Source organism: Glycine max, chromosome 17 (assembly GCF_000004515.6).
Source record: "Glycine max cultivar Williams 82 chromosome 17, Glycine_max_v4.0, whole genome shotgun sequence".
In the NCBI taxonomy this organism is placed as follows: domain Eukaryota; kingdom Viridiplantae; phylum Streptophyta; class Magnoliopsida; order Fabales; family Fabaceae; genus Glycine; species Glycine max.
This window is the reverse complement of record NC_038253.2, coordinates 8807164-8951342: the sequence shown is the minus strand read 5'-3', so window position 1 is coordinate 8951342 and position 144179 is coordinate 8807164. Positions and strand designations below refer to the sequence as shown.

Below are 144179 nucleotides of genomic sequence, written 5' to 3'. Positions count from 1 at the left end.
TCACGCTGAGCCGGTTGGATCGTTCCCACCGCTCATATAGCGCAACGTCAGCTGGGCTACTTTCATTTGTGATTGCAGGTGGTTCGTCTTTCCTTATAGCATAATCTATGTCCATCCACCCCAATTGTAAAAGAATTCTCTCCTTCCATATCTTATAGTTATCTCCTTTGAGTTCGGGAACATCACATTGAATATCAGAAAAATTAATAGTTTGAGAAGCTGCAAAATTCAAAGGCTTATGTCAAAATTTGAGGCATACTAATCTTAATTGTATCTTTTACCAATGTAAACATACCATAAAATTGAATCTTGTGACATAAAAATTGCCTGTGGGCTAAATTTTTAATTCAATAAGAAACAATTAAACCTTATGATAGAATAATCAAATTATTTGCTTAATATTCATGCTTTACGGGTACAATATGAAAATAATTTAATTTCTATCGTAAATTTTTACTTTATGATAAAATCGACAAATTATACATATATCATGATGCCTGTGGGTAAATCATGAAAAATAATACGTCATTTTATCCCAATTAATTATACAGATATAATAAAAATTCTTGTGAGATAAAATTCATTATATAAGTATAATTAATTACAATATTATGTCTAATTCCTTATATGATCTTTAACCAACTTAATATATAATTTTAATCAAATATAGATGCTGTGGCTAATCCATAATTAATCAAAATCATAAAGATCACTTAGACATAAAAATTTATTATATGAGAATAAATAGTATTTTGCATTTCAAAATCAAGATACAATATAATTATGAATAAGATTCTCATATAATTTTATAATTGAAATATAATATTATGCATTTGATTTCATATATATATGCATAGAATAAAATGTTCTAGAATATATTCATGCATAAATTAAATCAAAATTCAAAAAACTGTAAAGTACAATGTGTATATAACGTATTAAAAACGACAACATATCAGAAAAGCCTTATTGGTTTAGTGGTCTGCACATACATTAGTGTTCTCGGAGTCAAGGGTTCGATACCCAGCTAGCACAAAATGTAGGAGTTTTTGTCTTTTTTTTTTTTTTTTTTTTAAAACACTGTTCATCATCTTCAACCTTTAGCGGGTCAAACCCGACCCATACGCAGACCCGTTCGTTTTTCATTCATTCGGACACCATTTTTCACGATTCAAAAGCCAAAATTAAGGAAATCAAACGAAATACATATTTCTAATTTTATTTTTTAAGAAACAAGGCCCTTCATACCATAAACAAAATCAAATCGGAAAATACCGAAAAACGAAAATGGACAAGGCAGAGGCAATTCTTGCTCTGATACCAAATGTTAGAACAAATCTCTTTTAACCTGTGATATTACAAACTATAAAGAAACACAGGTTATTAATAAAATGCGGAAATTACAGATCAAATCATACCTCCAGCCATTGCTATGAAGAGTTTCTTGTTTTGGTTCTTCCAAGCTCTCTCTCTTCCACTCTCTAGATGGTGTATAAGACTGAATTCGAAGGGATGAGCTCAGGGACCAAATTCATGTGCTTATATAGGCATTCTACCATCAAGAATGCATTTACCAGCCATTACCACTCATTATTGGCTGTTACAATTCTTTATTGGCCATTATCATCCATTAACAACCATTCAAAATGGCTTTCAAAACTGATGAGCGTTACAAAATTTCAAAATGTTATGACCAGGAATTATTACAAGGCGTACTTATAGCAAACATCTAGACCACTCTTGAATTTCCCTACCTTCCTAGAGAATGATACGTAGCTGCTAATTAATAACCTAAAATTAAATGTGAGGGATGAATATGAGGTTCTCATTCATTTTTCAGAAACTCTTTTTTTTAATATAATTTCCCCCCTTATTAAAAGTTGTACTTTTGATTGTGTTTGGATGCATCTGTGAGCTTGAGTTGGACAGTTCCTCAGATCTTTCCTTAGTACTTCAAAAAGTGGTAGCTTTAACTACCTGAAATAGGGATTACAACTAATAAAATTCTAAAAGTGGGAAGGATGTTTGATCTGTCTAAATCAATTAAGTTGATCACGCTTGTAATCTGGCTTCTTTTAAAGTCATCAGCATGATTAGACAGATTATAGCCACATTATTGGTGCGTGCTAATGTGCTGGTATATAACTAGAGAGTTCTCATTTGTCCGCTTCTTTTGACTTTTTTGGTACCCATCCACTATAGTTAGCACTAATCTTGTATTCTCATGGGTTTGAAAGTTAACCTTAAATCACGAAGTCAGCCATCCGTTGATTGATTATTTTTTTATATATATACACTAATTGTATTTTTCATTAAAAATAATCTTTAAATATATAAAATTATTATAGGTGACAATTTTTCTAATTACTATATGCTGAGAACTTAAACTTGAAATTAATCTTTAGTTAAATTAAATAATTTTTTGTTAATTGATTCATGTGTTTGGTTTGATTATTATAATATCCTTGTTCCAACAAAGACTATGACAAAGCATTTTAAAAAGCCAGGGTATACTCAAATCCAAAGCATGACCAAAATAGTTGCCAACTAGGAACTGAATGTAGGAACAGGAATTAACGAATTGGATTCGGTTCTTTCAGTTTCTTCCCCCTTTTCACGTGCATATGGGTCGAGAACACCCACTCCCCTCTCCCTTGCTCATTGGGCAAATTTAAAGAAGGAAAGCTCTTGCCCATGAATTATATCTTGGTTAATATGTAATTAATAACATACCTTTTCACGTACCCGGGGATTAGAAGATGGGCCCTGTTCAAATTCCTTAGGCTAGCTGAAATTGTATTTTCTCAAGAGTGACAATAAAAATGTTTAGAAAAAAATGTTTGCAGGAATAATATAACATTTTTTTTTAATTTGAAAATGACAAACTAATGTTGTTGAAAACTTAAAATATAATACTTTTTCCCTATTTTATTTCAAATTCAGTTGGTTAGCTGCAATTGTATTTTAATGATTAAGATTAGGATAATTTCTAAATTGTGATTACTGAACTTTCCATCCATATTTGGAAATGGGAAAAACATTAGGAGAACTTTTAGCCGGAAAGGTTTGGATTAAACAAAAAAAAAAAAATAGTAGTAACCTTTATTTTATTTGGCGAAAGTAGTAACATTTTTTCACACTATTTGTTATTAAATAAAATGCATGTCGTAGGTCTCACCAAATAGAGTGATCATTCAAGTCATTGATTAGACATATCAAAACATCTGATAAAATGTGCATTAAAGAGAAATATAAAAAAAAAAAAATAATGCGTTGTTAAAGCTTCTGTAGCTAATTTGAATAACTTCAATCTACGAACCTAATTAAAGTGGATTCAATTCAACTATCCTCTATTCATGTCTATTTACCATTCACTATCTAAGTGTGTCCCCTAGCTAATTACTACATAGGTTTTTTTTATATCATAAAAGTGCCCGAAATAAAGTACCAGTATGGCAAACAAAGCTAGGCACATTTTGATATTTCTTGCTTTGGAATCTCTATGAACACTAGGATAAATTATACAACAGGAGGAATCCAGGCTAAAAGGAATAGAATTCCTGAAATAATTATTATGACCTTTCAAAAAGTGGTTTCTTTTACAAACGATTGAAGATGGACTAGTTGCGAGCTGGCTCTTGCATGATGCATTTGGAATTACTTCAACAGCACGATGAGCAGGAATGATTCATCCAAACTTGTCCAAGACCTTAACAAATCACAGACATGTGTGCGTAGATATTGTCTATAAAAAACAAAGACAAAAAACAATATAGTGTTTTCAAAAAAACCACACACATCAAACACGGATTCTTCTTTTCCACCACGGAATTAATAGAACATGCAAAATGCAACAAATGGCAAACCAATCCATCCTTCTCAGTCTCATCATATATATGATCTGTGAAACGCGTTCTCTCAACACGGGCATCGTTTTCCCTTGCATGCTTTCGGACATACATAATGCATGCTCATCTAGTAGCTACCTAGTATTGTGTGACAATAGTGCATGCAATTTGAAACCGTGTCATGTAAAAAGAAAAAAACCGTGTCTGTGCAGTGTGAATACTAAATAGTATAGAGTATAGGGAGAGACTGAGAGAGACAAGGGCGCGTATATGGAGAGTTTTGTCATTGAAAGATGCTGCGATATATAGTTGTTGTATCTTGCTTGCCTGGGTACAACTATAGCTGGGTTCATAAGTTCATGTCTCCGAGGAAACGTACTTCGGTTTCAGAATGTAACATGTTTTAATATACAGACAGACCTGTGCCAAGTGCCAACCATATCTTGAGCATCCTTACTTTCTCAAACGGTCACAAACACTCCACCACCGCATGATTTATGCCAAGATGCTGATGCTTTAAAATATAGATTTGTAGACTCCATGAATTAACATAGAAGCATGTTTAGAATAATTGGCTTATTAAAACAGTTCACATATCAGTTTATAATATAATTTTAACTTCCTATCTAAATTTCATATTATCAATTATTTGTGCATGCGTCCGGTTTTTTTTTTGGTTTTAAAAAAATTAAGTAAAGTTTTAAAATAAAAATAATCAGAGAAAAAAAATCATTGTAACTAAATAATAATAAAATCAAGAGAAATAATCCGTGCATCGAAATTTTAAAGAATTTTTAAACTTCTTCCTATCAAAATTGACATATATAATAAATTTATTGTTTTTATAATAATTATTTAAAACATTTAGTATAATATTTTTTATTTGGCTGACAACCTAAATTTTTTTACACGGAGTCTAACAATTAATTAAGATTCAATTTTAACAATTGAATCATTTCATTGTTTTTTATGAATGCACAACTTACAAAAATAATATTAATTATATCTTTGTTACTGTTGCATATATTAAGAATTCTAAATTGAAAATTTTAAATTCTTATTTGCAATTAACTACGCCACAAAAATTAAATAATATTGTTAATTTCTATGAAAAAATATTTTTTAAAGAACCTTAATTAATTAAAAACATATTATTCATGATTTTGTAGCAAAAATGCAAGAAAAACCAAATTCAAATCATTTATGAGGACTTCATTTTCTCAATTCACATAGGCCATCCAAAATCTTAGAGTTGGCCCTAAAAGTCAATTATGAAATCAAATAGCTCTAAACATTTAATTTACATCACAAACAACAAAATTACAAAGATAAAAAGCAAAAGGTGAAAAATGAGAAAAAATAATGATTTGACTTGAAAAGCCCAATATTTCAATCAAAACATTCCTTGGGTGAAATGGGACAGAATTTACAAATCTAAGGTAATTGTAATTGTAAGGTATACCACTTTATAAAATGGTGTATCGGTATTTAACCTACTATTATAGATTTATAAAGTGGGACAATAGTCGTAAAGTTTTATTACGAGTTTTTAGTCCAAATTATTTACAAGCTAATTGCCAAGTAATTATATTTATGAAAATTGTAATAAATTCCTTTATTCAATTCCAGTTTTCCATCATTCTATGGCCTTCAACACGATCACAGAGAAAGGATTTGTGCGTATATTAAATCTTTTATTCCTTTCTATAATTTTATGACTTCCAAATTGATGAGTTCCGAACTTAATTATACAGCAAAGCTCTTGTGAGAATTGTCGGCAACTTGTTGTAAGAGCTCCTGTTAATTTTCGAGCGTCCACACAAACACAGGTGAACCGGAAAATGCTTCTTCTTTATATAACAGCTGTGCATGGACTCGTTTGATTTTCTGTTGCAAAAGCAAAACCATTATCTTTTTCATACTCACGTTAATTAATTCGACCTTCAAGCTCGGCTTTACATCGTAACCTAGCTAGAGTCATTTTCCTTATTCAACTTTCAAGAGTTTTGTTGCCACCGAGAGGCATCACCTTCTAACCTTTGAACGTGGGCTTCAACGTGCTTCTGTTCTTATCGAATGTTTGGTAACATGATAGAAAGAAGAAGCTACAGGAGAAAAGGGCAGACTCGATAGAGTGGCCCAAAAGAAAGGTGATCCCACCAAAATTCCTTAGGGATTTCGTGTAACCGAATGTGCTGAGATAGCGTGAGGGGAATGGATGATTCGGAGATGTTGTTTGATGCTGTTTGCCATTATTCCTTTCGTTTTTGCTAGGATTCTGTTATTGCTGAAATTAGATGGCTGCATCTTAATTGTTGCTTATAAATAGCTAATTAAGAATGTTGTAATAAGGCAGACAAGAAATGAATATCTTTCTCCTCTATCCTTTTTTGCTCTAGAGGTAGCCTAAGCCTCGAATGCTAGGTGCCCATCTTTCTCTTGTTCTTATCTTCGTGCTCTAACATAACACGTCCATTACCCTTCCACGTGAATCTAGCTAATTTGTTTTTGTGTCATATTCTTGAATAACGTTGATTGCAAACATGTCCTTAATGTGCTGGAACTTGGTACATTGGGGAAAGATACAGGGATGTTATTTATCAGGGTTAATTTTTTATTAAGATCAATAAGTAGAAATACAAGAAGTACATGAAACTTAAACGTCAACTTTGTGTGTCACTGTAATGTAATAATTTACTAAATCGGAAAGAAAATAGAAAAAATAGACAAATTGCTGAAAAAAATTATCATACTTGCAAATTTCTTACTTTCACATAAAACTAATTCATATTTAATGTCTAACAATATCTCAAATAAAGTTGTTTTCAAAAGCAGATGCATATGAAGAGCAAAAAAAAAAACAACTTAACAATGGAATTCTATTTTTAATTTTGTTTAATGGTATATATATAAAAAATATATACATGCATTTCTCCGACAAAAGTATTGGTTATACAAGTAATAAAGTGAAAGTAAAGTATCATTCTCACGTAAATTATAGTTTAATAACTATGTAATAGTCCTTAAAAATAACTGTCTTTAAAAAAACTATGTAAATAATTAATTGCACATTTGATCAAGGAACAATAAACAAATTATTGTTTTTTAATTCATCTCAATGATTTTTTTAGAGTAATTCATCAAATTAGTTTACAAAATATTAACATCGTTTAATTTATTTCTTAAAATTATAAAAAAATATTATTTTATCTCCTAAAATTATCAAACATCAATCATTTTAGTCTTTATATATATTATTTAATAATAAATGTTGTTTGATAATTTTAGGAGTTGAAATGATATTTTTATATTTTTTAAAAAAGTAAAATAACTTATGCTCGTTATTTTAATAACTAATTTGTTTTAAGGTCATGGGACAACACATGAGACTATGGGGAGTTCAATTATTGGGCAGACGTGTTGAGCCAGGTCCATTTTTGAGATATAGAAATAAGGGAGCTGCTATTTACACTTCCCTTTATTGATAATACACTCCCATTTTCTATTCTTTTTCCCAAAATACCCTGGGTTTTAGAAATTAATCTTCCTGCGTTGTTGCACTCCCCCTCTTCAAGACTTTAACGCACTCCTCCCTCCATAAAATTATGTGGTAAGATACTTGTAATGTGATATGCACAATGCACCTATAATCTTGTACTGTGGTGAACTCAAATATTTCATTCACTCCTAATTTTATTAGGTATCTTATACGTTGTTTACTACCATTTGTCCGGGCTGAAGATCGGTCCAATTTATGCTGGAGGAGTGGAGGTTTTTAATTGTATTTTCGCAAACACGTGATTTAACTTCCATAAGATTGCTCTTAACCAAACGCCTTTTTTATCAAAAGGGTAATTTTTTAATTAATTTCCAAATGGGATAAATCGTATTATTCAGCGCAACTTTCAGGCCAAAAGTCATATACCTTTATGAGACTTCTATTTTTTTAATTTTTTTTAACAAAGTCATAGTAAATTATACAACTTTATTGATTATATTATTTTTTATTGTTCGACACATAAAAGTTGTAAGTTTTTATAGGACTTCAAAGTGTTAATATTATACACAACTTCAAAGTCAAAGGTTGAATTATCTATCAGTTTTGATTATATATTTGTAGAAAGTTTTGTTTCAGTTTTTTTTGTAAGATCTTTTGATTTTAGTTCCATGTAAAACTTAAAACTCATTATTATAGTAAACTTTTTTTATTTTTATATTATTTTCTCTCATAACTTTATGGTACAGAAGATAAATAATATTAGTTCTTCGATTCATTGTTTTGTATATATTTATTATATATCCACAATTTATTAATATTTAGTTAAAGTTCTGATAGAGTTAAGTAATATAACTCATTTCTTAACGAGTGAGGGATTTTAACTTTAAAAGAATGAGTGAGGGATTTGTTTTAATATAAAAAAAAAAGGTTCAATACATAATTACATTGACCTCTTTTTCTTCAGAGCATATATTTCCCTTTTTCTTCGTAGCATATATTTCTCTGTAAAAAATTAATTGAAGTCGTGTATAATATTAAGACTTTCAAGTGATGTAAAAACCCATGATTTTTTATGTTGAATAATAAAAAAAATATAAATCGATAAAGTTGTGCAATTTTTTCGACTTTCATAAAGGTATACAATTTCTGTCCTTAAAATCGTGTAATTATTTACAATTTCATCAACAACAAAAAAGTCTCCTAAAGGAATAGGACTTTTAACTTTAAAGTTGTGTAAAGTAAGAGACAGCTTACTTTTATTTCAGAATTAATTCAAAAATTATCTCCATTTGGTAATTAAAAAAAATTACTCCCTTTTCCTTAGAAGGCCCTTAATCAATATATATATATATATATAAGTCATGATAATAAAAAATATATATAAAAAAAGCCATACATAATAATCATTAGCCTTGAATATGGGTATTGCTTGTGGCCCTTGGCTTGTTTTCTGCTCTTCTAGACTTCTAGTGGCCGAAGAAAGGGTAGTTAGAAGTAAAGACAGCTGCAATGAAACCAAAGAACCAAAGAAGAATGGTTCATTCTTTCACTCGAAGTATCAAACCAAGTTGATTTTGATTACCCTACAACTTGAAAGTTCTTTTATTTGTGCTGTTCGTTGAACAATAAAAAAAATAAACATTTTGTTAAATTCTCGACAACATCAAAATTGCAATTTTGAGTGAGACTATACACACTAGTACTCAAACATTCTGAGCAACGAATGATGAGCATGTTGGTCTTTTGTAGGGTGATAATTAAAGCTGAAATGAGGCTGCACTAAGACACCAATTAGGTGAGACAGACAGGAAGTTAATGGAATTCTCTGTATTTAACAAATTTCGAGAAGAGATAAATTGTGTTGTAGCTTCCTTCAAAACCCTTTAAGCTGAACAGCCAGCCCCGTCAAGGAACTCCACTCCTCAAATGCACTGGCCGAAGACACAAATGCAAGTTTGGAGGACTCAACGTCATTCGCAGCAACTGCCACGAAATAAAAAACAGGAATAAGTGTTAGCACAAAGGATCTTGTAGCCACCATTTTGAGTATACCCTGGCTCTTAATTACATTAGCAAATTACTAGCACAGTTTTATGTGCCAAAAAAATGCAACCAAGGCTTTTGGAAATAGTCTATCAACAAGTTACTAGATTGCATCTAGGCTGTTTTTCTTTTGCAGTTGATATCTGTCTATTAATGAAACTTTATATTTTTCTGCCTTGTATGAAACTTGATACCTGATGAAATCAATGAAGCTAGTGAGGAATTGAATGTGTCCACCACGGTCTTTTCTTCAGGACTGGCACTCAACTGTTAAAAGGTTACCCAGAAACTGTAAGATATCCAATTAAGAAGCTGGAAAGAGAAATTTGAATACATAAATAGTAATTTTATTAAAAAAAATGCTACCATCCAGAAAGTTCACACTATTAAATGGAGATTAAAGAGTATTCCAATGTTCATTGTATGTCAGGCACAAGTACTGTATTTGAAACTTGTCCAGCTCATAGTCTATTAATCTTTATCACTTGAGAATGATAATGAAGTCATCAGTTTTCTCCCATTGTGGAGATTCAGAATCGAATGTGTTCATAATGAAATTAGATGATTGATGTTATCATGGCACCAATTTTTTCTAAGTTTGTGATGAAAGATTTCATAACAAATGCGTTCATAATGAATGCAAGCATTTAAGAAACCAGACTAACCTTATCCAAAGCTACATTAGCATTTTGGACCCAATCAGTATCAGTGCCACTCCCAAAGACAGAAGCAGCTGTCGCTAGATCATTGTTTTCAATTGCTTTACCAACTTCACTCAGTTTATACACCAGGTCCTGAAGATAACCTGCAAATATTTTTCAACTTTCAGTTGCTAAGTCTTGTGCTGGCTGAATTTGTGAATTTAGTAAAAATGAAGGCAGCCTGAAATTTTTCTTTTGATTCTGCCCCTAAAGAAACTGGTGTTTTTGGTATCATGAAGGGAACTTGAGGGACAAAGGAATAGAAGTTCATCATGAAAGAGAAACACGAGTTCTATTTCTCATTCTTGAGATTACCATGGTTGGGAGGAGAAAGACGATCTTAGTTAGTGTGGCCTCTTCAAAGTTCAAATCTCAATTCTATTACTGTATTCTCTAAGCTGGGACTGTATACAAGCTACAAATGTGTCTTAAAGATGCAGAGAGAGCAAGCAACATTCTTTTGAAAAGTTAAGTTGTGTTCAATTTCAGATGGTTAAAAATAAGAATTTAATTGAAATACAGTATATAAATTTTTAATTTTAAATATGAATTTAATGAAAAATTGTTGATTTTCTAATAATTAATTTAAAACCTAATATGATTTCTAATTAATTGATGGTGTAAAAATTTGATTTATGTTCTGATCGTGTGTCAAAATTAAACTTTAAAAATAATCTCTCACAATACAACCTAGGCCAGGGACAGTGTCAAATATCAGTAGCATTGAATTATGTTTCATTTAAAATCATTCAGAAATGGGCCGGCTACTGTGATCTTAAAGGAGACAACCAAAATACAGCAACACAGTTAGCTCTGCATATGTTCAAATTTATTAATTCAATTGAAAATTTCTTTGGTTTCCCAGGAACACAGGCGATTCAGTTAATATTTTTGAATTTGTGAAAGAAACGGGTAACTAAATACAATATGAATTTAATTGTAATACAAGGTCAATGTAAGAACGCTTTACACCAATGAGGTGTTATTACATCATTTAGTAAGTTTTGTAACCTCATGTAATTGTTATTTGTTAATATTGTTACACACTTACACTCATTAAATGAGATATATCAATACAAACTTAGATGATACCGTAAAATTGTTTACACTAATGTTGCTTTAAAAAAACTCAATACAACATTTGACAAGACATACAATAGAACAAGAAGCCAATCGTGTACTTTTGACTGATTTTTGTTCATTGGACACCCTCAAGAATTGGGCACAACTACTTTACTGCTATCCTCTGCAGACTCTAAACCTATAAAGGTAACTTGCATTTATTTGCATTCCAGAGTGAACAAAATCCGTCAAGTAAGGAAAGGAAACACATAGTAGAACAAACCAACCATGCAAATTACTGATCATCTTTAGCCTTTAGGTAAAGATGTAAGAGTACGTCCACATTCATCCGATAATGTAATCTAGGGAAAAGTGAAATGTCATTTTTGCAGGATCAGACCTGTTTCTTTGGAGGATGATTTGATCATACCTTGTCTCTCAAGTCTCTTTTTTCTATCCCTCTTTACTTTTTCCAACAGCTCCTCATCATCATCTGCATCAAGTATTGCAGCATTAGCATCCTCACCAGCCAATGAAAGCGAAAATGTGGTGGGAAAACTGATGGATAAGCCTCTTTTGGTCAGAATTATTGGAGGATGTATTGCTGGCTGACTAACTGCTTTGCAAAGAGTTAATTGCCTTTTCACACTGCACATGATGGGGGTGGTAAACATATGTTTGTGTTGCTAATTACAAAGAGGGTAATAATGGAAGACAGAAGGGGTGTGCAGTTGGGAGAAAATATATTGCCAATTTTTCTTTTCTTCTCTTTTCTTTTCTTTCCTTTTCCCTCTATACTTTATTCTTTTCTTTATTTTCCAGTATTTTGGGCCTGAAAATACAGAAGACTTGACAATTTGGAACCTGTTGAGGATAAGGTTGTTGGATTCTGTAATCTGATCCTGTCATTTTTTTTATCCTGAAGGGTATTATGGTCATTGAATAGTACCTGTATAAACCACTACCATTTATAATACCATAGTCTCTTCCAAAGTCCAATTGAGTGAAAAAGAAAGAAAGGGTGCAAAGTTGACTATGGAAAGTTGTCTAGTATGTATCCTTGTCCCATCTAACAAAAATTTTATCCCATCAATTATTAATTCAGTACCTTAATCAGATGTGTGATCATTCACATATCGGCCCACAAAACAAAATCATTGTAAAAAGGATTTAACTTAAAGCGGTTAGGAATTTTATAATTTCTAATTAATTAATATGGACTATATTTTATATTATAATATGTATATTAGTTATTTATATTTAGATGGGTTCAATATAAAGTGATCTAATTCAATGAGCTCATTAGATCACCAACAAAAAAATTGATATGAATTTAATGAGCGAAAACCAGTTTGGCTCATTAGGGGATAATGAGCTGATAAGATTTGGTTGAGGAAAGTTATTAAATCAATTATTCTTGACTGCTGTAAGATTCCACTGCGTGTTGATCAAGTTCTATGGATTCAGGTATTTCTTAAAACCTCTTGATAATCTGACGTAATGTGTTTTGGTGCTCATTTGTTATTTTATAAGGTTTATTAAAATTATATATATTATTTATATGAATAAATAATAAGGTAATGGTCTTTTGTCTTATATGAATAATTTATTGTTTTTTTCCAACTGTTTTTCCTTCATGAATCGGTGATAGGCTGATAATTTATTATATTATTGTGGTTAGTATAAATTTGTGATAGTATTGTGGTATGTTCGTTTTGGATGCCTAATTAGTTTACCATGATATTATTTTCAAATATTTATTGTTATCATAATTGGTGCAAATTTAACCATTACAGATCATTTCCATTTATTTGCGTGTCAAATGATTTTAATTAAATTGATTGAACCATTATGTTGTCAAAGTAACATCTATTGTGTATATTGATTTAATTAAATTGCATGGATGTTAATATGAAATTATTTATGCGAATTGTGCTCGATCCAAAGGAAGACACAATTTGGCCAAATAGTAACATATATGCAATGATAAATATGTGACAATTATGAAGTTTTTTTTTCATGAGAATAATAGTCGGTGCAAAGAAAGGCTATTATTTGACAGAACTAATTGTCAATATTTGATCATTGCATTGAGAGTACCAATTACAAATTAATTTCTCTGTCCAAAGACTAGAATTAATGTTGTGTTGGATATCTAGTGATGGATCTATTATGAAAAATATTTACATGTCTTGTTATATATACTTTATATGACTTGCTTGATTATTTGTGAATATGTTATTAATTTTTGCTCTTTCATGAGTTAATATTGTCAGCAAATGTTACTGTCCAAGTGAATTATATCACAATGTTGAATGTGACAAATTTTAAGATCTGGAAGGAAACCGTAGAAATTATTCTTGGCCGTATGGATTTGAATTTGGCGCTGAAGACGGAACAACCTATTTCCACTTCAGAAACCTCTAATGAGGTAAAAATTGAGAAGTGAGATTAGTTCAACCGAATGTGCCTTATCATCAACTTAAAATCAAGTATAACCAATAATGAACCATACAAGAAATCAAGCTCTGCTAGGACATGTTCTAGAAAAAAAAACCCTTTATCTATGCTTATGTTTCTCACGCATCTATATTGTAGTTAGTAATTTCCAGAGGAGATGTTGATTCATGGTAATTTGGTTTTTAATTATTTTTTATATGGACATTCATGCCCTCAAGATAAAGCATTACCAATACCCAATACCCCACACACACACAAAAAGTGTGCTTCGCTAATTGTTATCACTTTTGCAATCAACAATATTGGGAGAATACGTAAAAAGCAGATTCTCTTGCGTGGGCTGAGAACAGTGGTTGAGCTAAAAGCTACTTTCTTTGCAATTTTGCGTTATTAAACCAAACAACGGACTACAGAGCCAGCTCTAAAGGAACTCATTGTTGATGAGATCTTGATCATACCACTTTTTTAACCGTCCTTTGACACTGTCCTTACTGATTAAGTGAAAGGGAAAGCAAGCATAACAGTGTAGCACGCTGTTAAAGCTCTTTTTCTCAACAGTTCATTTTAGAACTTCACTTTTATATTGATCATTAGTTGCATTCCAATGTTTTAAAGTGATCCCACATTCTTAAATGGTCTCAATTTTTCATTAGTCCTTTCTATTGGTTATTCTTAATTATAGTATATATGTTTATCTGCTTTAGCTTTGTGGTCTGCAATGGCCTTTGTTGCTTTAATCCAAATTGCTAAAATATACTCTCTTTCATTCCCGCAATCAAATTGTTTTAATAAATTGTATAGAGAAAAGATGTACGTACAGGTAGGATCACACATTAGATAGAAATTTAAGGCTTTTAAGTCTTAACTTTCCCTAAAAGCTAATATAGGTATAGAACAGAACAAACTTACAGATCAAAGAATTGTTTGTGTTCAGTGAGAAGTATTCTCCTGATGGCAGCTTCTATTTTAAGTTATCGCGGTTTTGCTTTCTCTCCTACTAGTGTGTAAGCCTATTTGCAACTAAAGCCAATTTGAAAAATAAACTGAATTCTTAGTATTAAATTCTGTTTCATATGTGTATAATTTGACTCGTGTAAAGTAAAGAAAAAAGCCCTATAACATTATTAATATACAGATGTAATCAACAAGTATTGCTTATTCAGTGACACCAAAAAGAATGCAGCATTAATTTTGCTATCCTTTTTTTCTGCTTCTCTATTTTAATTAGTTGCACCATTAATATCTTCATCTTTACCTTCAAATTGGGCCGTGAACGCTTCTGAGTTATCCTATCCTATGATCTCATAATTGAAAAGGATCTTAGAAAAATGCCATAGGGCTTTTATAGCTACTGACAATATGATGGTTCTTTAGGGTCATTATTTATGTTCTAAAAAGTTTGATGAATGCGAATCAGCTTAAGTTATTATTACATGAAAAATGAGCACTCATTAAGACAAGCAGAAAATTTCCACCCCCAAACAATAAAGTCAACCGCGTATATGGCTAGCCTATGTGTCTTTCTCTCAAGTTAGCTTGCTGGCTAAGTTCTTGACAATTTACTGAACAATGCCAAAATTCATCTTATACTAAGGAAGTATTTAGATAAACTTACTTAATTGGTTATTTATTTAGTAAGAGTTTAATAATGAAAATTTTAAATCATAAGTACTTAATTTATCAAAAAGTTAATTTATATCATGTAGATTATCAAAGAAGTACTTAATTTATATCATAAGTACTTATTGCGTAAAAATCACTTTGTATATATACTTCTTTGATTACCTACATAATTTCATCCAGACAAAATAATCACAATAAGTAGAGTATCAAAGAAGTACTTCTATTATCATAAAATGAATGTGGTTGTCTACATGTGATTGTTGGAAGTTGGGACGTCTTATTCTGGAAATAATAATAATAACAATAATATACAATACAAATAGCTCTAATTTGTATTTTTAGTTTTTTACACAGCAAACTTTTATTTTTCAATATCATAAAACTTCATCATCTTTTTGTTTTACCTCTTATCTTTATCAAATATCAATGACTGACGGTATTTTTTTTATGAGAAATAATATTTTTCTTTAAACGTATTTACAATATATAGGTGACTGGAGGACGAGCCTTGGTGCAGCGGTAAAGTTATGCCTTGGTGACTTGTTGATCATGGGTTCGAATCCGGAAACAGTCTCTTTGCATATGCAAGGATAAAGCTGCGTACAATATCCCTCTCCCATACCTTCGCATAACAAAGAGCCAATATATAGGTGACTGAGGGTTTATAAAAAAGAACCCTCAGTTTTTGAACATTGCCGATGCCAGGGGAACTAGAAAGTAGGAAGAGATTCATTAAATTGGTTGGTCACGTGATATTTGTGTGTTAATTGTGGTGAGGTCACGTGATTTGGTCTCCGACAGACAGAGAACGGAGTTTACCCACAGACTCCGGAGCGTGGAGTGAGTTAGAGCTGAGACACAGGACACACACTAGCCGACGCCATAACGCGTATGTATCATCATCACAATTTTTAGTTTATACCCCACATCCACCGCCATTCCTCCTGTGTACAACACGCGCTTTTTTTTTAATAAATAAAAAAGAAGAAGAAGAAAGAAAAACCTTCCAATTATATAATCACTTTTATGTTTCATTTAGGATAAAATATCATTTTTAATTATTTATGCTTTAATTCTTTAGGTTTCAAAATTTTTGTTTTCGTATATGTTAAGTATGCAATGTTATCCAAAATTACCATTTCGACAATGTTAAACTAATATTATTATTGTTTTTTATTTTAAAGCAATTAATTTTAACCTGAGACAATCAAAAGTTGTCACATTATTTAAATTAATTATTATAATGAACTAATTTTCTAAAACAATTAATTTAAAATAAACCTTCATTTTCACAATACTCAAATCTCAATCATGCAAATGAAAGAGTATAAACGATTAATGAAAAGGGGATATGGATCACTAACTAAATTATTAGTTAGGCATCATCCAACATCAAGATTGGATATACATTTATTGTAAATGAACTAGATAATGAATACATGCATCCAAAAAAGTTAAGGATGCATTTGGCTAGAGAGGTAATGAAAAAGACAAAAAAATAATTATTAAAAGACATAGGAAAATGATAAGTTTAAAAAATTGCAAGTTTTAACAAAACTTGTTCGAAGGGTGAATCAAGGTTTTACTTGAAAATTCAAACCCTAAGGTTGTTGTTGAGGAATTCATGTAAAAGTGGAATGACCGTTAAAGCGCTATAAACTTACTTTGTAATGACATCACCGCAGAGTTTTGTATTAGCATGGAGAATCGTCAAACAGGGGTTCAACAAATCCTACCTTAGAATCTTCAACTTCTTGACTCCTACAATGTGAGTTGCAACCAGAAGACCAATTGTGTCATCGACATTAACCTATACGGCTAGTCAACGGATTTGATCGTTAGGCATGCCCACCACATCGAATACATGATTGGCTACATTTCACCGGTGATCCATAAGCTCGCGCATCTTTCAATTTTATAGATTATGTTTCTTTTTTTTGTGATTCATTCCCTATGGGATGAGGGTTTGCATTCTTCCTCTGATTGCTATGGAAATTTGAGAAATATTTTTGGAATTTGAAGATAATGGTGGTTAAAAACCACCACTTTATTAAAATAATTATTTTAAAATGCAAAATGTTAATGGTGTTGGTTTTAAATTGATGAGAGGACAAAATTGAATTTTTCTAACTTAAAGGACCAAAATGGGTGCTTTAGAAATAAAGGACCAAAGTGTGAATTACTAAAATAGGATAGTCATCTTTTACTTTAGTTACTATATGTCTCATATCATTTAAAGATTCGTACTTCTTAGTTATATAACTTGACATTTGTTGAGGTTAACTCCTATTTCCTTCTTTGACAACATAAGCATAGGAATTTCCTTATTATGACCCCGAATGTACATTTCTTAGGGATTATGTGCATATTATGCTTCTTTAGTTGTGTAAACACATCAATCACATTAACAAAATATTCATATTCTCAAACATTATTAATGATAATGACATCATTGTAAACTTCAAGCATTTTATCAATCTACCCTTTAAAGAATCTATTCATCATGTGATAGTAGGTTACCTTGACATTTTCATCTTGAACGACATGGCCTTGTAACAATAATTAGTATTTCTTATCATGGAGGGTTTTTTTTCTTCATTGTATCTGGGTGCATCCGAATTTTGTTGTACTTGAAATAGATGTCCATGAAAGATAATAATTGATATCTTAAGGATCCATCTGCTAGTTTATCAATGTTAAGAGTGTAACGTCCAATGCCTTCACGTTAAACTAACAATAGATACAAAATAATTCAATTTTAGGATAAGTTATATATATGTATATAATGGCTTCGCCTAAATTTAAATCCAAGATTTTGTGCAAACTATTTATCCATCTCTCTCTCCAAACCACCGATAGATCAACCTAATGGGTTAGGAAAATGTTATTTGATTTAAATATAAAAATGTGTAAATTTTTCATGTTGCATAATTTTTATTATGCATAATAACTTATTCAACTAAATTAAATAACTTGTTATTACATTAGTAACTTTTATCTTGTACCCAAAATAAAAAAAATCAATAAATTTTAATATAACAGATTTTAAAATATAATTATCTATTAAAATTAAAATCATATTAAATAGTAAAAAAGTAATAATTGCAGCTATATTTTTCATCCGATAAAATAATTATAAACAGGGATGGACCCAGGTTTAAGCCAACGAGGGCAATTAATTGTCCCCCCTAATATAATAAGTTCTTTTAATATGCTCAAAAAATCAAATTTACCCCCCTAATATTAATATTTTAGTCCTAGGTCAGATGATATTATGAATGTTCCTCCAACTCATTCACACTAATGATTGAGTGAGATTGAGACAAAGGAACATGTAAGCATAATGTCATTGGTATGCATAAATTGTTAATTTTTCTGTTATGGAATAATCTATTATGTTTATCAATTTGTATCTTTTTTATATAAGAAATTGTTAACTTTTTTTTTATGGAACCATCCATTATGTTTATCTATATCTTTTTATATAAGAAATCAACAAGTAACATGTACTTTTTAGAGTATTCCAATACACATGTGGTGTACTCTTCTTCTCTTCTCATTTTGGGAGCATAATATCTTACACTCATTTAGACAGTTGATTTCTTAGTATATTTTAGAATTTACAATTGTCATTTTTTACGTTCAACATCTCATATTTTACCATAAAATAATTTCCATAATTTAGTATTAATTCATACATACGTACTTTATCTTTCAATAAGGATTTTTTGTTATAAATTTTGATATTTTCAAATTTAAAATAATTTATGATTGAAATATTTTATTTCGATAAAAATAAAGCTATATATATATATATGGACGCGCGCATGTGTGCATGCTTTAGTGAGTAATTACGTATTCATTCTTAATTTTATAAAATAAAATTTATTATGCAAAAATATTCGCCCCTTATAGTGTTTTCTGGTTTCGTCCCTGACTATAGATATAAATAACTCGTACTAGCTCCGAAAAGAATTACTTACTTTTATAATTTATATACTGAAAAATTATTTCCGAATCAAATTACATAACAATTTTACGAAAATTCGTATATATTCCAATAAACTGGCAAAGTTTCCGTCCATTATCGTATATGTTGAAAGATATTTGGTTCTTTTCTCTTTTTGTAAAATCGATATTTTTTCATTGTATTGTTGTCAACGTGTCCAAATTATTCGAATAGAACATTTCTTACCTACCGAAAGTGGTACAGCGTAGAAATTAGAAAGTGACGTTAAAAACAAAGAATATTGCATCCAACTAGTCCCAAAATTATATGTAAATTAATTATTTAATTGAATCTTTACAATTATAAAAATATTATTTTATTATATAAATTTATTAAAGACAAGTAATTTTTATCTCTATTATTATATTTTTCAGAATCAAAATAATTATTATTTAATAATCTTAATAATTAGAATGCTTGTTATTTTATAATTTCAAAGAATAAAACTTCGTACCCCATTGTCCAGAGGGCTGATGTTGTACGCAGCCTTACCCATCCAAAGAGACAACTTTACCGCTGCACCAGGACTCGCTCTCAATCTCAAAGAATAAAATAATATTTTATAATTTCAAAAACTAAGACCATGTTCGGATGCTTTTTTCATTTTGAATTTTTTTAAAACCAAAACTAGTTTTAATTTTAAGTCTTTAGTTTCAGTTTTTTTTTAGTCTCCAAAAAATTATTGTAAATTGAATATGAATAAAATAAGTCAAACATTTTTTATTTCTTGTTTCACTGTGAAATAATATAATATAAAAAAGAAACCTGTAAAAAATAATAAAAATAGTAAATGTTTGAAAAAATATTAATTTTTACAACAAAAATGAATAAATTAATAAAAATTCATAACCACGACAACAACATTAATAATAAATATATCTTTTTATAATAAAAATAAATATATTAAAAATGACACAACTATAACAAAAAAAATTAATAAATTACGAATAAAAGAAGTACTGCATTTTTTTCATACATAGAAGTACTATATTATATGAGAACATCTTACCTACCAAAAAAATTATGAGAACATTTTATTTTTCTATCGCTAGCACATATATATTGAAAAGAAATTACGGGCCCATTCACTGGGTAGAGCCGATAAAAGGTAAAATTATTCTTTTTGTGAGATTATTTTAAATGTCAGTTTTATTTTTTAATTTAGTTCTTAAATTTCTTATAATATTTTTTTTATCTGTTTCTTTGTAGTATTTAACTGAATTTCATTACGTGATCAAAACACCGTTAATTAAGTTCTTATTGAAATTTAAATATCCAAATCATCTTTCAAACTTATAAAAATTAAGTAACAAGGTATACATCAGATATTAAGGACTCTCACCCTCTCTCTGAAAAAAAGGCTCTCACTATGAATGATAAATCTATTCAGATCCATTAAGTATCTGCAAAAAATTATTCATGATAAATAACTAATTACATACTTAATGGGCATGAGCTAAGATATCGATAATTATCCATAAATTTTAACGGATAAGAATAACCCCATAATAATAATAATAATAATAATAATAAGAGATAGATCAAGATCCTTAATACATAAAAAAAATCCCTAGTTCTCATCCCCCGGCTCTGATTAGTGAGAGGAATTCTTCTTCATATCTGATGTCTATTGGCCCTCATTGATCAAGAACGACTAGCAGCAGAATAGGTCAAACTATTCACATCTTTAACGATAATTTGTTGAAAGGGAAGTGATGAAAAAAAGGAAAAACACAAATGTAACTTTTTAGGTATTATTAGTATTGAATTCAAAAAAAGAAAGATATTATTCGTGTTTTTTTTCAACCGTTTCATCTTAATAATTTGTTCTGTTTTTTAATGAAACCTTTAACATAAAGTGGAACTTTAATTTTTATAGAAGAATAATACTAAAAATATCCTCTAAAAAAATACTAAAAATATAAGTTTTGTCCTAAAAGAAAGCTTAAATGAAGATGAAATTAAGGAAATTTTTCCGATCAGAATTAAGGGTAAAAAGATTATGAATTAACTAAAATCTACTTTAAGGTTATGTTTTAAAATGCATTTCAGCTGGTTTTAATTTTTTTTATTAGTTAAAAATCTTGTGTGACCGTAAATAAATATTTTTTTAATAACTTTTAATATTTTTAAAACACTAATTAAAGTAAAATATTTTTTAAATATTAACTTCTAATTTTTTAATATTTTATTTCATTTTAATTTTTAATATATTTATCTAATTTTTTATCACCATTTTTAAACAAATCATATTTTAATTATTCTTATGTCATTTTGTATTATTTAACTATTTTAACAATTAATTTTATCAAATACATATAATTTAACAAGTTAGTTTTTTTACTTTTAATTTTTTAACTTTCAAATAATTTTTTCAAACATAACTTAAATGGTAAAATACAATCAAAATTATAGATTAAAAACCAATGATTCAGCTCTTAATAATTTATTCTACATATATTTCATTATTGAGTTTATTAGTGATAGTAGGAGCGCGTGGGCAAGGGGAGGTTGTGAGATCGAGTTCAAAAAAGAAGAAAGAAAACAATACCTTAACGCACACCGCAAAACAAAACAAAAAACCGCACGATGAGGAACAACAAGTGTGCATTGACCAATGAAGCCGAGTTTTAGTACAAACCCACACTGCGTTGTTCTTCTTCTGTTCTGCTTTGCCTTTTACTTACTCAACAACAACTCAATTATAAAACCCCTGCATATCCCTCACACTTTCTTCCCTTTCCCCCTCTCTCTTCAACCCCCAAAACCAACCCTCATCTTCTGCTTCCTTCTTATCGGAGATTAGATAGCAAGTAATGATGGATGCGCTGATAAAGGTGTTGTAGTTCAACGCCGCAAAACCATAAAAATCGTTTCTTTTCGTCTTATGGCATGTCTGAGGAGGAAGAAGCACTGCGTCCAAGGCCAACAACGCGTTTCATTTTCAAATTTTGATCATCCTCGCCAGTCAAATATGTACTTGATTCTTCGCTTCTTCTGCCCCTTCTCTATACTCTTCTTCACTCCAATAGGTACTTTATACTTTCTTTATTTTGCGTTTTCAAACATGTATTTGATTTACTTTATTCATTTACCTTTTCCCCAGTTTTTATTGATCTTTTTTTGTATGATCATGGGTTGGGGGTTTCAGCCCTTGAGTGTTTAGTATAGTTTCACCATTTGTTGAATTAAAATTCTTGATTTTTCCTTTTCTCTTTTTTTGTATTTTTAGGTTCTTGACTTCTTGTCTTGGTTGCTTTCTTTTAATTTTCATGATATCAAGTTTTTTTTTTCTCCCAGTCCCCTCGTCTCTTTTGGGAAGAGATTTTAATTTTGATTTTCAATTTTTTAAAATATACATATTGCTTTCCTTTCAAGTTATCACTATGATTACATTGATCAGTGTCTTTCCTTTTTGATTTCACATGGGACCACTGTTCCTTGGACATATCATGATTATTCCAATTCTATCAATTCGTGGTTCTGATTATGGACGGCCTTTCTAATTGGGTTTTCTAGACTTTACTCTTTTGTCCTTTCATGTCCATCTACTTAGAGTACCAATTTTGTTCATGATTAGCAAAATAATGTTAGGGATATAGAAGTTGCTAGCATGTATTTTTTGTTGGCTACATCATGTTAATGGAGCTCTACCCTCCCTGTTTGATTTCCAGCTTCTGTGCAAGCGTTCACCGGAACATATGGTATAAATTATGGTAGGATTGCAAATAATATTCCTTCACCCGATGAAGTTGTTACTCTTCTCAGAGCAGAAAAAATAAGGAACGTTAGAATCTACGATGCTGATCACAGTGTTCTCAAGGCATTTAGTGGAACTGGGCTTGAAATTGTAGTGGGGCTCCCCAACGGGCAGCTGCAAGACATGAGTTCGAATCCAGACCATGCTTTGAACTGGGTAAAAGAAAATGTACAGTCATTTCTTCCTGATACACGCATTCGTGGAATTGCTGTAGGCAATGAAGTTTTGGGTGGCGGTGACTATTCTTTGTGGGGAGTTCTTCTGGGCGCTGTTAAAAATATTTACAATGCTACCGTGAAACTTCATCTAGATCAACTGGTTCAGATTTCTACTGCAAACTCGTTTGCAGTTTTTTCGCAGTCCTACCCTCCCTCCTCTGGTAAATTTGATGATAATGTTAATCAGTTTATGAAGCCACTACTGGAGTTCTTCCAGCAGATTGGCTCTCCTTTCTGTGTGAATGCTTACCCTTTCCTAGTCTATGCGAGTGATCCTGAACATATTGATATAAATTATGCACTTTTTGAACCTACAAAGGGAATTTATGATCCAACGTATCGTCTGCATTATGATAACATGCTCGATGCTCAGATTGATGCTGCCTATGCTGCTTTGGAGGATGCTGGATTTGACAAAATGGAAGTCATAATTACTGAGACTGGCTGGGCCTCTAATGGAGATCAAACTGAAGCTGGAGCAAATGCAACTAATGCAAGGACATATAATTATAACCTGCGTAGAAGGCTTGCGAAGAGGAAAGGAACCCCACATAGACCTAAAAATGTTGTGAAGGCATACATTTTTGCATTATTCAACGAGAACGAGAAGCCTGGGCATTCATCTGAGAAGAACTATGGACTGTTCAAGGCTGATGGAAGTATATCATATGACATTGGTTTTCATGGACTTAATGCTGGACATTCATCTCTGTTATCTCTTAAGGTACCATAAATTTCATTTGATGCTATCTTTTTTTGTTTAAGCTCATTTGGAAGTTTTCACACACCAAACAAAAAGAGATAAAATCAAACCAGGATCCCCCCCCCACCCCCACACACACACACACTTTATTGCAGGATGTTATCTTTATATTTATTTTTTATGGTTTTGTCAAGTGGGCTGGTTTGTCTAACGAGTGTATCAAATGATGATGATGCAATGCATACGCATAGACTATGTAAACTTTTACACCACTTATAAGGGACTAACTGCATGTTTGCTTCAGCATTTCGGATGCATGTCCCTCCTCATTTCCGCGTCAGAATTTTAAAAAGATACGGAAGCAACATTTGATTGCTTCCACTAGATGTGGATCAAACAAAGAATGCCAAATGCTAAACCAAACATGCTAACTTATTGCATCCTAGTTCCTACATGATAGGACTATATTGGTTTGGAAGTTTGTAATTCTCAAGACTGAATTTAAAGAATGCTAAAATAAAAATTAATGATAATAGAAGAAACAAAGAAATTGTTGAGAAATTTGACCCACAAGTTGTCTTGCCAAAAGTTTACTTCCCATATCAAGAATTTAAATATTGTACTACATGGTACTTTGTTTTGCTTTCTTGTCCCCATATTGGCTTGGCTTTATAATGTCATTCTTGATGTCTTCATCTACATTCAATATGTATCCATCTATCTTGAATTACTCATAAGTAGAGAGAGAGAGAGAGAGAGAGAGAGAGAGAATGGGAAAATGTCTTTTTTCTTGATACTACTCTTTCTCCTTTCTAGCTGTAGACTAGCTGCAGAACCAGAAGTCCAGAACCCATGTTCCATGGTTTTAATAAGATTTATGAACATCCAAGCTATTTGTGCTTTCATGTGAAATGATCTAGGGATATCAAGTAACTATTTAAGTCTTAATATCATCATGATGGTTATTGGTTGGGCAACAATGAGCCATATTTACGGTTTTTTGAACCAGTTGTGACTGGTTTGGAAGTTACCTTGTTCTCTTTTGTATTTACTCTTTAGTAATATCCCAACTACCAAATGTTTGTAGATACAAGTCCTTAACTTCGTTTTTGTAACTCTCTTTAATATGTCTGGAATCTTTCAACTCATAAATGTAATCAGGCTGAACTAACGGCACAGCATGAGAACCATTGCTTATGTGTGCAATGTCAACACCGTTTTAAAGCCTAGACCTTAAAAAATTAGTGAGTTGTAAATTAGAAATGCATTCACTTTTCTATATTATCTTCACAGTTTGTGAAGTTCATTGATTCAGAGGGAAAAGGTCGATTGCTGGTCTCAATTGATAGGTGGTTCAATCATGGATGTGCCTTTTCCTTGGTGTAATTTTGAACTCACTACTTGCATTAACACTTAGGAATATAATTTGCTGAAAAAAAAGTTTGGGATGAACTGGGGTTCACTGTTTCTTTTTTATTTCACTTGGCAGAATATCAATACTCAAGGTTTATCCCGGTCATACGCGATGGTATTCTTTTTATCTTCTTTGATACTGCTGATTTTCTGGAGTTAGTGATCTTATGATATCAACCTGCTCGGCAAACCAGTTCCTACCAATGAAATGAGTTTAACTTGGCTCCACTTCATGTCTCAATAGATCAAATTATACCATTGATTGTCATATTTCATAAAGCAATATCTAGAAATGCTGATGTTCAGCAAATGTGTAATTATGTCACTTGAGAAAGCATTTTCCTTCGACGAGATCTAGAATTTTTCAGTTTTTACTAATACATTCCAAATTTTGGACACTAGTTTCAACTTTATCAAATACACTAAATTTTGTAATTCTGTTTGTTAATCAAACCATTTAAAAACATAGAAGCAAATTGGACCAACAGGGAAAAGAGGGAGGGGGGATTATTTAAAAATGTCAAGGTTAGAAGTTCTTTTTTTGTAACCTGTGTTATTGTTTGATGGGAAGTACAAATTCATTCAATGGGACTTTAAAACTTTCACATAAGGCAAGATTACAATGTTTTTTCTTAATACAAATGTTAGCAACACACCTTTTAATCTTGCCTTATTTGAAAGTGGGTGATATTTGCCTCTTCTTTTTTGCTTAAGTTGGAAACATCGTAATATGTTAATACTTTATTTTGAATGATAAGCGTCCACTGTTTAATCATGATTAAGTATATAAAAAATTGAGATAGAAATTGTTCACTGTCTCATCATTAATCTGTCGCACAGGTTAATAGAATTAGTGTTTTATATATTTTAGTTATTTAATTTATGGTAAAAATCGAGATGATATTTTGTTCTGGCACAAACGTCACAATTTGATCTTGCAGGTAATTTTCGTTTTCAATGGATTTGATTGCGGGACTTTTTTTACCAAAAAATTCAAAAAAATGAATATTTATTCAAATAATACAATCTAAAAAATATTTATTCTAATGATACAACAGTGTAGTAAGTGAGAAGTTCTTCCCAATTCGATTTCTCACTTGTTTTTCATAGAACTTTAGAAATTGGTTTTCCAGAAATACAATGAGATGATATATTATAATAATTTTTTATAAATATTTAAAATACTTGCACACACATTCTATTGCATCCATCCTTTCATATATTTTATTTTCTAATTCATATTCCAATTATTAAATAGATATATTTTAAGATATTATCTAAAATGAAATAAAGTTAATTTAAAAATCATTTAATAAGTAAGAAAATTAATAAAGGCCCGATAGGCCAATACCTAGGCCCTAGGGTCTAGGGATGTTCAAGATGCAGTTTTCTTAAGTTTTTTCTTTTCTTCTTAAAATGTCACCAAAATCAAACATAAAAGACATGCAGTTGAATTTAATTTTAAATCAAAATCATTTTTTTTAGTTTGATTTGGTTTAAAATATTTATTGCATTATTTTTTCACTTTCTTTTGTTTTTTTGGTATAAAAGCGACACAAGAGTGCTGAGTTAGCCTTAGCCTCTTCCCTGAATCCTCCTCTGCCTCCGTGCAAAGATTTCAAGACTCATCAAACAGCTGGGGCAACCTGAGACACACTCGCTCATCCAACAAAACCTCATGGCCAACGTGGAAATCCTCGTTCTACTTGTTGCAGCGGCATTATTAATGCCATTGCGACACACCACAGAAGCTGCAGAGCATGTTGTGGGTGGTTCTGCCGGTTGGATTATTCCTTCCCAAGGAGACACCTCCTTATATACCTCCTTTGCAGCTAATAACACTTTCAGACTAAACGACATACTCGGTCAATATCTCTCTCTACATACACAATAACCTTACTAACTTCTTTTCTTTCTTTTTCTAAACAAGTGTAATCTGTCTTCTTAGTCCGATCTTAGGGATTCTTATTCACGTAGACTCTAGTGAATACTAACTTTTTTCTTTGTTCTTGAAAACCATTCATTTAAATACTTGTTTGTTTGTTTGTTTTGCAGTGTTCAACTTCGCAACAGGATTTCACAACGTAGTCACCCTGTCAAAGAAACACTACGACAGTTGCAACGTGAGTGAAGTAATGCAATCATTCGACACAGCGCCGGCGAGAATCATTCTGAACCGCACGGGCGAGTTCTATTTCGCATGCGCGTTCTCGAGTCACTGCTCCCTCGGCCAAAAGCTGAGTATTCATGTGACTGCAGGGTCGTCTTCCCTTGCTCCATTATCCCCACCTCCACCTGCGTCACGTGCAGCCATGCCCCTTGTTGCTGTCACAATCCCTGTTCTTTTCATTGCAGTTGCCACAAATGTCTTGTTCTAGAATTATGTATGTGGTCTCGGTCTATTTTGGGACTTGGTTATTTACTTGTATTTGTTGGATCAAGGGTTATGTTGTTTGAATAAGTTATTATTATTATTATTTATTTTCCAGCTGCACTGGATTTGTGTTTTTGTGTTGTATTATGTATGAGAATTGTAGATGAATAAAAAAAAAATTGAATTATTCTGGATAGTAGCGCGACAGGCAAATTAAGGAGCAAGAACCAATTGTGCTCCGTTCCCTATCTATCCCTTTTCATTTTCTGTCATCCACAAATAATTGAAAACAAAATTAAATGCATTTAATTTCGCAGTTCTTTGGAATAATGTATACAAACAAAACATCTCATGTTCGTATTCTTGGAATGTATCAGAGACTGCCATACGCATCGCCATTGCCCCAGTAATTAATGACGACTAAAATACTGTTTCATCTCTAAAGATCGATTTAGCAGTCGTATTACAATTTGAATTTTTCTTTTCCTTTCCTTTATCACAACGGTTTGATTACACTTGTAAACATACTAGCTTTGTATTTAAAAGCGCAGAAAAACAAAAGGAAAAAGAAAAAAAAATTGTTGGACAGAAAAAATTACTAAATTTGTTTTATGAAAGCTGGAAAATAAAAATAAAAATAAAGGCTTCATGTGTTATCAGAATGAGACTATATATTTTATTTTTTTTAGTTTCAAGCTTTCAAATTTGTTGTAATTCTAGATATGGTTTTCTTTAGTTAGTAAAAAAACAAATAATTCATTCAAAAAAAAAATCAAATCATGAATCAGTTCAATAATAATAAATAATAATTAATAAAGATAAGGACTTAGGATCGGAGTGTTTGATCGAGTCTCTTTGGGGTGTATAGTGCATACATCGTTGAGAGATAGAGAGAAAAATAAAATAGAAAAAAATAATAAACTTGATAATTAATATGATAACAAAAACAGATAAAACATATGTAAGATAAATATAAATATTGCATCATAAGAAAGTTAAGGTTGAATAAAAATGGGATCCCACTAGCTTTTAATTGGCATACTACCCGGTCCATTTGTCTGTCCAATCTGCTAGGAAGAGTGATCCTGTAAGAGCTGTGACTTCGGCTTCAGTTTGACGGTATCAATGTTGTCTTGCACTCACTGAGGGAAAAAAAAGATAATCACATTATAAGTTGATTAAGCAATACACATTAGTTATTTTATTAACTCAACTATGGCAGTTTACATAGTTAGTTATTTAGTTGGTGTGAATACAATCTACGTAATAATAAATTCAGGTATGGGCCCTACGGAAGCTAGCTAGCTCATGTCAATTAACTATAAAAACATTGGCTATAAATAGCAACACTGTAGTTTAAATTTTAAAATTTAAAAGGGATGTAAATTTATAATTCACATTTTTATATATTCTTGCATAAATTTGAGAGTATTTAACTTTGGACTTGGGAGATTATTATTTGAAAAATAAAATTTGTTAATAAATACACTATATTTACATATGAATTTCTAGAAAGAGTTTAAATATTAGTTTCTTCTTTTCCTCCTTCTGCTTTCTTTTCTATACATGCACGATGTTTCGTGCCAAGCGATGGCCTACATTATATAATCATAAGAGGAAAGTCTTTCATTGCATAGTTGAGTTGGCAAATGGCCAACATGCGTCTAGCAATTTAAATTAGTTTTAATCGTGGTATTGAAGGAGCAAAGTAGTAAACTCTTTTAAGCTAGTTGATCAACACATCTCAATTCTCAAGTCTCTACGCCGAACTACATATATACCATTATAAAGCAGTAAAAGTACTATTTCGAATCTCATTTCACATATAAAAAGATGCAATGATCATGTGGCTCATAGTCCACTAACAGCTTCATCTACCAATAATTACGAATAAAAATAGTATATTTTCATGGCTGCTTGTATGAATCTAAGCTCATTTTCATCCTTGGTACCGTCCACCATATTCGAAGGGACCAAAATCCCTCCTAAGTCCCAACATTATTGTTAAATGTTTAGATAATAAAAATGGGAGTTGAGAGATAATCATTCTCTTATGTATTATGTCAATCAACTGTTTTTTAGTTTCAGATAGAATTATTTATTAGAATAGATAGGGGTGTTTGGACACAACACGAGTGTAATTTAGAGACATGTTACTGGACCATTTCCATCCGCTGACTTCTCTTCAGCTATGTAGTTATTTATGATCCAACAACTTTATATATATATATATAAACATTCAGTCACACCGTGACCCAGTGAGATGATGAGTAGATGACAATCCAACTAAGAAAACGTTTCTTATCTCTTTTAAAAACAATACTTATGATGGGTTACATAGCTTAGCCTGACTTCTATATATTCAATAATCAACACGGATTGAATGCACTTCCAAAGCTTCTCTCTTCTCATACACATTGGAGCACAGAAAGAGCCATCACACGGGCCACCTGATACACAAAAACAACAACATATGATGGCTCAATTAAGGAATGTGGCAATTCTTGTCGTAGTCGTTGTGGCTGCAGTGTTACTACAGAGCACAGAAGCTAAAGATTACGAGGTGGGAGGTGCCACAGGTTGGACTAGTTTTCCTCCTGGTGGTGCTTCTTTCTATTCCAAATGGGCTGCAAATTTTACATTCAAACTAAACGACAGTCTAGGTAAAATATCAGCATACAACAAAACAACCTTAATTATTTCCCTTGTGAATTCATAATTCTCTATCTAATGTTACTTTTAGAATATAGTATTACTATTATAAGTCATAACATGCTCAAAAAGCGTTGTAGACTTGGAGCTAAACATTTTATGTTAGTTATTAATTTACTTACGGGTAAATAATCTATCAACTATTTTACAATCTAATCATAAATTGCTCCACAGACATTTAAAATGTGTTTATTTGTGTGTTGAAGTGTTGAACAGTTGAAGTTAATGTTTGTGAATCTGTGATGGAATTGTTCTTTTGCAGTCTTCAACTTCGAATCTGGAAGCCACAGTGTGGTGGAACTTACCAAAGCTAACTATGAAAACTGTGAAGTCGATAACAACATCAAAGCCTTTAATAGAGGACCAGCTAGAGTCACCCTCAATCGCACAGGAGAATTCTACTTCTCCTGTACCTTCTCAGGTCATTGCAGCAGTGGCCAAAAGCTAAGCATTAAGGTCACTGATTCTTCATCACCAGCACCTCAGAAAGCACCAGCTGAAGGTCCTTCAGCTTCTGCTCCTCCACCACAGAATGCCCCAGCTGAAGGTCCTAATTCAGCTTCTCCTCCTGCATCTGGTTCAGGTTCCAATGAAGGAGCTCCATCATCCCAAACTGAACCAGCTCCTATAGCCCCTCCACCACACGGCTCAGCCACACTTCTTGCTTCTACCTTCTCTCTATTCCTCATCACCATTGCCATCAATTTTTTGTCTCATTTTTAGGATACTTGTTACTGTGATTTAGAGTGCTAGCAAATATCAATGTATTATCTAATACTCTCATTCGAACATATTTTCTTTTATCTATTGAAATTCATGTGATTCTTATTAACTTAGAAACGAGACATACATATTTAATTGGATTCACGGTCACATGAATTTCATTAAATAAAAGAGAATGTATCGGAAAGATGATATTAGAGAATTTCTCTTATCATGATATACGCTAATTTGTAGTGTATATCAATTTCAATGTGTTGGGTTTTTCAAAATTTTGGCTTGTGATATGTGCCTACTGAGAGGGGCTTGATTCCTGGTGTGTTGATGGTGATATTGTATGGTACTTGAAAAAACATTGTTTTTCATTGATTTTCCAGCTGTATTGATCCACTTGATTGAGATGATTGTGTATGAATAAATAGCTATCGTGATGTGAGTTATACCAATTCAGTTTCTTTTATATATAAATTATTGTTCCACCGATGTCTTACTTTTCTGCTAATGAAAATTTTAAGTTGAAGTTGCGTTTTAAGAATTGGGTTTTAGGTATAAAATGGAACATGTGAACATGTCATGTTCAAATAGTATACGCCCCGAGATGGCGATATTTGTCAGCTAGCATAAAATAAAAATAAAATATATATTGTGATATTTTGACTTTGAGTTTCTTACAACTTATAAACAGCAAATTAAGGCATAGAGTATAGAGAATGACAGGAGGCAAAAGTTTTAATGTGATTCGGTATGGTAGGATGTAAGTGGTGGCGATAATTTAAATTTGTGTCACCTAATTAAGAAGGAATCTAAGATCATTTTGATTATTGAAATCAATACGAAAGGAAATTTAAGACTTTTGATTAGAGATCTTTTTATTTTTCTATTTCATTTTAATTAATAGTTATGAAATATTATGTTTCTTTTTAGATATTGGTATCGGAACTCATGAAAAATGAAAAAAAAAAAAAGAAAACCATTTTTAGCATTGTTATATAAGAAGCACTGTAACAATGAAAATAACTTGGATTTGCAACAATCTCTTTGATTTGTAAGATGCACTACTTGTTTGGTGGAGTGGGGTGGTAGTCATCATGTGTTGTTGGTCAGATGCTGATGAGTTGGGTTGGGTGGGTTGAAGGCTGGTGCGCGGTTCAACAAGATTATACCTGATGCAATAAAAGGAGAAGATTTTTACGAAAAAGAATTGTTGCTGAATGTTTTTATTTTTAGATTTTCCTCCCCCTCTTCTCTGCCTTTTCTTTCTCTACTACTACAAAGATTCTTACAACTTTTACTTTTTGCTCTATGCCTCTATCGCTTTCTCGTGCTGAATTCTACTCTCTTTTTCCTTTTGTTTTTTGATAAATGATTATTTTAATCCTCGTATTTAAGTCAGCAACAATTTTATTCTGAAATGATAAAACAGTTTGATTTATTCATTAATAGGTAAAAAGTACAATAATTATGTCTTATGCATAGTTTAATAATAAATTACAGCTTAATAATAAGATGATTTTATAATCCTAACGAGATAACCAAATTGTCTTACTTTTTACACCTTTAAGTACTAAATCATAATTTTTATTTTTTTATAAACTAAATTATCATCGACTTACACTCATTTATCCTCTTTTTTTTTTATGTTTCCTTCATCTTTTTATATTTCTCTTTTTTCTCAGAATTGAAGAGCCCCCTTCGCTGATAATGATAGTGGGGCAGCACCAAGGCCCAAACACAGCCCACAGACCCTTGTGCCTTCAGGATTACATTTTATTGGACCTAATTATAACTGGGCTGTGATTAAAATGCTTATTGTATTTGGGCTATTACTTCCTGCATTTCATAATTTCCACCTGCACCCTATTTAAATTTTAAACAAACTGAAAATTCCCAAATTCCCTGAAGCTTAGAAACATAGCCTGAATTTTATTTGATTTTTTAGGGATAAATCATCTTAATCTCATTTATTTTTCTTTCTATCTTTTGACTTAGTTATTTAAATTATTTTTTACCTTTACTGATTTAAACTATCTTGCTTCTCTCATCTTTAATTTTGCAGGGTAAACTATATCTAATTTTAACTATTGATAATTTTCAAAATATTAAAATTCAATTTAAAAATAAAATGAAAATAATACTCCTATATTGAAAAGGTTAAGATGATAAAGAAATCTTTTAAAAGACTTGTTTAAGAAAACTTTTAAAAATACTTTTTTAAACAATTAATTCATAAAAACACTTTGATTCAAAATAATTATTTCAATTGTTATATATAAAGGATTATTATATAGATAAAATAAACTATATAAACACCCTATAAAAGGAAAAAAATAATATTAATAAAAATAGAAACTCACCCCAAAGAAGTAATAAGATATTGACGCATCAACTTCCACATACATGTTGCAGTCAAATATTTAAAAGCGCTCACAGTACTCTTTAAAAAATTTCACCTGAAATAACACGTTCTATTTATAACAAAGGAAAAAAGAAAAGCTAAAGGAATAGACTAAAAGAAACCGAAAAAGTCTTTTGATGGAGGAAAAATGAAAAATAGCTAAAATTACATGCTGTATCCTCGTAGAAAACATCAAAGCACGGCGTTTGGTATGCTTGAAAGTTTGTGCAGTGTCCTTCCAATAATATTGTTAGATTTGCTTGAAGCGTGCTTTGACGAATTCTCTCTCACTCCATGGAAACTGGAATCTCCCCCATCTTGGAATTTTCCATCCAACTTCTCAGGCATCCTCATTCTCAAAGAAGTGGGCCATAACCAAATGCTTTTTCTTGGTGTCACTTTATCAATATATTCAATTTCATTGCAAACAAATATAAATAAAATGCACAATTGACTCCACCACGTCCATGGCTCGTGTAAAAACAAAGAAATGGAGACTAGTAAACGCTACAAGTCAAATTCATTTGGTGAGATCTTTTCGTCTCACGCGGCCATTCATATACGTTTATGGAAGTCTCAAATCTCGGCAGCCTGCAACTATGCTACCATCACACTAATTTTTGTTGACCTTACTAATCACACACACCTTCACTTCAAATTCCTACAGGACTTTGTTTCATGAATCCAAGCTAAATAAGTCTCTCTTTGAACTAATATAATATGTTATTGCTTCAAGTTAACCTGAGTTTGAATTCTTCAAGTCTTGTTGTATATGAACAAATTGTCATCTATAAGAAAGACCTTACTAAAATGAGGTAAGTTGGTTTTTCTAACAAATATTAATTATTTAAGAAATTTAGTTTATATTATTTTGTGGCAATATTATAATAACCCAAAAAGAAGACTCTAGAAATGTGGCTCAATTTGTTAACTACCTCAATAATTTATCTTAACTTTTTTTCTTATAAATGTAAATTATCTTAACAATTTAATTAGAATGTGTTTGCAACTTAAAAATATTTTATGCTGTTTCCGATGATAAATTATCATAGAAATAAAAATATTATACTATTAAATAATATTTTTAGCTAACAAAAACATTAAACTCTCATTTTTTTCAAAATAAAAATAAATAAATAAAGTCTTCTCATTAAAAAAAAAAACCCTTATCTAAAGTAATATTTTCATTATAAAAGATAATCTACGCTTATAAAAAAATAAACTCTTTTCTTAAATAATCTTTTAGTCTTCGTTAAAAAAAATCTTTTAGTCTATAAAAGTAATCTTCTCTTATCTTAAATAACCTTTTAATCTCTATAAATAATATCATCTAAACATTTTTTTACGCAATAATATTATCTAAACTTAAATGATTATTTAGTCTATAAAAATAACCTTCTCTTATCCTAAATAATTTTTAATCTAATTCAGCAAAAAAAAAAATCTTTTATAATCTATAAAAAATAATCTTTTAGAACAACTTTACCCATGTGTAACGGGTCATGGCACTATTGACCTATCTCCTTTTTCCTATAAATACCAACAAAAGGCATGGCCTTCAACGTCACAAGTTCTTACACCATAAGGAGAACAAGAAGAAAAAACCAACAAAAAAGATCTAGTCCTAGAATCCAACAGGGGCGACCTCACCTCCAAGAACACATAGCCATGTCAAGAAACTTGCTTCTTGTTCTTTTTGCAGTAGCCACCTTCCTCCATGGCTCAGAAGCACAAGCACCAGCACCAAAAGCCACTAGCCCCATTTCTCCACCAAGGTCTACACCAGCACCTGGCCCTTCCTCTGGATCAGTTACTTACACTGTTGGAGAGACTGCAGGCTGGATTGTTCCTGGCAACGCTTCCTTTTACCCAGCTTGGGCCTCTGCCAAAAACTTCAAGGTTGGAGACATCCTAGGTAAGTCATCATCATCTACACTTATTAACTAAATCAAGTCCCACGTGGTACAAATTAAAGTAAAGACTCGAACCATCATTGGTGTGTTTTGCAGTTTTCAACTACCCATCAAATGCACACAACGTAGAGGAGGTGACAAAGGCCAACTACGATTCTTGCAGCTCAGCCTCTCCTATCGCCACTTTCACCACTCCACCGGCCAGAGTCCCCCTTAGCAAATCCGGTGAACATTACTACATCTGTGGAATTCCGGGGCACTGTTTGGGAGGACAAAAGCTTTCCATCAACGTCACCGGCGGCAGCACCGCCACCGCCCCCACCACTCCTTCTAGCCCTTCTCCATCAGGTGCTGTCAGTCCTCCCCCACAGAACTCTGCTGCTGCATCTCTCGGTCTTGTTGGAGTATCCGCCACCCTTCTTTCAGTTGCCGCGGCTTTTTTCTATTATTCTATTTATTAGGATTCTTCGCTCTTTGATTTATCTTTAGTGAATTCAGTTTTTCTTTTTCTTTTGTTTTTGAGGGTGACAATAAAGTTAGCTTCTATTTCATCTCCCTTCATCGGCTACAGTTTTCTGTACTGTATTCTAGTACATACATTTGGAATTGAGATATATATTTGTGTGGTGAACAAATTCGCAACGCCTTTCGCAATCAAAAAAAAATTGGAGACCTTTGGGTTTGATTATTTAATTATTACGGACGAGGTTTGAAAAATAACTTATTCTGATAACAAAGTCTTGGCAAATGAAAGGAAGTCATCTACGATTATCAATTTTTCAACGGAAATGGCTAGTCCCTTTCGCTGTCGTGTATATCAGTGTTTGGCTAGATTTGCCACATGCACTTAAACCATTAAATTAGTATGTCATTGTGAGTTAATGACTTGGAAAGATTGTTTCTTTACCCTCTCTGATCAGATTAGTATTTTGTTCATGGGCTTCCACGCTTATGTGTGTTCTTTCGATAAAGGGCTCCCGATTATCTTCTTTTCATGAATGATTATAAATTAGTTAATCAGAGAAACCCCCACCATTTTAATTTAATACAAGTATTAGGTATCTGGGACTGCGTCCTGGTTTCGGCATCTTATGCAGGACCAGTTTATTTATTTAAATAAAAGGAGGTATGCACATAATACTTTGTATCTACGAAAGTAACCATATAGTTTGTGATTAACTATGTTATGGTGTATAAGTTTGTGTGGTTTCATATGAAGGAGAAAGATCATATGGGGCAATAAAAGATGGGTTCTATGGCAATTAAATCAGACCTGCAGAGCTTCTTTTATGACGTGACGAGGAAGTGTGAGTTTTGGAAAAATTAGAAGGTGTGGGTGGCAGAGTGGGTTGGTCATTTTGTCGAGAATACATAGAGGGAGGGTATCATTTTTGGTAGTGGGAAATGGTGTATGTGGAATTGTTGATACTACATATATAGATATATACAAAACAGACATATCACAAAGTTCAGATTCCGGCTTGGTTCATAAATTTTTCATATTTTTGGAAATAGTAGGTTCGGTTATGCAAGCTTTGATTAGTGGCATCGTTTGTTTTTATTTATATGTTTGGCTGGAGTTGATTTTTTAAGATGTTTGATAAATTTATAATGTTAAGAAATAAAAACAAAAACATTATTGAATTATATTCTCCCCAAGACCCAAGTACATTGTGAAGATGCCGGCTTTAATGTAAATAATAAAAACTTGAGGTTTGATTATAAGAATGAATAAGACACGCCCTTGCTAAACGGCAATACTTCAGGGAAGGAGAAGTCTCGGTGGCATTTGAATCAATTGAAGGAGGAGATGCCTCAGTGTTGCCATTTCTTTATATTGTTAATTAATTGTTTTATGAATATTTTAGTGTTTGAATTATATATTAGAGAGTAAAAGTGCTGGTGTTCATGATCAAAAGCGCCCAATGGCAGACTTCAATTTTCATACAGGCCCAAAAAATGTTTTAATAAATGAACAGAGAATTACTTCTAGAAACGAATATTTATTTTTTGTCAACGAGATGTTTTGTTTTGCATATTGTTCAAAGTCAAAATGAAGCAGCTGTAAGTGGAATTTGAGCGAGCTTGTTTTTCAGGAACTGAAAAATATTCAGCAATGCACGCGTATTGCCAACTAATGTTGTGTTTTGGAATTTGGATGCACACACAAAATGCACAAGAGTTAAATCAAAATTGAGTAACTTTTTTTAAAGACATATTAAAGTTTTTTAAAAAAGTGAAATTTTTGTTTTAATCTATTTTATTGAATTTTATTATAAACTTATTTTTAAAGTAAATTTTGTAAGCATATAAATCGTCTTCGTTATATTATTTTAAACAAAAAATAATTATGCAGAACAGACATTACCCAAAGACAAAAAAAAAAAAAACAAGTTAACTAACATTTAGTCATTAACCAGACAAACACATAACCTATTTTTGTTTTTTATTTATTTAGAATACTAAAAATTTATGATTTTAGTCCACTTTAAATAAATTCCATAATTAACATTTATAGGAGAAGAGATAAAAAAAAATTATCTAACTTTTCTTAAAAATTAAAATTAACTTATGCATCTTATTTTTTTAATAAAAAAAAATCTTACTTCTCTTAAAATTAAAGTACATGACTTAATTTTCACTTATGATAAGAAAATTGATTTTTATACCAAATCTTTATCCAATCATGTCAACCCGTATTTACATTATAAGAAGCATTAAATAAAATTAAAGGTTCGTCTAAAGTTTAGAATAGGAAACAATAAAAGAAACCTCTCACTCACATTAGCCTTACGTGCCCACTAAAAAGCACAGAATTTGGCTCACCATGACGAGGACATACGATACAAGTATAGATTTTAAAGTACATTTAATGGAAGAATAAAATACGTTTTGAGTTTTCTTCATTTATTATATTAATTAACTTTGTGGAGCGTCATATGAGCTAATTCAGTGTATGGTATTAGACACACACACAAAAAGAAAATAATAATAAAGTTATCCACACCCCACCAATAAAATATAAAATTCTTTGGTTTAGTGCATTCTACTATTCTAATTCTTTGGTTTCATTTTGTATGACTTGATTTACTTAGTCGCGTGCAATCTGTCACTGAAGTGTGTGAGAGATTTAAATAGTATTGCAAAAGTTGTGTCCCCTTCCCATTTGATTAACAACTAAAAGACTTTTGAATAATTATGTATTAATTTTTTGGTCTTCAACTAAAAATATTTAAAGGTAACATAAACTTTATTTAAAATAAAATAAATTGTATAAATAATAAACCTTTACTCGTTATATTTATAATCAAAGACAGGTAAAAATTTATAATAACTAATGCACCAATTCAACCAATCTAGTTAAATCATAATCTAAATTGTCATCATCGCAACTTAGATTAATTTGTAATCATTACCTCGTTGAACCTTCGTTTGTTATAAAATTTATGTTGTTACACATAATAAGTTTCCAAATTTTTATAATAATCATTTAAAAATTATATTTAGGAAATTTATAATTATTGATAAGGTAAATTTTTATTTCCTGTTATGTTTGAGTCTGATATTATTGGACCCAATGGTGTTGATTCAATTATTTTTTTTGTCAGCTTGTTTCACGTTCGGCTTGTTTATGGGTTCGATTGCTTGGGCCTTTTCTTGGGCCAATTTATTAATAACGTGCTGTTAGATCCATTACGCTTTGGGCGACTACGCTTCAGATATGGCAGCTGCTTGGGGCACCCTGCATTTTTGCTGGGACACCCAGCAGTTTCTGAAAATGCCGAAAATACCCTTATGGGAATTTTTGGTTACAAATAGGAGGTTTGATTTTTCATTTTTGCAGCACCTTTTTTCCCACAAAATCTCACACCCTTAGTGTAAGTTGTTTTCGTTAGCTTCCGTTAGCCTCCTTTTCTAAACGTTTTTTTGTCTCCAGTAATGTACGTGCGTTGTTTAAGAGGATATGGTGAAGTTGGGTGATTATTCTTCGTCGGAGAAGAAGAAGTACATAAAAATTCGTATGGCCATACGAAGTGGCAATACGTATGTTTCCTATGACTCTTACAGATCATCAATCCGTATGGTTCATACGGATGGTCAAAATTCGTATGGCCATACGAAGTGACAATACATATGTTTCCTATGATTCTTACAAATCATCAATCCGTATGGTTCATACGGATGGTCAAAATTCGTATGGTCATACGAAGTGGCAATACCTATGTTTCTAAATTTTTTTAAAATTTTTAAATCTGCATGAATTAATAATTAAATTTTAAATCTTAAATTTTGGTTTCAATATTTTTTATAACTACCAAATTTAATATATTTTTAATTTTGATTTCAATCATTATCTTAAACTAACAATCTTATCATATTTTAAATTTTGGTTTCAATATTTTTTATAACTATCAAATCAAATATATTTTTAAATTTGATTTCAATCATTATCTTAAACTAACAATCTTATCATATAATCATGCTAATAGGGTGAATGACTATTTTAACCCTTTCACTAGATATTGGTTAATCCATAATCATGCTATTGGACTTAACTTACATTCATTGTTTGGGGTCAATAACACGATTTTGGACTCATATTCTGCCATGCTGAATCTGCATAAAATATATAATTTAATTGAAAGCTTCTTTTCCCTCATTTTTTTAAAAGTTTATTTAGAGGTAGGTAATTCAGTCTCAAGAAGAATCTTCAAATAAATTTCAATCCTTTGAATTTTAGATTATTTTAAAAAAAATTTACCCTTAACAATTTAAATAAAAAATATTAATAATTTAATATTTATACTTAGTCCGTTTAAAAGTATAAATTATGAGTTTATATGAAATCTTATATTTATTAATTTATTTAAAACTAATAGCATGTTTGGATTGATGTTAAGTAATATAAAATAATCTTAAAAAATCAACTAACGTTATTTTAGATCAATTTTACTTATTTAATTATGCGTTAAGAAATTGGCTTTGAGTCCATAATTATTTGAGTTAAATTAATTTTAAATAGTTTTGTTGAATAGTTTTTTTTTTTATATTATGTTTCTATTAACTTGCTTTTAGAATAAGATCACACAAACATAAATCACACTAGTTGAAAGTTAATTTTACAAAATCAATTTTACAAATATTCACTGTACTCATAACAAGTTTGCTAAGTTATTAAAGGTTCTTGTTTCTAAAACAAACTCTTACTAGAAGAGGGGGGTGGGGGTGGAATAGTTCTCATCACAAAATAGTATAGACTGAACTAGACTTTATTCATGCCAAACCATAAATGAAATTCGATTCGCAGTAGATAATGAAGCCACAAATTTAGGAAACATACAAGGTCTATTTAAAGCAAAATTAAAAAAAGATTTGTCCCATCATTCTCACTCTCAATCTCCACATGCCATTTTCATTCAAGAAATCAATGCAGAGAAGACTGAGCGGAAGCTCCATCCTCATCTCATTCTTTTGTGAAGGTGCCAAGTTACATCAATCCCCAGGCAACAAGATCCATCAATATTATTTTGATTGGTGTAAATTGTCTATATGCCGTGTTTTGAGTGTGACTAATGATGATAACGTCATTAAGCAACATATAGCAATCAATGTATGCCAGCTTCAGGATAAGTTGTAATACAAGTTTGCAAAACAATTGAATTCGAAACAGTTACTACTGCATGACGTTGACAAAACTAATGATAATAATACTCAATGTGAATCTCATTTTGGGTAAATTTGGAGAACAACACGAAAAAGATAAAAGAAGAAGAAGAAGTAATAATAAGTGTAATAACTAATAAATGTATTAGAAAAAAAGAAAAAAAGAAAGATGTTAAGCAGAAAGTGAAATGAAAATGAAGCAAAAGAGAAAATAAATATATGTTATAATAACCCCAAAACTAAAATCGTATGCTGCTGTAAAAAAAAATCGTATGCTTAAACTCAGGATTGTGTATCAAACTAGAAATGAATGTATTAAATTAGTCATGTGCCATAAAATCAACTTATATTATCAAAGAATTTTGTAGAAAACACTTTCTCAATATTTCAATTTATCCTAAAATATGTTACTCTCTTTGGCTCATAAGTATTTTGTAAGAAAAAATATAAGTCTTATTTTAACTTTTTAATATAACATTAACTTCTTTTTTTAAATGTCCCTGTTACATTTTTTTTCCAACACAAAAGATTAATAAAAAAATTAATTTTATAAAATTGCTATATTTTTTCATCTATTTTATAGTAAGTAAAAAAAACTAAAACTATATTTATTATGAAGTGGAGAGAATAAAAAAAAAACCAAGAGATCGTTACTTTTTTTCTTCTGATAATACCTTTATTAATAATTGACTTAAATACTTATGATAAATTCATAATTGTTTTTATTCCATCTTTTCAATATAAATACTGTTATTATAATGTGTAATTAATAATAAATTATTTAAAATATAACGTACACAACAATCTTTAAGAACTGTTTTTAAGATTCATAAACTTTAGCCAGCAATGAAGATATTTCATTTTCCATCTCATGATTGATTCATTTTGATGTTGTCACAACCTTTTAATGAGGATTGAACGGCATTTGGAAACTTACAAATATCCTATCTAACAGTTTTATTTATTTATTTCTCTTTATTTCTTATATTAAATCATCAATGTATCAATTATTTATATTTATCTTTCACCTCTTATCTCTCTCAAAGTATAAATAAATATTAAGTATTTTCGTAAATGTTTTTGAAGTTTAGACATTGCCTAACACCATTTCTTCCCCTAATTTTTTATTTCACGACAAGTTTTTTCTTCATCTAAGAATTTTCCCCATTTGATGAAATCTTCCATTTTAAAAGGATTTTTATTTTTCCTTTAGACGCCTGCCTGCCACATCCGTTAAATTATTACTTGACATGTACAACAAAAGTTTATTTATCACTTTACAGAGCCATATGTATCATATCTAAAAAACAATTTTGTTTGGATTGAATAAAGGACTATTATATGCAACAAATTTGTTTCTTTAAATATTTAACACAAATTCCATACACAATCCTTAAACACATGTTTTAGATAAGTTAATATAATTTCGAGCCATGTACTCGTGGTGTAAAGGGAATTTTAATAGGGCCCCACAAGTCAAATAATAATTGGAATTAACAAAATATTACTTATGAAAACAAAAGTCAAGAGTTTTGAGGTAGAAGACGATTATTAATTAACGGTTTAGACGTCCATTCACCAAAATGTAAGGGAGCAAAAGCCAATTGTAAATCGGCCCCGGGTACGGCAGAAAATTATGCTAATCATCCCAAAAGACATCTCAGTTTATTATTATTATTATTATCCCTTTACCATGTAAGACATCTCAAAGTTTATTATTATTATTATCCCTTTACCATGTCTTGAAACTCACTCACTTCCTGATGCACTTGAACGGATAGACTTCAAACTGATTCCTTGTCCATATCCATTATCCAAGCATGGAGACTGCTAAATGTGGTCCATGGATCCGACAAGTACACAGGATCTTGAGCAAATCTTTAGCCGAGCAGTTCAATAGTTGACAGGTGTAAAGGCACTCTTGAGAAATAATTGCATTTCTGATCCACATTGCAGAGCATGTATTTAATGTTGATGCACAGATTGTTTATGGTAGGCAACAATATCCCCCTCATTCCTTCTTTCTACAAAGTGAAAGAGCTTCTTTTCAGATTTTGGTCAAAAGCCCTAATCCCTCCATATCAACTTTTTGTCCAAATAGATGATCAGTTTTTCTTCTCATCTCATCATTTTTCATTATCATTACATTTGTTACATTAACTAATTTTCTCTCTTTTGTTCACCCTTACACCTAAAAAATGTAACATAACTTTCCTAATCAGACAATAAACCCTTAACAATTTTGACAAGCCCTTGACAAGAAAAAAATAACTTTCACCAGTTCACAGTATTGACATGTCTTCTCACAATATTACCATCTCCTTTGCTTCCTGCCCCGGATTTTAAAACTATGATTCAGATAAGGTTTTAGAAAGCTAGAGTTGGTGGCGTCTAAAATGCACCTTCATACTATTAGGATGATATTTCATTTATCAGAGCATAAAAACAGCTTAGTCAATGGCTGGAGAAGCTGGTGCATCAATGATATAGTTCTTGGAAGGTGCATTGTACTATTGTAGAATCACCGTACAGTAATTATTTAATATCTCACAAGTTTGTTCTATTTTGTCACTGACAACGTCATAATTGAAACACACCTTGGGACATGTAACTTTGATAATTTGCATGAATAGACACCGCTGAAAGCCAGAAGCTAATCTTGATTTTAAAAAATGAGATTTTAGCTTAACACATCAGAGTCTGAACCACTATGATTTATGAATCAGGCTCGGTCCAGGTAGCAGGCTTAACATTACACACCCGTCATATTTTTGACATGCATCAAAATTGAATTAGACTTGTTTAATCTTTTACTAGGAGATAGATATGATTCCTTTTATACACCCCATTTCAGAAGTTCACATTTTATTTTTCCCTCCTAATTTTCAGAGCCAAATGGAAAATAAGCAAAGCAAACTAAGATTTTATATACAGTTCACATTGGGAGAAAATGCAATTAGCAACTCAACGCCAGCTTCTAAAATTTTTCACAAGCAGAGCTACACATAAAGAGTCTACATAAGAGGATTAAACAACATTTTGGATCATTCATCTATCTAGAAATGCAAATGCATATACTATGATACAACAAGAAACTGTCTACGAACCTGGCCTACTAGTAAAACGATTGGATGGGACCCCTGGATTCCGGCAAAATTGCCCATCTTCCTCGTTGTTACCACATAAAGGTGCTTTGCGCTTCCGAAGAGTTGCCTCTAAATTCAGATCTTCACCCTCTACATTACATTTACCAGAAGTGGACTCAATGGTGCCATAACCTGTCTCTCTAGGATAAAAACAGAACTCTCTATTTCTCTGCAAGGATAAATGGCTAAACTTGCAGCTTTCCGGTGAAACTCCTAAACCAACATCATCTACTTCATATGCTGAACTACTTTTGCTGCTTGAACACGGATGCAGACATTGACCCAACCTCAAAGACAAGTCACATTCCCTATCTGGTGCTGCCTCCTGAGTGCCAACAGCAGTCTCTTTTCTCATTCTGTTTGCAACGTGATGGAATGTACCATAGGAGAAGTTTTCCGATAGACCAATTCCTGAAGGCTCAGGGACTGAAATGACTGGTCTGCCAACAAAGATTGTATCAGAACACGTGGTATCTGTAGCAGTCGTCCAAGGTTCAGGTTCTCTGGCTTCATAACCATAGTACAAAGGGTAAACTGAACCCAAGTTCAATGAGGGTCTAGCTTCCATTGTCAATGGCTGGTGATGACCAGAAGGGATACCTTCTGAGAAAGGGTACTTAGAGGAACCCATGAGCCTGCTATTTGGGTGGATAGAATCTGGCACAGGAATTGGTGACACAGCAGGAGTTGTGACTTTTGCATAGTTCAAGGGATTCCCCGCAACAGGTTTAGGAGGCAGACAAGGAGGCTGTTGAATCCTTGGAGAAAGGTAAGTCCTTGGGTTATTGTGCCGATCACTTCTGGAAGTTCTCACGGCTTTGCATCCCAAGTTAAGTGCAGCTGTGATCAACACAAAAATGAATGGACCCAGAAAACCAAAGAAACAAAAACACATCACTGGCAGCTCAAAGCTACTAATCTCCACACAATGACACATAAAAATAGGATTTTGAGACAGACTCTTAAGAGTGGATCCACAGAAGATGAAAAAATGGAAGTACCTTCAACACATGGGGGCAAGAGGCCTCCTGTCTCGGTTGTCTCATCTCTCCGTATGATTGTGTTAACGGCATCATTGAGGCGGTCCCAGAGCGTGTCAGGATTCAAGTACTCTGCCTAAGCAACAACCAAATCACAAAAATATTAAGCAAAAGGGGTTTCACCCAACACAGTGAAAGATCTAAGAATCCACCACCACATTCCGTAAGAATTTGTGGAAACGAGAGAAAAACCTCGGAATTGGCTTTGGAGTACATGATTTCTTCGGCCTTGAGAACCACCACGGGGAGCTTCTCCTGCCATTCCTTGTTCTTCTTGGTTGCGGGACTGTGAGCGTCATTGACGACCCTAATCAAACACATGGCGTGCAATAGAGTCAGAGGAATGCACAAGCGCGAGAAAAAGTGGGGGTGGGGGGGAGACGAGAAGAACCCAAAACCTGAAAATCTGCTGAATGATGGAACCTCTCACGGGTTGGTGGCGCTCGCTGTGCCAAGCCCTTCTCACGCACTCGTAAGGCCTTGGCCCTGGGCGCGGCATCTTCGAAATGAAAGTGTTAAACTCAAACCAAAACCGCCCCAAGACACTCTTTTTCTTTTCTTTTTTTCTCTTTCTCTCACTCACACACACACACACACACACACCAAAACACTGACACACACAACACACGAGAACAATATGGGAAGAAGAAATGGACAGAAATAATTGAGTGGCGGCGTGTCTGTCTGTTGGGGAGAGTTTACACACTACTATATACACAACACAGTGCTCACTCACTCACTCTATCTATCTACAATAACAATTACATGGGTTATGCTTGTTTGTTTGATGGGTCAATTACTACTATACTACTACTCACTTGTCTTGCCATTCTTTCTTCATTCCACAATTTGTAATGGGAAAGTTTTGTTTGGGGTAGGAGGAGTAGCGAGAGAAAGGGCAGCTTTCTTTCTCATTCTTTTGTCTTCCCCAATAATTTAGAGGGTTTACCATTACCATGGTCTTTTTTGTTTGTTGTTTGATGTTAGTGTTCAATCTTTTCTCCTTTGTGTGAGTAGGGGGGTGGGGTCTGGTCACACCTCTTGAGAAAAGGAGAGTGGGAGAGTTAGGTTACTATCAAAAAGTACCTGTATAATAAAGTCCCATTAAAATTCTCCCCTTCCCAATGCCATGCCCTCACCCATATTTAATATAGGGTTGGTTGTTGTTGTTACATAACATTACATTACCATGCAATGCATTATTATCTATTTTACATAATTGCGCATCCATCTCCAATGCCAGCATATTCGTACACATAACCCTTCAACCAGCATGAACACTGCCAAGGAAAATGACAAAACATAACTAATATCAACTTCGTTATAAAGTTAGCCCAAGAGAATCCGGTTACATCAGTTTCCCTCCCACCCTTATTCTTCCTTAATAAAGCTACTCAGATTCTTTCTCCTTTTTTTATTTTTTTATTTTACCCTTAGGGTTAATTTTTGTTTCACCGTGACTCATGCTTTTATTCCGGGGACAAACATCGTTATTTCGGTTGTGCTAGGCTCTTGTTGCCACCTACAACGTGCACATGGTGCTCTCTCAATTGTTATGTTGGTGGGTCAGCCCTTGTAGAAATTAATGTCTATGACTACGTTATCTGAGTCACCTTGACCCGTGTCTAGTGTCTAGTAAGTAAAATTGATTTATTTATGACTTATGAAGATATATATATTTATATTGTGCATTGAATGTGCAGTGAACACATTGATGGGTAAACGGGTACATTCTGCACCCTCGGCGCTGTAAACAATTCCCTTTATGTGATGAAAACAGCCTTTGGCATAACACTGACGCTGTATGGGCCTTCCCCACTCTCTCATGTCACGTCCACTCTTGACAACGGCTGCACAAAGCCAAACTCCTTTTTCAGTTTTTATGTAAGCCTCGAGCATCCCACTTCCAACTTCTATCTTTTTTCCTTTGGGGGGGGGGGGGTACAGTACTTGGAAAAAGAAAAAAAAAAAAAAAAAGCCTAATGTTTCAACAGTGGGTGAATAATCTCCTCCTCACCCTTCCATGTTTCTACTTGATACTTGATGCTCCTTAAACTCCAAAGTACAACACATTTCAATTTATATTACAAGACAAACTTCAAAAATAATAAATAAAATTAAAACAGATATGGTGGAAGGGATCGTGAACTATGTCCGTACCCATGTTAAAATCATACAATTCATAAGCCAATTTCTCTAAAGTATGAATATGTGACACATTTTTTAGCTATTTATTTGTCACGATTGTTTGAGTTACTAGTATTAAATGTTGATAGGACCACAACATTCAAACTAGCATTTTGGAGTATACACATAAAAAAATAATACACACTTTTACTATATCCGCCAACCACTACTATATTAGCAATAAATAATTGTGATGGGTACTACCAATTGAAAGGGATACGCTAGTCTCTGGCTAATCAGTATCCACACACACACTACACAGCTTTACCTCGACCCAAGTCTACACTACACACACAAAATGAAATATATGATATTTTTGTTTGTTTGGCTTTGTTAATTTTTTTACTTGGCCAGGATGAGAGCAGATGTAGCAGATGTATCATGCATGTCATATCATCGATGGTGTGGGTAGTAGTAGGAATTGTACCAACTTTTGTTGCCTTTCAATTCATTTTTTATGCATTTATGGCGGGGGTATAAGCAAAAATAGTACCAAGGCTAAAGACAAATGTGGCGAGGAAAGCAACTTCCCACGCCACTCTCCTCTCCGTCACTACTTGGGTACATGCGGAGATTCTCAACCCAACTTCGCCTAATCACTCTTTTTCATTTCGTCTATGGGACTCCATTTTTTTTATTTCTATTTCCGTGAAAATTCAAGTTGGGAAACCATGTTTTCAATTAAAGGGGATACTAGATTCTCTCCAAAATAAAGTAATCAATCAAAGCCATGCTACTTACAATTTGCAGCACACCCAACTATAGAATAGATATTGATTTGAAAAAAAAGAATAATAAAAAAAATCCGTCCATGGTTCTAGTGGATAAGAACGTTCTATTTATTTTGTATTAACTATCATTCTAAGATTGTTTAGAAATATATTGTAGTCATTATATATAACGTATTACTTGATAAAATATTTACAAAGGTTCTAGTAAATGTTAAAATTGCAAAAATGATCTGTAGTAACATTGCAAGAATAATTATATATTTGGTTTGATTTATTTAAATTAATAATTATTTGTTTTTATCATTTTTAAAATTAAAATAAACAATTATTTCCTCTAATATAATAGTTACCAAAAATATTATTGGTGATAGTATTCTAATGAGAAATGTTATTGTGTTTGGTTAATAAAATGTTTTTTTATTGCATTAAACTCAACTTCGGTGGATTGTGTTTCACTCTAATGAGTAATAATGACTTATGGTGTTTGGTTTTAGTCGTTTCCGGTTCCAAAATCAAGATTTGAACAAAAATTGCAAGAAAATAGTCTTTACGTAAATTGTGATATGTTTTGGTACTTTTTGTTAAGACGCATTTTGTTGATCTTTGTAATTTAGTGTAACTATCAATAATTTCGTCTACGTCTTATTCTTCAAGTATTCCCTTTTATTTGTCAATTGTGTATGCATCACTACCTTCATTCTTCTTCTGAGTCCCACTATTAAGACTTTTCTTTTTCTTATGTCCCACTATCATCACTTTCGTTTTCACTAGGTCTTCCCGTATTTTGTTGAAACAATTTCACAAAATCCATTTCCTCTATTCTTCTTCACCTCAACTGAAATAAGGGAATTACTTTATGCACCCGGTTTTTTCTTCCTGCATCCCACAATAATAGTTAAAGGACAAAATAAAAAAAAATGGATTGACTTCAAGCCCACTGTGGCCGAACCAGATCAAGCCCAATAAAAATGCCAATGCTTATTGTTTTATTCCACAAAAAATCTGACATTGTTAAAAAAACTAAGGAATTAAGGCTAACTAAATCTCACATGGGCACCTTGCTTGCTTGCTGAAGTGGAAAGAAAATTAGTGAATTACATGTAATAGATTAATGACGTCAGTTGACCCAAACTCATTTAGTGTTTTTTTTTTTATGTCTCATTTAGTGCACGTGTTTCGTTAGAAGTTGAAATGAATTAAAGATAAAATTTACATATAGTTCGTTGACAACAACAACCAAAATAACACCACATACAATAATTATCTATAGAACTGTATATAAGTTTTATTCGTGAACTAAACATGCGATCAAATTGAAGAACTGACAGTTTTACTTCTCTTTTCATGTTTTAGAATGTATATACGTCAATTTGTATTATTAGAATCGGATGTCCAGACATATAATTAATCGTATTATTTGACATCAGAGACCATTACTATTAAAGTACGATACTTTTTACTTTACTAATACTCTGCTAAAACATTCACTAAGTTGATCATCAAATCAAAATACACTTACAAGTTACCACCACTGTCATAGCATCCATCCAGAGCTGCCACACACATTAACCCTAAACAATTAATACCATAACTTTTAGCCTCTTTGCTCTTCTGTTTGATATTATTTTTGTCTTAAAATGAAGCTAATAGCTTAATAGTAAATTGGATATGCATGGTCTCTTCTGAAATAACATTAATTGTCAATTCAATAACTTTTTCCTTTCATATGCAAGCTCCTTCAAATGTGAAAAAACACGTATATAAAGTCCACTCTTCGTCTAATCAAGTTCGACGGAACACATGCACACTACCTTCACATAAGCCCAAATATTCCTCAAGTACGTATTATCCATTTCAACAAGTTTTCTCCATACATATAGTTAAAAATCAAACTCCTAGAAATATATTTAAAAAACTCAACTATCTACTAAATATATTAACTTATTGGTTTGACACACACTTTTGGAGATAGTACTTATACCTTATTGGATAGTAAGACACTGTTTAGTTTAATTACACTTGGATGCATTTGAAATGAAAATTTAAAAAATTAACATAGATCTCACATCTATATATTTTTCTTTAATTCAAATATTTCATTTTAATTTATTTTCATACGTCTTTTATTTCTTTAAACCAAACCGATCCAAAATCCACAGCATGTTAATATAGTAGTCATTCTTGTGCAACACTATACACTGTTTCTACGACATTTACCATAAGTAATGAGTGGATACACATTCTACATTCTAGAATCATTATTTATCTGCATGGTGCTCAACATCAAGTTCAACCTCAACCCAAAATTTATATAGCAGAGCTGTCCATTTCCAACGCATCATGAGTCATGACTACTATCCCAACCAGCTCATCCTTGATACACCCCTGGATTTTTTCCAAGCAATTTTTGCACCCAAATATGCTATAAGACACACTCAAAATGATTGAACCGCAAGATATACACACATTAAATGAGTGTGTATAATATTTCGTTTTCAACTACAACTTCACATCAATTTTGTACTTGACAAATCATAGCTGTCTTATATACTGTATCATTCCTGTGTATTTTGAATTTGAAATCTGGTTTTTGGACATTAAATAAATATAATAAAAAATTGGCTATACATTAAGGTGTAATTGTTAAACTCTAAAAACAAACACATGGTTTATATTCCTTATTTCATTTTACTTCTTTCTATATGTGACATCATATCAATTATTTATTTCTCAATTTTCCGTATCTATATAAGTATCACGCCTAAGAAGTGTATAAAATTTGCTTTTCTTAAAATCTATTTGATTGATGTGGATAATGAAATAATGGAGTGGCAAAGCACATGGTATAGGTAAAGCATAAATCCTAAATCCCAGATTTGGTTCGTACCTTCTACAAAACGGGAAACACACAAAATGTAATTGCCTCTCGTGGCACCTCATGCAGATAGACATGGATAACCACCTCACATGCATACACAGTTGCGAATATTGTTATACAATTAGAAATCTGTAACACATAAAGAATTAACTTATTTATCTTTAATATTGTACATTCATTTCCTTTTTGAAAGAGAGACGCTGCATATCAAGGTCTAGCTCCGGTTGAGCAGTATAATAATGTGTTTGGATTGTCCGGACCAATCTTCGTTTGTGGGCAACCTTCATTTTTAGGAAGCATCATCTTTTTTTGCTTCTACGTTAAAGTTGTCTCGTATTTTATGTTGCAGCAAAATCATCCGAAATTCAAACACACATTAAATTGTTGTAAATTTTTTAACAATGAAATTTGACTTCTCCCTTTAAATAAAAAAATAAATAATACATCAGAATTATTTTATTCTCTTTAATTAAGTCATAAATTTTCTTTCGCTCAGCATTTTATTTTATTTAAATTTATTTAGTTTAATGTCAATTTAAATTTTAAATCTTAACATACCATTTAAAAAATAAATATAACAATTTATAACTTAATTCATTTTTTAAAAAAATGCTAATTAATACGAACCGATATGTTACAAAAGGTGTGTTTAATTTGGAAAAAAAATGTAAAGGAATACACAACACAAAAATATTTATTACTACTTGTTCGGTTTTTAAAACAGTAAAGCAACAACCAAAAAAGGTGACGAGGAACAGACTAAAATTATAAAAAGTTCTAACTCAAACACACTTACATATCATTTCTGGAGATATTAAAACTTAAGAACTCACGAGATTTGATTTCGGCAAAGGAAGCAAGAAGAGTAAAATTTCACCTCAAGCTTTTTTATTACTAATGTGGGTACAAGGAAATTGTGAGAGAAAAGGGGAAAACGAGGTAACAATTGAGGAAAAGGAGAAGTTATACAAATAAGGTATTAAATGAAACCATCATTCCAAATTTCCAATTATGTTTTTTTTTCTGCATACATTCCAATTATCTAACATAATTAAGATAATATGATAGAATAAAGTTATAATCAAGAAAAAAAAATGAAGGGAAGAGAATAAACCAGGACTTATTGGATTATACTCTTTCAGTCTTGTTATGTGGTGTTAAGATATCCTTAGGTATCCTTTTTGTGAAATGATACTAAATTGTAAACCTTCCAATTCTCTAGGGACTTCTTTCTCCCAACTTGTTCGTTATCTATATATGGAAGAACTAGCTCTATCAATTAGATGAAATTGGCAACTAGTTCGTGTTTCGACTCAGGTATGACTTTTTTTTTAGATGTTTTCCTGTTTTACAAGTCCCAAAATTCCCAAGTAAAATTAGTCACTATTTTTTTTTTTTTTTTAGGACTTAGTATCATTGTTGCAAGTCAATAGTAATGTGTTCCTTATACGTCACTAGAGGCCGAAGAGAAAACTTCATAAGCATCCCCATTATAATGATCATGTAAGTACTTGAACTATGCATTAGAAGAGATCGGTACGTTGGAAACTGAAATTATTGAACAAAGCTGGGAAACCTTGTCTAGCCAAATTCGTTGTTTCCAGCATCCCTATATGATGATGCAGAATTTCTAGCTCCTTAAATCTAGATGTAATAATATATAGACAGAGCAACATGGTCAATTTATCATGCAAGATTAATGAACACTTTACTTTCAGGAAAATTGGTGTGGAAAAAATGTCACGTGGACAAGCTTAGACTCACATAAATACCTTATTGATACATATATTGTATCCTCTATTATGCCATATTAAGAAAGACATTTTCATTATTTTGAAGGCAGCTAAAAGAAAGTTTTGGTATGCAAGTAAGGACAGAGGAGCTGTCTTTATGGTACACTAATTGGATGGATAGTGTGTTTAGATAACATGCAAAAATCAATTCTACCCCCACAAAATCATGGCAGTACCATAAAAAAGTAACTGAGAAGTCAGCCTTTTGGTCACGTTTGATGGGGAAAGTTTGATGCAGTTGAACACGAACAATTGCACTAGTTGCAGAATAGAATTCATTGATTTGGTGATGGTGTAGGTGCTTAACATTACCTTTATGGTTTCAAAATTAATAGTAAAGCAAATATGGTAATCAATAGTATTCACAGTAGTGAAATTGTGTTGGTGCTTAGATATTGGTTTAGTGGTTGCCATACTATTAGCTTTTGATGACTGTGTTGGTTGATGCTTAATTGTTTACCATACCATTACTAAGGTATTAAGTTTAGACATTGGAATCAGTCTTTTTGGACCAAAAATTGCAATTGTATGGTAATCAATAACATTCATAGTACAATGACGCAGGTTCTAAAATATCCAGAAACATTTGTTTTTAGAAATGAACTTGAACACAAAGAATGAACATAAAATGAAATAAAAACAAAGCCTTATAGTTAGGATATGCCCATATGGGAGAGAAGCACAAACCTATGTGCAGGAGGAGAGGGGGCAGAAGCACGAAGGGTGTTCGGACTTAGGACTTCAGAGGTGGGTTACCAACAAAAAAACATGGAAAATGTGCTAATATTCATTTAATAAGGAACATGACAACATGTATTGTCTCTCTTTTTCATTTTCAAAACTTAACGAAGAAAACAAAAATGACTTGAGGAATGATATACCTTTCTAATGATGATGCTGATAATTCACAAAAATAACTATTAAATAGAAAAATAAATATACGAATAAATAGTTTACATATCGAGTATTATTTAATTATAATTTGTTATATACGATAAATTTATTGATTTTTATAATAATTATTATAAAAATCATATTAACAATATTTTTATTGGTTAATACTGTAAAATTGAAAGTACCTATAAATTAAATTCTAAACATATTTAACATTTTAAAAACTTTGAAAGTATTTAATATTTTTTTATCTAATAAAGAAGAGAATTAAAATTGAAATTTGTAGAAAAAATTAAAATCATTTAAAAAAAAGTAGTAGTATTAAAATATATTGAAAGTATAACTTTTTTTTACGGTATTATTTAATAATAAATTATTACTTGATATAAAATTATTGATATTTGTTAGTAGTTATTTTAAAAGTCATCACTAAAGTGATTTTCAAATTATTAAATCGTAAAATCTTTACATTAAACTGAATAAATAAATATTATAAAATTTAACAATCTTATCATACATAATTTTATATTAAATATATTAAAAACTTCATACTTTTAATACATTTTATTTAAAAATAATTTTAAAGAAGACATTTTCAACACAAACATATCTTCCTCTTCATTAATGCATTTATATGTGATTTCTAGTATATTCTCAAACTGAACTTTAATAAATATTTTCTATTTTGAATTTCTTATCCATTAATTTTCTTCTTGAAAAAACATTTAGAATTTTAGACAGAACCCTTGTTAAAAAGAGAAATAAAAACAGGCAAATTAAAGGGTTTTTTATGTATAAAAAAGGTATTTTTTTATAATAAAAAAATGCTCAAAACGCACAAATGGGACTTTAATGCTATTACAACAGGTACTAAAAACCGGAAATCAAAAGCTAACGATCAAGGCAACAAAAACACGTTTCCGCGCTCACACCGGAGTGAAGTGAAGTTGAATTGTGGAGGATGCAACCGCAAGAGCCATGGGAATCCGTGCTCCCAGGCCCACCCGCCGCATCGACACCCGCTCCATGCAGTTACTCTCCTCTTTCCCCATCCCTCCTCCACCTTCCTCCGCCGCTCCCTTTGTCACCGCCCTTAGTGAACTAAACCATTTATGAATTGCAAGCAATCAAAATTCCAAGCAAGTTTGGAATCTTCATAACTCCTAGCAAGACATCAGAACCACGTTTCCAATTTCCATATATTTTTATACACGATAAACAGAAAAACTACACTTGCAAATAAAACATATTTCAGAGGGTTATAAAAATTACTATATAGTTGCATAAAATGCTAAACACAAATGCAATCATTATTTACAAGGGATGCAGATGGAACCGATGTATTTTTTGACATTCAGCACCAACCATATCAGGAAAATGACAAGAAAGGATCTGAAAATGATTTGGCTATATAGCATGTAGAATCAAAAACAATAGAGAATTGTCCAATCCAACTTGACTGTGAAGATTGGTAGCAGAGTTTAGAGGTTAGATGTTCTTTAACTTGTCCAATCTGTGGCGTGTTTAACACCCTCAAAATTACCGGCCTTTATTCACATTAAGCTATTGTACATCCTCTATAAAACAATTTGTTCTGAGATCTAGCAACTTAGTGCTGTCATGCAAGGTAAATAACTTGCATGAAAACCTCCATTTCCATGACTCTCACTACAGTCATGTAAACTCAATAGTGCCGGAAAACTATAAGATTTGTTGGATTGCACTTCAAAATTTGAAGCAATAGACAACATCATGAAACAAATTTTGGAACAATGCAGATGTTTATTAGTCCTAACAGTTTAAATTACATGCTCCTATATATTCTTAACACTCAAAACTTTGGTAATCCAAAAACAAGTCTCACTAAAGTATTAATAGCATTTCCCGCAACCTAAAATTACACTCAATTGCAGAATACATGAAAATGAACAGGGAGAAGGGGTGGACAAAATCCGGCATGGGCGGGAGGCAAGTAATCTTTATCAGCAAAATACAGGAAGGCAAAAATGTAGATATATGTGGACAAATTTCACTTTAAATGAATTGTTTTCAGAAAAGGAAGCTCAATCATCAACTTCAGCTTTAATCTCTCTCAGCAAGTCGTCCTTGTAATCCTCAAATGTTCCTGGGAAATTTTTGACAGTGCCCTCTTCGACAACCCAGATTTGACTCCTTTCTTCATCCTCACATACACGTGATATCAATCTTGAATCATGACTAACAAGAACAACTCCACCGGTGAATTCATCCAGTGCATCGGCCAATGCATCAATACTTTGCATGTCCAGATGATTGGTGGGTTCATCTAACAATAAAATGTGTGGATTTGACATGGAGATAGATGTGAAGACCACCCGAGCTTTCTGCCCTCCTGATAGTTTGGCAATAGGAGTAAGATGGTTATGACTTGGTAGCCCAAACTTACCAAGTTTTGCACGGACAGCCTCCTGCTTGCTAAGTCCCTCCTGATCTGGATGGAGACGCAGAAGATACTGCACAGCTGTTTCATCCATTGTTAGAAGGTCCACAAAGTGTTGGGAATATCTTCCTATCCTCAACTTCTGACTCCTTCGAATTTCACCCTCGGAAGGAACCAAATCACCAGCTAGAAGATTCAGCAATGTAGATTTTCCAGCTCCATTAGGCCCAACAATCGCAACACGAGTCCCCATATCAATTCCAACATCAACATTTGAGAGCCTGAAATCCTCCCGGTTTGGGTAGCTAAAGCTGACTTCAATAAGCTGCAGAAGTGGGGGTGTGAGCTCAGTAGGTTCCGGAAAGTGAAATTCCACGCTGTAATCCCTCCACTTCTGAGGTGCCTCTGGTGGGGCCTCATCCTCGTCAACCTTGCCCTTGCCCTTTCCCTTGCTTTTTTCCTTAGCTGCTGCAAACTTAGCTTGATCCTTAACCTTTTTTTGCTGAGCCTGGTTTCCACTTCTTTTAGCAGCTTGCAATTGCTTGGCATAAATATCATACTTCTTATTCATCTCTTTACGACGCTGTTCGTACCCGCTCTCAAAATCATCAAAATTTCCACGATAGAAATGAAGTTTCAAATCATGGAGATGAATAATCTCAGTACACACTGTATTGAGAAAATCCCTATCATGTGAGACAACCACCAGAGTTTTCTTCCAACGGCACAAATACTCTTCCAACCAGAGAACAGCCCTCAGGTCAAGATGATTTGTGGGTTCATCAAGCAATAATAGAGTTGGTTGCACAAAAAGTGCTCGAGCTAAAGAAATTCTCATCCTCCAGCCACCACTAAAGGATTTTGTAGGACGGGCTTGCATGTCCTTTGTAAAACCTAAACCAGCTAATATCTTTGATGCTTGAGCTTCAGCAGCATCAGATCCCATCAGCTGTAGTTTTTCATATAGCTCTGCTAGCTTCTCTCCTGTCTCGTCTTCCTCATCATTATCTTTGTCTTCAACAGAAGCTGCATTCTGCAGAGATGCAACTTCTTGTCGAATTTTAACAAGTTCGTCATTAGCTGAAACAACAGCTTCAAGAGCTGTTTTATCATCACCAACTACCTCCTGCTCAACCAGAAGGACATCGATATTCTTAGGTACCGGTATCTTCCTCCAAGCAAGAAGTTTCAACAGCGTGGACTTTCCTTTTCCATTGGGCCCAACCAAACCATACCTCTTCCCGTGAGATATCTTCACTGTTGCATTTTTCAGAAGTTCTTTACCCCGTGCAGACACGGAGAAATTTTCTACTGTTATATCTTTGACATTAGCATCAGCATCATCTCCTCCATCAAGCACCGAAGCCCGGCTTCCAATGACCACAGTGAAAGCATCGTGGTCATCCCTAAGAGCCTCCTTCTTTGCCTGCTCAGCAGCATGTGCGGCTAAAAGATCCTTCTTTTCGCGCTTTTTCAACTCTTTATCAGCAATAGGCACATCAAGTGGCTTCAAATCAACCCTTTGCTGCTGCTGACTGGACCTTTTGGCTTCCCCCTCTTCCAAGAGATCATCATCATCTTCATCGTCGGATGGAGGAAGATCAATTCCGTCGGTGTATGCGGAAGCTTTTGGAGCAGATTTCGGCTTCGGCTTACTGGAGGAAGAAGGGACCTTTTTAGGTTTATCAGGCTTTTCATCCATACTGGCCAGCATGGCAGACACAGAAATTTTTTCCTTCTTAGGAGGATCTTTGCTACCAGCCTTTACCTTCGCAGATGGGCCAGCATCCTCTGTCTTTTTCCTTCCCATTGTAGAAAACTGACAACACAAGCAGAAAAAAAAAATTGATTGTAGAAAAGGAAATCCTATATAACAGGGAAGGTGGCAAGTATTGAAAACAAACAAGTAAGCATGAAACAAACGAGCATGGCACACAAAAATCTAATATCCATCGTGATTTGATTTCTCAATCAGAAAACACATATATTATCATTGTTAGAAGCATTAACAAAAATCGCTTAGCTAGAACGCAATCGATCGGGGAAGAGGAGGATGCAGCAGATCAAGGAAGACAAAATATAATATATATATATATATATATATATATATATATATATATATATATATATATATATATCGGAGTGGGAAACAGATATTGGATTGAAGCAAAAAAGAGACACGCAAGTGCGGAACCTGATTTCGCAGAAGTTGGGCACACTCGCAGTCGAGTCGATGTATGAGTTAGGGTTTCACTCCACCCAATTTTTAAGCGTGAATAATAGATATGATAATATTAAGTTATTAGAGAAGAAATATAAAAGAATAAATTGCATATGTACCAAAAAAATAATAAATACATGAACCTTAGATAAATAACTAATTAAATTCTATTGTAATTAGTTTATCCTTTTATCTCGTATAGATAAATATTATCATGTTTTAAATTATTTAATCCTTACTAGTATATGTTTTGTTTAAAAAGAAATAATTGTAACATTGCTGTTGTTCCGTTGTTAAACTTAATTAATTAATTGTGTCGGTCCAATTCTAAATGTTAAATATAAAAAAAATAATCAACCTTTAATCTAAGAGTTTTTTTTTATCATTTTAAATTTAAAAGTATTACTAACCGTGTACTAGGATTTACCTTAATTTACTGTAAAAAAAGGATTTACCTTAATTTAATTTTTCAATTAACATAATCTCATGTTATTAATTACCAAAGGAGCTCCTAGTTGTTGATTCAAAATTAAAATTTATTTACCAAAAATCAGCTTAGTAATTAAGCAATTATTGGACAAATAAGTGTATATGTGGAAAAAAAATTATAAACTTAAGTTTGCGTCAAATTTAAATTTGTATAAGCTTAACTTATAGGCAAAAAAAAATTACGTCCAACATGTAATTAAAATGAGTTTACTCTATAAAGCATTTTCATTTTCAATGCAAGATCAAAATTTCACTCTCATAAAATTTTGTAATTAAATTTAAAAAAAACGCGTTCATAAACACATCTTAAGACTATATTATAACAAATGCCTTGGTACATTGATAACTTATATATTTATTCTTATTCATAAAAATATAGTTTAGGATTTATTAAAAAGAATACACAGCATTCTTATTTTTTTAATTATTTTAAATTAAGTATTTTTCTTTTGCACACAACATTCTTCTTTAATTTATAATTTTGAGTTTTTTCTTTTAAATTCATGTTTTGATTCTTGTTATTTTAAATATACCTTTCTTAAGCACATTTATAGGGAAAGACAATGAATGTGCCAATTGGGTATCACAAAAAAGAATAATAATTTTCATCTAAAAAAAAACCACCGTTGAATTTGACAGTCCCGGCGAGGCATGTTCTTGCTCCGAGTCCACTCAGTGGAAGAGGAGCACCCTCTGGATCCCCGAACCATCTTCCAATCCCAAACCAACAACCCTAAATTCAGCCAACGCAGAGGCGCGCTCCACTTGTTCCGAACCTCTTCCCACTCCTCTCCCTCTTCTCTTCTCTTCATCCTCGCCGTCCCCAACTACCTCTCCTTCCACGACTTCATTCCCTTCTGTGGGCCCCACCTCGACCGTCTCCACCACCTTCTCTTCATCAGGAACGACGGAACAGAAGATCGCTATAGCGTCTTGATCGAGTTCGCCGATCACTTTGCCGCCGACGCATTTTATACCAATTTCAATGCCAAGAAGTTTTCTCCTGCAGAGGTTTTATTTTTATTTTTAGGGCCTGTTTGGAAAGAAAAAAAAAACACTTGATGAGCACTTATAATAGAAGAAGAAAAAAAAATCTCCATAATAAATTGGCTTGTGCATGAGATTCAAACTTATGGAGAAACTTATTTTATTTTTTCTTTATTGAGTAGTTTATCCAAGCATGCCCTCATATCTTCATTCTTCAATAGCGTTTTGGTTTTCTATTTGCTCTATGTTACTTAATATTTCAAATGATAATCAAAATTTAGGCAGAGGTGTGCCATATTTTGTTTCTGCAATCCGTGGAGTATTCAAAATATGCAGAAGTTGCGGGGACTCCTCCTCCTGGTTGTACGGAAATACCAACTTGTCCGGTTTGTCTTGGTGAGTTGCATTTTTGTGTTTTTAGAGAGACTTGTTTTTCTGTTTGTCCCTGGCAATGATACTCTCGTGAGGTATTGATTGTGAATTATGATATCTGTGTTTTATTGAATGCTAGAGAGGTTGGACCCAGATACGAGTGGGATTCTCACAACACTTTGCGACCACTCATTTGATTGCCCTTGTGTTTCAAAGTGGACGTATTTGTCTTGCCAGGTATTTAGGTTCTTCATTCCTTTAAATCTAGTTTGCACAGTTTATCACACTTCTTATTTTGGTTGGTTTAGGTGATTTTATTGTCTTAACGTGTTGGTTTAAGTAACCTAAATTCTTCTTGGGGTGTTGTGAGACTTGATGAGAAACTTAGTCATTCATGTACCTTTGATTTTGGTTTCTATACGCTAACTATGAAGGCTAATTAACCCACTAGGGTTGGCCTAGTGGTGGGGATTTGGGTAGATCCACGAGGACTTAGGTTCAATCTCCATTGCCTCCGTTGTACACCAAAAACATAAATCTGGAGGTTAATTGCAGGTTGCCATAACCTCCTGTTGTTTATCAAGGTTTAAGGATTTAATTGGATAGAATTCTATAACTTAATACTTTTGGTGGATTGTCTTTGGAAGTTGAAAGTATCTTGTAATTTTGCGTGGACATCTCATCAGTTATCATCGTGATAAATCAGGATTTCACACTAGGTTCCAAATGAATGGTGTAAAGGTGATAGAAAATTTTTATAGCCAAATGTTTTGTTCTCATCTGCTCAAATTCATGTATCAAGATGAAATGTAGACTCTTATTGATTAACATTCTGGATATTAAAATCCACTCATTCTATTTCACCCCCAATTATTAATTTTTAGAGGCTGGAATATGATTAGAGTGTCAACGACATCTTTGCATACATAAGCTGGAATATAATTATTAATTTTAAGAAGCTCAAATCTGTTCGTTTTGATTTTCTGAAAAACGATGAAGGAAGGAAATTAGAGTGTCAAGCAGCTACATTTCTGCATATATGATTACATATAAAGTAAATTCATATGAATTGTAATTTGTAATGCACCATTGATATTTAATTTGTGAATTTGTCTCTTCTAAAGTGAGGGTTGCTCTTTAGAGAATAAAGTGAAGAATTATAACTATTGATTGGGAAACTAAAGGAGTGGATTTTAAACCCAAATCCTTATGGCATGTTTACTTTGAGAAAGTAATTTCTATTTTTGTTTCTTGTTTTTACTTTTAATTTTAAAATACCACCTTGTTTTCAAATTGTTTTCTATCTTCAAAGGCTTGTAATTTATATGAAACAATGAAAATATATTCTAATTGTTTAAACAGTTTCTTATGCAAACCTTTGAAAACAGGAAACAAAGTGAAAATAAAGTAATAATTTTTTAATTAGAAGTGCAAGTAGAAACTTTTTTTCAAACCAAATGGGTCCTTAGTTTGCAGTTATATAGTTTTATGTTGTATTTATTATGCTTTAGTTTCCTGCACCAAAAGCAGTTTGAACTTTGAAAGCTGTGCTTTTATTTGGAGTACACTTAGAAGGATTCCTTATTAATGGGAAATTCTTTTGTAAAATGCCTTTCATGTTTATATTGTAGGTTTGTCGATTCTGTCAGCAACAGGATGAGAAGCCAACCTGTTTTATTTGTGGAACATTAGATGATCTCTGGGTTTGTATGATTTGTGGATTTGTTGGATGTGGAAGGTAACATATTATCATTTCTTCTATTTTCACTGATAACTTGTGTATGAAACTGAAAGCCCCTAATTAATATATTAACAAGTTGCAATTTATTGTCCTTGATATGTCATTTGCTTTTGTTTTATCGGGGAAGACTTTAATGCCGTGATTTTTCTTTTTTATCTAGATATAAAGAAGGACATGCTATTCAGCATTGGAAAGATACTCAGCATTGCTATTCTCTTGATTTTAAAACACAGCAAATTTGGGATTATGTGGGTGACAATTATGTCCATCGACTGAACCAGGACCAGTCTAAAATTGATGGCAAGTTGGAGGAGATGAATTTTCACTGTATGTCACTTGAAGGAGAATGTGGTATGTGTGAATGCCGTGAAGATTTAGGAATTAATGGGGCCCTTTTCAACAGCAAAGTTGAAACGGTATGGTTCTCATAAATCACATGAAACTCTTGAATGTCTTTTTGCCTTTTATTTATGAATAATTCTAAATCCTCCTACATTTCTATCTACTAATCTTCCTACGTATTGGATGAAGAAAGTACTTTTTATATTTCCTAGCCATCGAGTGCATTAATTTTTGCACATAATACTTTCTTAATAAAAGTATTGGGAGGATTAGTAGTAGGATATAGCATCACACTCTTAATTTATGCTAAGACTTGCTTGGACATATTTGTCTGAAACAACAACCCTTGGCATCTCTGGTATGATTTTGTAAGCTATAACTAACATTGGACCCTTTGCACATAGCACTTGATGCAATTACTGTCTTGTAGACATAGGCCCATATGGTTAATTCCAATAGAATATGGGGATGAAATTTTAAAAAGCTATCTTGTATGGAAGCTACAAAATCATTTAATGACCCCATCTCAATTGTTTGGTTGTTTAATTATGTGGTAATTGATGTATATTGTTCCCATTGCTATGTTACTCTAAATTTTTCACCTTTCATTCCCCTGCATGATCACTAATTAGTTGTTAACATGAGAACAGATTGTGGATGAATACAACCGTCTTCTTACATCTCAGTTGGAGACACAAAGACAAGTGAGTTAACCCTGATGTCTTTAAAATTATTTGAGAGATGTGAATAATTCTGTAAAAGGAGTCTTTGAATTGGATGTACAGAACTGTAGAGTATTTATGTGATCAACTTTGCCTGAAAATTACTTGTTCCTGAAATGTCATTGGAGGTAATGAAATTACTTTTCAAGTGGTTGGGATTAGGAACATTGAGTATGGTAGCTTTCTCTTATGATGAAAGGCTTTGGCACAAATGTTGCGATACTTTCTCCATATGTTGTCGATCTTCTGATGTGATAGTACTGGTGATGGGGTGTTCCTGAAATCTGATTATTTTAATGCTTTTTTGTTTTAGTATTATGAATCTTTACTAGTGGAGACAAAAAGTAAAATGGAAAGTTCCATGTCTGAAGCAGTGGAGAAAGCTGCAGCTTCTGAAATGCTGGATATCCAAAATGAACTGGAGAAGTGTACAGAAGAAAGAAATGCCATTGCTGAGGTAACTTCTCTCTTACATTTGGTTTATTATTTGCTTGAATTCTCGTCTATTTACCCATTATTTCTGACCTTAGGTCAATCAGAAACTCATAAAAAATCAAGAGATATGGCGGAAGAAGGTTAAAGAAGCTGAAGGGAGGTACATATGCTTTTGTATATTCATATTTATTTAAATTTGATATAACAAGAAAATTACCACTTCAGACAAAAACTTCATTCTCGATCCCTGTCTGCAAATATGTGATCTTTTAGGGAGGCTACATCAATTAAATTGAAGAATGAGAGGATAAATGATTTGGAGGAACAGGTATTGCAACTAGCTTCAATGATTCTTTGTACAGAAGTTTTCCAAATTTATTGTCATGTAATGGGTTATATGATGATGCCACAGATTAGAGATATCAAGATTTTTCTTGAAGCGCAAAAAACAATTGATAAAATGTCAGATTCAAATGGGATCAAGGAGGGAACAGTCCTACCGGTGGCTTATGAGCAATCTTCTCCAGGCCACAGTAAGAGAAACAAAAAGTCTGGTCGTAGGCGGAATTAGTTGCAACCTCAACCAGAACACAATATTCGAACTTAAGGGTAGTCTGCTTTTTAGGAGGGATGGGCACTGCTTCTGATTATTACACTGATACTTGTTGATATATAGAGGCAGATCCAACCCATGGCCATGGATTGCTGTCCTGCGGTATATTTTACATGTTGTATAGTTGACTCTGTAAACAGTTGGTTCAACTTATTTTAGATGTTTCATGGTTGTGATGGTAACTAACCCAAAATTAGCAAGCAACAATTCAGCTCCATTGCAATGTCAGAATCAAATTTTCTCAACACATTACTTCAGTAAATTCTTTGAAATTTATTAAAATGCACTTAATGATATGAATTTCACTTCTTATTGATGAAACACACATATTATTTCTATTTACACCTCCCATGTATACCAATACACCCTCTTTTAAATTTTTTTCAATGTACCCTCAACTAGAAATTAAGAGTTAGATATCATTTGAGTGATATTCTATTCCAGATAAATTTTGAAAGTTATATTTCTTATTAGGTTCTGTTAGTGTTTCATTTTATAACTAGTATTTAAATGTAATTAAATCATTTAATAAATAATATTTATTGATAAAATTCAAGAAAATAATATCTTAATAATAACGTGATAAATCAGTGGGATTTTATATGACTTGAAGAATGTAAATTAACTAATTAAACATGAAAAAGGGGTGTATCGGTAAACATTAATTTCTGACACTTAAGTTTGTTGAGGGTACATGGGAAAAAATTGATAAAGGGGCGTATTGATAAGCATGGGACGTACAGATAGCAATTTACAAAAAATGTGAAAGCCGCATTCTCTGATACAATTTCAATTTTATTTATAAAAAAAAACAGTCCTCTTTAAAAGCATGACTTCTTTAGATAAGAAATGTGTTTGCAAACATGAGTTACCCATCTTGTAATTTATTGAAAATGTATTCATATTGATAATTAATTGGAAAATTTGCACCAATTTGGTAAAAAAAAAAAAAAAAAAAGGTAAACGATGCACCAATCTGTGTCATGACTCATGAGACCCTCACATAGTAACATTTGTGGACGGGTAAAACTTTATCGTCAAATCGGAAACACAGCAACATATATGAACCATATGAAATCAATTATAATTAAATTCTCTAGTCTTTTGATTGACTGTCAATTATCTTATATATACTTAGCAAAAAAAATCTTTAATATATACTTTTATACATTGTCAGACGATTTTTCAAACATTATTTCTGTAAATTTTCTTTAAGCAAATTCTCTAGTCCTTTGCCTGACTTTTAATTATTCATTAATGCATAATTTAAATTTAATTTCTATTTTTAAATTATTAAGAGACTTATTAAATGATTAATAAATAAGTAGGTCTTCCAATTCAAATCATAGATATTAGAGAAAAAGTGTTATCCAAACAAGAAGAACTAGGAACATATTTTTTTGCATGTTCTCTTTAATTGGTTAAAATTAATTAAAAATATAAAATTAAGAGAGAATCATTAAATATGATGAAACTCACTCATTTTTTTTTTCATTTTCAATAAATTTTAACAAATGAGAAAATATGTTTGAAAGAATATATTAAAGAATATATTCCTAATATTTTTCGATTGAGATAAAGGCTTGTGCACGAAAGAGTGAAAGACGGAATGATCGGGGCGCGTTAGGTGAGGAGTAAGAATTCAAGAATCGGCAGCAATGATGTGTCCGACTATGTGAGGCTTGCGAATCAGGAAAAAGGGTTTGGCAAAGTTCACATTAGATTCAAAGGAATTATTGCCAATGTCATTGGACCAGGGGAAATATATGGCATTTTGTAAGATGAATGTTGAGAAGTAACATTAGACTTGGGAAGATGTTTTTGAGGCTTTGACTTCAGTTTATAATAAGATGGCCACATTGGTTGATGGTAAAAAGTTTAGAAAGCATAGTTACAACGCTGTTTTTGTTTTTTTATTTATTTATTTATTTAAAATTTACTCTGTATTTTTTTCTTCAGATTTTCGATGTTTTTCTAAAACTTTATGAAATCCTTTTGAAATTCATAATATATTTTCAAATCTTTTGAATTATTACAATATAAATCTATTAAAATTCAAACTACAAAATCTTAATTATAAAAATCTATAAAAAAAAATTGATAAGTGATGACTTTCCTATATAATCTTTCAAAAATCAAAAGACATTTTTGGGATGCTCTAAAACAACTATAATAGTTATTGCAAAATCTAAATAAACCCAACGCATATCTTACAAAAAAATGTTTTAGCGTTATTGTCAAACCAAATCTCCAACAAAGTCAACTGTAATTACTATTCAGTAATTTAAAAAAAAAAACTTCATCCCAGTAATTTAATTCATAATAATTGTTATTGCCAAATCTGAATGATCCTAAAGCACATCTAACAAATCCAATTAATGAAGCCATCGTTGCCGAAAAGATTCAACCAACACGTAAAGAGGCTCTAAAAAATCCTTGCATAGATGGTAAAAATAAAACTGAATATCAGAATAGCTAACTTTAGCTGAAAAAAAATAATCTATAACGACTAGTTTTCTGTATATATTAAAAAAATACTACACAAATAAAGGTAGGACCAAAGAAAAAAAAATAATAACAATGACCCTCCACTCTGCAACGCCCCAGCCGAATTTACGCCAGTAATCCTATGTGGGTAATAACATACTGTGCCAATCCCACGGTTAGGAAGCCACTAATAACAAGGTGTGATTGGTTCAATTTGATTTGTCCTAACCTACAAACACCTACGTTCCGCAGCTTCCCTTTGCAAACCGAATGGAGGCACCAGGGAGCGGGATCATATGCAATCAAAACACACACTCAAAGTTCCTTAGAGAAAAGTGCTACATAATGTGCCATCCATCATCTTTGGGGTTGCTCTGAAACAGCAGCACCTGAAGCAGTGCTAGGCCCGGCACCATTCTCGTTCGGAGGTGGAGTACCCCATTTTCCTTCTGCCTCTAGTGGTTCAAGTACATGTACTCCACCATCGGTGAGTCCTAATGCAAATTGATTGGGTTCGGAGGGATGTGCAGCAATCACAAGAGGATGCACTCTCAAGCTGTCAAAAGATAATTTTATCAGATATGAGAAAAGAAACTTTCAAGTTTCAATAACAGATCATTCGTTACAATTGTAATAAAAACGCACCTTGGGTTGGGATGGAGATAAGCAGATTGATTTATTCTACATCTTAATCTGAGCGCAGGGACAGTAAGAATGCCAATACTTCCATCTTCAAAGCTTACATATATTGACTGACTATCACATGAGTATGTAGCATGTGTGATTGGATTGGCTTCCCGAGGTGAAAACTGATCATACAAAAAGTAAAGCACGGCACAAGGTTAAGCTTGCAGGCTTGATCGATGACATTGAAGTGAAGAAAGCCAAATTGAGCTGACAATTAAATTATTTATAACTAGCACACCTGCTTTATACATTCCAACTTTGGTGCCTCATATAAGGCTATTTGAGTTTCATGAACAGCCAGTAAATGTGTCTGGTCTAGATGAAATTGGACCCGAGTATCTGCAAGAGGTGCAGGCGGTCGTCCACTGGGCATTTGTAGGAATTTACTTGCTTGCTTTTCCCATCCATCTGTGCTCCAAACACACAACTGTAAACATTAAGAAAATCAGCGGAACACATTCATGATTTCCATTCAATATCTAAATGATTTTCAAAATTATGCTTCCAAAAGCAATCATTTTAAGTAATCATTTTCCACCCAGTCATACATATAACATTCTGGACTGTCAGAGCAACAAAAGCCAATTTCTTCCATGTAGGTCACTTCAGCTTTTGGCAACTAATAACAAGAGAGCCTAAAGATAAAATTCCTTACCTGAGAGTCAGCTCCAGATGAGACAAGCACATTTAGAACATGAGAAAAGGCAAGACCAGTAATTCTCTTCTGATGACCTTTTAGCTTGGTTTTGACCTAGATGAAAACAAATTAAACAAAAAAGGTCAATGTCAAAATTTTTAAAACACCAATGACGTATGAAACTAAACTAATGTCTTAAGGCATTGTGTGGAAGGAGGAGAGGGAGAGACTTGTACGAATTTTAAAAAATCATTATTTTATGAAACTTAACCAACAGCTCTAGTCTAGATTGTGCATAGAGTAATACCTCGTCCACTCTAACATTATAGATTTGTATGGAAGAGTCCTCCATGCCAATAGCAATAATATTATTGTCTTGAGGATGAAATGCAAGAAATGTCGCAGCTGGTGGAGGTGGCATGAAAGTTGTCATTGTCTGCAGTTGAAATTCACAGAAATTAATGTAACCACAATATACAATTGCAACAAAAAAATGATACTAAGGTCTGGAAATACTAAACCAAACCATCAAAAGGTTGCTTAGTTGAATTACTAAGTAGATAGTAGACTATCATCTAATTTATGTGGAGTTGCATTTTTTTCTTAATATAGTATGTCCATTTTGGCAATTCTGCGTAAAGGTCAAAGAGAATAGGAACTACTAATAATGTGAACACCATTAGTCTCTGTCTCTCTCCTCCAGAGAGAGAGAAACAAGGAGTAAGAAAGACATGTTAGGCTCCAAACTACTTCACCCAACTGAAGCAGCCAAGTTGGTGATTTCCAATTGTCTTGGTTGCAACTTCATAACTAAATTAAGTCTCTTTCATTTGTTTTCCAATCTTAGGCATTCATAAAAGCCTAAATTGTAAACACTTTTAATTTAATGAGGTATATGATAAATATGACTATCTGAGAACAGGCTATACTGTGCACCAAATTGAATAGGTGCTAGCCTATGACAACAACAATAATGTTGCACTCAGAAGTGAGGTCTGTTCAGTGATCCCAACAACATGGCAGTCCTAATTCAATATAGTAATATTAACTACCAGTAAATGCATAAATATCTGCGTACACCCGCTATGTTTATTATCTTGTCTATTGAAGGGTCAGAAACAAATAACCAGTACATAAATTCTTTCTAAATAAAGAATTAGCAACATGACCTACTTAATAATTTCCTAAATTATTAGAATACAAGAACATCCAAAATGAAAGCCACGACATACCTTAAATGTCATCATATTGAATAGAGAAATTTTCCCCCCTGAAGCAGACATAACATATGAGTCATTCTTTGACAGTGCAAAACATGACACAGCATCCTCTGGGTTAGTATCACTTATATCATTAGTCATCAGTATTCCACTAGATGGTTGCCATAGTTGTGGTTGAATACTTGCAGTGGCCTGTATAAGAAATACTTGTTTTAACAATCTTATGAACATTAACATGATAAAATGTACACACAACCAAGTATAATAGATGCTCATTACCTTCCCAGTAGTGTTCCGCTCATTTCTCTGCCATTTCCAAAGCTTGTGAACAGCATTTGCTGCCAAAGCCAAAATCGCAACCCCCTGATTTGTATAAATTAACCTAGAAACCTGAAAAAATATTTAAAATGTTAATTGAATACTCAGTTGAACTTGTAATAAGATGCATGCATCCTAAAAGAAAAAAAAGTTAATACTGTTTTGAACACAATGCAAACAGAAATACTATACAGGAAAAGGTGTCATACACTACACATAAAGTACAACTGTACAAGCAACATCACATCTATTTATTGATTAATATATAACTTTGCTGAAATGTTGTGAATTAATAGGGAAGGAAAGCATGGATGCATTGATGGGAATAGAATACAAGTACAGGCATCAGCTTCACATGCCAAAAAAATATTATGAATATATAAGATTTTAATATCTGCAGTACCCTCATAGATGATAAACTATCAGGAAGTTTCAGGGAGCGGCATTGTGATGGTTCATTAATTTCTGTCAGCTTCCATATCCTAGATTTTTCCACAGATTCATCAACAATTCTGGGTTTCACATCAGCTAAATTCCGAGTATCATTATTCTACAAAGAGAAAGAGAATAGTACAATTAAAAACAAAAAGAGAAATAGAATCCTCATTCATTAAAAGATTTGTGCATGGAGAAACTCACAATCCCAACCATGGCTGCTACTGGAGGAGCTCTATCAGCAAGGCTTGTTCCAACAGTTACATTGGTAGAAGGAAAAGCTCCAATAGTAGGTGCCTGAATTAACATGAAGGATTCAGAAGATGTACTTGCAAAAGATTAACAAAATATCAATCACTTTACCTTCACAACAGCTGCAGAAGCAACTCTAGAAGCATCAAATGTACGATTTTCCACCGTTCGAAGCAGCCTAATTCCTTCTGCGTTAGCTAGAATTTTAACTCCATTGTCATTTGTGGAGACAGCCAACAGTATTCCATCCTTGTTAAATCTAATACAGGGTGAAGCCTGCAGATTTCAAAGACATGTATTACTACATAATGAAATTATCATCAGATAAATAAAACACAATGTCAGTCCAGTAGTTACCAGTAATCCACCTTCTGCCTCAACACTTGTCAGCATGTTTGTGTTATCCATGTCCCAGAATTTGATTGTAAACTCGTCACCAGCAGCTAAGAACCTATTTTTGGTGGTATCAAATTGAACAACACCTACAGATCTCTTCCCAAGACCATGATAAGTACGCTTCACAGCTCCTTCACTTTCATTCCATTCTACTAGAAATGATTCCCCTTCTTTATTCGTTCCACACGAGAACAATCTAAAAACCAGACATATAATAAGAAAATAAATAAACTAATTCATGCATCAAACAGAGCAAGGGAAGATAAGAAGAGGAAAAACATTTATCTCTTAACCTTGTTCCATCAGCACTATATGCCATTGTAGTAGAAGAATGACCAGGTGCATCATAGTCAACCCTAGAACCCATGTTATCATACAACCATGCTTTTATTTTTCCATCAGTTGCGGTTGAGAAGATGAACTGCAGAGCCATATCAGAACACAGTTGAAAATTTTATAACACAATCGAAAATGTGAATCAAAACAAACTATCCAACAATGTGAAAATATGACCACCACATGCAAGCTTCCAGATTGAGAAATATGTCCATATTATAATGCTATTGTTGATCTAGCATAACCAGTTAACTACTATGGCACAGCGAGAATTACATATACCATGAATTATAGAATTACATGTATGACTGCTCCCCGCACAATTTATTTTCTTTTTTCTCCGTTTTGCCCTTACTTGGTCCCACTCAATTTAGACAAATGATAAACATGTGTGCACATGTGCAGACATACACACTGATATAAATTATTACCTGAATACTTTCTTTGTGATGAGGGCATACAGAATATACAGGTGCTTCATGACCCTCAAAAGTATACTGCTTTGCACCAGTAACTGCATCCCATACCTGCAAGACCTTGAACATTTAAAATTGTTTTTTTTTTTATTGATATTGATATCTATAACAAAATATGTGACAACTAACCTTGATGACCCTATCCTCTCCACAGGTCACAACACAAAGCTGTTTGTTTGGATATGAAAAGGCAAGATCATTGACACTCCCAGCATGAGCTTCAATCTGAACCACAAAAACTGAGTAAGCAGCTATATATCAAGCACATAAGTTGTGGGCCTTTTGCTTTCAATGTATAGATTGGACATAATAAAGAATGACTATAAATTTAATAGAAAAATAATGAGCTCATAGAAGATCTAATGAACATTAAGAGAGACAAACAAACCTCTAGGTGGTTTCTAAGATCATCCCCACCATGATAGGAATATATGTGAACAATATGTTTAGAATAAGCAACACCTGAAATATCAATGAGGATAAATCAAACTTTAACTCCTTGCAAATCTGTGTTCTAGGCAAACAGCAGAAACATCACAGCACACAAAAACTCATTAGAACATACTGCAAAGTGTTCCATCAGGACTCCACACCACCCGATTGATTGATGCTGAGTAATCATTGGAAAGAGATGCCTATATAAGAATCGGGGAATTAGTAGTCATCACATGGCAAACAGTCTTAAAAAACAATCAATAAATACACAGCATTGACAAATTTTATTTTGAGAGTCATACTTGTAACGCCACAGAGCATGCTCCAAGTTCCCAGACTTTAAAATTTCTTTGTGCAATCCTTTCACGGCTGCCTATATCCCACACCATGACATCGCCCATGTTTGTTCCAACTAACCATCAATAGAAATAATAAGTAAATAATGAATATCAAATATCACTAGATATAACATATAACATACAGAGAAAAGAAGAAATTATCAAGCCATAACTGACGTACACACCAAAAGAGGCTTACCAAGAAGTAGAATTTGCTGCAGTGGATGGAAATCCATGCTTTTGACAATTGAACCTTGGTTGAGAGTCATCACAACAGTCTTGGGCAAGTCATCAGAGGAATAGGAGCTCTGACCATGGCTCTGGCCAGAGTAAGCAACGGGAAGCAAATTTACTGGTAGATTACTGACCTGTTGAAACATTTTAACAGGGACCGATCATATAAAATGAACTATCACTCTAATCGGTACACTTTTCATTGCAAAAATGTATAGTGGATAAAACAGATACAGTCTTACAGATAAGTGCATGTGCACACAAACAACAATGAAACAAAGGGAATACCCTTAGGTATAGATAACAACTTCAAACTCTCATTTTTAAATTAAAAGAGAGAGAGAGACAAAGGAGCAAATAGAAAGCAGGTACTGTACTTCATCTGATAATCCAAAAGGTCTTGTTCTCTTCAATACATGATCTGAATCAGCAGTTTGATAGTCCATAGCTGGGTTATTGGAAGGAGGGGTTCTGGGGCGCTTTAAAATAGCTGCTACCATTATCACAAGTAGAAAGCCAAAAAGGGCAAAAGAAAATCAGTTTGGTTAAAGACGAAGTGTGCAATCCAGTTTCATTGAATGGCGGAACATTAGCTGCTATTGCATACTGCATGTGTTTTCTCAATCATGAGTGATTATACTCATAATCGATAGCAAACCACATATTGCTAGCATAGAACTAATGCCAATTCTCAGGCCGTGTGTTATTAGAAACACTAAAAAAAAGTTACTTATGACCTTACCTGCATTATTAGCTGCTGCCAAACCTATGGGTCCGGCAGAAGCCGAAGGGTGTGGAACAGGAGATGGGTTAGCCATCCATCCAGCAAGGGATGTCGGAAGAGCAGCTGGTGTGGGCTGAAATGGCTGAAAAATGTAAAAACAGAGTCATAATAAGTATAAAGAGGCATTACTAGTAAAACATAGATGGATCATGTCCTGTTGTTTTACTTACACCATGAGCACCAAGTGGTGGGAAACCTCCAGCCTTTGGGACAGCACCCATTAAGGGATTGGTAACGGGAGAAGGGGCTCGTGCACCATTTGGTTGCACTTGCCCACAACTATGGTCCACAAAAAGGGTCTTTATGTCAGGGTTGGGCCTTGGGTTCTTACAAAGTTGATGTTGCCAATTTAAACTGAAAGTCAATACACAAATAATAAATGTGAGTAACATCACAATTATCACAGCACGGATTATATTTACACATCTAAGATAAGATCTTTTAATAACCTCTGATTAATTAGAGTCCGCAATCTGGAGTTCTTTAAAGTAGGAAATTGAAGCTTGTCGCGAAACAGAGGGTTAGCTTCTATCAATTTCTTCAGTTCAGCCAGCATTATGCCTCGTGCAGATTTTGTATCTCCATACTTGGATAGCTGTTCATTATGTCTGCAAAATCATAAAAACCCACATTATAGGCCAAGAAAAAAATTACATCAATAAGTCAGGCACCAAAACATAAAATCCAAGGGTAACCATCTTCATACCTAAAGTTGTCCAAAGTCAACAACTGTGTGATTTCCTTAAAAAGTTCTTCATTAAATGCAGCAAATACTTTCAAATCCTTCACTAAAATATCCACCGCTTTTGCTCGATCTTGCCTGTGACAATATTTTTCCCATTCAATTTTTAACTAACAACAAAATAAATGTCTAAGCAGTAAGCAAATTGGAAAAGAATAACACAGCAGCCAAACACCACAGATAACCTACTTGTCCAATGCTTCTAAGTACTTCTGCTTGCGTATCTCAAAGAAGATCTTCATGGAGTATCTATTGTCATCCACCTTCGTAAAACCAGACAAGTACTTCTCCACCTCATCCCACTCCCCATTCGTCACCATATCCTCAAAATACCTCATGTTAAAGAAAAATCCCGATTCTTGCTCCAACCTTCACGTTCACAAATTCACATACAAAATAAAAAAAATTAAATTAAATATATAAAAAAACTGCAATAAATTTAATTTTTTTCGTAAACTAACGTACTTGTGAACAGTCTCCTTAAATTTCTCTTCATCGAGAAACTGAAGTATGAGAAAAACAAGCTCTCTGCTGAGGGAAGACATGACGGTGCCGTCAACAAAAGCCGCACGAAAAGATCTAGAACCGAACAGATCAACAATACCTGATCATCGAAACACGGAATTCAACCGCCGATACATAAAAAACCACAAATTCATGAAAAACAAGAATACACAAAAAAACACATCACAAACAAAACGAACTCTAAATTGGACGGAAAATTCGCGCTACAAAAATGACAGAGCGAAGAAGCTCTCACCTGCCAGAGAATCCCTGACGCAGATCGAGAGGGACGGAGCAGAACAAGAATGGCGAGGGAGGGTTTCAGTATTTTTCTCGCTCCACTTTCTCTCTCTAGCTTTTTCTTGTGTTAGAGCTCTTCTGGCTGAGTATTTATACAACAAAAGGGGGCTAGGGATTTGAAGAAGAAGAACAAGAAGGAGAAAGAGAAAACGGAGATAGAGAGAGAAGAGAAGAATTGTTGTGAGCGACGAAATAATGGTATCATCAGACAGTTTAAATAGCACGAGATGAGATGGAATCATGGTTTGTATTATAAGTTGTTGGATAAGTAGTATAACTTATACGCGCTTTCAATAAGCGAACGTGCTTATACGGTCTGTGATAAGCTATTGGCTTATGGAGAGTCCTAGATTTGGATTTATTTTCGGGTGGACTCGCGGCGTTTTCAACCAGCGGTAACATTAATTATTTTCTAATTTTTGCTATTTATTTAATATTTAGGATTTTCAAAAAAGATTAAATGGAGAAATATAGTATGTTATGGCCATATTTGTCATCTATGAATTTTCCTCTATTAGGCTGTTTTTGTGTCTAGGTACGTCTGTGTGGTTTTGTTAGGCAGAGATTTCAAGTTCTTTCTAATAAAAAGAAAAGAAATACAACATTTTTTTTTGTTTTTGATTGATTGAAAAGGTAAAATATTTCTTATGTTATTAGAATATAAATATTAGAGTCTTTTTTGCTGTTTCTGAAGAATAGGATGTTATCACACAAGTATTGTTCCATGCGTGGTGGATCCCATGTTATCATCTATATGCATGTTTGTAAATTGTAAAGGGTAGCCCCTCCAGTGACAGCCAACTTCACCCACTTGCAAGCACTAGCACGTAATTATAACTGTCCAAGTAAAATAACAACAATAATAAAATAGTCATGTTAATGACAAGAAGTAAAATAAATATAGACTCGGCATGCATGGTAAAATAAATAAATATTGGATGTTTATCTTGCCGGATTGAGTTTACAAGCAAACAAACAACTTAAATGAAAATATATATATTTATTACTATTGATTTTAATTGAAATATTTTGTAATTTTAATTAACTTTAATTGAACAGTAAATGCATTTTTCTTCTTCGTGTTATATATTTTTTGCCTTTGAATCAGTCAAATCTTATTATATTAATAAATTTATTTGTCTTTTTGTGAAAAATGGACATTATTTCTAAAAGATTTTGTTCATTTAAAATAAGGAGATACACTTTAAAAGATAAAATACATTTATTAATATTAATTATAAAATCAAAATCAATATTTATCTTTTTCTTTATTAGGTCATGTAACATAATAGGCCATGTGCAATGTATTTATCTTTTTTCTTATTAATCTTTTTACTCTCTTAATACTTAAAATTGATTTTAAAAATCTAAAAAGATGTGTGTTTATTTAAAAAGAATATATTATTATTCCTTTATATTAATGAATTTAATATAATAATACTTTTCTTTTTTAACAAAATCTTTCCAAATTTTAAATATTTAAAATTAATAGCTATTATTTTATTTATTGGGTCATGCAACATAATAGGCCATGTGCAGTGTATTTATCCTTTTCTTTATTAATTTTTTACTTTGTTAATATTGACCCTTAGAATTGATTTTAAGCATTTAAAATTAATAAGCGTTTATTAAAAAAGAAAACGTTTTTTATACTTTATATTCAAGAATATAATACGCTGTTAAGACATGTAACATTTCTTAAAAAAGGAAAAAAAAGACATGTAACATAATAGGTCACGTACAGGTTTTGTATTTACCTTTTTATTTAATTTCCATAATATTAATTGACCCTTAAAATTGATTTTAAGCATCTAAAAGTAATAAGTGTTTATAAGAAAATAAAATTTGATATTAATGACCATTTTAAAATATTTGAAATTAATAGTTATTTTTTCCTTTATTATTATATTAGGTCATGTGCATGTTTTGTACTTATATTTTTATTAACATTTTATTTTTTTTATTGGCCCTTAAACATATAAATTATATTTAAGATTTATGATAAATAATTTATACTATGATATAAGGTTATTTTATTTATTGGTAATTTTTTAAAAATAAAATATTAGAATTCAGTTTAAAAATTAATATAAAAAGGGTGAATTGAGAGAGACGAGAGATTGAAAAAAACACTTAAAATTATTTTTAAAAAATGTAAAATGCACGTGTTAAAAAATAATTTCTAAAAACGTTTTGATTTAAAATAGTTATTCTAAAATATAGAGAGATGATAGATTATGTGCAAGTTTTGTATTTATCGTTTTCTATTAAATTTTTTATGATATTGATAATTATCCTCAACATTGGTTTTAAGCATCTAATAATTACTACAAATAATTTATAGTTTAAAAATAAAATATTTATTACACTTTTGTATTAATAAATATAAAACATTTTTTTTCTTTTTCAACCAGATCTTACCATTTTTTAAAATATTTAAAATCAATATTGTCTTAAAACATACATGGATGACTACTACAACAGTCACATGTTTTTTTTATATAAATTGCATGTTTAAAATAGTTGAAGATGTCATATTGATTAACAAGGAGTTTAAAAGAATGTCAACGCTGTTGTTATATTGTCGATTAATGTTGCTATTGGACAATAGGACTTGAACAAAAAAATTGAAATCTTTAAATGACTAAAAAAATACCCTCATACCAATTAATCTGTGTCATGTGATTATTGTAAATATTGTAATTTTATAAATTACATTGTTATTGTTTGTTTAAATATTAAAAATAATTATTGCATTTCTTATATTAATTTTATTAAAATAAACTTTAACTAATTAACCATAGTGCTTTTTTCATGAAAAACCTGATCTTAAAGAGAGAAATAATTCTTTTTATACAAATTTACTTATTTGACTAAGGAAAGAAAGAGAGGAAATAATTAGTGAGTTCCACGCTAATTTTATTTCTCCCATTTTAGAAAGAAAAGTGAAAGAAAAATACTTATTTACAAAAATACTCTCATTTTTTTTATACAAAATAGAATATTTGTCTTTTAGATAAGATATTTATTATTCATATTCTTTACCCAAACAAATATGGAAAAGGAAATTTTATTTTCTTTTTTCTTTTTTATTCCTTTTTTTTCTTCCATATATAACAATACAAAAGTCAACACTATTTTTTCACCTTTTCCTTTCTAGAAAATTCTTTCTTTCTAGTTTCATATTCACCAATATTTTTTTCTCCTAGCAAAATAATGATAAATATACTTAACAATAAGAGAATATTAATTTGTTTTTTTGGGGAGGTAATAAAAGATGTATAAATATCAAATTTATCTCTTCCACCCAACCCGTTAAACTTTCCCGACTCTTTCTATTTTCTCTCCAGATTTCTCTATTTCTTTTCCAAACTTATCTTCTTCCTCCCCATTTATATTCCCTATATCTTTGTTTCTCTCTCACTACATCCTCTCTTGTTATCATTTTCAATGAGATCAGTGACATACTGACATTGGTAACTTGTCTTTGGTGATTCCTACGTCCAACTTAGTTTTAGGCAATCTTTAGTCATTTATCACGTCTAATGTTGCTGGGAAATTTGATATGGATTTCTATCTGACTTGACTTCAAATAAAACACTGTAAGAGTGATACTAAGAAAATTTGAATGTATTTTATTTTATTGTGTTTTGTAATCTTGAAATAATAATTTATAAATTATATGATTATGTTTCAATGGTTGATGGCGTAGAGGTTTTAGGTGATTTTTTATGGGTGTTTCACTGTTTTGGATTAGATGATACAAATGTAATTGGGTGATGGGTTGTTCACAGAGAAAGTGTGAGAGAATGAGTGAAGCTTTGTTAATGGACATTGAATTTTTAACTGTTACATGGATGGGTTAAAACAATGGTGTTTTAAAGTGTTAGTTTAAAACACCATTGTTGAAAAAATATATAAAACAATGTTGAAAAAAGTTAATTAGCTTCGTGACTTTTTTTTTTGCAACAAAATCGTGACTGAATTACAAGCTAATGTAATATTTTAGTTAGTAACCTTCAATTTTTTTTATAATTGGTAACTACTTGACTAATTAAAATACAAAGTTTTCATTTTTGCAAGAAGTAACAGTAAAATTGTGGAATCCAATATAGGAGTGAAGTAGTCTTAAGAAAGTAAAACAGTATTTTGAAACTTTATAGATTATTATTATTATTATTTTTTTGCATAAATTAGAGAACATATGATCAATACCATTTTATAAACAGTAAGGATAATAACACTAAAATTTTTTGTTGGTTTGAATGCAGAAAATAATTACTTATATCAAGAAATTGTGGCTTGGTTGGGAAAATGTTGGTGTGTGTGATAATGTTAATACCCAAAATAACGTGCAAAACATAAGGGAGAGAACCAACAATTTTCACACAAAACAATAACACCATTAAGCAGGTAACAATGCAAAATTCTAAACTAATAAATTCAATGTTGGCATTACTTTGGTTGATGAAAATGAAATAACGAGTTGTGTTCGATAGTAGATAGTTATGAAATTGTGACGAATTCAATGATTGAAGAGATACATTTAAAGAACAAACTTAAAAATGTCTTATATTTATTTTTATATAAAGGATTCAAGATAGTATCATAAGAACATATAAATAACATCTGTAACAATTTTTTATTATTTATAAATAGCATTTGGTATCACTTAAGACTTACATGTGAGATTTTTATTTGACACTTAACTAGTTAATTTGTCTCTTATTGGGTTAACTCATCATTCTAGAATAAGTGATATTTTTAGTTTGAATTTCATATCCAAGTTAGAGATGAAATCTCAACTAATCACTCAAGAGTTTTTGAAATAAAATGTTTGATTTTTTCCTATTTTGTGTCTTTTCATCAAAACATGCTTATATTTAAAAAGTACTATAATATTCTTTGAAGAATGACACGCATTATAGGAAAAGGATATATGGCTTCAACGGTAGAGGAGAATCAAAAGATGGAATATAACACCATGTCAAAAATGGACCCCAGCAAAGCAAAGAAATTTAGAAACACGTATAAACATTTGGATTCAATGAGAATTTTCTTCCCCCAACAACAATAATAAAGACCTTTGGAGTTACCAAAACAACACGCACGCACACACACACACTGCCCAAACCAAAAGGGCGAGTAAGCAGTGACTCGTACTCGCGCGCGTAGGAATCCAGACACCAATTGTTCACATCAATGGGCTTGCAAAATAATTTTTATATTTATATAATATATCTATACATGCGTGTGACAGACGTCTATTTAAATTGGATAAAGTAGTAGAAGAGTTAAACAAACAAAACAAAAAACAGAGAAAAGTCACACTCAATTTATCGCCACCTTTGGTATCGCGATATATCTCGCGGTGTCAATTTATCTCCCGTCACTGTCTCGTGAAGAAACAACCGCACGTCGATTCACTGTGACGCAAGACATTTTAAACGGTTCCAATCAGGTCGCTTTTGTATTTATCTAGAAAGAAGGAGTGCCATTCACATGTAAAGCTCCCCATCATAAATAAATTAATTAATAATATAACTGCGACTTTCTCTTCCACTTCTTTTTCGCTTAATTCTTTCTTTTTTTTACCATTTTCTTTAAATGAGAATTCCTACTGTATAAATATCTGCTCCTGATGTTTTGATATTATGGGTAATTTGTGATAAATTGTTTTTCAAATTATAATAATAATAATTATTATTATTACTATCTTTTGTCCTAATTTATTTATCACTTTGATTTGATTTTGACCCTCCACGTGATTGATGTTAATATGGATTATAAAGTGCCACTTGTCGTTTTTATGAGCATAAATACGGATTCATGGTATCCCCCTGGCACCTGGACAGCATCAAGAGTCAGAAACTCAGAATTGCTAAGTAACAGTACTCATTTTATTCGGAAGATAAATATTTTTTTTATTAATTTAAATTAAATCAATAAAACTAATTTAAGTATTATTACATAAAAATTATTTTTTATACATTATCAATAATGTAAGATATCTTAATTGTTATAATAAAATCCTTTTACATTATCAATACATAAATCATTTATTCTTTTATTTATTATTGTGGTTCAATATTATTTTTTGTTATTGAAAATAGTCATTTTTTAATAAAAAAAATTAATATTATTATCATATTTGACAAGACCTCATAATTATGTTTCTTTATGAGTCTTTCATGAATTAAGATGAAGACGTAGAGTTATGTAAATTATATATGTATTGAAATTAAAATGTTTTATCTAAATTTTGATGATCTCTTATATAACAAGAAATTAAATTATTTATTAGACAGTCCATAATAATTCAATATTTATATTTTTCTATAAATATAATTTTTAATTAAAAAAATTGTCCTCTCCTTATTTCCTCCAAAATCCATTATCATATGTCCCCAAAGTAAAAAAATTTCTTACCATATGTTTCTATTACTAGTACGGTTTTGAACTATTATCTTTTTTTTTTAATAAAAGATACTTTTTGGTATTAGATCTTTATTTTGTGATTAAGAGATAAAACTTTTTTTTTTACCTTTTTTAAATTTCCTAAATATTTAAGATTTAAGGAGCTTATCATTAAGTATGAAAATTACTTAATCTGAATATAACATTTATATATAATATTACAAATATTATTTTTTAATCAGATTCATATTTATCTTGATAATCACTACTATTTTAGTTTCAATAACTAAAATTATCATCAATAATATAAAAGGTAAATCTTATTTAGAGAATAATATTTTTAATAATATTTTTAAATTTTATCTGTTTAGTAGTATATTTTTTTTTATCAAACTTATTTTAATAAAATTCATTAGGTATTTTTTTATATTTTCAATTAAGAGTATAGTTTACATTCAGATGTCAATTTAATTTTATCTACAATAATTCCCTTGATATATTAAATAAAAACACATTTTTTATGACACATTTACTTAATATTTTTTTTTGAAAAAAAAACACCGTATAATTATTGGTTATATTAGAAATGAATAACAACTATGAACAAAATTTACTTTTAATATTAGCTTTCTAACACTATTATGTTATTCTATTTTTTTTTTTAGCGTGACTTTTACTTAGTTATTAAGAGTAGACAATTTTTCTCATTCTCCTTATCCTCATGCGATTTTTTTTAATTTAATTTATTTTTAGATTATAAAATTATAATGACAAATTTATCAATAAATTATTTTTTATTGTAAATAAAAAATTTAAAACTCAGTCTTATCTAACATTATCTATATAATTATTATTATTTATTTAAATAGAATAAATAATGCATGTATAAATAATATAAAAAAATTATACTACCAATCAATTACAAACTATCATGTACTACAAGTTGTTGAATATTATAGTAGTTGCCTTAAAAATCATTTAAAAACTGTTTAATTTTGTATAGATTAACAATGTAAAAGCATTTACACTCATAGTGTATGTATGTAGTTTTTTTTTAAATAAATTAAAGTAAAAGGAAAATCTTAATATTTGAAATGTTTAAATTTGTTTTCATCTTATACTGTTCACATTATTTTTTGTTATATATCCTTAAGCAACCAATTACAAAAAAATATCCTTATCTCTTAAATGTTTTAATTTAAATTTTAAAATACATAATATTTTATAGTTTTTGTTAAGATTATTAAAAGTATGGAAGTTATTCATACATTGCATGAATTAAAATACAATTTTTGTCTCTATAAGGTGAGGTAATTAAATGTAAGTTTTTCATAAGTATTTTTTTAGCTTAAAGATTTTCTTTATCTTTAGACTGATACACTATTCCTAAAATTTAAATGTAGCAAAAAAAAAAAAAACAGAAAAATACTATTTTCACAGTTGCGTCTGTAAAATATTTGATTAATTAAAGGTTTACAATATGTTATTTCATAAAAACAATGTATGCCATTATTTTTTTTATTTTGTTAATTTAAATTTTTTACTATGTATTTTTTTATATAATTTTAAGTATTTTTAGATTAAATTTTTTATATTCTACCTTAATCAATTAAGCCTCCCAGGTTTAATTTGCGGTATTTCAATAACTTGGTTCGGTCAGTTTGTCCTTATTTTACTTTCATTTTATAAATCACTACTCCCTAATCTAATTATAATTATCATGTAAGAATTTTTTTAAAAAAAATAATTATCATTTTAAATTTCTAATATAACATTAATTACTTTTTTTACTTATATTTCTTATAATATTAAGATAAATATTAATCGATGTTTTTAGAATATGAATTATGGAACTAGAATGAGAAAAATAATGCTCTCTTCTAATTTTCATAATAAATGTTTATTTCTTCAATTAATATTTTAAGAGCACTAATTAATAAAACCCCAATATTAACCATGAACTATAAGATCTATAAATAAATAAACGATGATAGCTATTCTGAGAAAAAAATATAAAATATTACTTTTTTTTATCAATTTATTATTTTTCTTTAATTGGTATAAAACAATACCATAATTATTTAGAGATAAAAGAGAGTATTAATTTGTGTAATAAAAGTTGACGACTAAATTCGGTTTGATTAGCCTATATTCTGAGAATAGTACTAATTAGGTACTAGATTTTGACTTTTTCTGTTTTTATAACAAAAAAAGTAGGAAATAATGGCGTGGCATAATTAACAGCCAAAAATAAAAATTGAGTATAGCGGGAAGTGATGTACTTTAGTTCTTTAGCATCAAAGAAAGCATTTTGCTCTGTAATTAATATGCATCTTCACCAACACATGTCGCTTTCTATGAGTTTTCGTGGTTGCTTCATGGACCAGGGGTGGCAACATCCCTTCACGCTCTTTTTTATGCTTTATTTGACAATCCCCTCCAACCAATTCTCCTTTGCCTCTTTCGAGTTTTAACAAATATACTAAACTCATTGCTGCACAAGGACAACTTTCCATAATGCTCATTAGTTACTCACTAGATAGTACCCTTGGGGGTGGAAAATTTTTGGATTATATTCACACATTTATTAATTTTTATATATATTTTTTTAAAATCTTAAATTTATTAAAATGTTCGCAATATATAATTTATTTATAAAAAATATTAAAATAAAATTAAATATTATTAGTTTCCAATGCAACTATAAATTAAATGTTAGAAAATATCATTCTTTTGAAGTCAAATAAATATGTATAAACAAATGAAATTACATGACAAAACTCAAATAAAAATAATAATACAATTTTTTTAACCGACTCAAATTCTTTTATTATAATCACTTTTATGGAGATGATTAATTTAATATTTTATGATAAAAAATATTGAAATCAAAATTAAGTGAATGGATGAAAAAAATGAAATTATATCAACCCATTAATTTATATTAAATTTGATTAGATATCGTATTCATCTGTGTTTAATTTGATCTAATATAATAAATAATATACTTTTTCTTTTTTATTTTAGTGTAAAACATAAGTTCTTATATGCATTTTAGTAAGGTCTGATTCTTTTATATATAAAAAAATAAAAAATAGTTGCGGTTAAAAATGTTTTACTTTTTATTTGTCTATTTTTAAATGAAAAATTTGTTACTAGTTGTTACTTTTAAAAATCCAAGATAGTATTTTTTTTTATAAACTGACCGTAAATAAAAATACTGAAGTTACATTAATAAAAAATAAATTTAGATAAAAATATCTTTTTATCCTCATAAAATTAGAGAAATGTTTGAATTTCATTCTTTATTTGTTCTCATAAAATTAAAATATACTGTTATTAGCTTTAAAATAAACTTGGTTGATTCAGATATCTTACGTGTCACTTCCTTGTTGGTACTAGTCTCTTCCTACCATTTTTGGGTTAAAAAACACACAAATTGAAAAGGAAAAAAAAGAAAAAGAAGAAGCACAAAACAAAGGCACACAAAGAGAGAACAAAACAAAACAACAAAGAGGAAAAATAAGAACAATTGCTTATTGTTGTATTTGGATATGGAGTTTGAGTAGCAGGAGCTCTTCCTAGGAGCAATTTGAAGGTTTATTCACCTCCACCATATCTTTGGCACCCATACCCGTATCTGCCACCCATCACCATCCCAAAACCACCCCCGCGCGACCCAAACTCCTGATTTGTCGTCCAGCACCATCCCTAACCTCGCTCCTTCGACGAACCTATGATCTGAGTTTTCTCTCAAAGATTTTGGGGATTAGTTTTTACCATATTTGAGTTGTAATTTTTGCGATCTGCTTCCAAGTTGTGTTGTTTGCGTTTGATTCTTAGCATCTGACTCTTATGTTTATCATTACATTCAATGGCTATGGTTCTGATTTGTGATTTTGGGGTTGTGGTTTAATGGGGTTTGAAGAAGATGAATAAAGGAGAATGGTTTAAAAATTTTGTTTCAGTTTTTTGATATTTTGTGAATATTTAATTCCCAGAAAATCATATATTAAAATTTACATCTAAATCGAGTCAAAATATCAGATTTTAATTTTATAATTTTATGAGGATGAAAAATATTAAATTTTTTGCATGAATGCAATTTGAACATTTTTAATTTTATGAGGATGAAAAGTCATAATTTTAATATAAAAATATTTATTATACTTTTTTAATTTAGATATTATTTTTAAAATAGAAACAAGGTAAAAATGATAAATAACTGCCCAATGTATCCTACCTTCATCCTACCCAGTTGAAATAAAAAATACAGTTTATTTAAATGTAAGTCCAACCATTTTTCAAGAGACAAGGTTGCACAAAGAGACAGGGGCAAAGGGGGCCTAGCAGGAGGAGTGTTTGTTTGCCTCCAACACGATGCAGTTTCCTATATTGTTATAGCATGGCTATTAATAAGAGTAAATTATTCTCATTAGTTTCCTTTTTATTTATGTCGGTTCCCATTGTAGTCAACTATTTCACATCACTTTATTAGTGCGATTAATTTTTTGGGTTCTTTTCATGTTGAAAATCTGATTATCATTTTAGCTTAATTCTATAAAGGAAAAAGGTTACTTTCTGGCTTTTTATCAGTTTGTTTCAGAAACAATACATGTATTAAAAATATAATTAGTATCTTTGTTATATTAAAATTATTTTTAAATTCCTAATATGATTTTCTTATTATTGTTCTCTTGTTTATGATAAATAATTAGTATGTAAAATAATTTAAGAATTAAGTATAAATAATAATTACTCTAAGACAATGGATAAATAACTTGAGTTTTTAAAGCAATTAATAAATAATATTAAGTTTTTTCTCTCTAAGAGTAGGTAAATTAAAAAAAAAAACGAAATAAAAAGAGCGTCTTTCTTCAAATTTCTCTAACATTATTGATATTGTATTTTTCTGCGTATTTATATAATTATGTTATCAAGAGCTTTTGTAAGAAAATTGGAATAAATTAACAAAGTAGATATTTGAGTTTAGTCTTTATAGAACTTGAATTAGTAAGTAATTCTTGCAAAATAGATGATCTCGAGTCATTATAATCTAAGTTAAGATTTTAAATTTGACATTTAAACTTTGAAATTGATAATTAAATGTGTGTTTCCCAGTTTTCTTTCTCTTATTTTTTTTCCCCTACTTTTCAAACATCCTTTCTCACTAATAACCAACAAGCAAGAGCCAATTCATACCCAAACTGGTGCTGTCAATGTCATCGTGAAGGAATTCGTTGAGCTAACCATTTAAGTCAAGGCTAAAAAACCTACTCCATTACTCCCGATTAATTATAAAGAAAATAAATAAATAATACTCTCCATTTAATATGTATCACGTCAACTTCATTTATTTTAATGTTACATATACGTAATAAGTATTTGTAGAATCCAAGTATGAGTAGATAAGACTCTAAGTAGAAAGACTTGAATAAAATGACAATTTTCTGTAATCCTTAATTTTATCTTATGTTTGGTATATGAATTTAATAAAACTTTAACTAATCAATTAAAAATCACTATTCTTTTGGTTTGTATGCATTGAATGAACTAAATATGTCATGTAACCATTTTGTGGAATAAAGAGAAAAACAGAACCTGCATTGTACATAAACAAATATTATTCTTATGCATAAAAAACATAATGATTCTATTCCAAAGCTCAAACTCTACTCACTTATCACAACTATAAATCAAAATCTTGAATTTGTCTTTTGCAAAAATTAATCTTATCATAATCATAATATTATAAATAACAACTATTTCCAGAAAATGAAAATTGAAGCTGCGATCAAGATTCAAGAACATAGAAAAGATAAAGGGAAATAAAATAGCAACGCAAATCTTACTAACATTTCTATGTCTTTTACCCTCTTAGAGAAATAATAATTGACCGATGAAATTTATTTATGGTTCCAATCCATTCGTGCAAAGAAACCGCTTTCATAAGGAGACACAAGCACAAAAGTATTAATTTTCTTTTATCACCATTTCTGTCAGTTGAAGCTCTTTGTTTATTAAGCCACCGCATTACTAGTTCTCTCCACTATCTCCTATACTTAACAAAAAGATATGTGAGCGGGATGAGTTTCTACAGCTACAAATTGCTATAGTGACTGTGCTATATTCTGCTTCTCCATGCAATTTATACCTGCTGCTTCATATTCAAGAACAATGATAAAACTACGAGACTTAGTGCTATGTCATGTATCCTACCAAAATCTAAAGCTAAAGTGCAAATCTAGGTTATGTGTTACTTCGCAAAAAGGGTCATTTATTCTGGTGGTCTTAAGCAGCCTCCAGGAAGAAGGAACTTGAATTTATCTGCATTCTCTATCAAGTAGGCAGGAAGATGAACCGCAGAAGCTGACCGGGGTATTGACCCCATCTTTTTAATCAACTCCTGGAAAGAGTATTCTTCAGGGAGCATATCACAAAGATCATCTCCCTTGCAGATAATGTCCTGAATTCTTGAATGACTCAGAAAATATTTCCTTTTCACGCGGTCTGCATGGCTATAGGCAGTCATCTTGAACACAAACTCTGAAATATACTGAAAGCAAAAGCTGCAGTGCCATCCTGCATCTGAGAAAATTACATCCGTCTGGCGTGAGTGCCGGTATTGTGATCGGGGACCATAGACGTGGGCAGTGGCACGCCAGCTGCTGTAGTCCACAGGGAACTCAAATGAGTACATGTAATTCCTCAGTTCAAGATGCATTATGGGAGGAATCCCATCACACCACTGAAGCAGTTTCAATGTATGAGGACTTGGAATCTCATCTGTATCTGACATGAGAAGAATATCACCGTTGGAAATGCCTGCACGGCGTAACAATGCATTCATCGCCCCACGCTGTTTTGACTCAAGCACAAATGGGTCCTCGTGCGATCCAGGGACTGCAATTCTGCCAGGATAAATGTCATGGACAATCTTTTGTTTGGCAAAGGAAAATCTTTCCCGGTTTAAGGCGAAGAAGAGACGTTTTGGAATGCCCGTAAACGTAGTATTGGACTCAAGGATCACAAACTTTGATACATAGGGAGAAAGTTCGTGCCATCTAATCTCTAGCATGTCTAACTCATTGCTGAAGATAACAGCATCAAAAATGCGACGAGGCTTGGAACGAAGGGACCAGCCATGAAGGCGGCAAAGGTGTTCCATAGAGACATTTTCTGCATAATAGTGAGGTATACTTGTGAAGGGGGCAGGGGGGTTGTCCCAAAGTGGTCGGAAGAAATAAGTAATCTTTTGGCCATGGATAAAAATTCCAACCACACAAATTGGCAGTAGTAATAGAAGCAATGCACAAAAGAAAATGGGAGGTTTTTGCCTAGAAATGTGACGTGGCCGGGGAGCCAAGCGTTGAACTTGAAGGGGGAACATGAAATATGCTAACGGATTTCCCCAGTTTGACAATCGGATTCAGAAAGACCATGTTCACCTGCAGCAGTTTGAACAAAAGGGATTAAAAACAATACTAATAAAATGTGAACATATTCTATGAAAGGTCCATGAAAATGCCCATAAAAAAGATGAAAAGAAAACCCTTTACTAAACAAGGGAGTTTTGAAACTAGATATTGTAGTTGTTAGCAGGATATACCAAAATTTCCAAGAGTCAATAAAGAAAATATGAACAAAGGATACTTCAGTATGCTTTCTTAGTAAGAAAACTGTAGACATTTATCATAATATATATATAAAAAATAAATCTCCGCATATGAACAGGACGTTCGGCAAGAGAACTATCATAACATAACTAAACGGCCATAACTGAAACATGTGATCTAAGTCGTCCACTTATATCGTCAATGATAATAAATGATGAATTAATCTAGCTTGTAGCATAACTCTTTAAAGGAATATCATTTAACCTAACACAAATATTTCCAACTTTTATTGTTTCCTCGTATAATGACATTCCTTTACAAAGGATGGCTTTAACTTTAAAATTAATAGCAATTAATAATAATCCGTTCCTAAACCCGGATTATATAAATCATAAAAGAACGGATTCGGAAACTTGGAATCAAGCTGTTTCTAAAACCAAACACAAAGAATCCAAAAGGAATCATTTTAATCGATTCCGCCCTTCCCCCCAAACAAAAAAAAAAGAAAGAAAAGAGAAAGGAATCATTCACCCTCCCCAGAATCTCTATTAAATGGAAAACCAAAGAGTTTCAGAAAAAAAAAGAGAAAAAAATAATAAATTCACCTCTCGGAATTGTGAAGAAGGCATTTTGCTTCACACCGAATGCAAATTCTGAAGGTGAAAAATGGGAATAGAAAGCGAAGAAGAAGAAGAAGTACCTTAGAGAAGTTGCAGAAGGTGAGGAAGAGACAGGATTAGGCGGTGGAAATGGAAGAGAAAAATCCATCTCAGGCTGGGAAGTGCGATAGAAGGGGAGAGAAAATCGGTGATGGTGGTGGTGTTAATATCCTTCCTAGGTGGGAATAGAAAATAGCTAGAACTAGAATAGTGTTGTGCTCAGCTTGGACTCTGCCTCTGGATTGATCTTCTCCATTTACTATCATTCCACGATACCAACACTACTTGGGTCTAAGAAATAATAATAATAATAATTATACCCAACTTTATATATATATATATATATATATATATATATATATATATATATATGCGGACACCAATTTTAATATCTACTCCATTCGTTATTAATTATAAAGATATTTTTAGAAATTTATTTATTTCTTTTTATAAGAAAGTTTTTAAATTTTTAGATGAATTATTTTTTTTATATGTTTTTATTTAAACATTAATAAAAAATAATTGAATAGATAAAAAGATAAGAAAAAAATAATTTTAAAATGATAGTCTAAATAATAAAAATTTAATATAATTAACTAAACTAATTAATTTTCATAAGAAGGTGAATAAGTTAAAAAAATCTTATACTTAATAGGAGTAGTATTTATTATTTACTTATCACTAATAATATAAATTTATTAGTTACAAAAATCTCTTCAACTAAATTAACATATTACTTGTATGAAAGAACATAAAAAAGAAAGTGTAGTGTAGTTGGCTTGGCGGTGGAGTTGGATTTGGGTTTTGGAAGGTCCGAGTCGGAACTTGTTGCCACACTCTGCGGCCTGCCCCTCCCCTCTCTCTTCAAAGCTGTAAAAGAAATCATTTTCTTATTCCATGGATCTTACTGCATTTGAATATTATTAGCAATTTTGATACCATCTTTCAAAAAAAAAAAGAAGCAATTTTGATACCAGCTATCCCCATAAAAAATACTACTAGTTTATAGGAGTATAACAAACTTGTCCAATAACCGACAATTTGTCTCCCTAATAGTACACACGAATTATTCTTTCATAAACTTTAATCTTTGAATTCATTTCATTAATTATGGCATAAAGTTCCAAATTTTACAACTTATTTGCAAAATATTAAACGTTACACATTGCTCGTACGAATTTAAAAAACTTACCGCTTTGGTGATTAGCACAATAAAAATAAGAGTATACTAAATAATATTAGTTAACGGAGTAAGATAAATTAATCTTAATACTTATCATATTCCATTCGGCTTTAAAAAGTAATCTAGTTAAAAGCAACCAGAATAAAATAAATATTTTTCTTTACACTTGTGAAACTATTTAATTTATGAGTTTAAAGTCTCTTAATATCTCTCTCTTAATTTATACTCATCTTATTTTTATCATTATGGTTATTATCGTTATGTTAACACTTTTGATCATACTCACTTATAATGATCATAATAGTTACCACTTTTATTATCTTTTTAAAAGAAAAAATAGTATTTATAAAATACTAACAAAATAAAATAAACAACTTATTGGATATTGACTCACCAAACAACTTATTGCAACTTATAAAAATATATAATATATCCCATTGAAGCATACTTTTCTCGAAATATCTTAGATCGATAACTCTACTTGTCGTCATGATGAAAGTAAATAGTATATGCTTTATTTTCTTTAATACGTTCAGTATCCTTACATGCTTTAATTGATCATGAAAGCATGTGCTTGTGTCATATACTATTATTTTTCTGAGTGCATTCATTACATATTTCATGGAATGCAAGTCAGCATAGGCGGCAAGTGGCCTTAATCTGATACACTTATAGTAAGGTGAAATTTTAGTAATAATCAACAACGATAGTCAACAATACTTTTATAAAAATGTCTAACCGTCGTCGTCATGTATCAAAATTTCAGTTTTTTTACTTAATTTTTTCTTTTATTCATTTTTTTCTCACTCTTTATTTAATTTCTCTGTTGGGATTTGCATGATTTTTTTATGTGTAAAGCACGCGGTCCCTAAAATAAGTTAAAATTATATATATATTAACATAGCCTGTTGTCGTCCATGAAATTGATGTAATTCGAAGTTATGGTGGATCTGTGGAAGCACAAGCCTGAAATCTAAGATCATCTCAGAGGAAGTAAGTTCTACTTCGATTTTAACCAGCTAATTCTAAGTCATGAATGATGATTATATCAAGAATTTCTTTAGAGGATTAGCTTTGTAAGCTGTAAATTCTTAATTAGAACTGTGTTTAGGCTTGCCTCTATATAAAGAGGCTTGTGTTTCAAGGCCCAAGCCTCTGTGATTTATTTCAGGAACGTTTCAACCCTGAGCATTCTAGAAGCAAACAGTAACAGAAATTACACAACATTACAACTGATAGTATTTAGTCAAGCTTTTTAGTTTGTTAATTCACTTAATTAGTTGTATCTGAATGGTATCATATGCTAGCTGTTAACTCTAGTTCCTGTTAGATGCTTCCATGCTTCCTATAATACACGTTCGCCTTTTATATCGATCATCTTAATCAATCGATAACAATAACTTTCTACTTCAATGGAACAACCCATCTCCTCTATGAGCTCTATAATTTGTGATCACACTAAGTATCACTTGCATCATCACCAATAGTGTTAAGTGTTAACTTTATTTTGTTGGTCAATTCTGCTAGCTAGATCTCAGTTGCCTCATTCTATGCTGCCATGCAGGTTGATGAATGCATTCTCTGGTTAAGCATTATGTTCATCACCATCTTGTGTACATCCCAACCCAACCCACTATTTTTAGATGGTCATCTACACCTCCAGTGTCAGATGAAGTGAGACTTCAGTGGAAAGGCATTTGTGCTCTTAGTGCATATTTTACGAAGGAAGTGGCTTAGTGAGATTGCAATCCTTGCGTTTTTCCCCCCCTAAATTTTTCTTTTCTTTCCCTTTTATATATGTTTCTAGTAGTCCCCAAATTCACCAACATGACACATCATTGAATTCCAATAGCCATGTTTGTAATTTAGAAATCACGTATCCGAGGAAGCAACAAATTCACTAGCATCTTTGAGTACTCTCCTCACATGCAAATGGAAAGCAGTGGTCTTTTCTGATGTTCCCATCTGCATAATCAATCCCAAAAAATAAATTCATGTTTTGTCATTTGAATTGAATGAATAACTATCCATTACACAAAGGTACAATCCAGGGCAATAGGAGACCAACTAAAGACATATTTTGTCAATTTCAGCTGTATTAATACCACAAGGGGGAAAAAGGAAAAGAAAAACCTTTACCTTGGTCTCAATACGCCATAAGCTGACATTTTGGTCATAAGTTGCAAGTGCAGATCATATAATTTCCTGGCATTTACGAGACCATTTTTTTTATCTCCTATTGATGCAAGGTTTGTTTACAGGTCAATGCAATGTCTATATAAAGCAAGGCCTGCAGGATGCGGCAAAGCTAGAAATCTGCGATGAGAAACAGTCGAGGAATTGTAGATACAAGATAAAAAAAATCTCTTGTGGGAGCATAATTTGGAAAACAACACCCTAAGCTAATTGCACAGAACATACCGTTTATAGATATCTCTGGTCTGCTGAATTCCATCATTTTGAAGTATAAAACTTACAATGGCTGAACAAAGGGAAAATCCATTTTCACAGCCACCTTCTCTGACCAAAGTAACAACAGAAATCTCCACCAGTTTATCAAAGTATTGTCTTTGATTTGCAAAGAATTTAAGGGCCTGTATTGAGTGAAGGTTAGAAAGATAAATTGATTTAAGAACCTTGGGGGTTTAATGTTACACAAAATAGTTCAAGTGAAGGAACATAGAAATATTGTATAACTTAAACTCAAGAGGCAACGGAAAAGATAAAATGCATGTTGAATACCAAATTGGAAAAACAAAGCCAGATAATTCTAACCAAGACACTGTTGAAATATCCAATGATCAAGGAACATAGAAATATTGTATAACTTAAATTCAAGAGGCAACGGAAATTTGTCTGAAAAATGATTTTATCAAGCAGATTTTGTACAATAAGACATAGCTCATTGCAGAGAGCAGAAATAAGATATTAATGCAGACAAACATACCTTAAGCCATAAGTTCCCTGATTTTGAAACAGATACTTTCATCAAAATTTGTCAAAGGAGTTAAAAAAGGATTGCAAATCAGCAACACTAGGTGAAGAAGAACTTCTTGTGATGCTTCTAATTTCTATAGTAATCCTTAATCCCCAAAACTCTACCGCTTCTGCAAGTTTTCCACTGCAAAGCTTTGCTGCCAGAATAGATGTGATATATAATTTACAGCATGACCTGATGACCCAGTTATATTTGTTTCTCCTTCTTTAGGAGCTACAATAGCCGTTTGAAAATTTCCATACAAACTAAACATCGTTCCTAATGGTACATTTTTCAAAGCCTCCTCATAAACCCGCAAAACAGAAAATAAATCATTTAAAAATTCAACATCTAGAGCAGGGATACAAATAAAATGGATTACCATAGTAACCTTCTTCATCAAACTATACTTATTTTTCCTTGTTACAGGCTAAAGCATTCATAAATGTCAGTCTACAGTAAGCTTTATGACATTTTGATGAATATTGAAATGCATTAGTTATTCTAGTATAATTTGATCTCTCATGTGTGAGTTAGAATTACAAATTATTTAATGATCACATGATTATTTTAAAATTTGAACTCTCCTTACTGTGAAAACATTAAATTTATAAATGTTGTTCATACAATCATACATTTGATGATTTAGGATTAAAATTTAAAAGTTACTTAGTGAGCAAATTAATGACCACTTAATAAAGTCATATATATATATATATACATTTTTTTAATCTTATTCATTGAAATAAGATACAAATTTAATTCAAATCCACTATAAAACTTGTGGTTACGCAAAAAATGTATTGAACTGATTATTTTTAATGAATCGATTCAATTGCAACTTCAAATATAAAATTTAAAGATATTAAATAGGAAATGATGCTCTAAATTGTAGAATTATAATGAAATACACCATCAATCAACTTTTATCTAATTTGAACGAGTAGAGAAAAAAAGTAATTTAATATGATCCTCTTGTTTTGATTTCTTGAATGGAGAAATATATGCACAAAACAAGATTCTAATGTATATATAAATACAAATACAAATGGTCCAATGTAAGAAATGGTCCAATGTAAGAAAAAAAATTTAGGAACGAAAGGTTTAGGGTTCTTCTCATAAAAAGAAAAGCTTTCATTTGATACTCATTTATCAAATAGAGTATTTTTCCTTTAAATTAAGTCGAGCAGAGGTGGTGTAAACAGACTAGGTAACTACAGATATGACTTATTTTGTCATAAAACCCATTTATATGCAAAATCCAGATCAATAAAACTACCTAAATCATTCAACGCAAAACATACAAAGTCTAGAGCATGTTTGGATATGCGATGAAATGCCAAAATTATGGTCAAAGACTAAAAAATCAGAAGCAACTCTCACAACTACCGTAATTTTGACCACAATTATGATCCGCTGCACTGCCATTCCAAACACGCATTAAGTATATGTTTGGATTAGGTCTTTCATATGAGTTCAACTTAAAATCCAAATCTATTTCACAGAAACAACCTTTTACGTACTGCTTTGGTTATACGAGCGCACATCAAATGGCATTCAACGTCATACCAAACACGTTGTATATAATTTACCGAAAGTAATAGGAGGGATTAGCTCATTTATAATAAGTTAATAAGAACAAAATACTGGGAAAAAAAAGTAAACATAAGAATATACTTTAAAAAATATGTATTACAGTTTTAAACTTTAAATTGAACAAACAAATAAAAATATAACCTTTTCTCGAAAGTAAAAGAATATACGAACAGAAGCCAGAGAGAGTATAAATATGAGTGTGCGCAGGTCTTCATAAACTATAAGGAACTATATTTATATTATATCCATATTGTTAATTACTGACGTTAATAATATGTTTCATACAAAAACTACGTACTAGGAAGTTGTTATGCTCTTGCACACAAATTAAGCTCGATAAGATACAGTTATCCAAAAAGGAAAAAAGTTGAGAAAGTCAAGATTGAAGATTTTGTTGCCATTTTATCTGCTGCTCTTCACCAATTTGAGTCTTCGCGCACACCCAACGAAACTTCTGCAGAAGAGAACCGGAACATATATATTAGTTAGTTACGTTACTTACACTTGATTTGATTAAAAAATTAGAAATGAATAAGGTGATAGGTAGGATGCACTTGCCTCCATGGTAGATCTTGTGCGAGAAGCCAGTCACCTTCTTTGTCCAGATAAGCCAGTTCATAGTTGTTTGATTGTTGAATATTACATTTTCCAAACATGTCCATCAAGGTTTGCTTGAGCGTGTGAAATGATTGGTGCATGCTGAGATCAACCTTCCGTGCAATTCCCACACCCTCCATCTTCACCTTCACGTAAACACTATGATGACGATGATCAGCAACCGATACCATGTGATTATTATTATTATTATTCCCTACAACCTCGTCCACACGAAGTTTCTTCCTCCAATGATAGTTTACTGGTGGCCAACCCACTACAGACTCCTCCTCCTCATCATCCCTAAATATTAATTAAACAACAATAATAGCGAGTTAAACACAAATATTAACATAACGAAATGAAGAAGAGAGGTAGAAGCTAGGGCCTAGAAGTACGTACTTGGTGATGTTAGAGCATTGACTGTGGTGATCATCATCATGGTGGTGGTTTGGGGTTAAAGGGAGGAGAGACAGAGTAGGAAGCATAACATGGTCGGTGAGGGTGCTTTCTGGTGGTGCTGCATGGTCCATCATGAGGAGTTGGGAGAAGGTACGTTTTTTATGATAGGTGGGATTGATTGGGAGAGCGAGAGCCAGTTGAAGCTCCATCTGAAGCAAGCAAAAGATAGTATGATGCAATGTGTTGTTGTGAGTATAGTATGGTATGGAAGAAAATAGAGAGAGGCTAAAGAGGTGGGTATGAGGGTTTTAAGTAGTATTATGAGAGAGGAGAATAGTAATAGGGTCCGGCGGGTATGGGACAAGGTGTTGGGGACAAGGCTAAGGTGTCCGTATCAATGTTTGCCTTTTTGCCGACCCAATTGCTTCCTTGTTTACTCCTTCACTCCCTCACGCGCATTCCACCTACTTCCTCTTCTGTTTCCATCCACTTCCTAATAATAGAATTTTGATTTTGCAAAATTAATATGATTTATGTATCCATATTTTCATTATAAAATTAAATTAAAATCATTTTTTATATTCAAATTACAAGTTCATCAAAGTTTAATTTTAAATTGTATAATAAAAAATATAATAATATCCAAACCAAACAAGCATGAACATCTTCATGAATCCCAGTTCCAACAAAATAAACAAATTCCACTCACCGTTCTATACTACCTTTCAACTTTCAATTTGGCTCCGTACACTGCTTAGGATTTTCGACCATTACGGAGTGATTCTCGCCTCCTTAAATATGCCTTTTTTTTCTTCTTCAAATCTTAATTCATTCATACGCTTTTACTCATTTTTAATTTCAACTATTATTCTTCGTTGGACAGACAGGAAAAAGTCCCAATATACAACTTATTGAGCTTAACATCAAAATCTATTTAATATTGTTTTACTAGGACAAAACATATTTGTTAGATGTCCATAGATTAACAAGCAATACATTAATAGCTAAAGATCTGCAAGAAGCAATACATTAATAGCTAAAGATCTGCAAGAAAATTGTCTTGCTCTTTTATGAATGTGAATATTTGACTCTTCTTACAGTTATATAAATTTTCGTTCTCCTTTTAAGGATTAGTTACGTAAGTGTGACGACTTAACTGCAGTTTAAATTCCTAACAAATTAAAACTGCAATTTAAATTTATGTAATTTCTTCACTATAAATCTTTACCATACCTGACATGGAAAAACTGCAATTTAAATTTATGAAATTTCTTCATTACCATACCTGACATGGTTAGACGAGAATAAACTTTCTAGCACAAAAATAAACAAGAGCTAAATTTGTTTATCAAACATACACTTACGTGATTGAGTTAGGTCTTGTTTCTTTAAAGTTGAGTAAAACTACTTTTTATATAACTAATTTTAAACTTTTGGACAAGATTAAAACATCTATATTCAAATTAATTTTAATTACAAATTGATATTAAAATATGTAATTATTACGTATTAAAGATACAAAGAAAATTAACGTTAAAACAAACGAGACTCAAAGAGGAGCGTTACATACACGCTCCCAGAAACGTGACTGTAGAACGAGTTGAAAAGCTACTTTGATTTACGGGGTCACAGTTCTCTGCTGGCTTGAAGAACTTGTAGTCAAATCGAAGACTGGGAGTTGGAGCATAAGAGCAGGGTGGGTCCACCCCAATTCCTCATTCCCCATTCTTCTTTCCTTCCTTCTCCTTGCTTTGAAATTTCGTTCGATTAATTTAGAGAAATACTATTTTATTTATACTAATATATTTTTTTATATAATCGTTTATTTTCTTTTTTATTATGATAGCTATTTGGACTGAAAGTAGTTTTTGTATTAGCTAGTTGTAAGACAGTGAATGATGAGTTTTTATATATTGAAATTTTATTTATTAAATTCAATCTGTACCACACAAAAAATATAGAAAAAAAAAGCAATTGAGATATTTTATAATTTATTACAAGATTATAAATAACAATAATAACTTAAAAGACGTTAACATAAAAAGTACTTCTATCTCATAAGACAGCATGTTTTTAAAAAAGATGGATATGCAAATTTATGATAAGAACATGGTCTTAAATTTGAAACTAAATTTTTATCAAAAAAATAAAATATAAGCAAGGTATCTTGATTAGGTACGTCATTAGTTAGGCATAGAAGATTTTTAGCACTAAGATTACATCCACATTGCTAATGATTTAGAAAATCTGAGTGTTACATTCAACGTGACATTCATAGTGCTTATCAAAGTAGATTCCCAGGAGAAATTTGATGCGAGAAGGAATCGAGGTACGGCACGCGGTTCGTTCGAAAGATCCACTTATTTAATACTAGTACATAATTTAATATAGGGGACAGTATCTTAGTGTGCAATTACATGACATAATTCTCTTTTAGAAAGTTATGCTTGTGCAATAAATTCTTACATTTTTTTATAATTAAAAACATAAAAATCAGATGAGTGATATCATAAAAATAAAAATGTAATTAGAAAAGTTTATAGAAGCCCATTCTCTTTTCACATCAGAATGAGACACGGATGCAGAAATCAATAAAAGACCGACAAAGGGAACAGATAGAGATAGGGAATTATCGTTCAAAATATGCCGAATCTATCTCGCAACTCGCAAGGATAAATGAATAAAAAGCAATTAACAAATTATTGCTAGCATTATATACACACAGACAGAAACTAAGCAAAAATGAAAAAAAAAATGTTTCCCTTCCCTAAGCGCGTTAGTAATATATTCAGATGCTTAATCATGCAACAAATCAGAGAGATTGAATATTGTTGTTTTATGGTCTGTGTTTGAGCCACGCACGAAGGTAAAGTCCCAACAATATTCAACCTTAGAAGCATTGCCCCCTGCCCTAGACTCACAAAATCATACTGCACAGTTGCTGTCAGCGATTGCTAGAAGCGTGTAAAGGGGTTTTCACGTGATCCCCAACATGCACACGAGGCATCTGGGCCGGTGCACCCCCATGGTTTCCCTCTATTATGCACCAAAAATACTATATCAATGCGATTTGATATGAGTGGTTAAGAGTGTAGGAATTCTCACTTTTTTTACGAGTGCAAGTTTAAATCTTTGATCTTGCCATCCTTATAATACTTGGTTAGCACCTTTTTCTAGAGAGATTTTCTAATGTTTAAGTGTGTTCGGATATCTGTTTGAAGAGTGTTGAACGAAAAATTTGCACTTTTTAACACCCAAACGAAAAAGCTACGTGAGTGACGAGCTGAGTTTATCATTGGATCAATTAGATGTAACGGTAATCCAAACATACTCTAAGAACTTGAGGAACTACAATTCAGTAAAATTATTTGCAATATGTGTAATAATTTTCTAAGTAGGCTTCTATTAGTAGTTTCAATGTGTATTTGATCCCCTCCCTATTCAGTAATATTAGAGGTTCCTCATGAGATGTCCCTCCATTTTGCTTTTTTTTTTTTTTAAATGATGGTAGAATCAAACAAGGTCTCTCTTTCAATTCCTATCATACAAACAAAATAGCTTGCAGTTCAAGACCTAAAAGCCCATGTGTTTCAATGGTCCAAGCCAACAACAAGTCGGAAGGAGGACCACTTTAAAATGAAACCCCGTCAAAGTTCAAATGATCAAATCCAAACCCAAAAGCTAGATAAATGCATGAATATACTTGTTTGTCCTTTGGATTGGGCAGAGTTGGGTGGTGAGGAATTGCAGAGAGAAGAGAAGGGTTCAAAATATTGTGTTGACCTATGAGGGTAGGGTGAGGGCTCCCCTAGGGTGCATAGGGTATGGAGTGGTTCAAAGTGTGTCTCCTCACTCCATTGGGTTTGTTTGTCTTAATTGGAAGCTTCATATTCATGTCATGGGGGTGAAGTGAAGTGTTGGACATGCACTGATGCCATTGTTTTCTTTTGTGGGCGCGTGCTGTCCTTTGCATTTTGTGTTTACTGTTTAGTGGGTTACTACTAAACAGGCCAAACAGAACGTAGCAGGAACTTTCAGTGTGAAACAGCCACATCAGGCAAAACTAGAGCACTTATTTATAATTTGGTCCAGTTTGGTAGTTTTCATTTCTCTTTTTGTGTATTATGCTGACAGCACGGAATAATAATTAATGGATTGGCTTGGGTGTTGGGCGGCACTGATTGAAATTTCTGAGCTTCCTCTCAAGACAGAAGGTACAAAGCAGAACGTACAAAGTGAGCTGGACATGACTGGCCTGTACACATTGACCACTCACCAGATACAGATAGTGATAAAGATTAACTAAGATACACCCAAGCCACAGATCAGAATACAGATGAATTGATTTGAAATTGATTTAATCTAATCAAAACTCTGGAATTTTATTCATAAATATCAAATTAGTTTGTTTAAATTTATTTTAATTAAATAAACAGTTTTTCTATTTTATTTTTAAGCATGTTTATCAAAATTGTTTATGTTTTAAAAAATAGTTTTTTTATTTATTTTAAGAAATAAATCCTATCTATCTTATATAAAATTATTTATTTTAAAGTTATTTTTTTTAAGTTTAAACAAAATCATTTAGTAATAAATATGTAACTGTATTACTGAAATAGAGTTTTGATGTTTATAATAGTTATATTTATTTTGAACATAATTGTTTTTTTAGAAAATATATGTGATTTAGAAAAAAAAATATTTTCTCAAGAAAATAATTGATTTTAAGTTAATAGGATTTGTTAAATTAATTTTAAGTAAATGCGAATTTATAGTATGTAATTTTTTACTAAATAATAAATATTAAAAAGATTGAAATATATATAATTTTACATGAAACTTTTTAATCAAAATTAATATTGAGTGTATGATTATTACACTCATACCAATTTAACTAAAAGTGTACATAAAATTGTATGTCCAAGATTCAATCATCATGTTATCAATTTTAGTGAATAATTATTTTTTATTTTATTATTATATTTATTGTTTTATTAAATTATTAATTTGACAAATCATTGATTAAAATTAGAGACTTATTATCATGATAGACATTATGATAATGAAAAATAAGTCATTTATAATTTTAATCTATTTTTTTTATCGTAAGATTATTGTGAATAAGACATCAATAATTTGGATATATTAATATATATGTAATGATCTTTGTTGGATAAAGATTAATAAATTTAATTTATTAAAGTGCATGTATAGGTTATGTATATACGTCGATGTCATCATTAAACTGACTCAATTGATAATTTCTCAAAGTTAATGTTATCTTGATATGTCATTAAGAAGTTTTCAAAGAAAAAAAAATATAATAGTTTCATTTGTTATATTCTAATTTCGGACACTTAATGCCTTAGGGTATTAGTTGAATGAATATTTAATATGATTAAATACTTCTAGATAGAATTAAGACATTGATAAGGATAATTGAATGAAAAGAAAAATGAGTTTTTTAAATCATTCTTTAATTAATTATAATGTGTTAATTTATTAGAGTTTGACAATAATATATACTCTGGAATTAACCTTGAGCTATACATGATGGAAGAAATATTGCATTATTCTTCTATTAATTCTTGAAGGAAAAAAATATTATTTCATTTTATCCAGACGTTAAGAAATGTTGTTAGGCACGATTAGTAAATTAATTATGATTAATTTATTATCGATATTGAATCTACGGAGTCTCACACAAACTAGTATTTCAATCTTTACAAAATAAAATAATTTACTTGATAATTAAATTAGAAAATTTAATTTAATCAACAAAATATTTTAGTGAAATATTATTATATTTTTTGCTAGCACAAAAAATATAATTAATATAAATTAAAAGTATTATTTTATAAATGTGAAAGTTGTTTATGAAATTAGAATAAGAATACATATGAGGATGGGGATGTGCGATTAGTTATTAGTTATCGTAATAGTCATGTGATTGTGAATTTTATTATTAAATATAAAAATAAAGAGATATGCAACTATTTTAAATAAAACATCTCATTTTTAAACAAAAAACTCAAATTCATATATCTCTAACATTATAATTTACCTTAGTGTACTAAACACAGACTAAAAAAGTAAGTCTAATTTTAGACCTGAAGGATAATAAGAAAGTTTTTTAGAATTTCACCCATTAAATAATTAATGGCAGATATTGGTTTTAGTGTAAATACATCTTCATGTTATTGAAAAAAACTTTGTTACTTGAAAAATGTACATTCAAGTTCACAAAATTTTATTTATTTACTATTATTATTATATGTTTTAAAGGCAAAATATATCCTAATTTTTTGTTGTAAATTTTAGAACATTTCTATTTAACTATGAAAAATAAATAACATGATTAAGAGTATATATGAAACAAATAACATGACTTAAATGATTGTAAATACAAAAATCACTTTTGATAGCTTTAAATGGTAATATTATTTCTAATCTGAATATTCTCCTTACTTTGTATTTCTCTCAAATCAAATAATCAAATCCATACAACAGGTCCTTAATTAATGTGTTGTTTGTTAGTCACGGTCACTTGGATATGGAACAGTAGTTAATGCAATGAGAAATGAATCGTGTGGTTCCCAGCACACACGTGAGCAAATGACGTAAATTGGACCTTAAACATCGTTATCTTCTTGACTTCTAGGCATCGCACATTATCTGGGTGAAAAAGTGAAGTGAACATCGATTTTTGTAATCCTTGTATGTTAATTTGTAACGTCGTGGTAAATAATGAGGCATATATAGTGGGAACTAGGGAAGAAAAATATTAACGGGTTTTACTCATGCACGACATGTCAATGTTTACATAAAATTATTAATAGCATATCGGATCGTGACCTCTAACACGGGTGAAATCATGGATTCTGCTGCAGTAAATTAAATCATATAACATCGAAGGGTTTGTCCTTTGCAAATTTGGTATCCATAAATTTTTAAATCGCAGAAGATTCGGTTTCTCCTTTAAAATTTCATTAATCGTCCTTGTCAATGTTTTACACTTGTAATTATTCAAAAAAGTTACATTTTAATATTAGATAATATATTCAATGATAAATTAATATATAAATAAGTACATATAAATCAATACAAAAAGTTGTATAGTATATTTTATATTTTTTTTATCATAGGTGTGTCATGTGTGTACAATGTTATTTAATTGAAAGCATTTTAAAAAAATATTGTAAGAAAAAAATAGTTTTGACTAGTTCACTTTTTTTTTTATATAAAATGAAAGATTTACAACATTTATCACCTTATTCAACTAAATTAGATCATGATAATTCTAGTTCACTAGCATAAGTTGTTATCGGATTTGGCCAATTAGCCGGTTCTAAGATTGATTTTTGCCGCACTAATTTCTTGAGTAATCTAATCCAGATACTGTACTGGTTCCTAATTTAATAGGTCTATATTAAATATTTTTAATTCATTAAATTTAATAATGCAACATAAACAATTCATCTACGTAACTATACACTGTAGATCTCTTATAGCTATAAAAATATATTAATAAAACCAAATTAATATTTCATTTTATTGATACTTTTATTTTACTTAATGAAAATATAATAAAATAAAATAAAATTTTTTTTACACAATAACTTTGTAAGACGAAGAGAATAAATGCATCTCCTCAACAATAATACGTAAAATAACCAACAATCACGCCCAGAAAAGTTTATTCATAAGGCTGAGGAATGAGGATGTGTATTTTCTTCTTTTTTTTCCTTCATTATTTTTTGGGTCAACATAAGGGTGAGGATAACAACACAAAATGGACAGAAAGAACATGTAAGGCCCATATGATTTATGATAGTTTGTGTCGCATGAGTGTGAGTTTTCTAGTTGGGGTCGGACAAAGGGCCTTGTTTGATGGGCGAGACAACCGTAAAAACATGTCGTACCAGCCCACAAGGTTCATGGACCACTACGGGGACAATCCATAAAAGCGCAGACCTCCAAGATAGAAAATAGGAAAAAGAAAGAAAAAGACCTTGCAAACCTTTTGAGTTTAAAAAAGAACAAAGAAAAGAAAAATAAATAAAACCCTATGATAGTTTCACTTGATATGCCAAAGATGAATTTCTCTGGTGGAGTTGAGAGACATTGTGAAAAAATGAATTCACATCTACAAAAGACACTACAAGGCTTAAATCAATAGAGATTCTACCATAGTAATGATATATAAGAAATGCAATGTCTTGGTATATGACATGGTAACTTTGTTCTAGACAATGTGTGATTCACACTATTCAGAAATGTATATTATTAGGAGCCTCGGGTCTCAAGCTTAGTCTAAAATGCATACACTCAAGACACAACACATTTTTTTAAAAAAAATAATTTACAAAATAAAATTAAAATGATATTATTAATGCATAAATTAAAACATTTTAAAATATTAAATTTATAAAATATTAAATATATCAATAGTTTATTATATTATTATTCTTGTTACTATAACTTTAGTAAGTACAAAGATTTTTTTCAAAATAAAAATTAATAACTTAGCCTCAAGAAAAATTAATAATTTAACTATTTTATCAAGTAAAAATAATTTATTTTCTGAACTTAATTTAATAGTTAATTTTGCATAATAAAGAAGTAAAAGCCTTAATATAATTTTTACTTAAGTATCAAATATCCCCTAAATTGACCTATACCCTCACTTGAATACTGCTGTCTGCTGGCTGCTGCTACATTGTCATGTCTTCAGCTTTCCAGCATCATTAACTTGCAATGATATAACCTGTTGTGCACGTGCATGTAAACAATGGGATTTTCATTGGCTTTATCAAAGAATTTCACCCGTAGCCAGCTCATTGCACTAACTCTTCAAATCTATCAATTTATATTTCACTCTACGAGTTCAACCCGCCCCATCTTTGATCGTGAATGTGTGTGGTTACCCATTATTATTTTTTAATAAGCAAAACTTTATCAATGATAAGGTACAAGTATAACATAGCACAAGATGTGCCTAAAAGGTTGGCATCTGAAAGGTATAATAAGATTATTCATACGCAATAGTAGTCATTATTAGACATTAGTTATTCTCTCATTGTTAGTTGAAAACGGAATTCATAGTTAAGTGTCTTGATAAAATGGTAGATGAGTGATTTAAACAATTTTCTTAACAATTTTTTATTCTTAATATTAAGTTGAATGATAGTTTAACAAAGATTTCTTTAAAATAAGATCAATAAAACTAAATGTTAACTTTGTGAATTAGTTATTTTATTTTACTTTATATTCAAGACTGGAAGGAAATAGTTGCGGCGGTGATAAATGAATCGACAAATGATGCGCTTAGAATCAAAGGTACAACAAATATGATTAAAGAAATGCATTAAATATGCTAACAACGTATTTAAACTGTGAATCAATCAGGAAATACAAAATTAGGTTGATATATTCAAGTATCACCAAAAAATTTATGATAAATATGAATTTATTTACAATATTTCATCTTGTTCTTGTTGGGCGTAAAAAGAACCATCTTCATGAGGCAACGACGGTGGGGTTCCAGGGGGTATACGAGCAGCACCGTTCTCACCGGCACATATACATAGAGCCTCTGCATCTCTGAGGGTTGCATCAAGATCGATGTGACCACTTAACTCATTAATAAACTTCAAAAGGGTGTCGAAGTCCATTTGCTCTCCAATTATTTTACCACGATATCGTTTCAAGATTGCCACACATACATACAGGTGCAAATGCTCAGACGGATAATGTGTCCATAAAACTTCCCACAAGCGCATTGTTTTCTCGTACTCAAACTCCCTGAAATGTCAATCAATAGTATTTACCGGTCTAATTATGTGTTATAGATAAATGTTTTAGATAACTCTAGGCAAGGTTAAACCTACCAGACTTTCAATTTGCAAACCGGAAACACTAATAAGACTTTTTTTTTTGTTACGAACACTAATAAGACTTAACATTAACTGAATTTATATATGTAATCACTAATCTCCATCAGAAGAAACAGCAAGTAAAATCACCTAACTTGTAATCTCTATAACATTCTCTATAATTGCTGAGGAAACTACTATCAAGAGAAAAAGAGACCAGACTTCATAAACCTATGAAATTTTGTTCATCGTTGATAACAAAATCAAACTATTGGTCATTATAATCACACAATTTAAAGTGTATGCAAACTAGAGAACATTGGCCACAAAAAGAAAGCAACTCAAACAGAGATTAATTACAATTTGCAATTGAAAATAGTTTTCAGAGGTATATTAGATATTTGGATTCTATCCAACAAAAAAATTCTATTAATTATAGTCAACTAACTGCCTTCTGTGTTGCTGGTATAGCCAAACTATTTTCAAAAGGTAAGTAGAAAATAATTACATTTGAAACGCACAAACTCAGCAGCATCACATGTAGTAAAGTAAGTACCAAAAGTTATTCAATTGCGACAAATATAGCAATTTAAGGAATCTAACCTTTTAAATTGAATCAAAATCCAGCGGAAACAGAAGAAATAATTCAAGCAGTCACGCTGCTTAAAATAGTTATGCAATGGACTATCCAGCAGCTCCACCAACTGTAACAAATAAATGTATTAGTTAGGAATGGTAAAGGACCCTAAAATCAATACACCTTATTGACCTCAGTACCAAATTTCCTATAAAGATGTGTAGAGACCAGTTACCCAAAGATGTAGTATATAAAAGGTGGGATGATGATTGGTATATACGCCATAAGACACACAATGAAAGTGTCAATTCAAGCTTCAGCAACAGAAGGCTTAATGCAAAATCCGATTGCATAAAACTCCTATTCTGCCATTTAATTTCATGAATCATGACATGAAACAAAGAAGTTTTTTGGGCTTACAATGACCAACATAATAAAAGATTACTAATAAAAATCTTAGGAGAACCACACCACAAAAACTAGTCATTACAGTTGAAAAGCCCAAGGTCTTATAAACTCCACACTAGAATCTCATACTAATCTCTTTTATATAGGCTGGGGAGCAAACTATGTTAGAAATCACAACAGAGCACAACATAAGCAGAGTAATTGTTTGATGATGTAGCTGGTCTCATCTGGGAAAAGGCTTTGTTGTTGTCATTATTGTTTATGTTCATAAAAGTTAGGAATCATCATAAGCTAGTTACATCAACAAAGCAGATCAGAGCCAGCAGCACAACCTCTTCAAAACTACCAAAACATTATGGAAAATCATAACAATACCCTCATTTTTCAATCTCTCAAGTCTACATCTAAATTATTGAAGCACACCTCTGGGCATGCAAATGCCCTGTAAGATGAATTCATAATAAGCTTGTGTGCATGTACAACAACAGCCAAGCCTTAGCCTTTCTCCACCAAGTTGTAAATGAGTGTTAAAATAATGTAAGGCCACTAAAGGCAAGCATAGTGTAAAATTAACCAATAAAAAATGACAACCTAATAATTAAAAATTAAAATTAACAGTGTGGTGAACGTGAGTGGCTTGTAAAGAAGAGAAAGAAGAGAAAAACCTTAGATAGCGCAAAAAGTTGAGAATGCATGCCGTTTTGATCACGATTAAAATTGGGTCCGAGACGTTCCATTAGAGCAACAAAACACCAAAATGCCTCTGATTCATTATCCATCACAAACAATATTGGAGATAGAAGATCACTCATTCCCTGTAAAACAGCATGCATATAAGATTTCCTAACCTTATGAGAAAATAATCCTCAAGGACCTCCTCAACTATAACCAGTTCTTGAATTGGAGGAAGGGGAGAATACGGCATATGAAAACAAAGAGGCATAATGATCATGGTTTCGAAACATAATTGGTTCAACATAATAGCTATTAAGATACTACTCCCTGTTTTAGGGAACACATAATATATTCTTTGTTTAATCAAACAAGAGGAGGAAGGGGGGAAGGCAGCACATGAAAACAATAAAGAGGCATAATGATTCATGGTTTCAAAATACACTTGGTTCAAGAAGATAATAGCTATTAAGAAACTCCTCCCTGCTGTAGTGAATATATAAAATGTTCTTTGTTTAATCAAACAAGAGAGCTCATAACATCTGGATAAGATTAAAATTTGGTGTTCAAAATTATATGATATTAACAACAGATAAAATTCAGTCTAAGATCCACTGCATAGTTACCTGGCAATAACCAAGATCAAAGTTGTAGAATGAATATGTCAACAGGATATCTCGCAGAACATTTACATTTGGATTATCATCGCCTTCATAGAAAGCGAGTGATCTATCAGTTCTCACCTTCAAAAATACAAGATAATTAAAACTACATAAGCATCATTTATCTTTTCATTTATAGCCATTTAAATTTGGAATCTGTTGCACTAGTTTCCAGCTTACCACATCTTTCTCAATAAGCCCTTTCCTTTCCCTGAATTTTGTGAATCTTTTAGCCTGTGCTGAGGATATACTCTACAGAGAAAAATACATAACAAATTTATATTTAGAAAAAAGGCTTAGCTGAGAGCATATAGAAATACAGCAGAAAAACAATGTCAAAAGAGATGGTAATATCCATTATGAGAATTCATAATTACAAGGGTATTGATTGAAAAAGAAAACAAACGTTGGCAACAACAAATAGTTGAGTAAATCTGGTTCAGACTTCAGATCATCATATTTCAGTAACTGGCTGGGTTAGGGTATGCATTTAATCATTTATCAGCTCCATATTTTCTTTAGGGTCGCATGCAGAACCCAGTTCAATGTGGGTAGCAGTAACTAAGGAGCATTGAGTCAAACCTGGTTCCATGTGAGAAAAAAAATTCACCAGATGCAAGTGCAATGTGGTCACAAATGGTTTTACTATTTTTGACCGAAGTCTAATTCGTTCTCACCCATATTGGATATTGTATCATCAGTTTTGCATCAATATACGTAACAGCTTATGAATGTAAACTCGAGAATGGCATTAATTTACATATTTGGCAAACTATAAACTAAAGGTATTGCAGATCATCTCATGAAATTGGGATAAAAAGTATTACATGGGACACAGACCTTCATATAATTAGTTCCAACCAACTTATGATTTAATTTTTTTTTTTTTGAAGAGAATAGTAGGAAAGCAGAAAGAGAAGTACATCAATGGAAAAGAATGGTTGGAGCAAATGAAAACCTGCCACTGGTTCTTTATGTTCTCGTATTCTAACTTCTTAACTGACTTCAGGAATTCTCTCTCAGCATATGTTGATTCATATGGATAATATCCCAAAAGCAAACCCCATACCTATCGTTTATATATAAGCTTTATCAGATGAAGAACAAGTTTTAATTTATAACCAAAATGCTTAGCCTAAAACCATTACATATGCAATACACAAACCTCATTTTGTAATTCGTGGTCAAGTCCACCATAAAATACTCTCTTTCTCAAAGCTTCTGAATCTGTGACTCGTCCTTCAGAATCCAAGAAGGCATTCCACTGCAGATGTATAACCCCAATAATAATTAGCAAACATCTGAAAACTTTCAGTACAAACTATTTCACGTAATAACATGAATGGTATCCCTCAATAATTTTAGCAATCAGCATAGCAATTAGCATCTCAGCGGATCAGAAAATATTGCATTTCAATATTGCATCAAAGGCACCACACCAAAACTAACACATAAGCTGTCACCTCAGCTTCAGAATGCTCCTTTTGGTCACAGTATAGTAAAAAACAATCCAGTATGTTTGAGATGGAGGTTTTGAAGGGAAAGAGAAGAAACTATAAATGTTACATTTCAGGTAAATATTCTGAAGGTTAACAATTATTTAGAAAATTAATGAAAGGAATAAAATTATAGATTATCATGAAATCTTCTAATCCCTGCTCATTTTTAGAAACTTTATCTTATAAATTGGTCTTAGGGCCTAACTCAACCCCGCAAAACCAGCTTTCACGGTGAGGACTTCCCAACCTTTATGAACTCTTCATAAGCCATACCTTTAGTCGATGTAGGATTAAACCACCACCCTTGAGGCTGCAATTAAGGAAACCCCCAAAGAGGCCACAACTAAGGCAAGCTAAGGGTGATGCAGTTATGGCAGCTTTCCAACACTTTATATAACTCAATTCAAAAATGAAAATTTTACCCACTTGCCCTTTTCCCTTCAAAATCATCCATCTAAAGGTGCACAGAAAGGAATTGACCAGAAGTCTATCCATAATGACACACTTAAGTTTTCAAAATTAATGAAAACAAAAATATAAACCAGATCAAAACATGAACATAAAACTGAGTGAATTTTCATACAGAACAATTTGTGATAGTAAAAATTTGGCATCCATGCTTGTCAAAAACACTAGTACATGCAAGCATACCATCTATGCACCTGACAAAAATGTGTCAAAGTTCCTTTCTTTCCATTCCAAACTTCACATTTACAGGGATAAGAATCTCCCTCATAATGCAGTTTGAATCTTTAAAGTTCCTTTCTTTTCCCTTCTAAAACACAAAGTCGTCTCACTTCTGGCCTGCTATTTTTACTATAACACAGTAAAAATTAAATTGTTAGGACAAACTATAAATAACCCCCTAGATGTTTCAGCCATTTTAAATTTTCATTCATAAAGCTTATTCTGTAACAATTTCCTTTGGGTTAGAATGAAAAAAGTTAAATTATATTAGTTTTTAATGTCCCATAGATCATGTGACAAGCAACTGTTTTAAAAAACGGAAGGTTGGGTACCTTGTGAGCTGGCTCAACTACTACAAGATAGATCTTATAGAATTTAATGTTTTTATTCTAACCCAAACTCCAACGAGATTATTTGCAATTTGCCGGATTACCCTAATTTCTATTTGCCTCAAATATGCTATTTAAGATTTTTACTTTTTTTGAAAGGCATGTTATTTAAGATAATGAAAAAAGAAAATGTTTATATCAATATTTACCTTATATACACCCAATTGTATCATGGAAGATAAAAGAAACATCAAAGAACATTATTTGCCCCGTATGTGGGAGGGGGGAGTTAAAAGAAGAAAGCTAATTGAAGCTTGCTAGCAGTTAAACCAAAACCATCATACTGACCATCTTACTTTTGGTCCAGTCATTGCCAAGAATAAAAAATCCTTCTAGATAGCATCATTTGCAAAAGCAACAATAAGCAAAAGTTGCACACTTACAATATCAATGACCATCATAACAAAAGAGCATTTGCAAGAGAAATTCATGTATACAATATGATGATTTTGGAAACCTATATAAGAAATAATATCTTTTATAAAATATACAGCTCATACCTCTTCAGAACCCAAAGGGGGTTGCCTTGGTTTTCCCCATACTAACGATAAATTATCGAACTGCCAGAAGAGAAACAAAAGATGATGTCATTAATATTATACAGTGTAAAATGGAATGGGGGAAATAAAGGCCCTATAAGTTTTTGCAAATATGAACAGTATCCTAAATCAATTCATAACAATAGACACCAAATATGATATTATCTCACATGACAATCAGATTAGTCATAACAGCTATATCAACACAAATTTACAAGGCCACCAAGTTACCACATGGACAAGCAAATTGACATATCAAACAATTTTTAATACTGCCAGTATGACCTTGAACAAATCCTAGCACCTTACAATAATATTCACATTTTAAATTCCAAAGTTGTGCACATGTTGCCAACTTGTTGATTGAGATGCTACAGATGGTAAAATACTCTGAATTTTAAAAAGCTAGTTGTTAGTCTTTGGGACTGGGTTTTGTACTATGAAAATACTCAGAATTTTTACCATGAATGTTTTCTCCTTTTCTAATATTAATGTCTCTCTTCAATGAAGCACTTATTGATGCCTATTGCCTCAAAGAGTTAAAACACCTTGCGTTTTGTTTGACTACCTTGCTAGTAGCCAATAAAACTGCAAAAGTAACCCAGAAGCATCATAAGGGCATCAGTTTCCAAAAAATAAAAGGAAAATAAAATATACAATTCCTATCTTAATAAAGATGTATACCATCATTCCACCAAACTATACACAACAGGGGACCCTTAGACATACATGTTGATTATACAATGCAATCTCACGGTTCATTGGAAGTTAATTATGCACGCCTAACAACACCAGTTTTGTAGGAGATAGTAAGCTAAAATTTACAATAACAAGGCCAAAGAAAAAGAGTTTACCTCCTGAGAATCCAAGACAACAGGACTTTCAACAGAGGTATTTTCCTCAACATTGGAAGACTTAGGATGATCAAGGTTAGTCTGGATATGGGTCCTCCTGTCAATGGGACTAAATCCATTACTCTGGTTTTCTCCAAAAAGTTGTGAAGTTGTTTCACGGGCAAATCTTGTGACAAGAGAAAACTTCTCTAGAACTTGAATAGAGAGGTCTCGAGCAGGATCTACTTTATGTCTTGGTCTCCCATGGAACTGATTAACACTAAATCTTCCATCATTGGCACCATTATCAGCTCTTTCTTGGTTCTCAATCAAAATGGATTCATCAACTGATGTATTTGAAGGTCCACATGCAAGGGGAACAGCCCTGGGCATCTCCAAGGAAGACAAAGTCCTCTGGAAGTCAACCCAAGCATTTAGAGAATTTAGCAGCACAATTAAAATGGCATAATAACAAGAGAGACTTTAGAGAGCTAAAGGGGATTTAAGTTGTAAGCATTTTCATTCTTCTCATCTTTCTAGCTAGAAGAACAAGTATAAACAAAAGAGGAACAAGTTACTCATGGTCTTCTATCACCAGTGATGTAAATTTTCCTTCTTTGGAAATATTTTCCTCCACAAAGGATTGTAAGAATCTATGATTCGGTTGTAAAAAACAAACTAATCTACTTGAATATCACACCACTCATACCTGCAGTGTATTCTGAAAATCATTCACAAGGAATACGTTGGCATCTTCTTCAGATCTGAAATGCAGCACAAGAAATGAAAAAGAGATATTTAGCATTTAACATATGCATACATTTGGCATGCAAATAAGATTATAATAACAAATTTACAAAAAAAAAAAAGACTAAAAAATGATAGAAATGTGCTGCAAATTATGTATTTTTCCTTGATGCAATAAACATGACCATGAATCTTGAAGTGTAAATGTTCTATTGGAATCATGCCAGCAATAAAGAGTGATCTTGATGCACATAAAAGAGGAAAAGGCTAGTGTGTATCTGAAAATACTAAATACAGTCTCAGTCTGCATGCATAAAACATAGGCATGATGATGATTCTCCATCATTTCAACAACACTGTGCTTGTAAGGATGTCATGCATGTGGCAAACACCTGATCACTTGCTCAAAACTAAGAATGGTCAAGTCTTGCACATAACACATAATGATGTCATGTAAAAATCATTTTTCCGACAATCAAATAATACGTAGGTTCAAGAATTTCATACACACAACACAGTGAAACAAAAACACTATTTATAAATACACAGAAACAAAAGCAGTGGCAACAACTAGCTACAAAAGATTGGTTATTGCATTATTAATGAGCCAAAAAGAAAATTAAAAAATAATAGTAAGGGCATGCAATCTGAGGCTAACCTCACAAGAAGAACATGTTGCTTTATTGTAGCAAGGAATTCTTTGACTCCTCCACTATAAAAATATAATGGAGGATAAGAAGGTCCTGCAAAATTTTATTCACACAAGATTGAATTGTAGAACACAGAATTTAAGGTATAGACCAAGTCAAATATCTAGAGCTGCCATAGATATAAATAGTGTCTCCAAACAAACACAAACATCTTATTTACCAAATCGTTGTTATCCAGAATACTTTAAAATACTACAACTAGATATATTTAACAGAGATCACATCATGAATGAGCCATAATATTAATAGACCTTCAAAGAGAAACCATACAGCCAGCAATTAAGTGCAGCAGCAGCTAGGTTTGAAGCCTATATCATGGTAGCGCTGCTATAGCATGCGAAAAGCTGCTATTTTGGATGCTAGGGGCGCTATTGAAAACCGCTCTGATGGTTCCACTAAATGAATCCCAGAGCAACCCAAGGCAACTTTGCTCGACTATCTTGCTATAGCGCTATTACGTATTGACTTCTATGGCTAAAAAGGAAAGATATGTCATTTTTAAAATATTTTTTATAACAATTTTTAAATATGCTAAATCTTATTTTTCAGCTATCAAATTACAAGTATCTTGCAGTACCCTTTTCCTAAGCTATTCAATAGTTATTCTATTCCTACGTTCATGCATCACAGTAAATCACATGGAGATTTAAATACACAAAAATAATAAACTATCTGGTTTATAGAAAGCAGGATAGACCGATAGAGAACAAAACAATGATTTAAAAAAAACATAATAAATAACAAATCCACTATTACATCAACAGAAATTCACCTGATGATAGAACAACAATGACATATTGCCACCCAAGAGCAGGATTATGCCTCCGGATGGACCTGATGTCAGTGAAGGGCACCGCCCTTATGGTATAAAGGTTTCTGTCTAAACAAGAAAACAGAACAAAATTCAGCATATAGAACATATTGTTGCACAAGGCAGTAAAGTCGTCCAGAATGTAAACTACCTTTATCAGACAGCCTGGCCTCTGAGCTATGCGCTTTGTAAGGTATCCAAGTCTACATGCAAAAGGCATAAACAATAAGACACTGACAACCAAAAAGTAACTTGAAAAACCAACCAGCGATTACCATAAACAAGGACGAACTTTGCTTAATCAATTTCAGTCTTCCACTGATTCTTTCAGACGCAAATTGAGTCGGATGAATTGCAACATTGTCCTTCGAAAATACAATTTCAGCACCGTTCCGAGGGGAACTCTGTTTGGCACTGTCACTCCGCAACATCACGCTAGCAGATCCCTAATCCCAATAATAATAATCGCAAAGTCAGTTAAATTAAATATTAAAAAAAGTACAAGGTTGGAGTATTCAATTGAATCGCGGAAACCCTAATTGACACGCAATTTGCTCGAAGGAACCAAAAGGTCACTGGAAATTACGAAGTGAAAAAAGGGAGACACTCTTACTTGTTGCTGCGACGCGGCGTAATCGGCGTCATCGGATAAATCGTGAAGCTCCGATTCTAGCATCGGCGATTTCGCAGAAAACTGAAAACTATGAGAAAGAAAGAGAGGGATATCTTCGTAGCGAAGGAAAAATCCGTGGTGCGGGAAAATGAACAGAATGGAGAGAAACGTGACGTTTGTTACTCGTTTGTCTTCGACGCGGTTACGAAATTCGCTTCTCAGAATCTGCACCGTTGGATGGTTGAAGCACCCGAAATAAACGGCTGCGATATATGGATTTCTTTTCCTAGCAATACTTTGTGTTTCCTTTGGGGTCCACCGGCCCAGCGTTCTTAATTCCTGAATTCTTGAACTTTCTTTTCTTCTCCTTCGCCCTTTCCCTTCACCGCCTACTAAGAAACTTCTGTTACATCATCATAGTTTCTAGTTAATATACGCATAAAAATTTATTGGATCTTGAATTTAATTTTGGTTAAAAATATTTTACAATTCAATATTTATGACTTAATATTTAATTTGATCCCTTAATATATTACAAGTGTTGAATTAGGTCATTTAATTTTTTTTATTATGCAATTGAGTCTCTTAATTTCCAATATTTATACAATTGGGTCCTTTCTATCTCTATTAAATTGATGGATGGAAAAATCATGTGGCAACTGGGATATATTTATTTTTGTTTTTCATGATGTGTACATACAGTGGCGGTTTTTAAACTGCCACTATAGTTATTATTATTTAGAAAAAAATCAAAAAATTATGAACATAAACCAGAAAATCATCACAAAATCTCAAAATGGGTACCCAAAAGCTACTCAAGATGACATCGGAATCCTCTTTGCTGACAGATCACAAATGCTTATGTTGTTGGTGTCACTCCATATATGCAACAAGGATTGTGTACACACACTTTGGTCCCGAAACACACAAACCAGATCTGACCCTAATGGATGCCGCAGCATTACCAGAAATGATCCCTCTCTTCATGTCCATTTCACTCAAATCTTCGCCTGCTCTCCATATTATGCTATTGGGTTTCTTCTTTTCGTTTTTTCCTTTTCATCCTTCGCAGGTCAGGGGTGTTTTTAGTTCCTAATTTCTATTATTGCGTATTATGGGTCAAGATGGCCAATTCAAAATGTGAGGGGGTGTGGAATTTGTTGGGTTTAGGTCTTGGGAAGAGTGTGTGGGGATTGTGGGGAGTTAGTAGTGGATGCAAATTAGGGATTTGGCAGAAGTTGTTTTTCATTTTATGATTGAAGACTATTTTTTTAAACACGAATTGAAATTTTTTTATGATAAACCACTTAACTATTTTGTTGGCAGCTATAAACATCTTTCCTGTTTGTGTTATTCGATGTTTTCTCTTTTTTTTTTAAATAATAATAAATATAAACCGCCACTACATGTATACATCATTAAAAAACTATAAACAAATATCCGAAGTGTCCATCTATGACTTTTTCGTCCACATATTTGACAGAGCTGACGAAAGGATTCAATGGGGTAAATTTTGAAAATTACGGAATTCAATTGCATAATAAAAAAAATTGAGAAATCTAATCAAATGTTTTTAATAAATTAAAGGACCAAATTTGATATTAAGCCAATATTTATTAAAACTTTTAAAAAAATAAGTAACATTCTTCCAAAGTCACTTATTATTCTAAGCACATTGTATTTTCATCAAAAGAAAAATAATTATATCACATAAGATTTGAAGTTAATATCAAAAAAAATTAATATCATAATTTAAATAATAATGAGTATAGTTTAATTGATAACACAAGTTAAATTTATAGGAAATAATTTAAGTTTGATCTACACATAATACACTATAGAGAAATGATAATAAACCTTAAATATAAATAAACTCCAAATTGAATGATTAATATGTAGTATTTCATTTGTCATGAACATCAAAACTCGACAAATTGATTTGCTTGAAGTACTAAGTGGAGGATAAATAATGGCGGAAAGACTAGATTTTGGCAAGATAATTAACCAAAAGGACAAAACCTTGCTTCTAACTTATCCTAGATTATTTGTCCTATGTTTGCAACAACAATGTTCTCTTCAAAATATCAGAGAAAGAAGGGGTATGGAAATGAAAATTGAGGTGGAGAAGGCCTTATTTTGTTTGGGAGGAGATTTTGAGAAGATAGTTATAGAGAAAATAAGAAAGAATTTCATTGATAAATAACATACATGATAGATGATGGTGATTGAAAGATTCTAATGAATTATATCAGGTCAACTCGATTTATATGATTATTAGTGGAGTAAGAGAGAGTTGCATAGAGAATAGATTATTCTTTAACATTTGGAGAGACTAAATGTATTATCGAAAGTTTAATGTTTCATTTAGAGGATGATTTATAATTATTTATCATTTAGATTAATTATTAATATGAAACTTAGTTATACATTCAAATTTTTTCATTCGTTTTTAAGAATATATTTTACGAAAATTAAACTCACATAATTTATCATTAACTCAACGTGTATTGTTAACTAAATTCCACTATGATCACATGCAATTATGGTCAATAAGGCCATATGGGCCTTAAACAAACAGAAATGATTTGCTTTCTGGGTCATGGTGACTTTCCGAGCAATAGAATTCTTGCGCGGGATGTGGGCTATCAAGTACTTAGAATAGTGTTTAGCTTGACTTTTTTTTTTCTTTCAAATTAAAAGCAAAAGCTTTATTTTAAGATAAAGTTAAACGATGAGAATTTCAAAATTAAACTTAAAAATATTTAATGATTATATAATTTTTAAAACTCATTTAATAATATGCTTTTGAATTTAGGGATAGAAAAATAGAGGTTCTCTTAAATAAACATATCTAAAATTTTTTTATTAAAAAAGTTCCATTGTTTTTCTAAATTTGTAAATGATATAATTTTATTTTAAAAAGAAATAAAAAAGTACAAAATAAATAAACCACACAATTTAGAAGAACTTATCCATAACTTATTTGAACTTTATCTTATGACACAATTGCTTGTATATATATGTATTTGAAAGAACTTATAAAAATATGAATAAAAAAAGTTATGAAAAAAACTTATAATACGACCATAATTTTTCTAGGATAACTTATGGAAAAAATTTAACCACATTTATTCTTTAATTATGAAAATAACTTATATGTAAGTACTTACATGATAGTTACTTTCAAATAAATTGATTGAAATTAACATCTTAAAATTAGTTAATAGATTACAATGATCTGATAAATTGGGTTTAAGTGGATTTGATGATTTACAATATTTGGGTTATTCTTTTGTTATTAAATTTATTTTGTGAAGATAGCCATATGATTCCACTAGCACCAAGTTAAAATTGCGTTTACTTAAAATTTAAACAAAATGAATATATTTTGATATGCTGTACTAAAGATGTTTTATATAATTCATTTCAAAATAAATTACTATTTAAAATGACATCCTATTTTACATAAAATTATAATTTCAGATGTAATATTTTTTAAAGCATAACTTGTAAAGTGCCTTCGGATGAGGTCTAGAGCACTCTTGACAGATTGGAAAAGGATACTAACTTCGTTGCGACCGCATCTATTTTCTTCTAAAATAGAAGATGGTTCAATCCAGCTTCTGGCATTAATTAGAATTCATCAGCTCCTGCTTAAATTAATCTTTATTTTAAAGAACGCGTGTGGTTCAAACTTATAACCCTCAAAATTCCGTTCGTGTAAACTATTGGATAGATAGATAACCCGCGTACGTTGAGCATAATTATTTTATGTATACGTGTATCCACCTATCATCTCTAGCCAACCCAGGAATTAAACAAAAATAGGTGAATGTTTCAAATTAGAGTTTAATTCCTCTTCTGAATTAGTTTAGAAAATCTTCTACCAGTCACAATATATCCATGCATGGTTTAGAGAGGAAGAGCAAGTGGTGTTATTATATATAGTACTACCACTTCATGCATGTGTGAATGAACAGAGAGAGAGAGAGAGAGTTCACACACACCCCACATGAAAATGAAATAATGCATGATAACTGAGAGAGGACAAGGAAGAGGAAGCAACTAGAGTTCGTGTCTTTACTGTCTTCGCAAACAGACAACTAATATTGACTTGATTGCCATGCATAACTGAAACATTTACCCGTCACATTCCTAACGCCCGGTAATTTCTTTATTAATTTCCTTTTACCTTTTCTCGATGCAATCTCTTCATTTGATTCTCTTCATCCCTTCATTTAATGACAAGATATTTGACCCCCGAGATCTTGCTCTTTCTACTACCTAGTCCTTATAATTAAGTTTTTCACACTAAGATAGAAAAGTTCCTTAGTTACGGTTGTCCCTCATATTCAACTGTTTACTTCCTTTTTAAAAAATAAATTAATAATTCATGCACTATCAAGGATATAAATAAAAAAATGAGATAAAACTACTCATAATTAAAAGGTAAATATGTGCGAAGTAATATATGTAAATAACATTATTCTTTGCCCGGTGAAAAAAAAATATTATTCTTTGTCATTTAATAATCTTTTAAAAAGTATTAGAAAGAAGAATTAAGGCATAAATAAATTTATTATTAAATAACCAAAATTTCCCTCCATACGAAAAAAGAAAAACTTACCAAACAGAAATAGTCAAAGTTTCAAGAGAACAACATCATAACAATAAAAAGTATATATATATATATATATTTAAAATATACAAAAGCATATATATAGTGATTGAAATATTCCTTTGAACAGTAACACTTGAGAAAGCATGTTAGCTTTCCTCATTAGAGGAGGGCCAACACGTCCCCGCGAAGCATTTAGAAATCCCAGTTATAATAAGAAAATGGGTGGTGTCCTTGTCCAATGTCCACCTTTTGATCAAATAGAATAGAAAGACTTAAAAGAGCAGCATATTCTTTTCTGACCTCTGACCATTGAGGAATTTATGTTTCCCTGCACTTTTGCCACTTCAACCATGCACGAGGCTAGAATTTTAAGTGTACTTATATAAGAAAGAAATGAAATGATCGAAAGCCCCAAGAGTTCATGAGCTAGCTAGGTACCTTTTGACCATCCCCTCAGCCTTTAATTAACCCAAGAAAGTAAGAGGAATTGGAATGGAAAGTCCTAGGATCTGGTGAGGAAAGAAATGAGAAATGGCAATGGTTTAAGGCGTGGGGGAATATGTTTGGGCACTGGCACGCGAACTTATCGCCACAAATCATGAGAGAGAGATGCAGGAGATTCTTTCAAGAATAATGATCATTTAACATCTTCAAATGTATACACAGCACATGAGAAGAGAAAATTAAGAACAATATCTGTTACAACTTCTAAACTAATCATAATTATCTAATGGATTGATATAAATAATTTATTTAATAATAAAATTCATGTTTACATCATGAATAAGATTAATTCTAAACAATAAGTTAAAGGATATCAGTAATTTTTAATCTAAGAAAAAAAAGTAATTATAATTAAAAGCAATAAACTTATAAATAATTTGTAATTAAATAGACGAAACATTCTTAATGCATACATTATCTACTTTCTTGCTCATCCTATTATTTTTTAATTCTATCTTAATCCTTGTTTTACCTCGTACAAAAAATGGGAGTGTACTAGCAAGCGAATTTTCTTTTAGAAAAGGGTCTTTTACACTTCCCAAAACCTTCAAATGGACGGAAGAATATATGGAAAGAAAGGAAGACAATTAGAAATGAAAGAAAAAGATAAAGAAAGTTGTAAGCAAAACCCAAGGAGAGTGTCTCCTAGTGCAGACTCAAGGCAGGCCCGCTTTGGCGCCGGTGTCTCCGCGCGCTTTTTTGCTTGTTTCTTGTGTGTCTTTGTATGAAAGATTGCAAACTCTATACGTTCCCAAACTTCTTTCAAGACAAATCCCTTCGCTGACATTCTGCACTCTGTTCCCAATCTATATTCATCTCTTTCTCTCTCTTCCCACCAACACAACACACAATTTGACCACATAATAATAACTTTTATATTATCTCTACTAGCTCATATTTCTAATAGCATGTACTACTTATATTAATCCATTTTCATTACCAAATATTGTACCATGTTGCAGATATTGTATGGCAGAGAGAGGTTGGTCATTAAAACTCCAAAGGGATGTGTCATGCAAGATGCAATTCATATTTTAGTACCTATGGGATTCAAGATCATATGCATGAAATTAACACATGGGATAATTAGTTTATATATTTTTAAAAGAAATGTAAGACTATATATACAACATTGATCAAATATAATCAGAAAGGAGTTCAATTTGATTTATAATTACTCATTTAAATATGGTATAGTAGTCTTGTGGGTGGGTATTTTTAGGAAACCATGATTTGTTCCTCCAGCCAGGGTACATATAAGCCAACTATCTTATTCTCTCTTGCTAAAAGCATAATCAAATGGGAGCATGATCTAAAAAGGGTCCTAGTTAAAAACAATAATTAATGCTAGAAAGAAAGGGCACAATTAAAAGAGTTGTTTGGGATGTGTTTTCATTTGTGTGTGTGTGTGAAGAATATTTCAGGTGCATGCGCAAAGACAGAAGAGCTTGATTTTATTGAGTGCAAACTAAGCATGACAAACCCTAAAGTAAGTGGTGCTCCCCCTTGACATCATTCCACTCACCTTCTTCACCTTCCCATCCCGAGGCAAAACCTACCAGTATATACATTCTCTGCTTCTCCATCACTTCTATATCCTCACTTCAACCTCTCATATCTTCTACTCTTCTCTCCCTGGTCTCTTCCTCTCTATTCATAGAATTCAAGTATTTATTTGAATTCCTCCTATATTTCATTTGGTTAGTCATTTATATCATTCATTACTAAACCATTCCTTTTTATTTTATTTTGGAAGCCATGCATGAATATATGTTTTATTTAGGCATCTCTAAACCTAGTTAATGAGTAGCACTCATTCTTAGAAAAGAAAGAAACCCTCCACCTGATCGTCATCAACGTGTGTTGTTAGTGTGGATTACAGCTACAAGTAATGTTCAAGCTGTATGTTGGATACATATATCGACAAATTAATTACCAAAAAAAAAATGCCTTTGTAGTCTTTTGTCTATTATATTTCCCAGTTTTTGATCTACATCTACCCGTGATTTAGTATGTGGAGAACCCACTTATGTTTGCTAGGAATATAAATCTATTTATGGGTGTTGTGCTTTCCACTTTATTAATTAGTTTTCATTTAGGCATGCTGCTAGCGCATATATAGTCGCACCTGAATGCATTAACAGTGACTCCCATCATCAAGGATTTAAATTTGTGTGGTTAGTATAGTGATGTTCCTAAACACATCAACCAACCTTATATCACTTCCTTCTTCCTCCAGCTCCACCATCATGGTCGCATTTCATATTCATGCTTTAATTACAACAAGGACATTCAATAATTGTGATTAGGTGCATAATGGGACCATAGGGGATATTGTTTAATGTTGAAACGCCTTTTTCTTCCCTTTTGGTAGATAGGCCATTAGCCAGCTAGAGAGAGCTATCCATGAAAACCACTTGAAAATTTTCATTAACCCCCTCTAATGTATAGTTCAAAAATGGATCTTGAATAAGTGATCATATTCATATCCATAGTGGAGTAATATCGTATCATTGCTCGGATCAACTTGTGTTTTGTGCATATGTTTTTTATCTTACATAGAGAATATGATGATGATGAAAATGTTTGGGATATGGGAAGCAGAGAAAGCGATGTTGGTGAGGTTCAATCCGAAGACGGATTTACATGTAGAAGCAGTAAAATACGATCTCAGATTGAGCCGCGCCAATATCACTTTATCATTGATGAGCTCCCCCCCGCCCCCCACACACACTAGGTTGCTTTCCTACTCATCAGATTCTCTAGTGAAATATGTTTCCAATAATTAATATTGATTGATCTTGTCATAACAAACATTTCCCTCTTCGACCAATCTTAGTTGGTGCTACCAGCAAATCCATAGAAGCTCAAGCTCAAGTGCAATAGGAATTGCGATGCATTGTATATAGATCACTTTCTTTCACATGGCAGAGGTAAGTACACTTACATATAGGCTCTCTCTCTCTCTCTCACTTGGTGCTGTTTATTCTGGTTTGATTTTGAGTATGATATCACAAAGCAAAATTTATTGCATCTATATATGTGTGTGTTTGTCTCTTCTCATCTACATTGATATGAAGGTTATCTGACATAAAGTATGAGACACAAGTCAAATGGGGGAAGTGATCTCGATCTGTATAGTGTAGCCATGCGTATGTATACCGTATATACTAATATACCATGTCCAGATATTCATGATCCGTTTTTCTTTCCTTCCTTATTTTTGGGTTAATTACGAAGGTTTGTTTAATCAGTATTTAATTAGACACTACTGTCTATGAATTTCTTCTCAATAACATATTATAGTTTGTTTGAAGCTATATATGGATGTTTGATTAATTAAAGACCAAAAGTTAGAATATACTGTTAATTACTATATATATGCAATTTCATTTTCATTTTCATTTTCATTAGTACGTACTCAAAGAAACAGACCTTTTGTAGTCATCGTATTTTTACATATTAATTAAGATTGAGAAAATGTAGTTAGATTGAGAAAGATGGAATACAAGAATATGGACGAGACCCATTGTTTATCAACTTCCAAAGTAAACCCTTTTATAGTAATTTGAGTATGGGAAATGCTTATTAATACAAATTAGTGGGAAACAAAAACTGTATACAAAACCAATTTGTCTTCAATTTTAGTAAAAAAGTTTTTGCTTTTTATTTTCTTAATTTAATATTTAATATTTGTTGTAAAGACCCGGGTTTGTAATGCATGTGTGAAAAACTGTATCTTTACACATAACATTGCTGTTTGATGATTGATTTGAGCTACTGTTTAAGTTGAACTAAGCACAGTATTAATTTGTTTTAATAGAGTTGGTTTAGGCAAATTAATTTGAAAATGAAAAGAACTGTTGGTTTTTTGGGAGACCAAAAATCAATTACTCTTTATTAGATTCCTTCCACAATATTGAGGTTGTGTGCAGTGCAAATATATGAAGCTCATGCAGGAGCCTACTTTGGAGCTAATGATAAATGATTGATCTTATAATAAGTGTGGCAAAGTCTCCATGTTTGAGTCTCTCAAGTGTGGCTGGAGGGATGTATGTTGGCTTTAGGGGAGACACATTAAGCGCAGCATTTACACCTTCAAGTTTGAAGCCCTTGAGTTCGGAATTAAACTTCAGTACTAATAGTATGCAGGATTTTTATAATATTTTTTAATCACTAATTATGATGATAAATTTATTGATTATTATAATGATTTTATTAAAAGTCATATAAATGATATTTAAACTTTTTATATAAAAAATATGTACCTTAAAAATAAATAATACGAGACATAAGTAATATTTTTTATTTTTTATATATCGTTTTTAAAGATTTTTTATTTATCTGTCATTTTAAATTTTAAGACGATATTAATTACTAATTTTAATTATGAATAATTGTAATAAAAATGAGAAAATTAATTATTTTTTAATCACTATGTACCATAATCTTAAACGATTAAAAAATGAAACGAAGAAGAAAAAAATACTATTTCTATTGATTTTTTTAAAATTGAAGTGTTATTTTATATATGCTTTTATAATAAGTAAATAAAGTTGTGTCTCACTAATAATTTAAACTTTGTACACCATTGTTGATTATTAATAGTACGACCCATTGTCAAATTATGTCTTCGAACAACTGGATAGTGCTAACAAATTGGTTTTTTTAATATTTCGTATAAATTATAAAAGGGATCAGAATATCATCATTTAGAATTCGAAAATTTCCTCCATAAAATAATGTTTTAATTTATAACAAAATTCATCATCAATTTTAAATACGTAAATATGTAGATAGGCTAATACGCATTCATTTTTGCTTTTTTTAAAAAAGAAGAAGAAGAAGTCAAATTAGTCAGTATTAATCTACACCACAAATGTACAATACGTGCAATCTCCTTCACAAAAGAAATATCCCAATCTGTACTCAGTCTAAAGCTAACTCTTAAATTCTTATAAGTTTATATAATTTCAGGATACATAACAGAATTTAATCATATGCATACACTCTATCTTTACTTCTTTAATCAGACTCGTACAAACAAAAATGAATTTTTTAATTTACACATGGTTTTAGTCTCGGTATAAATACACAATTTGAGGTGGTTATATTGGGTAAGTTAGGGTATATTTAGGTTGCATTTTTATTTTATGTTTTTATTTTTTATTTTCATTTTTTGAAAATTATTTTTATTTTTAAAATATTAAAATTATGAAAATATGTTTGGTTTGATTTTTTTTTTTAAGAAATAAAAATACTGAAAATTTATGATATATTGACTTCTTGTCTTTTTTGTATTTTTAGATTTGTTTAAAATTACATTCCTTATAATCGTATTTTCATTTTACCCAAAATGAGATTTCTATTTTCAATACTGAAAATGAAATTTTATTATTCTTATTTTCTGGTTGTTTTCTGTTTTCATTTTCACTGAAAATGTTTTAAAAAATCCAACCAAACACATTTTCATCACCATTTTTCTGTTTTAAGTGAAAATGAAAACAGAAAACAGTTAAACCAAACATCTCCTTAAATTTCCTATAATAGCTTATTGAGTCAACTTAGTTAAAAAGCTTCTTAATGGACCTTGTATGGACTCAAATCATTCTAGAGCCACTTTTCTCCATTGATAAACAACTCTTTTTAAGGGAGATTTTCTAGTGTTTAAGAACTAATTGAGTAGTTACAATTTACCGTTAATAAGTAAAATTATTTGTGGGACTCACAGGCCAACATGTCATTGAGGTCCTGTTTGATAGGATTAGGGTGCTTCCCCATTCCACTATACTTTGAATTTTTTTTAAAAAAAAATCTCTTACATATGTTTTTGCTTATGAGGTAATTTGTCTATGTTTATTATTGTTTTTATATGCTAGCTAGCTACTTTTTTAAAACTACAATTTAGAAGTTAAATATGACAAACCAAGTAGCAGACCTTCTATCGGAACATGGTCTCAATATTGACATTCATGGTCATGTTTTTAATTTTGTTCCTTTTTTTTTTTAAACCTGGCTACTTTAGTTGATGTAGCTACTGTTCATTTTTCTCGTGGTTTTTAATATAGTTTCTCGAGGGCCCCAACCCCGATCTTTCACCTAGAAAAAAAATATAATTAGAGGTTAAATATAGTAAATAATGGGTAAAGTATTTAGTTATGTTTTTTCTTTTCTACTTTCTTTTTGGTTCATTATAGAATTGAAATGGTAGATATTAAAGAGATTGTTACGTTATCGAATAAATTTAAGAGTTTTGGTATAATCATTTTTAAGTTAGTAGTTACATGAGTTTGGGTACATCAAGAGAAAGCGAGGGAGAATTAAAGAGTTTCTAACAGTACCAAACTCTTAAATTTTTTAGGGAAGCATAGAATTTCTTGTAGATTAATTATGTTTTAAAACAAAAAAATGTAAGTTCTTAAAATATGTTTTTTAAATAATGTTTTTGAAGTACTTAATTTTTGTAAGATTTGAATTTACATCTCCAATGAGATTTTAAAGTTAATTAAAAACCACTGTTAATTTTATATATTCTAACAACTCGCCATCAGAATAATTGACGTGACAGAAAAGTTATTTACACAAGCAATTTAAGAGTTGTGAATAATCATATATGTATAGAATGTACTTTAAGTTTTTAAGAATTATATTACTTTTAAAGAGAAAGTTTTAAAAAAATTATATTCTATGAAATATAATATTTATTGAAATATAAGTGTGAGATAAAAATTTTCGGTGAGTAAAAGTGAAAAAATTAAACATCAGGAATAGATCTATAAACTTGAGATTCAAGATTTTAGATTAAAATTTAGTGTCATGATTTTAGATTAAAATTTAGTGTCATGTGACGAGTTAAAATGATTGAACTTTTAATTATATATGTTTTAAAAAAATTTAATTAAATCTGATTTTTTATTATTATTATTATTAATATATGTGTGGGTAGAAATTTACTTTGTAAGTTCTTGCAGAAAGTCTAAATCATGCATCATTTTAGTTCAAAATGATAAGATTCCAATGAACTTTCCGGAACTAAACATCAATCAACATAGATCTTTTATTTTTTCAAAAACTAGTACCGTATTTCATCTCTGTAGTACGTACTAGAGGATATGGACTATCTTACAAGAACAGAGAAATGATGCACTATTCTGACACTTTTTTCTTAAAGGGGAAAAAAAGAAAGAACAGTAATAATAAATAATAAATAAGGAGTTTTGTCCATTGAACCATATAACCAGACGCTCATTGTTTCAGAAAAGCAAGGGGTGGAATCTGGTATCATTATGTTACACTTTTTCCATCGCGTGTTTGATTGCTGTGTTGGGTTTGGTCTCTCACACTGCTTCCAGGTCCAAACCCCCCTAGCTAACTGTTTTTAATTAATACCTAATTTTTTTGTTTCCCTGAAGGACCATATGGTGTTAAAAAAGGACCGTACATTGGATTTTGCTTTATCCTAATAGTGACAAGATAAGATAAGGTCAAATATATAGGCAAGATATTTTGTCCAATATTTGAATTATAATAATAATATCAATATGCATGCTGTTGGGATATTGATTAGGTCATGTGTTTTGGTCTTAAGCCATGGCTAGCAACTTCTGATTTGAGTACCAACATGTTAAATAATTGCCCACTGAATCTTCTTGTATCTTGGATATGCACATGCTGGTATAATAAGGGGAGAGAAAGGTTTCCGTCGCCACCTAAGTAACCACTGAGAAGGCATTATTGCTGGTTTTCTTCCTTTTACTTTTCTAGCTTCTTTTCACGTTATGGTATTCACTCACTGGGTTTGGGTTTTCTTTCTTGCAGGGAAATGAATTGGCTTTGTAAGTGTAGCTTTAACAACTATAATAAAGATACATAACACAGACTTTTGGCAGGTCCCAGAACAGTGACTGGGTTGCCATTGTACTATTCATTTGTCCCCAGTTAACGAGGATGTTTACCTGTTTTTCACCAAGCATGCGTCCTGCCCCAGATTTCTAATCTTGCTGAGGTAAATATTGTATGTTGTAACTGAAAGAATCTTGCTACCAAGTACGCATGAGGAGTACAGAGATGTCTCCATTTCTTTTACCAAAAAACAAACATCTCCATGATCCACTTTGTGGTGGACACTATGTAGAGTATAAATATTGATTAACCAAAAATTTTGATTAAAAAGGGTGTGCACTTAACTTGAAATTGCAAGAGCATTGTGTTTCAAAAACTTCTTGGGCCAAGAATAAAAGTTTGATTCTTGCTATCACCACTCTTCTAGTTAAATTGAAATTTTTTGTTGGTACAAAGTTTGAATGGCTAAATTGTTCTTTAAAGGTAACTTGTTCTATGAGAAGTTTAGCAATGTGTGGTTACTGGTTAGCATTAGATATTCAAATCCCATATCATTACGAAGGTGAATTCCTCAATAATAAGCCTCGAAATTTTAACTTGGATTTTCTAATTTGAGCAATGGATGACTTGCATGTGACAAAACTATAGAGATGGGGCAACATGGCCTATCAAAATATCTCAATTTGGTCGGGACACTTTTATCTATAATATGTCAAATCAATGAAAAGAAAAAAGCCTAATCATGTTCCCATTAAAAAAAAAAACAGAAGCCTATTCTCTCATGCTAGGCATCTTGAAAAGGAATGGTGTGAGCTTACGAAAGATTACAGCATGATTGATGCTAGAAATGGCATAAGTTTCAATTACTGACGATAAGCAGATTCCATAAATAATTGCTGCTTTGATATCAAAAGGAAACTTTGTGACTACCTTTATTACATAAACGAATAAATTAAAGTAAATTCAGATTCCTTTTCCCAATTCAAATTATCAAGGAAGACAGATATTAACAGAATACAGTCCACAGACAATTATGCTATGCATAAAGACATATGCCCTCTATGTTAGTATCAAGTATATATACTGATTCGGGTGGATAGTTATTTTTAACATTACCCAATTAGAATATAGGATCGGATATATGTGTGCAAACAATAAAAGATATTGAGGAACTTAACATTATCTTGCTAAGTGGCCTTAATTTCCTAACAAATAATACGTATTACGATTAAAAATGTTGCTGAAGATATAAAATACTAATAGTAGCAAGCAAATTTTTGTGTACACTAGAAGTATGATTTGGTTCAATATATTTTAAATAAAGCATAAAAATCTGGCAACTAAAGTAGCAAAATGTTATTGCCACTGAAACGCAATTGATTGAGGTTTACTGCAAAAGACTTTCTGAGATGTGAGGCCTTTCATATACATATAGGGGAATTCTCAATTACAGCAATAGCAAATGCAAATGGCAAGTTTCTTTCCATAATGATGGTTAGCTCTCTAATAAAAGAGCCCAAATAAAATCAATGTATCATCATCATTCTTCCCTCATTGTTCTGGCCCTGACATATTTTAAACACCCAAAAATTATATAAGCTTGAAATGTCCATCTCCACACAACAACAACAACAACATCAACATAGGAGGCATTCCAACCTTGGTTTCAATCAATGATTGAGCCAGCAATAGAGAAGAGGATCACTTCCCATCATTGACGCTGCTTGCCGGTATTCAAGGGAGAAGCCCTCATGCTCTTGGATTGTGTGTATGTGAACTGTGGAGTTCCATCTTTCTTCTTCCGTCTACCTTGTTGAGACAAGCGAGAGTGATAAGACAAGATTGCAAGGTCATTAAGATCCTGCAATGGAGTCAGAGCCTTCACAACTTCATCCACGTTAGGACGGGATTTGGGGTCTCTAGTAAGGCAATTATAAGCTAACTGGGAAATCTTCTGCACTCCTTTTAGAGAATAATTTAGTTCAAGGCGAGGATCCACGAGTTGGAACAGTTTTCGCTTGTCAGCTAAGTATGGCCTAGCCCATGAAACAAGATTTTGTTCCCCACTCGGGCGCTTCTTGTCCATTGATCTTCTTCCTGTTAATATCTCAAGTAACACAACTCCAAAGCTATAAACATCACTTTTAGCTGTCAAGTGTCCTGGTAAAAAAAAAACAAGAAACACAATTGGTTAGTTCTCATAGGTCTTAGAAAGCCATCTACACCATATTGTGGTGCCTGGATAGATGAGCATGGGATGAAATCATCAGAATGTTAACAAGTCTGAGCATTTTGATGCCCTTTGCAAGCTCTTACTCGTACAAGACACTAGAAATACGTCAAAAGGTATCATCAGAGTTAACTATTCTTGCTTACTAATAACTAGTAAGCAACTTATCTCAAAGATTACATGTGTTGCCAATGTTGGGAGTATTGAAGTTAAAATGAGATATGCAAACAGAGAAACAAACTAAATAAACACATCAAGTCAATTATCTTGACATGATATCCATTGCAGCTCAGCATATGATTCAAATGCCTTTTGGAATGATTGGCATGTGCTGCCTTTACATAATGTGCCGCTTCGTAGCAGACATTGAACTCCATGATACAACTATTAGCACAACATTTACAGAAGTTCTTGTGCTGCATTGGATACTAAAGAGTTTTCTTGTCCTTTCAAGCTACCTACTGCTACATTCTTACCTGTCATGACATATTCTGGAGCAGCATAACCATAAGTTCCAACTACCCTGGTAGAAACATGTGTTTTGTCTCCTTGAGGCCCTGCTTTTGCTAGACCAAAATCTGAAAGCTTCGCATTATACTCCTAATAAAAACACTACATGTCAATAAGTAATCCAAAAAAACAAAAAAAGCTTCTCAAAACCTTATTTCAGTAACCACATACCGTATCAAGCAAGATGTTAGATGTTTTAAAATCTCTATAAATGACTGGTTCGGGACCATTATGGAGGAAGGCCAATCCTTTTGCTGCACCAAGGGCAATCTTAATCCTGTTGGACCACGGAAGAGGTACAGTTCCTTCAAATATAGGCAAAATCAGCACTTTTATTGTTAGATACAATGATTAAGAGGAAAGAGACCAGAAAATAGTAGTTGTAAGGTGTTCCAGATCTATCATCATCAATAAGAATATGGAAGCAATGAGAGGGGGAATGCCAAATAAAGGGTGAAAAGTAAAAGTTATTAGGTGATACAGAAAACATTCAGGAAAGAGTATGAACTGATGAAAAGAAGAAAAAAAAATTCTGCAAATTTCTCAAAGCATACTGAAATTTTATAGGATTTTTGATATTTTATGCGGTAATTCTACGGATTATTTCCAATAACCATAGAGTGTATAAATTCCTTCTTTTACTTTATACAGTCATTAGCTACTACTCAAGAAATACTTTATGATAAATGACATCACATTTTGCTGGATAGTTATAATTTTATATAAAAAAAAATCACTTGTGATACAAGCCATAATTAATTGCTCCAATAAAATTCCTAAAAGGGGGAAAGAAAAGCAAAATATATGTTGGTGAAGAAAGTATTCTACAATGTTGCATAAAGTCACAGATTAACCAAACCACATCACTTCAAAACAATTCATAGGTTTTATTTATTACTCTAGCAACAGGAAATGACTTGTGCAAGAAACCTAAAAACTGTTACCGTATAATCTCTAGATATAGCAATCCATACAATTCCTATGTAGAAAGGCAAGGCAAGGCAGAAACTCACTTCTGAATAGATGATTTTCTAGACTTCCACGGGTCATAAACTCGTAAACAAGAAGCCTCTGATCATCTTCAATGCAGTAACCAATAAGTTTCACAAGGTTAGGATGGTGAAGCTGTCCAAGAAAGTCAACTTCAGCCTGCATCAACAAAATGCCATGTTGTTACAATCTAATCTCCAGCATATCCTAAACAACTCTTTACAACACCAATCTACTAACCCAAAGCAGAAGATATTTTACTAACCACCCATTCTCTATGGCCCTGAAGGCCATCTGGCTTCAAGCTTTTGACAGCCACTGTAATCCCTGACCCAGGTTTCGCCGGTGCCGTTCCATCTTCCTCAATCCAACCTTTGAAAACATAACCAAAGCCACCCTCCCCAAGAATGCTATCGGGTCTGAAATTCCCAGTTGCAGCCTTTAGTTCTTGAAATGTAAATTGAAGGAGCTGGCAAGGAACCTTATTCTCCTGAGATGGGGGATCAGGATTATCAGAAGATAATCGAGCTTCATTTGGAGGGCATAGTTCTCTATTGCTAGCATTCAAGTATCTTGTCTCGGTTGCTGCATCAATACAAAGAATGTGAAAGCTTCCTTTTTGAAAGAGTAATGCTATAATCCATAAATAAAATAGATGATAATTGCATTTAGCTTGGTTTTGGATCTGACAATGCCAATTGAAGCACCATCATAACACAAAAATCCTTGATTTCAGCTACAAAATCTTTGAAACTTCAAATTTCAGAAAATGCCTTGGAATGAAAAGTAGAATTTTACAAGAGGAACTAGTTTAGTTTTCCTCTTTGTACCCCACGTTCCTTCAAAGGAATCATGAAGTTAGCTATGCTTAAAGTGCTGAAACATGAAGATGGAGAAAAAGGGTTCTGAGAAAGCTGAAAAATATCCATCTTTTTAACTACCCACATCATAATTAAACTCCATAAAAATGCCTGCCACAAAAAGTTCATTTTTTTTCAAAAAAAAAAGGTTCCCCAGAAAACGTCATGATTTTAATTTTGAAGTAAACCCAGAATCACAGCAAACTTATTGCGGATTCAGAAGGAAGCTGGAGAAACAGAGAGAAGACTCGTATAGCGGGAAAAGACTCAAATGGAGCATTTGAGAGAGGGTGGCATGACACTAGGCTATTTTTTAGATTCACAATGAAGGAGGAGAGAAAACAGAGTGAATTTTGTTTCCATCGTGGAAACAGAGGGTATATGTACCTGCATCATAAACGAGACTAGTACGAGGGATAGTGTTAGGAGAGTCTCTGGAAGCTGAAGAAGGTTTGCACGCACCTCTAACGCCGCGTTTGAGGACAGCCCAGCAACCGCACTTCTTCTTCTCGTTCTCCATGCTCACAACAACAACTTTCATATTCATGGGCTCCTTCTAGTGAGTGAGAAGAACAACAAGTCAACCATGGCTGGTTGAGAAAGAAGAAGAAGAAGAAGAAGAAGAGAGAGTGACGAGAGAGAGAGAAGAGGAAGAAATGGTGTTTGTGTTTGTGTTGGAGATTGCAGGCATCATCATCGCAGTGTGTACAAAAAGAACTTTTTTCCCACCACCTTTTGTGTGGGGGGTGGGAATGGGGCACACTCTCTTTCTCTGTATTTTTTTTTTTACCTTTCTGCTGCTTGAAATTACCAAAACATAACAACATAAAACCTCATGTCCAACAAAGTTTTATCATTTTTTTTTTGGGAGTGCCTCCTTCCTTCATGCCTTTCACCGCCATTCATTCATCAATCCTTTATTCGTAACAAAAACCATCTAGTATTTTACTTTATGTTTCTTCTTTAATATTATGATTTCGACATTTTTTACGGTCTATCTTTGGTTCTAACTTTTGCATTTATTAATTTATTACTTTATCATTTTTTTTAACAATTTAGCTCTTTACTATTTATCTACTTGCTTAAATTTTATCACCTCGGTTTCTTTTTAATTGTCAATTTTTTTAAAAAAGTATTATACATTATTTGTAAAATTTAAAATCACATTAATTATTCTTTTATCAATTATACCCTTTTTGTCTTTTAATTTTTAATTAATTTATACCTACATTTATCATGGAATGAAAAAAAATTGAGTAAAATAGACAATTCTACGGCTATTTCACACTCTTTTTCTATAACTAACGAAAATATTTTACACAATCATCTTAAACTACCTTACTTTTATCCTTTTTATTTGTGTACTTCATTTTATTAGTCGCCTGCCCATTTAGTTTTTTAAGAAAATTTAAATGATTTATTTATTATAAATTTAATTACAATATATTTATAAAATCTGATAAAATATTTATTCATAATAAACTATATTATCTATAAAATATTTATCACGTGTGTAAAAATACTAGTTATTTAATAAAAAAAATTATTAAATATTTTTATATACTTATTAGTCATTCATTTTTATAAAATTTGATACAAAAATTTATTGGAATATATGTATATATATATATAATTCTCGTGGATTTTGTAAGTATTTGATGTTATTATAAAACCTTTGACAGTATCATAAAAGCAACAATTCACAAAAGAGTGCGATTCTTATACTATTTATTTTTGCATCTTTTTCTATCATATTATTTATCTTATTTCATATTTTTTTCTACCTTTTCATATTATAAAAATTATGATAAAAATCAATATGAAAATAACATTACTCTTCAGCAAATGTATAACAAGCATGGAGGTAACATCTCCCATCATACGAATTAAATTGTATTTGGATAAAAATTGGAAATGTGTTTTTTGAAAATTTCAATATATATTTCTAAATTTCAAAACTGAAAATTTAAAGAAAAATTATTTTGAGAATAGAATTCTTTAAATTTCCACAACTCACATTCAAACATAAACTTTTGTTTTTTAAGCAACATTCAAACATGAACTTAAAAAGGTAGAGAAAATAATTTTTTTCAAAAGCCATTATCTAGATACGACGTTTACAAGATTCAATAAAATAATGCTGTAAAAAATAAAGGTTGAATAAAATAAAATAAAAAAATGAATATAACGCATTTCAGAACATTGTTTGGGGTTTCTGATGACCAGAGTATATAGATTTTTGTTGTTTGGTTTCATCATTGATTCATTCATGATTCTTGCTGATTGTTGGTAAGTAGTAAAACTGAAACAATGGGTTTAGGGTATTTAGCAATTATCCTTACAGATTATTATTATTCTTGTCAGGGGAAGAAAGACACTCTCTACCTGTATTTTTTATTGAAAGGAAATAAAAATAATAAAGGAGAATAATAAAGGCAGTTTTAGTTTTTTTTGTTTAATACATGTATGCACTTTTAGTACCACTTTGTATTTAAGGTAGTTTGTTTATTATTATCTTACTTATGTGGAATCATAGATTAAAAATCTACTCTGATTCTAACGGTCGAACCGGTTCAACTGAGATCTAGTAACATAATCGGACTGGTTTGATTAGTGGACTGGTCATACATTTGACCCAGGATGATCCGATCAGACCCGACCAAACACGACCGGTTTGGGGTAAACATAGCGACTTAAGCCAGTTTTTAAAACCCGTTTCTTGTAAAAAAACAAAAAAAAATGCTAAAAAAAACTCGAGACTTGTGTAATTGTGTTATTGAATTATCATTTGTGAACTTGTGTTATCAACTTTAATACTTTAATTGTTATTTTGGATTTTGAAGTATAAATGAATTTTTCTTAGTCACATAATGTTAATTATATACTTATATATAATAGATATATGTATAATTTTAATTTTTTTAATATTTACCGAGTCAAACTGAGTCAATTACTGATCTACTGCTAACTCATTACTTCAATTGGATCACTAACCAAACCGGATTTCATAATTTTGTGTGCAACTATTGAGAATAAAATAAAATAAAAAATATGAAAACTAAACGGATTATTTTTTATTATTAATAGGAAATTAAAATGTGCAATTAATTTTATAACAGTTAAAATGCATATATATATTATTTTATTTTTAAATCGTACATATATATATAATTGTTAACTATTTTTCTTTTAGTCATGTGTAAACAGTTGAGTGTATGTGTAACTATTGTGGGTAAAATAGATAAAAATAATAATGTGGAAACTAAATGGGATTATTATTATTATTATTATTATTATTATTATTATTATTATTATTATTCACCTCGGGGCAAAAATTCAACGATTCAAAATGAAAAAAAAAATCCCATAAAAGACAAGGATAGGCACATTATTGTGGCTTGCAATATAACATACAACTCCTTATTGGACATTGGTTATTTAACATAGGGGACTTCTCTACATTGCTTTGACTTTCCTCCTCTTCATCTGCGGAAAGATTAATGTTATATGGTTGTGTAAGCAGCATATTGGCACAAAAGATCCGCAAAAAAGAGTTTGCGATATGTAAGCCATCGCCACCAAAAGCTCTTATAATTAGGCGTCAATTAAGTTACACTTATTAAACAATTTAGAGTCTTATAATTGTTTGGTCAAAACTAATAGAAAGATGGTCAAGAGCATATTTGAGTGCAATCCCATCACTCTCTCTCTCTCTCTCTCTAGGCATTGGGGTGGGATAGATTCCTACATGGATGCATGAGCAATGGGTCTAGCATCGGTGGATTTCTCTTGAAGAGGCATATTTAAGGGAGAAGGGAAAGAAAGAAAGAGTGAGTGGGGGAGAGGGAGGGAGAGGTTGCTTGGTGAGAGGTCATTTCATCAACCAACTATAAACAAAATTGTATTCTATGATGCTTGGGGCGATGAAAAGCAATTTGAGATCCTATTCTTTTTTCTTTTTTTTCTACACTGTGCTTGCAACTTGAGAAACCTTGTTGGAGAGGAGTGATGCCAATTGCCCCCACTAAGTTTGTGGGTCCTAATCTTTGGCCCCCACCATATACTCACTAACACATAGAAGTGACACACAGGATGAGGGGAGGAGGGTTTTGGAATAGTGACTAGTGTATGGCACTGAAGGCCATCATATGGGCAAACAACAATTCCTGTTGTTGGAGGGATAAAGTTATCAAGCCAAATAATTGGCATGAAAGAAAAAAAAAATCCATCAGAACTATATTTTTTTCATAAATATTAATGTAACACATAATATGTCACACCATGTTTTTTTTTTCTATTAAAAGTTTAAATAAATTAAATCTCGATCACTTATTAAAATTAGAACTGACTTCATGACTTAAAAAATACCTACAAAAATATTTATAAACTACCTATCAACAAGATTCTTTGGTTAATATTCAGATTCCAACTCATATTTTTGTTAAATATAACTTTAGCCTTAAGTCAACTTTTGTTGATTAAAAAGCTCCACAGCTATTGAGACATTATTATCTAGGGCCCAAAAATCCCTACACAATACATACTATTAGCTTGACATCTCATTGGATTCACAATCAAATACATAAAGGTATAATAAAAATGAGTAATTTATTGTGTGCTTATGAAAGTATTGCAAAGACGGTGAAGAACTTGAGGTAACATGGTTCCGTGACTTCCGTCCAGTCAAGCATCAACATCATGCAATCAAGCAATAGTGTCAGGGAAGCACGCAATAGATGGGCGCCATTGGTAGTAAAGGCACATACATAGATGATAAGATATCTTAAAAGAATATGTCATTTGTGTCCAGATGCTTCATGCTTCTCAACTTTTCCGACCATTGTTCCTAAGCCTAAGCCAGGACCAACACCAAATCTTTAAATGCTAATTTAAGTTCAGCTGCAATATCAATTCTACTGGCGGATTTTTTTATTTACCATATTATAAGTATCAAATATTTATTGAATTTATCTGTAAATAAGTTTTGTTGAAAAAGCTGACTAATTACTCTTTATGCAGCCTTTTCTCTAAGCAATTTTATTTTTATTTTTTAAACTGAAATTTGCCACATCCGCAGCTAGCATTTTATTGTGTAAAAACTTAAGAAAAGAACAAGCATGAAGCTATAAATATCTCGAAGAAAAAAATGGTAAAGCATTTTCTCAGTTATAGTAAATAAGATCGACCAATTGTTTTAAATGAGCCTGTTATTCTTGTGATTTTTTTTTTTATCATGTCGTGAGGTAAAGTAGAACGCAAATGTAAACGGTTTATGTTGGGAAATGAGATCTGGAGTAAGATTTGCTGAAGAGAAAGGTGAAGATTCTCGTAATAGAACAACTTAATGGACCAAAATTCGTGTTCTTTTTCTTCTAAGTTACTATCTAATAAATTACTCAACAGATGTAAGAGGTTAATGTTTGTACTTTGTAGGTTCCCACTATCGTCGGCACATCAAAAAGTACCTTTGGCAAACTGGCAATTCAATTCGGGCACTTCTAGCCAACACACGCAAACTAGGTATGGGATTGCCTAATAAATTAGTATCAGATCATCTCTAATTCAATATTTTCAATTTTAAAATTTTAAATGAATTCTATCATTACACATTACGTTTTTTTTTTTACAATTTAACTACTCTTCCAGTGTATAAACTTAAAAAGAAAAATTACTAAATGAATATTACAAATGATGATACCTTGACCGACTTCATCAAGTCTCTTCAACACTCGCGACTTGCAAGGTTGTGTAGTCTTCTAATTAAGAAGCTTCATCATCTTCTGGTGCTCAAAGTTTGTCGGATTGCATACTCTTCTATTCACAAGGACCTCAGTCATAATCATTAGACTCGATAATTCCTCAAATCATGTCACTCATCATTGAAAAGAACTTGAACAATAATGAACTACAATAACTCTTCAATTAGTATCACAATCATTTCATCTTCATGAAAGTCACTCAAATTATATATTAATGGGAACACACTCTCTTCAATATAAACATATGAAAGCCATTTTTTTCATTGAAGATGGTTTGAACGTGTTTCCAAACACACTCTAAACTAAAAGCACAAATATTTTGTATCATGTCAAAAAAATCCATACCTATGAGTGAGTATCTACGAGATAAAATTTGTCACAGATGGAAAATCAATATCTAAATTGGTACTGATGAATAATTTAAATTCAATAATATATATTGTTCATTTTACTTCTGTTAAATAGTTTTAAAATAAAATAAATCAATTGAATCCTAATTTTAATGATCTCCAAAAAAGAATTTGAGACATGTCCACCATCGAAAAATAGCGTTGACATGAAAAAGTAGAAATATATCGTTAGACATCTGTTTGAGAATGAGTTATATTAAAAAAAACATAACTATTTTTTTAAAAAAATAAGTTAAGTCAAACATTTCTGTAAAAAATTTAAGGAAAACATGCTGTAAATATTTTATATTATCAATTTAACTGTTAAGAATACGAGGCATAATAGAAAAAAGTAACGTTCTGTGAAAAAAGAAAAGTTCTTAAATTCCCTAATAAAATATTTTTGCAAAAAAATCCTCTATCCTTTTTTATGTATATATAAAAAAAATCTCACTCTTTCTTCGGCCTAACAGACTACAGAGGACTACAGAGATAAAACAAGTTACCAACCTTACAATAAAACAAAAATGGTTAAGATATGTTCTTTTGACAGACAAAAATGGTTAAGCTAAGAAATAAGAAAGTTTATATTTCGACAAAGAATGGGCGAAATTGAAAATAAGATTCAGATTGCAATTTTAGTATGAAACGATGAAGTGACACAAAACTAAAAAAAAAAAATACTTGTCTGTGAATACATAATAAAAGAAAGGTATTAAAAGAATATTGATTACATTAAAAATATTTGATATTTTCTAATATTCAAATTATTTAAAATATGATATCTTCAAAAAAAAATGTTTAGTAAAAACATAAGATATGTTTAATAATTATGAAATACTAACATGACGCTCTTATGAAATCCCAAAATTTTATAAGTACTGTATTATTATTTATTGAAAACGAGTTTCTTTTTTATTAGTAAATTATAACCAATAATAAAAAAAGTGTGTCTTAATAGTACAAATATAAGAAAAGAAAAATATTTATTTTTTAGTTTCAAATATAAAAAAATAATTAACTTTATCTTATTAATGTTATTATTTCTAAAATATCTTTTATAAATTTCCTTTTGATTCCAATGACTTATTTTTATTTCTAATAACGAGTTTTATTGAAATCCTAAAATGATTCTTTCGGCTATACAGATCTATACATATCTATATGTACATATTAATATGTGTAAGGTTATAGAATTATGCTTGAAACATATATATTTATACATACATATCATATTTTAATTGATGTGTTAGTTTTAATTATGTTTGTTGGGATTATATTTTCAATGGACATCGATAAAAAAAAACTTTAATCAACATGAGTAAAAAAAAATCTAGGCAACGTTCATTAAAAAAATAATTCTAATTAATGTCGATTGAAAAAACTTAATTTATGTCAGTAAAAAAACAGTCGTGTTCGACGCCGATCGATTAAAAAATTATAATCGACCTCAACCAAAAAATAGTTTTAGCCTTGACCGAAAATAATCCTGTTCAACGTTGACAAAAAATAATTCTAGGCAAAGTTGACCAAATTTAATTATGACAAAAGTAAACTAAAAACAACCCTAGCTAAAATAGGTCTAAATTGATTTATGATTTAAAAGTAGATTGAAAACCAAAATAATTTTAAACTATAAATCAGTTTTAAAACCATTTTAAACGGATTTCAAAAATATTCAAACCACTTTTATCTAATTAAGAATATCTTTAATGGAATAATTCATAGATATTTTTTGTTGATCTTATAATGTCACATATCATACAAAAACTTTTGTCAACTTCAGTAATAAAACGTAATTTAAATTGTTGAATTTTACTTACACATAAAAAAACTATTTCTTTCATAGAGAGGAGTTCTTCTCCTGCAACCTAACTGTATCATAAAAAACTCAAAAATAAAAATAATGATAGATTTAATGTAAAAGCAAGTTGAAAAATCTTATTAGAGATGTTATAAGTAGATTTGAATTTTAAATTCAATTCGTTTAATTAGATTTGGATTGGGTATAGATTGTATTTTCATGACACTCCAGTTCGTTAGAATAAAATTAATTTTTAGTTACAATTAACTAATTTTCTTAAGTGAAAAAAAAAAAATCTTCATAAATATTTGAGATTTGAGACTGGAGGGAGTAGTAGTAATTACTAGCACCCCTTTTTCTTAATAAAGTACTAGTTTCTAGTTGAAGCGGCATTGCACGGTAGTAGGAAAAAATGACGGAGGTGGTTGCTTCGGATCCCTTATCCAATCATGGCGTTGTTGTTAATCGGAGTGAGCAGAGGATCCGTTGTTCCTCTTCCTCTTCTCCCGTTCGCCTCTCTCCTCCACCATCTCCTCGAGAAAGTTCTCCAAGATTGCGGCAACGACATCGACTCCGCTATTAGAAGCTTAAACCAGTTACGCTTAGGAGGAGCACCACCACCTCCTTCTCTTGATTCTACTCTCATCGCATCTGACACTGCTCCTCCTCAATTCCAAGGTTTGTCACCTCTTCAAGCTTCTTCATATTTGAATTTTTGCCTCATTCAATTCTAAAACCTAAGTTCAGAACATGCACTTGGGAATCCCAAGCTACAAAATGGATAGCGACGATTTTAAGAGTTTTAAGCTCTCCCAATTGATATCCATACATGCACTAATTTGTCAAGTCACTTATATACACTGTTTTGAATTTTGATCGATGTGAGATATCTAACAACACCCTACTAGTGCTGCCACTCACTATTAGAAATCTGGAGTAAATTACTAATTTTGGTCTCTCAATTATTACCCTCACTCCTAAATATAAAGTAATACAATTATATGACTAATATGAGTAATCTATCAAGTATTAAATATCCATCGGTTAGTCCTTAAACTGATATATTTTACTATCGTTTAGAACCAATTTGAAGATTTTTTCAATAGAGACTACTTTGCATGATATATTTTACTAATTTTGAAGATTACTTATATAATTTCTTTTACTCAAATATAATTAAGGAAAGAGGATAATACTTTAGAGATAAAATTGAGTGTTTATTCTGGAAAGTATAAATAATGTGGATAAGAAATATGTAATTTGTTTGAATTTATATATACCACTGAAATTTTGGGGTATTGATGGGAATAAGTGTTTTTTTTTGTTTGTTGTAGGTGAAGCAAAATGTGATGCAGAAGTTGCAGGTTCTGATGATCCAGTAGCTGGACTAAATTATCCTACAAACGGTGCCGAATGGGTAGAGCTTTTTGTTAATTAAATGATGAATGCTTCAAGCATGGATGATGCCAAATCTCGAGCTTCAAGAATGCTAGAGGCGTTGGAGAAGTCCATTTGCGCAAGAGCAAGTGCTGAAACAGAGCGAAACATCCACCAGGTTATTTATTATGTATTTATGTTTCTCAGCATTGTCATTGTCAACCCAAATACCAAGCAAATTAATATGTGCTTTCATTTCCTTTTAATACCAAGCAAAATATTTGTACTCATTGTTTGGTTTACTGAATTCAGGAAAATAAGGTGCTGAAGGAACAAGTGGAGGCCCTTGTTCAAGAAAACGTGATTCTGAAGTGCGCTATCTGTATTCAGCACGAACGCCAGAAAGAATATGAAGACAGAAATCAAGAGTTGAAGCATTTGAAGCAATTAGTGTCGCAGTACCAGGAACAGGTAAGAGCTTTAGAGGTAAACAATTATGCATTGACAATGCACCTAAAGCAGGCTGAACTAGGTAACATGGCTGTTTCTGTAGTTTAAATAATCATGATCAAAGAAAAGAAACGAGGTAATGAATTTATACTACTCCACATTTTTTATTAATGGTGGATAGTGAAGATTTATACTATTTTATGATGCGTGGATGTGGCAAAAAAATCGGTCCTACCCATAGATTATTAGCTCTTTTGATGTAGATACCCATGTGATAAATATTTTGGATGTGTTAGAAATTTTATTTGGCATGCCTCATGTAAGCCCCTGGATGATCTGGGATTTTGTCTAACTGTCTATTACTGTTGTTTTCTGCTGCCACCATCGTTTTTGACAAGCTTCTAGCAACTCAAATGCGTAACGATCGATCATGTTTGTGCTGAGACAGAAGAGTTGCCACCTGATGCGAAGAGTGAATCTGTCATTTTTGCAGCCATTCCATGATGAGTTGCCCTTATGTAAGATGGTGGGTTTGGACTCTAATAAAAATTGGGTGCTTAGATAGTCTGTGAGTATGGATTCTTCTGTAGTAAAATCTTGTAGTATTGTGTAAACTTTTTTTTTTTATATAGAAAGGTAAGTTATTTATTAGCTCATATAAATATGATTATTTATTTATATAGATTGATAAATTATTAATCGCATTAAATATTGCATGACTTTTACTATACGGGAGCCAAACTGGTGTGAGAAAAAGGTAAAAAAAAAAAAAAGTTAAATGAAAAGGTAAAAAAATGAAATACTTTTTTTTATTACTCTAAACATACTCTTTATTATTAATTCAAATTCAAATACAATAATAAATTGAGAATGTGACTAATGACCAGGGAGTGAGTCTAACCTCATGACCCCAAATAAGTGGATCCCTATGGATAATATAATAGTGTCATGAAAAAAATGTGTTATGAAGTATATTACATTCGTCCATACCAATAGCAATTCAAACAAATGATAACGGTTGTGTCTTTTAATTAAACAGTTCAGAACTCAAATTTTGATTGATTATTAGGTATGAAATATATTGGGAGATAAATATTTATTTTATATGTGTTTATGATTTTTCATAAAGATTTATTATTATTATTATGAGATAACTTAGTATTAATATCATATTTGAGAAAAAAAATAAATTACATTCATGTTGCATTCGTCCACTTACCTGTTATAGTCCATGGGTCAAGGAGTTATATGTTATTTTAGTGTTGAAGTCTGCCGGAATATTTGTTTAGTAAGAATTCAATTAAATTAGCAAACAAATTTGTCTTGTTTTGTTTCTACAAAACATAATAATAAAAGAAAATATTATTTATAATGCAGCATGTAAAAAACAAGCGTGATTCTTTATTAATACATTATACTTTTCCTAGATGCACTTTGAAGAGCTGGAAAAACAAACAAGCAACCCCACACATTACGTGAATGTTATACTTTAAAAAATAAAGCATAATTATCAATGATATTAAAAAAATAAATGATTGAGATTAGATCAATTATATTGACTCATAGGAGTGTTTATATGAATTGCTTAACTCAAAACAATCTTGTTGTTTAACATTTTTTTCATTAGAGTAGATGACGTGACATTGTTTAACAAATTTATATTATAAAT

General features: G+C 31.5%; 11 protein-coding genes, 3 long non-coding RNA genes, 1 other non-coding gene and 2 pseudogenes across 21 annotated transcripts; 9 read left to right on the top strand and 8 right to left on the bottom strand.

The window, feature by feature from the left end:
• Window positions 1–8857: 8857 nt before the first annotated feature.
• Window positions 8858–12121, bottom strand: LOC100808356 (thylakoid lumenal 16.5 kDa protein, chloroplastic-like; annotated as a pseudogene).
• Window positions 12122–21788: 9667 nt separating this feature from the next.
• On the top strand, window positions 21789–25798 carry LOC100306541 (glycosyl hydrolase family protein). The gene is made up of 3 exons (NM_001369237.1): window positions 21789–22277; window positions 22920–23947; window positions 25416–25798. The coding sequence occupies exons 1-3, from the start codon at window positions 22133–22135 to the stop codon at window positions 25497–25499; spliced, it is 1257 nt and encodes a 418-aa protein (NP_001356166.1). The 5' UTR covers window positions 21789–22132; the 3' UTR covers window positions 25500–25798.
• Window positions 25799–30098: 4300 nt separating this feature from the next.
• Window positions 30099–31260, top strand: LOC100527593 (putative stellacyanin). The gene is made up of 2 exons (NM_001251476.2): window positions 30099–30376; window positions 30688–31260. The coding sequence occupies exons 1-2, from the start codon at window positions 30187–30189 to the stop codon at window positions 31146–31148; spliced, it is 651 nt and encodes a 216-aa protein (NP_001238405.2). The 5' UTR covers window positions 30099–30186; the 3' UTR covers window positions 31149–31260.
• A 3816-nt stretch (window positions 31261–35076) lies between these two features.
• On the top strand, window positions 35077–36084 carry LOC100807820 (cucumber peeling cupredoxin). Its single transcript, XM_003549702.5, has 2 exons — window positions 35077–35455; window positions 35550–36084. Exons 1-2 carry the CDS (start codon window positions 35092–35094, stop codon window positions 35912–35914), a joined length of 729 nt encoding a protein of 242 aa, XP_003549750.2. The 5' UTR covers window positions 35077–35091; the 3' UTR covers window positions 35915–36084.
• A 6852-nt stretch (window positions 36085–42936) lies between these two features.
• LOC100806760 (uncharacterized) lies at window positions 42937–46426 on the bottom strand. 2 transcript variants are annotated; one of them, XM_041011160.1, is made up of 5 exons: window positions 45702–46426; window positions 45496–45610; window positions 45265–45379; window positions 44225–45103; window positions 42937–43141 (listed from the first exon to the last, which is right to left on the bottom strand). In XM_041011160.1, exons 1-5 carry the CDS (start codon window positions 45800–45802, stop codon window positions 43083–43085), a joined length of 1269 nt encoding a protein of 422 aa, XP_040867094.1. In that variant the 5' UTR covers window positions 45803–46426; the 3' UTR covers window positions 42937–43082. The 2 variants fall into 2 exon arrangements, with proteins under 2 accessions (XP_040867094.1, XP_040867095.1); XM_041011161.1 differs by lacking the exon at window positions 45702–46426 and having other exon boundaries at window positions 45265–45375; window positions 45496–45612.
• Window positions 46427–55548: 9122 nt separating this feature from the next.
• LOC100806226 (ABC transporter F family member 4) lies at window positions 55549–58518 on the bottom strand. Its single transcript, XM_003549701.5, has 2 exons — window positions 58400–58518; window positions 55549–58024 (listed from the first exon to the last, which is right to left on the bottom strand). Exon 2 carries the CDS (start codon window positions 58013–58015, stop codon window positions 55850–55852), a length of 2166 nt encoding a protein of 721 aa, XP_003549749.1. The 5' UTR covers window positions 58016–58024; window positions 58400–58518; the 3' UTR covers window positions 55549–55849.
• Window positions 58519–59469: 951 nt separating this feature from the next.
• On the top strand, window positions 59470–64309 carry LOC100805696 (BRAP2 RING ZnF UBP domain-containing protein 1). The gene is made up of 10 exons (XM_003549700.5): window positions 59470–59926; window positions 60184–60298; window positions 60414–60511; window positions 61906–62012; window positions 62176–62431; window positions 63008–63061; window positions 63393–63536; window positions 63610–63674; window positions 63788–63842; window positions 63927–64309. Exons 1-10 carry the CDS (start codon window positions 59567–59569, stop codon window positions 64083–64085), a joined length of 1413 nt encoding a protein of 470 aa, XP_003549748.1. The 5' UTR covers window positions 59470–59566; the 3' UTR covers window positions 64086–64309.
• A 2317-nt stretch (window positions 64310–66626) lies between these two features.
• On the bottom strand, window positions 66627–74904 carry LOC100805156 (topless-related protein 4). 3 transcript variants are annotated; one of them, XM_006600683.4, is made up of 26 exons: window positions 74665–74903; window positions 74370–74508; window positions 74094–74273; window positions 73869–73982; window positions 73612–73770; window positions 73333–73516; window positions 73121–73244; window positions 72756–72871; window positions 72344–72512; window positions 72109–72218; window positions 71937–72006; window positions 71760–71833; window positions 71501–71596; window positions 71327–71422; window positions 70853–70980; window positions 70521–70755; window positions 70275–70439; window positions 70116–70208; window positions 69880–70026; window positions 69438–69548; window positions 69171–69350; window positions 68246–68374; window positions 67957–68052; window positions 67540–67728; window positions 67260–67423; window positions 66627–67170 (listed from the first exon to the last, which is right to left on the bottom strand). In XM_006600683.4, exons 2-26 carry the CDS (start codon window positions 74447–74449, stop codon window positions 66972–66974), a joined length of 3408 nt encoding a protein of 1135 aa, XP_006600746.1. In that variant the 5' UTR covers window positions 74450–74508; window positions 74665–74903; the 3' UTR covers window positions 66627–66971. The 3 variants fall into 3 exon arrangements, 2 of the variants coding, with proteins under 2 accessions (XP_006600746.1, XP_003549747.1); XM_003549699.5 differs by having other exon boundaries at window positions 72756–72868; XR_005889323.1 differs by lacking the exon at window positions 66627–67170 and having other exon boundaries at window positions 67282–67423; window positions 67540–67709; window positions 74665–74904.
• Window positions 74905–87122: 12218 nt separating this feature from the next.
• LOC100804627 (beta-1,4-mannosyl-glycoprotein 4-beta-N-acetylglucosaminyltransferase) lies at window positions 87123–89684 on the bottom strand. Its single transcript, XM_003549698.5, has 2 exons — window positions 89442–89684; window positions 87123–88573 (listed from the first exon to the last, which is right to left on the bottom strand). The coding sequence occupies exon 2, from the start codon at window positions 88513–88515 to the stop codon at window positions 87403–87405; it is 1113 nt and encodes a 370-aa protein (XP_003549746.1). The 5' UTR covers window positions 88516–88573; window positions 89442–89684; the 3' UTR covers window positions 87123–87402.
• Window positions 89685–91268: 1584 nt separating this feature from the next.
• On the top strand, window positions 91269–92594 carry LOC121173827 (uncharacterized). The gene is made up of 2 exons (XR_005889322.1): window positions 91269–91576; window positions 92148–92594. It is a non-coding gene; the product is annotated as an uncharacterized lncRNA (long non-coding RNA).
• Window positions 92595–95473: 2879 nt separating this feature from the next.
• LOC100804096 (auxin-responsive protein IAA13-like) lies at window positions 95474–96436 on the bottom strand. Its single transcript, NM_001252687.2, has 3 exons — window positions 96153–96436; window positions 95715–96053; window positions 95474–95610 (listed from the first exon to the last, which is right to left on the bottom strand). Exons 1-3 carry the CDS (start codon window positions 96359–96361, stop codon window positions 95559–95561), a joined length of 600 nt encoding a protein of 199 aa, NP_001239616.1. The 5' UTR covers window positions 96362–96436; the 3' UTR covers window positions 95474–95558.
• Window positions 96437–105592: 9156 nt separating this feature from the next.
• LOC100803563 (TBC1 domain family member 15) lies at window positions 105593–115547 on the bottom strand. The gene is made up of 15 exons (XM_014769909.3): window positions 115175–115547; window positions 114837–115007; window positions 114713–114764; window positions 114523–114630; window positions 113699–113783; window positions 113003–113057; window positions 112315–112707; window positions 111422–111481; window positions 109512–109610; window positions 109305–109415; window positions 108527–108598; window positions 108311–108427; window positions 107678–107827; window positions 106631–106731; window positions 105593–105956 (listed from the first exon to the last, which is right to left on the bottom strand). The coding sequence occupies exons 1-15, from the start codon at window positions 115235–115237 to the stop codon at window positions 105626–105628; spliced, it is 1968 nt and encodes a 655-aa protein (XP_014625395.1). The 5' UTR covers window positions 115238–115547; the 3' UTR covers window positions 105593–105625.
• A 6211-nt stretch (window positions 115548–121758) lies between these two features.
• Window positions 121759–123503, top strand: LOC121173826 (uncharacterized). The gene is made up of 2 exons (XR_005889321.1): window positions 121759–121999; window positions 123139–123503. It is a non-coding gene; the product is annotated as an uncharacterized lncRNA (long non-coding RNA).
• MIR171L (microRNA MIR171l) lies at window positions 122903–123000 on the top strand. The gene has a single exon (NR_048902.1). It is a non-coding gene; the product is annotated as a microRNA MIR171l (primary transcript).
• Window positions 123504–125768: 2265 nt separating the features above from the next.
• On the top strand, window positions 125769–128471 carry LOC102664934 (uncharacterized). Its single transcript, XR_419062.4, has 2 exons — window positions 125769–128039; window positions 128118–128471. It is a non-coding gene; the product is annotated as an uncharacterized lncRNA (long non-coding RNA).
• Window positions 128472–129542: 1071 nt separating this feature from the next.
• On the bottom strand, window positions 129543–133551 carry LOC100785385 (probable serine/threonine-protein kinase PIX7). Of its 4 annotated transcripts, none has more exons than XR_005889320.1 (7): window positions 133194–133526; window positions 132137–132456; window positions 131895–132030; window positions 131053–131186; window positions 130848–130971; window positions 129801–130301; window positions 129543–129706 (listed from the first exon to the last, which is right to left on the bottom strand). XR_005889320.1 is itself a non-coding variant. In XM_006600681.4 (6 exons), exons 1-6 carry the CDS (start codon window positions 133276–133278, stop codon window positions 129853–129855), a joined length of 1323 nt encoding a protein of 440 aa, XP_006600744.1. In that variant the 5' UTR covers window positions 133279–133551; the 3' UTR covers window positions 129543–129852. The 4 variants fall into 4 exon arrangements, 2 of the variants coding, with proteins under 2 accessions (XP_006600744.1, XP_006600745.1); XR_005889319.1 differs by having other exon boundaries at window positions 133119–133523; XM_006600681.4 differs by having other exon boundaries at window positions 129543–130301; window positions 133119–133551.
• Window positions 133552–141015: 7464 nt separating this feature from the next.
• LOC100784855 (uncharacterized) lies at window positions 141016–143166 on the top strand (annotated as a pseudogene).
• Window positions 143167–144179: the final 1013 nt, after the last annotated feature.

What these genes read in the sequence shown, in the direction of transcription:
- LOC100806226 (XM_003549701.5), bottom strand. Translation starts at nt 58,015, where the DNA reads ATGGGAAGGAAAAAGACAGAGGATGCTGGCCCATCTGCGAAGGTAAAG.
- LOC100527593 (NM_001251476.2), top strand. Translation starts at nt 30,187, where the DNA reads ATGATGGCTCAATTAAGGAATGTGGCAATTCTTGTCGTAGTCGTTGTG. An exon ending in CAAACTAAACGACAGTCTAG is followed by an intron (nt 30,377 to 30,687) that starts GTAAAATATCAG and finishes GTTCTTTTGCAG; the next exon opens with TCTTCAACTTCGAATCTGGA.
- LOC100306541 (NM_001369237.1), top strand. Translation starts at nt 22,133, where the DNA reads ATGGCATGTCTGAGGAGGAAGAAGCACTGCGTCCAAGGCCAACAACGC. An exon ending in ACTCTTCTTCACTCCAATAG is followed by an intron (nt 22,278 to 22,919) that starts GTACTTTATACT and finishes TTTGATTTCCAG; the next exon opens with CTTCTGTGCAAGCGTTCACC. An exon ending in CATCTCTGTTATCTCTTAAG is followed by an intron (nt 23,948 to 25,415) that starts GTACCATAAATT and finishes TTCACTTGGCAG; the next exon opens with AATATCAATACTCAAGGTTT.
- LOC100804096 (NM_001252687.2), bottom strand. Translation starts at nt 96,361, where the DNA reads ATGGAGCTTCAACTGGCTCTCGCTCTCCCAATCAATCCCACCTATCAT. An exon ending in CAATGCTCTAACATCACCAA is followed by an intron (nt 96,054 to 96,152) that starts GTACGTACTTCT and finishes ATTAATATTTAG; the next exon opens with GGATGATGAGGAGGAGGAGT. An exon ending in GCACAAGATCTACCATGGAG is followed by an intron (nt 95,611 to 95,714) that starts GCAAGTGCATCC and finishes TCTCTTCTGCAG; the next exon opens with AAGTTTCGTTGGGTGTGCGC.
- LOC100807820 (XM_003549702.5), top strand. Translation starts at nt 35,092, where the DNA reads ATGGCCTTCAACGTCACAAGTTCTTACACCATAAGGAGAACAAGAAGA. An exon ending in CAAGGTTGGAGACATCCTAG is followed by an intron (nt 35,456 to 35,549) that starts GTAAGTCATCAT and finishes TGTGTTTTGCAG; the next exon opens with TTTTCAACTACCCATCAAAT.
- LOC100803563 (XM_014769909.3), bottom strand. Translation starts at nt 115,237, where the DNA reads ATGCTAGAATCGGAGCTTCACGATTTATCCGATGACGCCGATTACGCC. An exon ending in AAAGTTCGTCCTTGTTTATG is followed by an intron (nt 114,765 to 114,836) that starts GTAATCGCTGGT and finishes TTTTGCATGTAG; the next exon opens with ACTTGGATACCTTACAAAGC. An exon ending in ACATAAAGAACCAGTGGCAG is followed by an intron (nt 108,599 to 109,304) that starts GTTTTCATTTGC and finishes TTTTCTCTGTAG; the next exon opens with AGTATATCCTCAGCACAGGC.
- LOC100806760 (XM_041011160.1), bottom strand. Translation starts at nt 45,802, where the DNA reads ATGCCGCGCCCAGGGCCAAGGCCTTACGAGTGCGTGAGAAGGGCTTGG. An exon ending in ACTCCAAAGCCAATTCCGAG is followed by an intron (nt 45,380 to 45,495) that starts GTTTTTCTCTCG and finishes GTTGTTGCTTAG; the next exon opens with GCAGAGTACTTGAATCCTGA. An exon ending in TCGTTTTACTAGTAGGCCAG is followed by an intron (nt 43,142 to 44,224) that starts GTTCGTAGACAG and finishes TTCACTTTGTAG; the next exon opens with AAAGAAGGAATGAGGGGGAT.
- LOC100785385 (XM_006600681.4), bottom strand. Translation starts at nt 133,278, where the DNA reads ATGAATATGAAAGTTGTTGTTGTGAGCATGGAGAACGAGAAGAAGAAG. An exon ending in AGGGCCATAGAGAATGGGTG is followed by an intron (nt 132,031 to 132,136) that starts GTTAGTAAAATA and finishes TTGTTGATGCAG; the next exon opens with GCTGAAGTTGACTTTCTTGG. An exon ending in AGAAAATCATCTATTCAGAA is followed by an intron (nt 131,187 to 131,894) that starts GTGAGTTTCTGC and finishes CTATATTTGAAG; the next exon opens with GAACTGTACCTCTTCCGTGG.
- LOC100804627 (XM_003549698.5), bottom strand. Translation starts at nt 88,515, where the DNA reads ATGTTCCCCCTTCAAGTTCAACGCTTGGCTCCCCGGCCACGTCACATT.
- LOC100805696 (XM_003549700.5), top strand. Translation starts at nt 59,567, where the DNA reads ATGTTCTTGCTCCGAGTCCACTCAGTGGAAGAGGAGCACCCTCTGGAT. An exon ending in GGATTTGTTGGATGTGGAAG is followed by an intron (nt 62,013 to 62,175) that starts GTAACATATTAT and finishes TTTTTTATCTAG; the next exon opens with ATATAAAGAAGGACATGCTA. An exon ending in AGTTGGAGACACAAAGACAA is followed by an intron (nt 63,062 to 63,392) that starts GTGAGTTAACCC and finishes TTTTTGTTTTAG; the next exon opens with TATTATGAATCTTTACTAGT.
- LOC100805156 (XM_006600683.4), bottom strand. Translation starts at nt 74,449, where the DNA reads ATGTCTTCCCTCAGCAGAGAGCTTGTTTTTCTCATACTTCAGTTTCTC. An exon ending in GCAGCAAATTCTACTTCTTG is followed by an intron (nt 72,219 to 72,343) that starts GTAAGCCTCTTT and finishes ATTGATGGTTAG; the next exon opens with TTGGAACAAACATGGGCGAT. An exon ending in ATAATGTTAGAGTGGACGAG is followed by an intron (nt 68,053 to 68,245) that starts GTATTACTCTAT and finishes GTTTTCATCTAG; the next exon opens with GTCAAAACCAAGCTAAAAGG.